At 40.9% G+C, this 144,179-nt stretch overlaps 4 protein-coding genes across 6 annotated transcripts in view; 3 read left to right on the top strand and 1 right to left on the bottom strand.

Annotated features, from left to right (window-relative positions):
• The window catches only part of LOC124134342 (chitinase-3-like protein 1), an 11,072-nt gene extending 1,114 nt beyond the window's left edge, over positions 1-9,958 (top strand). Inside the window, exons 2-9 of the mRNA XM_048392898.1 lie at positions 5-75; positions 1,539-1,719; positions 2,802-3,054; positions 3,262-3,386; positions 4,691-4,808; positions 5,679-5,843; positions 8,814-8,933; positions 9,740-9,958. Coding sequence (XP_048248855.1) covers positions 5-75; positions 1,539-1,719; positions 2,802-3,054; positions 3,262-3,386; positions 4,691-4,808; positions 5,679-5,843; positions 8,814-8,933; positions 9,740-9,904 — 1,198 coding nt within the window. The 3' untranslated portion in view covers positions 9,905-9,958. The remainder of the gene's footprint in view (positions 1-4; positions 76-1,538; positions 1,720-2,801; positions 3,055-3,261; positions 3,387-4,690; positions 4,809-5,678; positions 5,844-8,813; positions 8,934-9,739) is intronic.
• A 15,156-nt stretch (positions 9,959-25,114) lies between these two features.
• LOC124134358 (chitinase-3-like protein 1) lies at positions 25,115-36,363 on the top strand. Its single transcript, XM_048392897.1, has 11 exons — positions 25,115-25,164; positions 26,030-26,107; positions 27,100-27,274; positions 29,876-30,128; positions 30,906-31,030; positions 31,511-31,628; positions 32,553-32,738; positions 33,572-33,688; positions 34,005-34,144; positions 35,329-35,411; positions 36,028-36,363. The coding sequence occupies exons 1-11, from the start codon at positions 25,137-25,139 to the stop codon at positions 36,207-36,209; spliced, it is 1,485 nt and encodes a 494-aa protein (XP_048248854.1). The 5' UTR covers positions 25,115-25,136; the 3' UTR covers positions 36,210-36,363.
• Positions 36,364-38,583: 2,220 nt separating this feature from the next.
• LOC124134271 (chitotriosidase-1-like) lies at positions 38,584-49,083 on the top strand. 3 transcript variants are annotated; one of them, XM_048392895.1, is made up of 11 exons: positions 38,585-38,842; positions 39,436-39,503; positions 39,767-39,947; positions 40,622-40,874; positions 41,658-41,782; positions 43,360-43,477; positions 43,795-43,980; positions 45,470-45,589; positions 46,364-46,503; positions 47,594-47,676; positions 48,350-49,081. In XM_048392895.1, exons 1-11 carry the CDS (start codon positions 38,703-38,705, stop codon positions 48,529-48,531), a joined length of 1,596 nt encoding a protein of 531 aa, XP_048248852.1. In that variant the 5' UTR covers positions 38,585-38,702; the 3' UTR covers positions 48,532-49,081. The 3 variants fall into 3 exon arrangements, with proteins under 3 accessions (XP_048248853.1, XP_048248852.1, XP_048248851.1); XM_048392894.1 differs by having other exon boundaries at positions 38,586-38,842; positions 39,433-39,503; positions 48,350-49,080; XM_048392896.1 differs by lacking the exon at positions 45,470-45,589 and having other exon boundaries at positions 38,584-38,842; positions 39,433-39,503; positions 48,350-49,083.
• Positions 49,084-49,450: 367 nt separating this feature from the next.
• On the bottom strand, positions 49,451-126,543 carry LOC125377966 (ragulator complex protein LAMTOR3-B-like). The gene is made up of 6 exons (XM_048392154.1): positions 126,496-126,543; positions 124,806-124,840; positions 119,020-119,078; positions 85,649-85,782; positions 56,821-56,884; positions 49,451-50,315 (listed from the first exon to the last, which is right to left on the bottom strand). The coding sequence occupies exons 1-6, from the start codon at positions 126,502-126,504 to the stop codon at positions 50,242-50,244; spliced, it is 375 nt and encodes a 124-aa protein (XP_048248111.1). The 5' UTR covers positions 126,505-126,543; the 3' UTR covers positions 49,451-50,241.
• Positions 126,544-144,179: the final 17,636 nt, after the last annotated feature.

Genomic DNA, 144,179 nt, shown 5'->3' with positions numbered 1-144,179 from the left:
TCAGCCTGTTCAGTTGTTGTGGGATGTGGTCGCGGATGCAGTTTACACTCTTGCTGGTAGCATGGCAGGCCCATGGTAAGTTACAGTTTGGAAGGTAACTTAATGTTGTGTTTGTACAATTTAGTCAAATGGTATTCATACCACACTCTACAACTATATACCATTACATAACTAGATAATAATATAAATTCAGAATTGTTGATGATCATGTGATAATTCTGTCTTCATAAGCTATCTGTCTTTTCAACCACTTCCCCGCTAACACTGTCAATAGTGTTAATACGAGACCAAGATGATAATATCAATTCAGAATTGTTGATGATCATGTGATAATTCTGTCTACATAAACTATCTGTACTTTCAACCACTTCCCCGCTAACACTGTCAATGGGGTTAATACGAGACCTGTAACATCGACCTGGGCCAGTGCATGTGATGTCATGCCACATGGCCCCCGGCAGTGTGAAATGTACATGTTTTGTTGACACACGAGCATACACACACGAGAATATCTGAACGTGTCTTTCAATAAATAAAAGCGACAAACCCTTTCCATATTCGTAAGAAATCGATTATACGATTCCGACTACATCGTGAGCAGGTTTTCATGAATCCCCATCAATAGTGATGACACCAGGTGTTCGGGAAAAGGTGAACGCATCGTGCATCACCCGTGGCGACCGTAACAAAGTGCAGCATTTCCATCAAATAGTGATGACGCAGTTGTAGATCAGCACCTGCACTTTAATATAACCGCTCGCCGTCACCCGACTGTCGACCCTTACCCGGAATGTAACCACGCGATCTAAACTCAATGATATCGTTTATTGCTAACAATCTGGATATGTTTTAAAAGCGCACTTTCCCATTTTTGTTATTCCTGTAAGTAAAATTCCTTATCGCCGGAGTGGCTTGTTTTTTCATTTTGTAGGATTAGCACACATGCAGCCATCTTCGTTAATTAATAATCGCGATCTTTCATGATCTATTTTAAATAGTTTGTATGCAAAACTGTTATAAATGCGAGACAAGTATGATTCCGACTATACTACGTGCACGTGTTTATGAATCACTATCAAATAAACTAGCACGCGAAATTCAATTAGTATATATTTACTATAGAAACATATGGAATCATACAATACCCTCCTTTCGCAGGGATTCTTTATGAGTATGGAATGGGTTTTGTCGCTATTATTTACAAGTACGCCCGGTGCTCTAGAATACTTGCTCTTTTCATTTTGATAGACAGAATAGATCATTTGGATTTTACCTTAGAAAAAATTCTCTGAATACATGTATATTTGAACATTTTCGAAATACCCGTCCCCAAAATCAAACTTGTTTCGGCACATGGGGACATATTTGGAAATTCGAATATGGTTGAATTAATCTTTAAACTAACATTAATAATGGCCCCATTGTATATGTGGTGTAAATTTGTCGTACAATCTTGACATGTACAGTGTAACAAAACGATAACACTTGTAATTCAAATGTAGAAAACCCGGAGCGTAGTTTGTTCTCTTCATCAACAGCGGTGAAATATCAGCGGTTCTGCTACTTAGCCAGCTGGGCACGTTACCGTGCCGACCCCGTGGCCTTCAACCCCGAAGACGTCGGTGTCAACCTGTGCACACACCTCGCCTACGCCTTCGCCAACGTGGACGATTCCGGAACTAAACTTATCTCCGCCGATCTCTGGTCCGACCCAGTCATGTACGTGTCTTTTCATATATCTACTACACTAAGCTCCGGGGGCACAGGTTGCCCTGTCTTCGAGGGCGTCGAATTCGAGGATCAGAGTTGCGTCCCTTAGGTGTACCAGAATCATGTGACCGTTCGAAATACACATTTGTCCTGATTATGTTTCCAAGTTTGTCAGCACATGCCCATGCCAAAGTGGTAAACATCTTAGACTTGCATCATTCACCACTTCACCTCCAAACTGAAGCTGGCACGCCGAGATATAACTGAAATAATGTTCAAAGCGGCATTAACCCCAACTCACTCAATCACTCAACTATTGTGGTCAGCTTCATATGGGAGGAAAGTCTGAAGTGACGCATGTTGAAGATGTATAACACTTTGGTGAAACCAGTGTGGTGTCGTCAAACCAAGGATCATAATCACGTTGAATCTGGGAATCGAACCCATTGCAACGGTCACTGGGCCACCATTGTCCAAACAAAACATTGCCGTCATATTGATAATTGCATATCTGAGCCTTCGACTGAGGCCATACGAGTCATTGTCATGAAAATATTTTATTTGGTTCTTGTTCCAGCTTATAAATTAATTATACTGATAACGTCAATAATACAAAAGTATACTACAAAGAAGATTTTGCTTTTAGACCCTGAACATGTTGGATCTAAAACGCTTACGATTGTTAACTTTTCAGGTAAGCCATTACCCGTTAGCTGAACGTTGACTCCAGAACGGGAATTACCCTGCAATGTCTAAGCTATACTACTCAAAAAGGTTAAAGAACACAAGCTTCTTTCATATTATTGTAGTTAATCTGTCGTGACATGACAGATTAACCACAGCAGTATGAAAGAATCGGGAATCCTATAGCTTTATGACAGGTTCACTATAGTAATAAGAAGCAGCCTATTAATAAAGGGGTCTGCGCAAGGCTAAGTCAGTCATTGTGACCATCCAATTCACATTTTATCGGATCCTACAACACGCTTGGGCCGTGTCTGACCCGTAATAACCGATGGGGCTCTGTGTTGCGTCACATATGATATATTAATTATAATGTCAATGTATATTTATCCGGTTTATGTTTCAAGGTACAAACGTTTTACGAATCTGAAGAAAAAAGATCCTAACCTGAAACTACTTGTATCTGTTGGAGGTTGGGATGGCAATCCCAAAGTTTTCAGTAGTCTCGTCTCCACTGACAAAAACATCAACACTTTTGCTGGAAACGCCATTAACTTTCTGCGTAGCCGAAATTTTGACGGTCTTGACGTAGATTGGGAATTTCCGGCAGCTAGAGGAAGTTCCCCATCTGACAGGCAACGCTTCACAAGGATGATTCAGGTGAACGTAACATCAAAACATAATTAATCGTTAAATAGCTGGACATTTGCTGCATGCAGCGTAAAATAACAAATGTAAATGCCCTTTCATAAGGAATTATAATTGACAAATATTGCATCATTGTTGTGCAGATAACATTTATATTGAAAATAGGCACATAATTAAAAGCCTTAAGTATGATTGTATAACTCTCCATTTGTTTTGAAGCTAATACGTCAGGCTTTTAACACCGATGCGTCTCGGACCGGCAAAGACAGACTCCTGCTGACTGCTGCCTTGTCCCCAGACCCCTTTCGGGTCAGCCTATCGTACGAGCCAGCCAAACTCGCCAGGTCAGTACTGATGTGTAGTCCCGCCCATACACGGTCCTCGTCAGGTAAGTACTGGTGTGTAGTCCCGCCCCATACACTGTCCTCGTCAGGTCAGTACTGATGTGTAGTCCCGACCCATACACTGTCCTCGTCATGTCAGTACTGGTGTGTAGTTCCGCCCCATACATTGTCATCACCAGGTCAGTACTGGTGTGTGGTCCCGCCCCATATTCTGTCCTCGCCAGGACAGTACTGATGTGTAGTCCCGACCCATACATTGTCATCACCAGGTCAGTACTGGTGTGTGGTCCCGCCCAATACACTGTCCTCGCTAAGTCAGTACTGATGTGTAGTCCAACCCCATACACTGTCCTCGTGAGGTCAGTACTGGTGTGTGATCCTTCCCAATACACTGTCCTCGCCAGGTCAGTACTGTCATGTAGTCCCACCCCATACACTGTCCTCGTGAGGTCAGTACTGGTGCGTAGTCCCGACCCATACACTGTCCTCGTCAGGTCAATACTGGTGTGTGATCCTGCCCAATACACTGTCCTCGCCAGGTCAGTACTGTCATGTAGTCCCACCCATACACTGTCCTCACCAGGTCAGTACTGGAGTGTAGTCCCGACCCATACACTGTCCTCGTCAGGTCAGTACTGGTGTGTAGTCCCGCCCCATACACTGTCCTCGTCAGGTCAGTACCGATGTGTAGTCCTGACCCATACACTGTCCTCGTGAGGTCAGTACTGATGTGTAGTCCCGCCCCATATTCTGTCCTCGCCAGGACAGTACTGATGTGTAGTCCCGACCCATACATTGTCATCACCAGGTCAGTACTGGTGTGTGAACCTGCCCAATACACTGTCCTCGTCATGTCAGTACTGATGTGTAGTCCTGACCCATACACTGTCCTCGTGAGGTCAGTACTGATGTGTAGTCCCGCCCCATATTCTGTCCTCGCCAGGACAGTACTGATGTGTAGTCCCGACCCATACATTGTCATCACCAGGTCAGTACTGGTGTGTGAACCTGCCCAATACACTGTCCTCGTCATGTCAGTACTGATGTGTAGTCCTGACCCATACACTGTCCTCGTCAGGTCAGTACTAGTGTGTAGTCCCCACCCAAACGCTGTTCTCGCCAGGTCAGTACTGGTGTGTAGTCCGGGTAGTACTGCCGCGAAATCAAGGTCCATACATTGTTGTTGCTGGCCTCCTGGCTTAAGGTGTATTTCCGGGGGGCAGTTTCCTCTCTGACTACTATATCTGTACTAACGCCAATTAGGACGTCAAGCCACGTTGCCTCCATGTTTCAATTATCTTCAGTTACCTGGATCTGATCAGCTTGATGACGTACGACATGCATGGGCACTGGGAGGAGATGAAGACGCCAGCTCACCACTCCGCCCTCTACGGCACGCCCACCGACGTGATCAACAACGTCGTAAGTAAAGCTTCTTGTTGCTTGGTAACAGCATGGTTCGGCTGCTACAGGCTCATTTTAAAATGAAGTAAAACCACAATCGTTTTTATCTGAAAGTTATGTGCATGACTACGCGGCCACGCACGTTCATTCATCACCACTCGTCCCTTTCCGTAACCTGCAAGGAGGCCATCGATCAGAATGATTATAAGTACTTTGGTCCTTGAGTCCTTCCTTGAAAATGTTTGTTTAAAGGCATCGTTTGTATCTGAAATTATACCAAAGTAACAGCATATATACTGGATAAAATGCGGTTGTAATTTAAACATTAATTTATTATATACTTACATATCCAAGTAATGCCGGATGTGGTACACGTTTTCGCAATGACCGTTCGCGCGTTTGCATTCGTGACCAACTGGTGTTATTCCGGGACAAGCCGAATAGCGACTCGTAACCCTCTCGTGGTCATTTTTGCGACTGGTTACCGTCTAAGCGCAAAAAGTCATAACTAAACGAACTGTTAACTCGTTGCATAATGATTTATGTATATTTCCCCAAAATATCTCATAAATATTCCAGATGCTATTTTTAAGTACCTGAAGTCATACGCGCATTTTGATTGGTTTGTCGTATTTTCGCACATAACATTCAACGATAGGGGACGAGTCTTTATGCAGGTTACGGAAAGGGACGAGTGGTGACGAATGGCGAAGTTGATGAAAAGGTCACATGAGTGGCACGAGTGGACGAGTTGTCATGAATGGGAGCAAAGCTTGGGCTCCTGGGTACATAATTACATGTTCCTTCCTGGCCATAAGGCAAATACTCAGACGCCGTAAATACACTCGACGTAACCTTCATTGTTGCTATTCTGAACGTTCTGTGCAGGCCTTCGCGGCCACGTTTTGGACAAGGTTGGGCGTTCCCAGGGACAAGATTCTGTTGGGGCTCCCCTTCTACGGCCGGACGTACACACTATCTGGGGGGACTGTGACTGGGCCTGGCAATGCAGGCAACTACACGAGACACAGTGGAACACTAGCATACTATGAGGTGAGTGGGACATTAGCGCACTGTGAGTTGAGTGGGACGCTAGCGTACTGTGAGTTGAGTGGGACGCTAGCGTACTGTGAGGTAAGTGGGACGCTAGCGTGCTGTGAGGTGTGTAGGACGCTAGCGTACTGTGAGGTGTGTGGGACGCTAGCGTGCTGTGAGGTGAGAGGAACATTAGCGTGCTGTGAGGTGAGTAGGACATTAGCGTGCTGTGAGGTGAGTGGGACGCTAGCGTGCTGTGAGGTGAGTAGGACATTAGCGTACTATGTGGTAAGTGGGACGCTAGCGTGCTGTGAGGTGAGTGGGACGCTAGCGTATTGTGAGGTGAGTGGGACATCAGCGGTTAGCGTACTGTGAGGTGAGTGGGACATTAGCGTACTATTTGGTGAGTGGGAAGCTAGCGTACTGTGAGGTGAGTAGGACGCTAGCGTACTGTAAGGTGAGTGGGACGCTAGCGTACTGTGAGGTGAGTGGGACGCTAGCGTACTGTGAGGTGAGTGGGACGCTAGCGTACTGTGAGGTGAGTGGGACGCTAGCGTGCTGTGAGGTGAGTGGGACGCTAGCGTGCTGTGAGGTGAGTGGGACGCTAGCGTACTGTGAGGTGAGTGGGACATTAGCGTACTGTGAGGTAAGTGGGACGCTAGCGTGCTGTGAGGTGAGTGGGACGCTAGCTTACTGTGAGGTAAGTGGGACGCTAGCGTGCTGTGAGGTGAGTGGGACGCTAGCTTACTGTGAGGTGAGTGGGACGCTAGCGTATTGTGAGGTGAGTGGGACGCTAGCGTATTGTGAGGTGAGTGGGACGCTAGCGTATTGTGAGGTGAGTGGGACGCTAGCGTGCTGTGAGGTGAGTGGGACGCTAGCGTACTGTGAGGTGAGTGGGACATTAGCGTACTATTTGGTGAGTGGGAAGCTAGCGTGCTGTGAGGTTAGTAGGACGCTAGCGTACTGTAAGGTAAGTGGGACGCTAGCTTACTGTGAGGTGAGTGGGACGCTAGCGTGCTGTGAGGTGAGTGGGACGCTAGCGTATTGTGAGGTGAGTGGGACGCTAGCTTACTGTGAGGTAAGTGGGACGCTAGCGTGCTGTGAGGTGAGTGGGACGCTAGCGTGCTGTGAGGTGAGTGGGACGCTAGCGTGCTGTGAGGTGATCGGGACATCAGCGGTTAGCGTACTGTGAGGTGAGTGGGACGCTAGCGTACTGTGAGGTGAGTGGGACGCTAGCGTGCTGTGAGGTGAGTGGGACGCTAGCGTATTGTGAGGTGAGTGGGACGCTAGCGTGCTGTGAGGTGAGTGGGACGCTAGCGTACTGTGAGGTGAGTGGGACGCTAGCGTGCTGTGAGTTGAGTGGGACGCTAGCGTACTGTGAGGTGAGTGGGACGCTAGCGTGCTGTGAGGTGATCGGGACATCAGCGGTTAGCGTACTGTGAGGTGAGTGGGACATTAGCGTACTATTTGGTGAGTGGGACGCTAGCGTGCTGTGGGGTGAGTGGGACATTAGCGTACTGTGAGGTGAGTGGGACATTAGCGTACTGTTTGGTGAGTGGGACATTAGCGTGCTGTGGGGTGAGTGGGACATTAGCGTACTGTGAGGTGAGTGGGACGCTAGCGTTCTGTGAGGTGTGTGGGACATTAGCGTGCTGTGAGGTGAGAGACACATTAGCGTAATGAGAGGTGAGTGTGACATAAGAGGTTAGGGTACTGTGAGGTGAGTGTGACATTAGCGTACTGAGAGGTGAGTGTGACATTAGCGTACTGTGAGATGAGTGTGACATAAGAGGTTAGCGTACTGTGAGGTGAGTGTGACATAAGAGGTTAGGGTACTGTGAGGTGAGTGTGACATAAGAGGTTAGCGTACTGTGAGATGAGTGTGACATAAGAGGTTAGCGTACTGTGAGGTGAGTGTGACATAAGAGGTTAGCGTACTGTTAGGTTAGTGTGACATAAGAGGTTAGCGTACTGTGAGGTGAGTGTGACATAAGAGGTTAGCGTACTGTGAGCTGAGTGTGACATAAGAGGTTAGCGTACTGAGAGGTGAGTGTGACAAAAGAGGTTAGCGTACTGTGAGATGAGTATGACATAAGAGGTTAGCGTACTGTGAGATGAGTGTGACATAAGAGATTAGCGTACTGTGAGGTGAGTGTGACATAAGAGGTTAGCGTACTGTGAGGTGAGTGTGACATAAGAGATTAGCGTACTGTGAGGTGAGTGTGACATAAGAGGTTAGCGTACTGTGAGGTGAGTGTGACATAAGAGATTAGCGTACTGTGAGGTGAGTGTGACATAAGAGGTTAGCGTACTGTGAGGTGAGTGTGACATAAGAGATTAGCGTACTGTGAGGTGAGTGTGACATAAGAGGTTAGCGTACTGTGAGGTGAGTGTGACATAAGAGGTTAGCGAACTGTGAGGTGAGTGTGACATAAGAGGTTAGGGTACTGTGAGGTGAGTGTGACATAAGAGGTTAGCGTACTGTGAGGTGAGAGTGACATAAGAGGTTACCGTACTGTGAGGTGAATGTGACATAAGAGGTTAGCGTACTGTGAGGTGAGAGTGACATAAGAGGTTAGCGTACTGTGAGGTGAGTAGGACATAAGAGGTTAGCGTACTGTGAGAGACACATTAGCGTACTGTGAGGTGAGTGTGACATAAGAGGTTAGCGTGCTGTGAGGTGAGTGTGACATAAGAGGTTAGCTTACTGTGAATTGAGTGGGACGCTAGCGTGCTGTGAGATGAGTGGGACGCTAGCGTACTGTGAGGTGATCGGGACATTAGCGTACTGTGAGGTGATGGGGACATTAGCGTACTGTGAGCAGAGTGGGGAGAGTGGGACACTGACGTACTATGAGGTAAGAGGGAAGTGGGTGTAGCGTGCATATAAAGTGGTTGTAAGAATGCCATCAGCTATATAATAACAAAATGTAACACAAAAGCATCCACTGTAATTGAAAGTACACTCAGTGGTGTTCCTGTATGCAGGTGTGCAAGATCCTGCAGGACGGCGCCACTGGTCAGCGTATCGACGCACAGAAGGTGCCCTTCCTGGTCAGCAAGAACCAGTGGGTTGGCTATGATGATGAGAAGAGTCTGGCGGCGAAGGTAGGGCGACCCTCGGTGGTCTGACAAGCTTCAGCAGTATTCACCTCTGTGTGTAGTTAAATAATCTATATTAATTATCTCTTTCCTTTTGAAACATTCAATTATAAAGATGAGTTTGAATGTTTATAAGTTATTTACTGTGCTTATTTATATCAATATCGTATAACAAGATAAGCTCACCTTTTCGCGAACACCTGGTATCATCACTGCTTAATAGTGATTCATCACATGCTTATCATACCAGTATAGCCGAAATCGTACAATTGACATTTCTATGCATATCATGCCCTGATTCATGCATAATATGTTTGCTGTTTTGTTTTTCCTTACTCTCGCAAATTGTATCGAACTTGATAAAGCATGAACTATTTCGAAATTTACTTATGCGAAAGGCAACATTTAGTTCATGCGGTTGTGTGAGTGACTGGGCGACACAATATCTATATACCAATTGAACGTACGTCGTATGAATCGTAAGTTTCGAATGAATACGTTTCTGAATGCACTTCCATCACATTTGAACAGTAAATTGGAACAATATTGCAATAATAATCATAACAATAATCATCATGTGTTAGATTGCAAGATTCGTGACATATCGTGTCATTTCGGGGCAAGTCGAATATGGAAATTCAATTTGATCCTAAATTATACAATAGGGACAAAATATAATAATTCGATACTCTAAACTAACTTTGAAAACTTAAGATTGTTTGGAGGTGAGAAATACCAAAGGTAATTCACTGTAAATTTTTAATCATGATCTTAAATTATCCAGACAGTAACTGATGTGGTTTGCATTGTAGGTGAAATACGTCATCGACAACGGTTTTGGCGGCGTGATGGTGTGGGCCCTGGACATGGACGACTTCAAGAGCATCTGTGGCAAAGCTTTCCCTCTCATGAACGCTGTGAAGAACGCATTTGGGACCATGACTGGACAACGAACAGGCTTTCCTTCACTTGGGTGACACCCAGCACACTTTGTTATCTTCTACCATTGTAAATAAAACTAATAGTACGATTATCTGTTCCATTTTACCACCAGGATCTAGCATTTTCGCGCAAAAGATTTTTAAGGAGAAACGTTTGTTGGTAGGCTTTGGGTTTCTCCCTGCTTGTATCAATGTTATATCAATACTCGTTCAGGGACGTCAAACCACCAATGAATTCTACTATTGACTGAATGAGGAAAAAATCCACAGTGACTGCCTGGCCACCTTTTTTGGTTTTTAGTTTACGGATCCGCCAATTCAAACACATGCTCCTGTTCTTTTTTCAGGTGAACAATTGACATGCCTTTGCATGTGTTTGTGATTTCTTATGGACATGAAAGGGGTTTTGTCGCTTTTATTTGAAACTCAGTTTCTTTATTTCGTTGGAGGATGAACAGACATTTCGGGATATGCGTTGCCGTATTCTGGCGATGAACAATGCTGTGATGCTATAACAAAACACATCGTGTACCATTTAATTTTCAGAAGCTAGGCACATAATGTGCGAAGCATTTTAAAGCTTTGAGGACTTATCTGCACCTGTTGTTTTCACGCTCTCTTTGGACATGAAGTCTTAGATAACGTCTTTACTAACTGTAGACTGAGTCAGCTGTTTAAAGCGACATTCAGTAATAAAACAACAGTATCACGTCGGCCTGTATATAATCGACCAGACAATCCAGTGATTGACATTTTTAACAAAGGACCACGGCTTCGGGGTACGATGACACGTCACATGTCTATTTAGTCGCTTTTTGGTACAAAGATTGGTTCCTATTCTAATCTGGAATCCTCAGAAGCGTCAAACTGTAAAAGGAATAGAACCAACCGAGCTTGGTGAAAACAGGACAGTTACTGCTGGACTACCGTAGCTAGTTATAGAATGGTTTACAGAATGACCGAACGAGAAATGGTATTAACTTTTAGCGTGGATTTATTCCCATTTATTCCACTAATAATTGTATTAATTAGAAGGTGCAAGTAGATTTAGTAGTCCTATGATACTCATACTGTGTAAAGCTTTATGATCAATTTATAAGTTTCTATCATGTTAATTTTCATCTTTTGAAATCAAAATCCATAAACCCCAAAAACGAAAACTGTCTGTCGAGAAAACTACATGGACGGTATGTTACCAATTACATAAATGATTCTGAACATTTCAAATTCAAACTCCATAATAACAGGCCCACTCACTGACAACGTTGAAATCACTAAGTATTACAACAGAATATTCATGACACTAAAATTTGAGCTACAGGGCTCTGTATCTCATCCAAATGGTGATGGGCTTTACTATTGATCGAAAGGAAACATTTGCAGGGCTGAAAGGTTGATATTGTGAATAATTCACAAGCAAAAGAACCTCCTTACACCCTCATCCTGGATTGGGCATGTCATAAAGGATGACGAAGACGCGTTCCAAGAACTCATATATGCACATGTGCCCTTTCCAGATTGACTAAACGTTGGTTCTGTAACTGACGACTGTTTATCTGTGTTATAAAATATGCAACACGGCTTTAACTTAAGGAAAGCTCTGAGTTATAGATCGATATGGTGTTGTGTTGTGTTAGGGCGATAATAAAGACCGTGTCCTGTTGTTTCACACAACCGGGTCTTGTCTTCATGCGCACGATTCGGGATGAAGGAAATGTATGGAATGTATGGAATCCTGAAAGGGACATTCTCGCGATCTTGACCTTTTTAAAAATTAGCTAAATATGCCAAAAATGCGAGAATACGAAATCGTGAGAATGTCCCATCCAGTTTCCCATAGATTTGAGTCCCAACATTGTGGGGGAAATAATGTTAATTCTGGTACAGGCAGGGTCCGTACATCCATTTTTAGAGATTGTTTTAACTGTGACAACTATGTCAAGAGCTGTATGCCCCGAACTTACCGTTCTGTCTTTGCCACTTTTAGATGCAGTATTGCACCTTTAAGAATCGAAACAGGCAGATATGCAAACTTAAATGTTGAAGACAGAGTGTGTTTTAACTGTAATGATCATAGTGACGATGATCATTTCAATGTACATTATACGATGATCTTATTTTACCTTATTTATACCTGTCCAACAATGAGTTGTGTGTCCTTTTTTAAACATGAGGTACATTTGCTTTCTATTAATTTTTTGTTAAATGGGTAAATATTTCTATTTGTATGTATCATTGAGTGGCGCTGTATTGTTATTTTTATGTATAAACTGCATGTTTTTATGAGACGATAATAATATATTTGTCTGTCTGTCTGTCTGTCTGATGAACATCAGTTCAGCACGATTGTAGGGTAGCCTAGTGGTTAGAGCGCTTGCTCTCCATGCTGACGGCCTAGGCTCGAGTCCAAGCATCGGAGCGGAGGTAAATCTGGAAAGCTCGTCAGCTCGTTACATTGATGACCCTGGTTCGATTCCCATCATGACTTAAAATGTAAAGCCGATTCCTTGTACCTGCGTGATATTGCTGGGATGTAATTATCGTAATGACTTACTTATTCACGCTATCATAGTAGCATTCAATAGTAACACGATACAACACGGCAACTCAATGGAACTGACGCGAACAGAACTACTAGGTTAAATCGACCTTAAACTTTCCCTTGTCATCTGCTTCCGGTTCAACAGACCAGGGTCACCCCATTACGGGCTAAAAAAAATTTAACCGAGTAGTCTCAGTAGTCTCAGGCGCCGCGATTCGCTGTGTTGCGTCCCATGGGCACGCCAGAAACCTATGATTGTGGGTTCGAATCCCGGTTCGCCCCGATTATGTTTCTAAGTTTGTCAGCACCATACCCGTGTTCGTGGGTTTCACCGAAGTGGTAAACGTCTGAGACCTGCATCACTTCGGGCTTTCCTCCCATATTAAGCTGACACGCCGTGATAAAACTGGAATACTGTTAATAGCGGCGTTAAACCCAACTCACTCACTCATGAGTGAGTGAATGGGTGATTTTTTAACAGTATTTCTACAGTAGCGTGACATGTTAACTAAATGTGGGGGGAAAGTCTCAGGTTACACACGTCGGATATGTTTATCACGCTCGTTAAATCGCTAATATACAAACAGCAACAACAGCATTTCAGTTTATTTGTAAGACAGGTGGTATACGTTCAAAAACTGAACCACGAGTAAGGGTATAGCCGACAGACTGTATTGTAATCTGCGCTTATTTCACAGATTATTGATGATAATGTGATTTAAGAGTAAAATAGTGTTGTGTGTTCTATGAAGAATATGTTTTTCGTTCTAACAGATATGTTTACACTTGTTTGAAAGTGCCAAGGTGTTTCTTTTCAGAAATGTACGTTCTATTTTAAGAAATCATTCAATTGGCAAGAAAAGGCCAACAAACACAAGGATCTCATTCCTGTGAATATATGAATCGAAGATGTTTTGTTTGTTTGTTGTTTAACGCCGCACTCAGCAATATTCCAGCTATATGAAGGCGGTATGTAAATAATCGAGTCTGGACAAGACAATCCAGTGATTGACATCATGAGAATCGATCCACACAATTCGGATACGATAGTATGCATCAACTAAATCCCGTTAGTCGCCTCTTACGACAAGCATAGTCGCCTTTTACGGCAAGCATGGATTGCTGAAGACCTAATCTACCCCAGATCTTCACGGGTCTGAATCGCAGAGGTCTACGCAGATGTCTATGACCAGATAGCCTCACAGTTTAAAATATCAATGCTGTACAACACATTCGACGGTATCCATGTACGCAATAAAACATATCTGTCGGTCATATAATGGATATCAATGCGATAAACCAATCCGATAAACTAGATATCGCCATCCTATAAATATACAAATGAAACAGATAAACGGAACTACTTTTATTAATCTTCATACATCGATGCGATATCTACTCGCTCGAAAAGGGATTGCATAACATTCCCAGTAAGTAGTCATAGAGTTTTCCCGTGCTTGGGTAAGCAGGCATTGTGTTTCTGAAGTTACTTTAGTATGGGATCCTAGAAGGGGCATTGTCGCGACAGCGCTTTAGTTAGTTTTGACACTTTTTGCTTGTTTTTGTAACGACGACAACGCGACAATGTCCCTTCTAGGATTCCATACTTTCGTAAATGGGAATATGTCGAAACTCGATTATTTTGAGACTTACATATGCTAAAGATGTTATTACTATTGTGTGTTTCCATACAGTAACTATAATCATTAGTGGGTGAAAGAGTTTGGTATTACGCCGCTTTTAGCAATGTTCAAATAATATCACGGCGGGGGATAGAATATCAAATATTAGGAATAAAACATATTGTTATTCCTAATTTATGTATGTGACATTTACGATGCGGAGTCACTCGGCTGATGATCGCCTTTTCTCCTCATGGTTTCCATTCGCTTTTCTCCCATATATGCCTGGAGCATCGGTATCCCTCACGCCTAAGGCGTCTCATTTCATTTCGCTGTACGTCCCTTGGAAACCTAGGACTGTGTGCTTGAATCCTGGTGCGCCCTGATTTTGTTTCTAGGTTTGCCATACCATTGCCGTGCTCGTTGGTTTCAGCAAAGTGGTTGACGTCCGAGACTTGCATTACTTCGGGCTTTCCTCCCCCATCAAGCTGACAACGTATTCATGTTAAACTGCGGCATGGTATCTCAGTGTGCTAACACTTTAAATCGGCAACAGTCCGGACTAGTTCAAGCAGCCACACACACACACACACACACACACACACACACACACACACACACACACACACACACACACGCACACACACATACGTGCATGCACGTCGCTATATAAGTCCAATAATCTTGGCGCCCATTTCACCTCACCTTGCAATATCTACTGAAACTACGTCCTGGCGGACTCGTTATGCTTTGACTAGGACGTCGGCAACATATGCATGTCGTGCGAGGCGACTCAATGGATTGGGTGGTCAGGCTGGGTGTTTTCATCGACTGCGTGTCATCGGCGTGGGACGTTGCTCTTTATATCAATCACTGGATTGTCTGGTCCAGACTCTATTATTTACAGACTGTCGTCATATAGCTGGAATATTGCTGAGTGCGATGGTTAACAACAAACACACAAGCATTTTGGGAATCCAGTGGTTGATATCATGAGCATCGATCCACGCAATTGGGATACGATGACATGCATCGACCAAGTCAGCGAGCTTGACAACCCGATCCCGTTAGTCGCCGCTTACGACAAGCATAGTCGCCTTTTACGGCAAGAATGGGTTGCTGAAGACCTATTCTACCCCGGATCTTTACGGGTCGAATTTCTGAGATGAGATGTCCTTAAATCTTACCTTAGATCTTTGTTTAACGGTAGCGAGATCTGAGATATGATTTTAAGGAAATTGGCAGTGATATAGAGAATCTCACCCGAGTGTCTTTTGATATCAAATATATCAACAAGTGTTGATATATTTGATATCAAAAGACACTCGGGTGAGATTTTATTTATCATCCAACATCATTCTTTCAACTTTTTAAATTTGAAGACAGTAATTAGCAGTGTCTTCAGTGTAAAAAGTACTGCTAACAGCTTCAGTAGCAGAGCCATTAGTGATGTCATTTGATTGTGACGTCATGGTAACCAGTGACATCACAATGGTCTGCAAAGTAATGTGATGTAATTTCATTGCAGCGATATCTACAGTGTAGATATCGCTTGATCTCATCCAAGCGATATCTCCTGTGGCAGCCAGTTTTGGATGATAAACTGCAATAGTGACAAAAAAGCGGCGTAAAACAATACTCTACACCATGTGGTCATTAGCGGATCCAGAGGGAGGGTCTGGGGTGGGGACAGGGGGTCCGGATCCCCCATTTTGAAAACCAAATGAAGTAAGTAATAGGCCGCAGAATTATCTGAGAACCCGTTGAACCCCTTGTTAGTTTGTTTCACCAAAGTGGTTAAACGTCTACGTCGCTTCGGGATTAACTTCCACATAAAGCTGTCACGCTGCAATCTTAGTGACTTACTGCTGTTTTGGGACCAAGCGCTTCCGATGGATCCGATTCAGCCCTCGGGAGAACGCTGTTGAAAATGTGGGCGGTGTATTTAGCTTACACCGGTAAGACGAACAACATCGGCTCCTTAACTTGCATTGATTTTCAGTGAAAACAGTCCGTAGAGCGGCCTCGATTTGGCACAGTAGACATGCAAGTGTTTATTACACAATAAACATTTAAGGGAGAAAGCGAAATTGGACGTAAACTTTGAAAGCAGTAGCTGAATGTGTGAAGACTGGAGTGATCGATTACCGGCTGTCACGAAAGGCATGTGCGATAGGTGCAAAAACGTTGTGCAGTGTTGGCGAGTCTGCGTGGCTCAGTCGTGGGGAGTAGACGTAAACAACAACTGCTTATAAATTTCTGAGACTTTCTGGAACCTTTATTGGGAACACCAATCCTGATACACACATACATTTAAACCAACTTGAAATTTTATGCCGTGCTAAAAATTGTGCATTACACTGAAGTCAAAGATTTAACTGTTTCAGTCCTCAACTGATTTTCTGGGAATGTAGCATTCTACATTGGAAGAACAACTGTTGCGTTCCTATCTTTTCATCCCATTATATATTAGCACGAGTCTCTATTCAGTTCAACACAAATCAAAATCAAACAAGATTCGAAACACTGGAAGTAAAATTTGAATGTCTTTCATTATTATACGGGGGCGGTCGGGTAGCCTAGTGGTTAAAGCGTTAGCTCGTCATGCCGAAGACCCGGGTTCGATTCCCGACATGGGTACAATGTGTGAAGCCCATTTCTGGTGTCCCCCGCCGTGATATTGCTGGAATATTGCTAAAAGCAGCGTAAAACCGAACTCACTCACTCACTCATTATTATACGAGCGGCAGACGGGGGCAGTCGTCTAAGGCGCCGCGATTCGCTGTGCGCAGTTGCGTCCCTTGGGCACGCCAGAAACCTATGATTGTGGGTTCGAATCCCGATTGGCCCCGATTATGTTTCTAGGTTTGTCAGCACCATTTCTGTGCTCATTGGTTTCATCGAAGTGGTAAACGTGCGAGACCTGCATCACTTCGGGCTTTCTTCCCACATTAAGCTGACACGCCGTGATATAACTGGAATAATGTTTAGGCGTAAACCCAACTCACTCACTCACTCCATCTTATCAACTATTATGTGTACGTTACAATGTAATAAAGCGTACATTGGAGTAGAGAGCTTTAGCCAAAATAACGCATGAATTTGCACAGATCAGAAATAAATTAGGCTTATTACCGCACTATACGATTAAGAAATAATTTGGTAAATGTGCAAATGGACGATTTACAGTTTTAGGCGAATTTTCCACGAAAGGGACGTTCATAAGCGTATGAACGACACATTTTGACGTTCACACGTTTACCACGAGATTCGACACGAAGAAATACGGAAATATTGTTTCTCGTCATTTTGACCCTTTAATCGTGAAGTTTAGCATACCTTGGGGCAAAGTGCCATACACGGATATCCTCGCTTCGACCCAGCGTAGTGAACAAAACGAAGAAATGCACTCTTACAGTATCAACACGATTCGTGCCTAGGGTGACAGTCACAGTCTACTGCAATATATGAATTTACCTCACTATCTATTTGACACATCTATATAATCGGCTAATTGATCAATGGTGACTGACACCTGTAACCGCCACAGGTTCATTAACAATTTTTGAAATCTTTCCCGACACGTTTATCGTGTCGGCCATTTTGACGTGATGTACTCGATGTATATTAATGTATTACGTCGCACTGTCATTGTGACTGGGGTAGTCCTTATTAACAGAGCTTTCTCATCTAATATAATGATGATATCATCAGAATCTATTTGTTGTAACCAACTACAAAAAATGTTACTGCAGAGTAATTGGAGCACACGCACATGTCACCTTTCCACATTCCGCCACACAGCCGGTTGGGGTAAGGCTGTCAGTGTACACATGAAATCCCTCGTACTAAATGAAATTGTGTATTCATCTTTCGAGGTAACAGTTGTGTAGAGACATCATACAGTTTGGTCCTCACTCTATTAAGGTTCATACCCCAATGAACTCACACAAAGTGAAAGTCAGCTTTTAATTAAATCCATGAACTGTTTTGTTCAGTGTCTTGAATGCATATAGTTACTGTAAGTGTGAGATTTCACGTTCACGAATATATGGTCTAACAACGATTCTTTATAATTAATACAATATTTATGACCTTTTATCAACCTAGCATTTAACAGTTTACTGTACTTCATGTTTTTAACCAGGATGTATGTAAGCCCCGATGCTAGGACGTATATTTGAAGAAGGTAGTTTTAATCGTTAGCTAGAAGAGATACGTCTCTTGTTTATTACTGATTAGCTTGCACCTGTGATGTATCGTTTACTCACAGCGTAGCTACATACGTGTACAAGCATGCTATCTATATTTGTCCATGTTCTAGGGCAGGCAGCATCTGGACCAGCCGTTCGGGACAATGTACCGTATAACCCATAAACATGTGTTGATGACTCACGGGTGGAAGAGTGGACACTGCAAAGAGTGACGTCCCTTTCACGTATCAGGATCAGCTGGTAGTGGTTTCGAGTGCCATATTAGTTGTTTTTTTTATCAGTGGTTTTAGCGCTGATATCTAAGTGTGGAATGCGACCAGAACGGTTCTATTGCTGCGTCAGGAATCATTTTGGTATTGTTTGTTGTTTTACGCCGCATATGCCAATCCAACTTTATTGCGACGGCCTTTAAATAATCTGAATTAGACAAACCAGTGATTGATATCATGAGAAACTTCCCACGCCGTGGGGTTACGATGACATGCATTCAATCAAGTCACCGATCCTGACCACCCGGTTGTCGCCTCGTACAAACCTAAGTTGCATGGGAACCTATTCTAACCCGGAATCCTCCCCGCGAGGACATCAACGAGGAAGCTAGCATGACATTGTAGGGTGTACAGGCCGTCTGCCCAGAGAGCGCAAGGTCGGTGGTTCGAATCCTTACGCGTCACAACAAGTGACCTTACAATATGGTACTTGTTGTTACCCAGCCTGGCGTTCAGCCTGATGTGGATAAAACAAGGACTGGCCAGCTTGGAATCAGTATACTGTGTCAGAGTGGTGTATCCATGTGCATACATGTTTCATTTGAACGCGACGGTAAACCCTTTTTCGCCACATCTCACCTCACCTACCATGGCATTGAAGCATGCTTGATTCTAATTGGTCAAAATAACATTAAAATCAGGTATCCAATTCCATTAGATACTTTACAATTAACAAGCCTGTTCACACAAACACCTGCGGGTACATGATCTATCGATAGCCGACATCACGATGCATAAAACAATGGTTGCCAATACGTTCGAGATAGGAACATTATCAGGTGTTTGGCACTGACAAGGTACACTGAACTTGCACTTGGTAACAACAGCTTATCAAACATGATGACATCTTTTTCAGAACACATACAATGTAATATCACATACACAAATTTGCAGTCTCGTCTTCATCTAAAAACTCAGGTTAATGTAGAACATATCTACAGATAAGGATTGTACTTCAGTCACTCAAATCTGTCTATCCAGGGAGCAGACCAAAAGTGTCGAGTTGATATTACGGAATTAACAGAGTGATCGTGATGTCTCTGTCTAAAACCATGTCATGCTTAATATATAAGTTCTCTTCTCGTATTATGCATCAGTTTTACTTAAAAACTAAAAACTAAAAACAGAGAGACTACTTTTTGCAGAATACCTATTCAAGGCTTTGACCATCTGGACCAAATATTTGGCGAAATAATAATTGTCTGGTCGACCAGTTGGCTGAACCCGAAAACCGAAATTTAAACACATAATCTAACAAAAAATTATCTAAGAGGAAAACTAGACATAAGACATATTGTAATAAAAAAGCGTTCCTACCATGGACCTACATGTATGTCATAAACGTAAAACAGGTTGAAATCAGTTTTAAGATCACTTTAATATATTTTTAAATATCTATGTTCTGAAATACAGTCTCGGGCAAAATGGAACCGAGTATTATATTGTGAATATTATTAACGAACAAGAGAAACACTTTCTACACAGGTTTAGATCTAGATAGTTTGTTAAATATCTTTTTTTGATTTATTAAAATGGACTGACAAAGGGACCTAATTTGGGCCTAAAATTCTGCGACGTTACAAAGGTTTTGTCATGGTCAAAGGGAGACAATTCAATCGATTTTTATTCCATGGGGTAAAGTTTGTGGTCAAAGGGAAGTAACTCAGCCTGGTAATTTAACTGTGCTCCTGTCTGGCTGAAAGCGCTCAATCTGCGGCGCGTTCCAACAGTGTAACCAGTTTACTTCGTGTGTTGTGCGCATGTCCCAACTATGTTATGACGTCATTCAACCTTGTAGCAAGAAAGATAACCAGTAATTTCTAAGCTTCCCAGTGCGTGCATAACACGATTATCTCCCTTAGACCGTTAACTGCATTGATGGCGCGGCACTGCTTTCAAGCCTTCACAACACCGCGCTGACGGGGTAATCTTTCAACGACGTTTATATAAACGTCTCGTGTTTACTTCTATCTTGATTCGTTGTTCGTTGTTTATGTACGTCTATTGGCATCATCTGACGACATTCTGTCACACAAGCATACATGTCACAGACATATACTGGAAATATCCGAAGCGTCTGATGCCTTGTTACAAATCTGATCAATCTTTCAGAATATCATTGTGGCACAGTGAATATCATAATTACCGATTTACCCAAAATCATTTTGGCATAAACCCATATCACATTAGATTAAAACTTTGAAGTCACAATATATTTATTTTATAATGGCACGTACGATGAGCGCTGCGTCGCTGAGGACCATTTCTGAACAAATCTCATTAAAGCATGCTATCTATAATTGCCCATGTTCTAGGGCAGGCCGCATCTGGACCAGCCGTTCGGGACAATGTACCGTATAACCCATAAACATGTGTTGATGACTCACGGGTGGAAGAGTGGACACTGCAAAGAGTGACGTCCCTTTCACGTATCAGGATCAGCTGGTAGTGGTTTCGAGTGCCATATTAGTTGTTTTTTTATCAGTGGTTTTAGCGCTGATATTTAATTGTGGAATGCGACCAGAACGGTTCTATTGCTGCGTCAGTAATCATTTTGGTATTGTTTGTTGTTTTACGCCGCATATGCCAATCCAACTTTATTGCGACGGCCTTTAAATAATCTGAATTAGACAAACCAGTGATTGATATCATGAGAAACTTCCCACGCCGTGGGGTTACGATGACATGCATTCAATCAAGTCACCGATCCTGACCACCCGGTTGTCGCCTCGTACAAACCTAAGTTGCATGGGAACCTATTCTAACCCGGAATCCTCCCCGCGAGGAGGTCCGAAATCAACTACTTGTGACAATGGTTGCCAATACGTTCGAGATAGGAACATTACTATGTGTTTGGCACTGACAAGGTACACTGAACTTGCACTTGGTAACAACAGCTTATCAAACATGATGACATCTTTTTCAGAACACATACAATGTAATATCACATACACTAACCACTGTGTCACACAAATGTGCAGTCTCGTCTTCATCTAAAAACTCAGTTCAATGTAGAACATATCTACATATAAGGATTGTCCTTCAGTCACTCAAATCTGTCTATCAAGGGAGCAGACCAAAAGCGTCGAGTTGATTTTACTTCCGGAATTAACATCTTAATGTCTAAAACCATGTCATACTGATATATAATTTCTCTATAGTTGTGTATTATGCATCAGTTTTACTTAAAAACTAAAAACTAAAAACAGAGAGATTACTTATTGCAGAATACCTATTCAAGGCTTTGACCATCTGGACCAAATATTTGGCGAATTAAATATATGTCTGGTCGACTAGTAGGCTGAATCCTAAAACCGAAATTTAAACACATGATCTAACAAAAAATGATCCAAGAGGAAAACTAGACATAAGTCATATTGTAATAAAAAAGCGTTCCTACCATGGACCTACATGTACATGTATGTAATAAAACGTAAAACAAAGGTTGAAATCAGTTTTAAGATCACTTTAATTTTTTTTAAATATGTATGTTCTGAAATGCAGTCTCGGGCAAAATGGAACCGAGTATTATACTGTGAATATTATTAACGCACAAGAGAAACACTTTCTACACAGGTTTAGATCTAGATAGTTTGTTAAGTATCTTTTTTAGATTTATTAAAATAGACTGACAAAGGGACCTGAATTGGGCCAACAAATCTGCGACGTTACAAAGGTTTTGTCATGGTCAAAGGGAGACAATTCAATCGATTTTTATTCCATGGGGTAAAGTTTGTGGTCAAAGGGAAGTAACTCAGCCTGGTAATTTAACTGTGCTCCTGTCTGGCTGAAAAGCGCTAAATTTGCGGCGCGTCCCAATAGTGTTACCAGTTTACTTCGTGTGTTGTGCGCATGTCCGAACTATGTTATGACGTCATTCAACCTTGCAGCAAGAAAGATAACCAGTAATTTCTAAGCTTCCCAGTGCGTGCATAACACGATTATCTCCCTTAGACCGTTAACTGCATTGATGGAGCGGCAAGGCTTTCAAGCCTTCACAACACCGCGCTGACGGGGTAATCTTTCAACGACGTTTATATAAACGTCTCGTGTTTACTTCTATCTTGATTCATTGTTCGTTGTTTATGTACGTCTATTGGCATCATCTGACGACATTCTGTCACACAAGCATACATGTCACAGACATATACTGGAAATATCCGAAGCGTCTGATGCCTTGTTACAAATCTGATCAATCTTTCAGAATATCATTGTGGCACAGTGAATATCATAATTACCGATTTACCCAAAATCATTTTGGCATAAACACATATCACGTTAGATTAAAACTTTGAAGTCACAATATATTTATTTTATAATGGCACGTACGACGAGCACTGCGTTGCTGAGGACCATTTCTGAACAAATCTCATTAAACTCTGATCTTTGTTCTCGCTACCGCTAAACAAAGATCTGAAGACATCCCATTGCGGGTCACGTCAGTTATTCGCGAACTTTGACCGACCAGTGGAATGACATTACAAGAAGTCGACAAAAGCCAATCAGAAGGCAGCTTAATCGAGCTTTACGGCACGAGTTTCAAACTGGCGACTTCGCTTCGAAACATATTTTGACATACACTCGATTAAAAAATTAAAAACTGAATTAAGAACTTTCTGGAATGGCTAATGGATCGTCAAGATTGTATGAATACAAAAATAAAGCCCATAACTGTTGTTCGGAATACCCGGTGTGTGTGTTGTTTTTTTTCGAGGCTACACGATCAAAAATCACATTCCAACCGTCACTTTCATGATCTGATAAGCGATGCTCTGATTGGTCAGATGAAAGGTCGTTCTGCCATGACCCGCAATGGGATGTCCTCAGATCTTTGTTTAGCGGTAGCGAGAACTAAGATCAGATGTTAATGAGATTGATTTCTCCACGGGACGGTGATTATTTCTCTACAAGTTAACACCATATCATATTTTACACGATGTTTTCATTATACTGTAAGATATGGATAAAGTATATGAAGCTTGTGTTTGTTTGAAGATTGCAATCCGTGCATAATAATCATATCTTGCCCGCTATATTACATAATATGCCGCGGTCTATACAGTTTTGCCCTCACAAACCCACGTCTTAAGTTTCAGGGCATTCATTCCTCTGATAGAGATGTTAATTTTCTTTCATTTATTTATTGTTCAAGAAACAGATTTATAATAATGTTCTATAACAGTGAACAATGTTCTTTAATTTGCTTTCTCAATAATATTGATAATATATTCTTTAAGTTTCTTAATAAGATCAAATTACACTTTCCATTTGTTAATCTTGACCTACACACATAAAACTTAAAATATAATTGAAAGCAGCAAATTAGAATTTCTCAAAGTGGGTGAATTAGTATGGTTTAACACCGCTTTTAGCAATATTCCAGCAATATCGCGGCGGGGGGTTACTAGAAACGGGCTTCACCCATTGTGCCCATGTCGGGAATCGAACCCGGGTCTTCAGCATGACTAGCGAACGCTTTAACCACTAGGCTACCCTATCGCCCCAAAATAAAAATGAAATGCCTGTAAGTGCAGTTCATACAATAGTGGTAACAATGGTATTATTTGAGACAGTGTTCCAACGTGTACCTTCATTTAACATTAATACTTCACATTTTCTTAATAAACATAACACACATCTAAAAGCATGTAGGTTTATTGTATGTATGTTTTATGTGATCTTTGTGCATCGTAGCATATACACTTCCCTAACAATCCAATAACAGTTCCATAGCTTAGTGGTAAAAGCGGTCGACAGTCACGCTGAAGGCGCGGGTTCGATCCCCAAAATGGCTGCAATAAGAGACGAACATGGCTACAGAATATGTTCTCGTGTCCCCCGTCGTGATATTGTAGGGATATTGCTTAAACACGACGTTAAATGATACTTACAACGGGTTGTTTTTATCAGATAGAGATGTAAGTCGAAAACGATTGTAAGTTATCCACGAACACGGGTATGGCCGTGATAAACCAAAAATAATAATCAGGCATATCGATGATCTGATATCGTTCAATAATGGTCAAATAAACAATTTCCTTTCACTGATTTACCCACGTGAGCTAAGAACAAAGGTATCAGTGAAAGCGTCGGATCTGTTTCATATTGGATTCAGTGCATAAAGATGCACTGTGACAATAAAGCATCCACAAGATTGAAGGACAAGGTGGATGACTTCAACTTTCCCTTTATGTCGAGCAATTATACTCCAGCAGCTCCAGGTTATGTGTCTACATTCACAACTTTTGATTAAGAATCGAGCATGCCCTTTCGACGTAAATGTCACAGAGCGTCATACCTTTGCTAAAAACGTTCTTGATCAGGGTTACATCAGTCAAGGCCTTTGCAATTCTTTCAAAACGTATTATGATAGACATATGAAGGACATTTCAAAATTTGATAATCTGTGACAATTATGCACAGTGTGCACATCGGAATTACGTTTATACCACTTAAAACGCAACCAATATTGGAGTCGATTACTAATTGATTGGTTTACACATAAGATATTTTAAAAAAATGTTATCTTACTTCAAGTATCTACACCTGTGTCGGGTCGGATAGAAAACTAGTCCAGTTTTATCTGACCATAAACCAGCTGCGCAGTGTGGTACAATTCCCATGTTATTTGTCACCCACACACCACTCTGTAAGTCTTACTTTTTATTCCTTCTGGAGATTTTAATCAGAAAATGGCAGATATTTAATTGTACATGTGTTGGGATATCCGAAATGCTGACCTGTCTAATATCGATGAATTAATTAAATCGTACCTGGCGAATCTCAATTTGTATTGCCTGGTTGAAAATGGTTGCAAACAGATTTGGCGTCTACGCAAAAGTAGAAATAACTGAAAACATAATTTAAGTTTAAATAAAAGTAATAATATTCCCTTTCAAGCAGTCGCGCGTCTCTATTGGAGAAAGAAAACACACAATTCACAACAACGTTTGTATAAAGAAGACGAAAAGTGATAGGCAGAAATTACAGTTGTTGGGCATTATGGAGTTAAAACAAGGTCTGGTCGGTTCGGATCAGTCATTAAATATGGATATCCCACTCAGACACATTATACTGTGTCTGAGTGGGGTATCCCTGTTAAACTGTGGCATGGTATCTCGCCTAACAGTATGGGCGTTAAGATCGTGGTAGCGCTAAGATCGCTTTGTGCAAGTGGACCCTGGTCGACAACTACGTCATGACATGGTGTTTGTTGTTGTTGTTGGTTTGTTGTTTTACGCCGCACTCAGCAATATTCCAGCTATATGACGGCGGTCTGTAAATAATCGAGTCTGGACCAGACAATCCAGTGATTAATATCATGAGCATCGATCCACGCAATTTGGATCGATGACATGCATCAACCAAGTCAGCGAACCTGACCACCCGATCCCGTTAGTCGCCTTTTACGACAAGCATAGTCGCCTTTTACGGCAAGCATGGGTTGCAGAAGACCTATTCTACCCCGGATCTTCACGGGTCCATGTCAGGTGATAATCGCGGTTATGTTGCAGCTGACGACTTCGGGAAGATGATTCTGGTGCTGTTTCTCGTGGTGTTCCAAACCTTCATGGCTTCCGCCCAACACGGCAGTAAGTGTTGTGCATCTGTGTTTGAGTCCACTGTCGACTCAACATTATACTCCTTCATAATACTGGTATGGCAAGTCCGGCTTATAGACAACACACGATCACATAGTTATCCAACACACAGCAGCCTCGCCTCGTCCTCCAAACAAAGACCTCAAATCCCAGATTCCCCTACATTGTCCCTATTTTGTCGGCATCACGGCGTGCTCGTGGGTTCCACCAAAGTAGCCACCTAAATGGTAAAATAAACATTTGAAACATCCAGCTTCTTGAAGGATTCCCTGACAGACAGGTCTCAGATACGGCCTGGTCTTTCCAGCTGGTCACATATCTCCAGAAACCTATTCGTAGGTTCGAATCCCAGATTAACCCTGATTATGTTTCTAGGTTTGTCAGCACCATACCCGTGCTCGGGGGGTTCACGAAAGAGGTTTACGTCTGAGACCTGCATTAGTTCGGGCTTTTCTCCAACATCAAACTGACACGCCGTGATATAACTTGAATCTGTTACTGGTGTCTATAACTGGTGCCGTGAAAGAAGTAACGGAACCGTTAATTGTTTCTCAATGCGCGTTATCTTCAAGACATCGATCACACGTCTAACAAACAATTCATTTTGGGGGGTAAAACCAGAGGTCAAATTAATATTTCTCCCTTTGTTCTGGAACGAATATACGATTAAAGAAAGAACTGAATATCGACGGTCCCTATTACGCTTATGTTATCATCAAACGGATCTATCCTTGATTCATTTATCAGTTATATATATGAAGACATGTAAGTAAGACAGTCTTAATTATTATAAACTTTCTCCCTCTGTACTTCTCGATGTATAACCTGGGTCTATGGCTTATATCACTCCAGAAAGAAACTATACTACTAACCGAATACACTGCACACCTAATAAAAGCCTAAATATGTTAATTCCTGTTCACGTTAGAATGTAACAACACTACAATGTTCGTTTATTGAACCGACTCCATTTTCTTGAACAGACTACAAGAGGTTTTGCTACGTGAGCGGCTGGGCGCGGTACCGCGCTAGCCCCGTGACGTTCAACCCCGAGGACATCGCACCTCACCTGTGCACCCATCTCAGCTTTGCCTTCGCCACCCTGGACGACTCGGGCACCCAGCTGAAGGCTGCTGACAGTGGGGATGACCCAGGCATGTACGTGTCACCCTCCGTAATAGCCCGAATAGCCAGTGTTCTTCATCTTCCCGAGGCAAGAGAGTTAACTGTCTCTAAAAGTCCATTTTCCACCCTTGCCGAACTAGGCTGGTATTCCTGGGCTCGATCATAGCGCCACCAGTGGCTATTACGAGTTATGTCCCTTCTATGCCTCTCCTATTGACCAATCAGATTCCACCTCTCGTATCACTTGCATTTGCTTCAAACAAAATGGCGGCGCCCAGTCAAGACGATCTGATCGATAATCAAGGTCTATATTGTGATAAAACGGGTCTTATATCGCGAAGTTCATCAAATCACGTGAGCACCTTGATTAAAAACATGAAAAGGTTTGGAAAATATCTGTTGACAACGAGTTGGCGGTGCACATGCTTTGCAAATCCTGCAATCGACGGAAATCTGCATGGCAGTTTACGAACCGGATTTCGATTTCATTGCGCGATTTTGATTGGACTATGCATAGACACGTTAGTCCAGCCAAAATCTAACACCATAATACCAGCCTAGTTCGACAAGGGTGGAAACTGGTCTTTTATAGTCAGTTAACTCTCTTGCCTCGGGAAGATGGTGTTCTTAGACGTGCCACAATCCAATGGGTTCGAATAATAATTCTTGGTTTGTCAGCACCAGGCAAAGTGAGAACGATCTTTTCTCAATCAGAAGCAGCTTTCTCGAGCTTTACCGCACAGGTTACCAGTTTCCAGACTACACTTTGAAAAATATCGATTCCAAATTTGAAATTTGAACCCCCCAAAATCTGGAATGTCTAACAGATGGCCGAGATTTTATGGTAGTACTTCCCACGTGACATGAAAATCTAAAGAGATTGACGTTGATTTTGACGGAATCAGTCGTACAGTGCGTAATTGTCGTTCAGAATGCCTCGTGTTTATCTTTTCGAGGTTGTATGATTCGGAGTTTCAGTTTCGCGATCTCGTAAGCGACGCTCTGATTGCTCAGAAGACTCCATGTTTTATCAGCGGTACTTGTGTCAAAATCCCACGCACTCATTTTAATTATTCGCATTGTCCAGATTTTGGCTAAACGAACAGTAATATATTATATATACCCTTCAAAAAAAAGAAACGCAAAGCCAGATTTATGTGAGGTAGGAAAATACATTTATACGAGGAACCGTACAAAGTATTGAGCCACAATGTTGTGGAGAATACACTCGTTTATTGTAGACTAAATCATCTCAGTTATCGGTACATATGAGTAGAGACATAGAGACGAGTATGCGAATCACATTCTGGGGAATGGTAGCCCACTCGGCCTGCAACGCAAAAGCCAACTGCTGCAACGTCTGGGGTTGTGGTTGACATCGGCGTAGCCGTCTATCCAATTCATCCCACAGATGCTCTATCTTGTTCAAATCCGGGGATCTGAAGGGCCAGGAGAGAACATCAACGTTGTTGTTGTGTAGACAGGCTCTTGTGATCCCTGCTGTATGCGGTCGAGCGTTGTCCTGTTGGAATACACCGTTGCCGTTGGCTGCAATTGGGACGTGTGGTAGGATAATTTCGTTGATGTATCGTTGAGCCGTAAGATTGCCCTGGATATGGACCAAACCTGTCCTGCCATGATGAGATATAGCCACCCACATCATAACGCTACCCCCACCAAACATGTCCAATTCCTGTACACAGTTTCCTCGACGGAGGAGAAATCTTGATTCGTCGCTGAACCAGACATCTCTCCATCGCAGTTGAGGCCATACCCTGTGTTGACACCAATGCAGTCGTTGTTGACGCGTCGAACAGGACGTCTTGCTCGTAGACCTGCTGCTCTTAAACGGTTTCGTTCGGTCTTGTCGGAGATTCTGCGTAGTCCGGGTATTTGGGATGCGGTTGAGGTGGCTGTGGTCGTCCTTCCACGTAGGTGGCGCAGTCGGATGTAGCGATCTTGGACGAGAATGGTTACTCTTGGTCGTCCCGACCTTGGCCGATCACGTGTTGACCCATGCTGTTGAAACCGACCCTATAGCCTTGTGATGCTGCTGGGCGCTACATTGAAAACCATGGCTGCAGCTGATCGGGATTCCCTTGCCTGAAAGCGGCCTGTGACGTTGTTTCTTTGCACTTCTGTTATCTTTGCATGCTGTTGAACTGTCACTGTTCGATTGACGCAGATGCCAGGCAATTAAAAACTCTTCGCTTAAATACCTTTCATATTGCTGCTGTACGTGCAGTGCGTGAAGCTCCATGACCCTTTTGTTAATGCACTGGGTGCGTTTTTTCCGAATCGTACGTGTTTCCCGACAAATTGTTTGTATGTCTTTGTTGTGATCATTTTGATACGGGAAATTTGTCACTGACACTATAACACATTAAACCTCTTCATTTTGCACTTCTTAGACCGCTTATTTTGCTTATATGGTAAAAAATATCCGAATTGCGTTGTTTTTAAAGAGTATACTTAAATAAATATATATATAATCATATACCCTTTCACAATAAAACGTTACCTGAAACAGACATGTCTGTCACAGGTATATGTTCATACATGTCAATCTTATAACCAAGAAAACAAGATACCTTTTCATCAAGAAAGCATGGTTCTTAATTGGCATCGTTGCAGGTACAAACGTTTCAACGCCCTCAAATCCGGCAGTCCCCACCTGAAGACCTTGTTGTCTGTAGGAGGATGGACAATGGGGTCCAAGCTGTTTAGTGTGCTCGTTGCCAACGACAGCAACATCGAGGCCTTCAGCACTAGTACTGTCAAGTTCTTGCGAGACCATGGGTTTGACGGCCTTGACATTGACTGGGAATATCCGGCAGCCAGAGGAAGCGGCCCGAGGGACAAGCAGAGGTTCACGAAACTCGTACAGGTTCTAAATTTAACACTCTTTCTGATTTGGCAGTTTTATGACTGAATAGGTAAAAGGACAAAGGCCAGGGAATTAGACCTGGTGTCTTTTTTGTCTTTATTATTGTTCTGTTGTTTATCATCTTTCTGTTGTTTATCTCGTTCTTCTCTTTATCATGTACATTTTTTTACCATGTGGGGAACCCAAAACCTTTCCCGAAAACCCAGTGCCTGTTGTTTGTAGTATTTGTTTGTTTTTAACTCGACACCCAGCAATATTCCAGCTTTATGACGGCGGTCTGTAACTAATTAAGTCTGGACCAGACAATCCTGTGATTGACATCATGAGTTTTGACCCACGCAATTGGGATACGATGACACGCATGAACCAAGTCAGCGTCGATTCGATCTTGGAGGGCGAGCAACTCCTGAAACAGTTTTGTTAGATTTTAATAGGAATTTGGTCAGATCAAATCAAATATAACCATCTCTAACAGAGTCATCGACAGATGACATATCCTCCGATCATCTTTTTTCCAGTACAATGCCAAATGAAGTTAGGTCCTCAACACCAAAACGCTGTTCCGAAACCAACCAAACCAAAACTTGTTTCCAAAACATTTAATTAATTAAATATACTTTTACAAAAGCCACCAGTTCAACCATTGAGTGATGTAGATGCATGAAGAAAAAGTCGACGTTTTTTTCAAAAATAAAAGAAGAGAAAAGAAACGAACGGACCTGTGGGATATAAACAGGTGACACGTGACTTTCATTTATCATTCTGCCTTGATTTCAGACTCTGCATCTGGCGTTCAAGACCGAGGCCCGTGATTCCGGCAAGCCTCATCTTCTCCTCACGGCAGCCCTGGCTCCGTCCCCCTACCACGTGCAGGAGTCGTATGAAGCGGTCCTACTTGCAAAGTGAGTGAGCCAATGCTGTTTTATGACGCAGTCGGAAACTATCTGTGTCACGCCGGCCTGTCAATAATGGGCCCCAATATCAGGCCACAGGACAGGATACTCCCATCTTAGGACACACGTTAGGGTAACCTCCATATCAGGAGACCACGTCCAACTGGGAAAGCGTCTCCAAGCAGGAGACAGTTTGACCCCTGAACATGCATGAAATCTCCGTGAGCCTTACTCGTATCGAATGGCAACTTTTAAGTGAGAACTTAAGGCAACTATGTCTTTTGTGTATATAGCCAGAAATTAATTGCAAATTTCATTGAAATATACACCGTATTTGCTGTACCATACATAAATCCAAGCAAAGATTACTGTGAGTCACAGAGGTTTTTACGGGTATGTTCGCTCTTCTGCCTAGAAGATGTTCCGTAAGTTGTGGAAGGAGGCTGAACCAATATTCTCCTGCTAACATTCTCCTCTGTTCTCCTGTAGATCACTGGACCTGATCAACCTGATGACGTACGACATGCACGGAGAGTGGGACAAGCCTATGTTAGTCGGTCACCATGCTGCGCTGTACGGCACGACTACTGATCCCAACTTGAATGTTGTGAGTTAACAGAATATCCAGCACCATTGCCGGTCCCAACTTGAATGTTATAAGTAGACAGAATATAAAGCTCCATTGCCGGTCCCAACTTGAATGTTGTGAGCAGACAAATACCCGCCACCATTACTGATCCAAACGTGAATGTTGTGAGAAGACACTTACCTCCAAGAAGCTATACTTCTCTTCATCAAAATTAAAACTTTGAATAAGGATTTCTGTTTTGCCGGTTATGTTTCTCCATCTTGTTTTCCAAAGCCCGTTCCAGATATTTAAGGACAAAGACATAAGGAATACAGTAACCTCAGCTACCTGTCCTCTGCACTGTCCCGCGAATATTCTTATAGTATCCTCCTCTCAACTGGCCATACAAATGGACCCATTATAACAACGAATTCTTTTTCCAAAAGACTGTTTCAAGTATCAAAACAAACAAGAATCAAGAAAACAGTATATAACTTTATAATGTATGCATTGGTTTAAATATTTACGATTGCCTCATGACAATGTTGTGAGTACAGGTAATAATGAGTGCAGACACTGTGGCTTCTACGCTTTCAGTGACCAGCGTTGTTCAGAATGTGTTAGTTTTCTTGTTAGATTATGTTGGGTTATTGGTGGTCAAGACGTCTGAAGTGCAGCAACTGACTGTACACATTTGCGCCCCTGAACCGTGTCAGAAACCTATAACCATGGGTTCGAACCCGCGATACCCCGTTTATGTATCTAGGGTTGTCAGCGCCATGCCCGTTTTACTCAACTGGGAAGATCTGCCTCACTTCGGGAGTTCCTCTCACATGGAGCTTACATACCATAATACAACTGAAATACTTTCAAAGCGGCGTAAAGCAAACACCCTCACTCACTCAGTCAACGATCATGTGTATAAAACAAAACATCTCTATCTCAAAGTCTGTGTATTTCTAGGACGCTATGGCTAGCTACTGGGCCAGTTTGGGGATACCAAAACACAAGCTTCTAATCGGTGTGCCGTTCTATGGAAAAACCTTCTCTCTGAATGACACCAGTGTGAATGGGGTGGGGGCACCTGCATATGGTCCGGGGGCTGCTGGAAAATTAACTCATGAAGAAGGAACTCTGGCTTACTATGAGGTAAATGATCATGATTCATTTATATATATATGCCATATCGTATTTTGTTTGTTGTTTGACGCCACACTCAGCAATATTCCAGCTAAACGACGGGGTTCTGTAAATAATCGACTCTGGATATCAGACAATCTAGTGATTGACACCATGAGCATCGACCTACGCAATTGGTACACGATGACATGCATGAACCAAGTCAGCGAGCCTGACCTCCTGTCGCCTCTTACCACAAGCAGGGGTTGTTTCTAACCAATTCTAACCCGGATCTTCACCATGTGGTAGAAGTGATTGACCGTCTTCATAATTACACAATAAAAATGTTTTTCTTCACTTTCGGTCCAATCATATTATTTTGTCCCCATTCCTTTAAAATATAATTACGATTTAATTTAAATCTGAAAATGGAACACAAGATTTCCCCCAGAACAACTGAAGTAATGAAATATACTATTCAAAAGAAGTCAAAGCACGCCCAGTTCTTTCATATATCTATAGTTAATCTGTTATAGCATGGTATATTAACTATAGTGAAATGAAAGAATCGGGTGTTCTTATGACTAACTGGTGTACCCCGCCGTGATATTGCTGGAATATTGCTAAAAGCGGCGTAAAAACATACTCACTCACTCACTCTTATGACAGATTAACTTTAGTAATATGAATTGATCGGGTTCTCTTTAACTTCTTTTGAGTAGTAAGTATTATCGTACACACATGGGCATGATTTATCCCCGCCTTAAACCTTCACAAGTGCAGCGGGAGGGCACCTACAAACGGATTAAAGCTATCTGTAGTATCTCCAACAGCATCCCACTAAATATGTCCCAATGTTTTAGGTGTGCCAGCTTCTGGGCAATACTACATCAAAGATGAGCGCCAACCAATCTGTGCCCTACCTGGTGGACAATGAGAGATGGGTTGGTTATGATGATGAAAAGAGTCTACAAGAAAAGGTAAGGCGTTGATGGGAATATGGTAGTACCGTTAACCAGTTTATTCACCTCTTTACATATATCTGTCCTTTCCATATATCTTAACACTTCCATTTTGATTCTGCCTGCCCCCAGTCACTAACATATTCAAGGGCCAAAGAGTTCTCACTACCAACTCCAGTCCCCGTGACTTGGCTGTTTTAGGGTGTGACCTTTTTCATTAGAAGACGTATATTTTTTCTAAAGTGTCAAATATACCTCACTTCCTCATTTTCATTGTGACAAGTTCTTTTCAATACCATACCAAACAAAGACATTGTATTGTCGTCGTCTTAAGGTGAAATACGTCATTGACCACGGCTACGGGGGTATCATGGTCTGGGCCCTGGACCTGGACGACTTTGGAGGAATCTGTGGCAAGAAGTTTCCCCTCATCCACGCTATCAAAGATGCTTTCAGTACTATTGTGGGCAAACGGTAAATTCTCATTGAAAATCTATATAACTCTGGCAGTTGAAAGGGTAGAACTAATTTTCAGGTTTATAGATTCCACGTGTGCAAAAGTAACACATATAACATTTATGTTAAAACAAATACCCTAGTTAAGTAGGACTCACTTTCTGAGTGAAATATCTTTCTGAGCATAGGAACCTTTCGCGGAATTAAAAGAACTAAAGCAACAGATGTTCTATGCCAAGAACCGACTTGTTGAATTAGTTTGTTGTTACGTACATTGGTTGCATGATTAGAAAACATATTCCGCTGACAATGTAACACAACAATATGAATATTTCATTTTTCCTTTTCCTACGGACCCGTGAAGATCCGGGGTAGAATAGGTCTTCAGCAACCCATGCTTGCCGTAAAAGGCGACTATGCTTGTCGTAAGAGGCGACTAACGGGATCGGGTGGTCAGGCTCGCTGACTTGGTTGATGCATGTCATCGATCCCAATTGCGTGGATCGATGCTCATGATATTAATCACTGGATTGTCTGGTCCAGATCCTGTTATTTACAGACCGCCGTCATATAGCTGGAATATTGCTGAGTGCGGCGTTAAACAACAAACCAACCAACCAACCTTTTCCTACGTGTTCGTATCGTTATCTATCGTGTAGTTGTCCAATTTTCGATCACGAATGTTTATACTACCTAATTTCGTTTATCCGACATACTCGTTAATCCGACATAATCATATGCAACCAACAATGTCGCATTAACGGGACTTGACTGTACTGTAATACTCGGTGCCAGAGAAATCGTCCTCATTTACTACATACAAAATAGAAAACCCTTTTCATAATCATAAGAAATATCTGCTAAAAGTAGAGTCCATTGTACGATTCCGACTATATCAGGAGCATGTGTTTTAGAATCACTATCAGTTAGTGATGATACCAGTGTTCGCGAAAAGGTGAGCGTATCCCGTCCCACATCACGGTTACCGAATCATTGCTAGGTGTCACCCAACATACATGAAGCTGTTCCCTATTGTAATCTAAACCTAAGACGCAGTGCCCAGACTAAATGGGCTTCACTGTTCATGCATTGGTCGGACATCTCATGTATTCCAACACCACCTATATCCACCTAGATTGACAGAGTCGTGGCTGTGTCAGCATGCTTGAGACAATCTGTGTATGTGTTGACTGATGTTCCAGACAACTGACAGACATCGCTGCAACGATTCCCCACGGCAATGCTGTGGCTCCCACTCAGAACATCAATGGAGGCTCATCTGGAAGTAGGTTGAGGTGATGAGTGAGTTTGGGTTTAACTTTCAACAATATGTCCGTTATATCACAGCGGTATTGAACATCTTACTTGAACTGGCCATCCACTCACCTAGGGGATGAGTGAGCGAGTTAGTTAACGTCACATCGGCAGTAACTCAACCATATAGTCGAGCGAATGTTAACACTCGATGACATGTGTTCGAATCCAATAAAACCTCGAAATATTGTTTGGTTTGTCAGTACCGTACTATGGTTTCATTGAAGTGGTAAGACTTTCAGCTCTCGTCTGTTCACATGATATGGTAATCTTTGAAATAGAGCTAATATGTCCTTCCCGTGTCCACTTTTAATGGACCGGGGCTTTTCATATTTCATTTCGGAAGTCAGAAATTAAAATCTTCCTTCTGTTATGACAAGATGTGTACCCTTTCTATTTCCCATTGTCGACTTTGTGTCTACCTTCGGCGCTGACCGTACTGTCAGCCGTCACCCTTCTACCCTCTTACAAACTTTGTGTCAACATTCTGCGCTCACAAGAAGAACACCGTTTACATTTTCTCTTCTAGATTTTGTGTTCATTTTCTGTTTTGACAAGGCGTACATCATCAACTTTTTCCACTGCAGACTTTGTGTCCAACTTCTGTGCTGACAAGACAGATGGACTTTACCCCGACGCCTCCTCCTGTCAATACTATTACACCTGTACATTCGGGCAGACCATCAGAGAGCCGTGTCCCTATGGTACAGTGTTCCACAGTGCCATACATGTCTGTGACTTCCCACACCCTGATGGCGGATGCAGCTAGTCAGTGTCAGAGCTATGTCAATGTACACCCGTCTTTAGAAATATTTTCCTGATGGGTTTATGTCAGAGCTATGGAGTTTCACCTTTGTACACCCGTCTTTTAGAAAGTTTCTTCTGGCAGATCAGTTCTTGGGAGAATAAACGTTTAAAGCAAATATTGTTCTTGACTGTTATCTTCGCGGATATGTTTCTGCGCTTGGATACAAGCAAACCTTTTTATAAACATTAATTTATTAAATCCAACTCCATGCTATCTTAATTGAAAAGCTCAACTGTCTTTGGCATGCCTAAATTGCCACCTTTGTCATAACTTTGATATTTTGACTTTGAAGATTCCCTTAGATACGTGGAGCTATCGAGTCTGAATGTACACAGATTAGTCGATATGTTCCAGCACACTATCTAACTCGTCATTGTATGGCGAATGGAGCAAAAAGTGTTCATCGTGTAGGAGAGTGGGCTTGATTTAATTCCGCTTTGCACAGTATTTGAGGGTGAGATGTAAATACTGATGTAGGAGCAAACCTTAAATTGACACAGGCCTTTGACATTTGCCATGTTGGTGAAACGAGCCAGGGTATTGTGCCTGGGACGTTGATTTTTTTCGGAACAATTGACACAGGCCTTTGACATTTGCCATGTTGGTGAAACGAGCCAGGGTATTGTGCCTGGGACGTTGATTTTTTTCGGAACATAGCCCTCAGATGTCTGCTGTTCCTACAGGTCTGTGGACATCACCACAACAGCTTTGTAAGCTACATATCCTCATGTTTTCATTGACTACCTACAATGCTGTTAAAAACAAACGTATTCACAAACGCGACGGCATCGCGAAAATATCGCGTCACCATCGCGATTGTAGGTCGTTTGTTTTGACCTGTGCGCAAATATAACACATTAACTCCAGATAATAATCAATCCAGATTATCTGCTGCAGCAGATTCCATTGGGTGTAAAAGGCAAATTAGCGGTGAAAATATATATGACTGGATCACTGAAAATCAGCGATGACACCAGGTGAAAAGGGTAAGCCTGTCCTGCTCCATTGGTATCATTCGCCACTCATACAAACTGAACTAAAAAAATGTTTGCTTGTTGCCTAACACCTCACAGCAGTAGCCCCCTCGTATGACAAGGGACTGTGAACAATCGTGTCTTGACGAAACGAACGCCATCACGATCGTGAACTTGACGCGACCTGTGGAACGCCGAAAAGATGGGACATTTGCTTGAACAGTGTAACATTATATTTCTCACTAGGCAAACCTGACAGTTTACTTTAACCATTATGTGTTGATGTAGTGATTATTAGCCACTAAGATGCATGTGTCATAAGATGGTGTTTGAGAATATGGTCCCAGGGGCAGAGTAGTCTCAAATAGCCAATGTCAAAAATGCAGATTGAAAAGATGACAATGAGGTTGTCTCAACGTGTGACCTTGATGATTGTATGCCACCTACCCCGGCGTCGTGAAAAAATGCCCAGGCCTTCAAACATGCACTGGTTTAGCTGGTCCAGAACTATGTTTTGATAACATACGTTGCACATCTGTACTGTTGTTAGTTGTTAGTTATTCAGTAATAAAACATTAAACAACTTTTTCGTATGTGGTGTTTGAGATGAACCTTAGTGGTAAAATCTGTGTTGAGAAGCTACCAACTAAAAGAGGTTCTACTATTCGCTGTCGAACCTACCCTGCAAACTCAGACGACCTCAATCTTAATCTGTGTCCTCATCTTGCCTTTTTCTTCTCCACCCTTGGCAACAGGACACAGCTGCAGGCAAATGACCCTGGACGACCCCTCCAAGGGTGATGATGTTATTTGGGAGATAAACCATATAAGATATAAACACCATGAATGCCTGGGGACTTTAAGATTTGAAACCTCAGATTAACGCCGTCGGTATCAAATAGCATTAACATATATAGAATGCGGTGTTCATATCGCCAAGCCGAATGACATGTTGTTTGTAACTTTGAGAGTGAGGAAGAAAAATACTTATCACGAAAAGAATTCATGCGCAGTAAAAAAACAACACTATTTCCGGGATCCAATCCTATTTAACATCGTTTTCCCACCATTCAGATAGCATCACATGCTCCCATTCGTTTTATTATCTCATATCTGCCACATCAGTTGGATTACTATCCTAAGTGTAGACAGTGATTTCGATGAAATAAAATCGTTGTTTAAAAAGATGGCTCTGTTTCAAAAGAGGAAACGTGGTTCGTTTAGTGGGAACTATACAGATTCTTAGCGAATACATATATATAGGCGTGTTTAATCACACACCTAACACTGATAAGATTGAAGCTCTTTTATCAATAAAACTAGGAAGAGCACTTTCTGTTTTGTTCTCAACGATATGTTTAACTCTCTTGATGACCATGGGTACAATGTGTGAGGCCCATTTCTGGTGTCCCCCGCTGTGATATTGCTGGACTATTGCTAAAAGCGGCTTAAAATCATACTCACTCACTCAATTTTGTTTATGGAGTTAATTTTTGTTGTATTCTGTTATCAGCAGCAATGGCCGAGCGTTCGAGATAATATTCCATGTTGTATCACAGACATGTTTGTCACCTGCCGGGTTCCAGGACCATTCCAACGGCTGACAGCCCACACCAACAAGTAATGAAGTTTGTTCTGAATATGTTCAGGCTGAAACAGTGCTCGCACCTGTATGAACTAAATGTTTATAGCGTTTGAAGGTTTCTCTATAAATGTCATTACAATTCATGACTGTGCCATTGAACCACACTTATATGTGTATATCAACAGATCATACATAATTCTAACAAAGTATGCACGTGTAATGTATGCAGTTACAATGCATGTGGAGCTGAGAACGAAGACTGTGATCATGCAACATCCAGTATTCGAACATACATGCAGGACCTATCTGAGAAGCAAGGATTATGACTGAAGTTAGTCAAACAATGGATATTAAGTTATCATACACAAGAGCTTGATCGATTCTTATCACATCTCTTCCCAGGTAACGTCAAGGCTTGGGGGATATTCGCATCTGAATGCGTGTAGGTTTCAAATGAGTAGTTAATATTCAAAAACCTGAATCATTGCAACCTTACGGTGATGATACTAGGTGTTCACGAAAAGGGTGACCCTGCCGACAGCACCCGTCGTGAGTGAAGGTTAAGGTCACGATATAGTCGACCCAAGGAAACATCTCACACGACTGCATATATTTCTTGTTGCAGTAGACGACGCCCAGAGATGATACGATTACTTTGCCTTCTTCTCCTTCAAGTGATTGTCATTTCAACTGAGCGTAAGTATATATAAAAAAAATAATTGATGATTCATCATATGATGACAAATAATTCGTATCCTAACCCTTCGGTAAATCACCGCCTCCTTGCTTCAGTGGATAGGGCGTCTTCCCGGTGAGCGGAAGGTAGGTGGTTCGATCCCCGGCCGCGTCATACCAAAAGACGTTAAAAGATGGTACTTGTTGTTTCTCTGCCTGACGCTTGGCATTGCCGGGATCACCTATTGTATATATTGGCTGTTGTACTGACGTATTTTGCACAGAGCCCGACCATAAAAGGTTCTGCTATGTGAGCGGCTGGGCACGTTACCGTCACAACCCTGCGACGTTCAACCCGGAGGACATCGACCCAGACCTGTGCACCCATCTTAGCTTCGCCTTTGCTACACTAGACGACAGTGGGACCCAGCTGAGGGGAAGGGACAAGCGGGATGACCCAGGAATGTAGGTTCATTACAGCAACACGTCAATGCCTCAGGAGGAGTGTGGGGTGGCCTAGTGTTCAAAGTGTTCGATTACTCACATGGGAACAATGTGTGCAGCCCATTCTGGTGTCCCCAAGCGTGATGTTGGTGGAATATTGCAAAAAGCGGCATAAAACCATAATCACTCACACACTCACTCACTCAAAGCCTTAGGAATATCATATTCGTATCTGCGTCACGTAATCAAACAGCGGGAGTGTCAGGTTTGGAGAGATACACACTTACGAATCAATGCAAACGTTGAATGACACCGGGTGTTCGCGAAACGGGTAAAATGGACTTCCGTACCGTCCACATCCGTTGTGAGTGAAAGTCAATGGCTTGGTGATTATGCAGTTTGCCGTTCATCAAATTGTCCCAGACTTAGATTCAATATTTAAGGCTTCCTAAAGGTATGCTACGTCAAGCAAGCTGGAAGGAATTTCCATCTGTTTAATATTAAATTAATATTTGGTCGCCCTTTATTTTTGCAGAAGTAGTTGTTAAACCTAGAGTGTGATAGTTCGGATACATTATTGTGCTGATCGTTTGAACACCCGCTTGTTGTCATATCATATCAACGAACTGGATAGCTAAAATCATCCCGATTGTGCTCGCTCGACTGACTATTCACAAGTTTATTTATCGAATCAGATATCACCGCTTCAATGCCTTAAAGTCTAAAAATCCCACCTTGAAGACGCTTCTCTCACTGGGCGGATATGGGATGGGGTCAAAGCTCTTCAGCATTCTTGTCGCAAACGACAGCAACATCGAAACTTTCGCCAACAACTCTATCACGTTCCTGAGGCAGCGTGGTTTTGACGGCCTTGACATTGACTGGGAGTATCCAGGCGACAAGGGCAGCCCACCCAGTGACAAGCACAGGTTCACGAAGCTAGTGCAGGTTTGATCGCAGATGGAAGAAACACTTATATTTTTTCCTTATCAACGTATATCATAATACAAAGACCATTTCTTTATTCACAAGCGTTAAGTGATTACGGCGGCCATCTTGTTTTTTTCTGGCATCTTTCAGCACCTTTTGTACTTGACTGTATATGTGTTTTCTTTATTATATGTCAACCATTTTAAGAAAGGGTATTTCTTTTTTCACCGACAGTTTGTGCTGCTTTCAGGAGATATTTGATCGTAAATGTGATTGTATATCAACACCTTTAATTGTCAGAGGTCGTCAAAGATGCCAGATTGGAATTGATAGATGTACATTAACATGTATGCAGTTTTTTTAAAACTCTTTTGTTTAATGACCTACTACCAATTAACATACATACACGATGGTGCGGCGTAGAGTAATATTTACACAAAGGTAAAATTGTAGGTACATTATTATGTAGGGTCACTTTTAAAAAAACTACGTTCACGTATTTAAAAGACGTCATATTTGTGAAAGGAACCTCAGGGGAATTTTTTTATGAAGATAGATTGAATACATGTGAAGTGAAAACTCATTAATCCGTTCGGGGCTGTTTATAATTTTAAGGATTAATAACTTTCGGGATAGAGAAGTGCGGAGTAATTTCCCTGTAAATATATATAGACGTTTCCAACGAGACTAACGGATTAACGTGGTTTCACCTCATTAACCAATTCAGTAATGGACATGGATCATCGTTGGTTATAAGTACAGGGATGAGCTTGGAGACAGATGGTTGATATATCTGCACAGGTTGTGTATTCGGCTTTTCACCATGAGGCCAGCCAGACAGGCAACCCTCGACTTCTTTTGACTGCGGCCCTGGCACCGTCGCCTCACAGAGTTGGGAAGTCCTACGAAGCCCTTGAGCTGGCCAGGTAAATGTCAAAACAAGATGGAAAATGTCCACCTCATTGTTTATTTCTTTGTTGTTAACCCCGCACTATGCAATATTCTAGCTATCTGATGGCGGTCTCTAAATAATCAGGACAAGACAATTCAGTGATTGATATAATGAGCATCGATCTACGCAATTGGGACACGATGTCATGCATCAACAAAGTCAATGAGCCTGATCACCCGATCCCGGTAGTAGCCTCTTACAAGCATGGGTTGCCAAGAGCAATTCTAACACGGAACTTCACGGCTTAATGAGCACGGCTGCTTAACATATGATAAATACATGGCCACAGGATTGCTAGTTTTCTGAAAGTAATACATAATGGACTCGTGATAGTACCGCATGGGAACATAAAGGAACAGTTGCGATGACAATCATGGAGGAAAAGGCGAGTCCAATTGTTTTCGCAACTGTTCCGTTTTATCCTTGGAAAGTGTTGTCTCACCTCCTCTCTATCTCCCAGTCAGCAAAGTCCCAAGTGTACAAATTTGATAACATTATGACAATACAAGTATATACTTACTACACGTGAGCAAAATGAATAACATCCAAAAGATCAGAGAATTTAGCGGTGCTTGGTTATTGTGACCAATTATTGTCTCAACAGGTGTTTTTAAGAACGTCAGTCTTGTTTAATTAACAAGACAAGACTAGGGATGTGGCCAAGAAGTTTTACCTAAGCTTCAGGTACATCTGGGATCTTATATCCTTCAATAATGATCAAATAACCAATTCCCTTCCACCGATGTACTCACGAGAACCCGCCTCATCTGTTTCATATTTAGATCTGTGCTTAAAAATTCAGAGTGACAAAAGACTATCCACAAGACTGTATGACAAGAGGAGTGACTTGGGTTGAAACTGATTGTTCTCTGGCGTTGATGTTTTATATTCAATTTTCCAAAGGTCAACTTTCCTTTTATGTCGAGAAATATTCCAACTACTACAACCTTTGGTGTCTACATCTCACAACGTTTGAGGTACAATCGAGCATGCTCTTTCTACGAAAATTTCAAAGAGTGTCATGACTCAAAAGTTGTTTGATCAGGGTTACATAATTCCTGGTGTTAGTAAATCTTTTAGAATGTTTTATGGTAGATATGTGGAGGGTATTTACAAATATAACACATCAGTGTCCAAAATGATGTTTTCACAAATTCCTATTTCGCTCCATATGTTCCCGTGTTTTTAGGTGGATAATTGACTTACCTTCGCATGTGTTTGTGACGGGTGCCACCGGTAGGACAGAATGTGCTCACCTTTTCGCGAACCCCTGGTATCATTACTATTTGATAGTGATTCATAAACACATGCTTATGATTATTGGTTTATTATGGAATGGGTTTTGTCGTTTTCATTTAATGTGTGTATGAAACTCTCAGATGGTAGTGTCCACTGCTTCTTCGCTGAAAGAAGGACCCAAACACAATTGTTTCTGAACATCCGGCAAGTCTAGTGAACGATTTTTGTTGTTGTAAAATCGGAGGTCAAAATATGTTATGGAACAGATTTGGCGTTGTTTCTTTCTAAAAAGATTCCTCGCCTGTGTTCTAGTTCCCTGGACCTCATCAACCTGATGACCTATGCCCTACATGGACTGTGGAACAAGCCGTTAGTAACCGGTCACCACGCAGCCCTGTACGGCACCACGACTGACCCAAGCTTAAACATTGTGAGTAATGCATATATCTGATATCTTATATATGAAGACGATATCTATTTAAGACTTAACACGAGGAAGAGATATGGTTCTTAAGTCTGACATTGTACCACTTTGACACATTCTAAGGTCTTATGTTGAAAATGATTTTTTTTAGTGTATGCCTTTCAAACTTAAACTTGATTAATTTGGGCTACAGATATCTACTATATTGTATGTGTTCATTTCTTCTAAAAAATGATTACTTTGTTTGCCGATGCATCCTTTGTATCCAAGCTGCACCAACACTGTGATCACCTTGCAACATTGATTTACTATTTCTTATTAAGGACGCTTTGGTGAATTACTGGGCCAATATGGGAATACCAAAACACAAGATTCTTATCGGCGTGCCATTCTATGGAAGAACCTTCTCTCTGAATGATACCACTGTGCATGGAGTAGGGGCACCTGCATATGGCTCGGGGACTGCTGGGAATCTAACACACAGTCAAGGAACCCTGGCCTACTACGAGGTAATATTATATATTATCATGGCCCCATCCTCGATTATCCAGTGTAATTATTTGTCTGTGATCGTCAGTTTCCCCAAAGTTGTAAACGTCTTGCACCTGCATCATTTCGGGACTTCCTACATAATCAAGCTGGCACGACGTGATATAACTAAAATACTGTTCAAAGTGACGTGAAACCCAACTCACTCACTCACTCGTGGAGGGGACTGGGGCAGTCTCATTAAAATCAGATCTTAGTTCTCGCCGCCGCTTGTTTAGCGGTAGCGAGAACTAAGATCTGATTTTAATGAGATTGGGACTGGGGTGGCCCAGTAACGTGAGGAAAGCATTTTCGCTTTACAGAGTTACGTCCCCTAGTAGAACTCACTCGCTCACTCCAGTGTGTTAATTCTCTGGATTTATTATGAATAAATACAGAAGTGATGCCACCAGCTCCACCTCTGTTATCAATAACTCAGCACGTAATTTCTCTCATAATTTCATGAGCCAATTCAACAACCAATCATCATGCCTTGTCTGGGCGTATATACATCTTCATTCAAATTCAAGGCAGCTGTCCACGTGAGCTCTCGAAAAATTAAATTGAGTCAGAAGACTGGAATAAATGAACTTTTAGCTGGAAAAGATGTTTCTTTTCGAATATTAACAGAGGAGGCTAACAATAAGTCCCAGCAAATTTGATTCCACTTGTTAAAAACTCACTTTCCGGGTCTTCTTACTCTAATGTTATGCCAAAATAAATACCTATCTTGAAGTAAAGGATTATCCTAACTACAGAAGCGACAATGTTAAACATGTTTCAACTAATTCAGTAAATGGGCTATCCTGTCACTGGATTTTCTATCTGGCTCAGGGGCGGTCGGGTAGCCTAGTGGTTAAAGCTTTCGCTCGTCACGCCGAAGACCCGGGATCGATTCCCGACATGGGTACCATGTGTGAAGCCCATTTCTGGTGTCCCCCGCCGTGATATTGCTGGAATATTGCTAAAAGCGGTGTAAACTATACTCACTCACTCTATCTGGTCCTTCACTTGATTGTCTGGTTTGTTCACAGGCCGCCGTCGCATGGCAGGTCTGCTGTTGTGCGCCGTCAGGCAACAAACAAATACTTTCTTTGGATACAAATTGTATGAGTGGCGGTGCTACCGGTAGTGCAGGATATGCTTACCCTATCGTGAACACCTGGTGTCAACAGTCAATTTCAGTCATCCATTCATTTAATTTTCACCGCCAGTTTGCATTAAACTTTCGATGGATAGTCGAGACTGCTTCTTCTCTGGCGTTGACTGCCACGGTCAATTTAAAACGTGTAGATCAAGACTGGTAATGGCAAAGCATGAAACGAATTCTCCCTTTAAAACTAACTTAATCATAAGCAAGATGCAAGACACTTTTCATAAACTTAACTGAAAATTCCCATGATACAATTTCATGTGAAAGTCTGGCTAAGAGAGATGGCGTCAGGTCATCTACCATATTCGTGTTCATAGATATGCCAGCTTTTGAATACTGGCGCCACCAGCTACATCAGCAGCAACCAGTCCGTGCCCTACATGGTACACGGGGAGACATGGGTCGGATACGATGACGAGAAGAGTCTTCAGAAGAAGGTACTGAAGACTGCATCACGGTGCCTGGCTTTGTCCCCGTGTAGACTCCGGGTTGGAATAGGTCGCCATTAACCTATGCTTATCTAACGAGATGACTAAATGGATTGGTTGGTCAGAATTAAGTGACTTAGTTGTTTGACTGCTCATATCAATCACTGATCTCGGAATGGGGATCGGGTGGACAGGCTTCAGTGACTTAGTGGATTGCATGGCATCTTTCCCTGACGCTGCCCATATCAATCACTGGCCCTGTCTGGTCCTGAGTCGCTTAGCTTCAGGCCGTCGTCAAACAGCTGGAATATTGCTGAGTTCAAACAACCAAATCCACTGACGCATGTAAGAAAAAGACAATCGTCAGGGCATGTCACACGTCTTTTACATAAACTTCAATCATTATTTAAATATACATCAATCTTCAAGGTCAGTGTTCAGCATCTGCGCATCAACAGGGCCGTAAAGGAAAGGCGGCCTATATAGGAAGCTGTCTCAGCTAAGACAAATCTTAGCGACTTACGACAAAAATTACGACTGCCATTAGAGCTATTCTTGAAACTGTCTTAAACCTATTGTAGCCGTGTAGCTAAGACAGGTTTCGACAGGTCTGATCCTGTCTTAATTTTTGTCTTAAACTTAAGATAACTTAGCGCTAAGACAGCTTTGAGTATAGGCTTAGCTAGGACGTTTTTCGCTACACCTTTACGCCAATCTTTGCGCTAAGACAGCTTTGTGAATAGGCCGCCAGGAGTTTAGTGTATACCGATTCCTTCTCTTCAGGTTAAGTACGTAATAAACAATGGTTATGGTGGCATCATGGTCTGGGCCCTGGATCTGGACGACTTCGGAGGTATCTGTGGCAAGACCTACCCGCTCATTCATGCCATCAAAGATGCATTCAGCATCATTGTGGGCAAAAGGTAACTTGGTTAAACTTGGTGAAAACACATATTCAGTAATGCCAAATGCCATGGGTCTGATTGTGTTAATTGAACAATTAATGGTCAAACCAGCATACATTCAATAAACCAATAAATATCAACAAAACTATGATACACTCTCAAGAATACCCTCACCCATCTCATAACAATGAGATCGTTTACTGTGACATGATACCTGCGTGAGATCTGAGAACATGTCATTAGAAGGTCACATCGGGTGAACATTCTATTCAGCAAATCAGCTAGGTACGAGTGAGGGAAGCATTCAAACCAGTTTATCTCATTTCTGTATCTCTAAAACGAACAAAAGTTCGACAAGTTCCGAATGTAGCTAAATAAGGCCGCGCCATTATACTGTTGAGGATATTTCAAATACCCTAACGTTTCTCAGCGCCATGGCATCTACACCTAAATGGGGTTACCATCGAGATTTCCGAATCGAGGTGGTAAACAAATAAAGTCCTATCGTATTAGAAAGCTGACATCTGATTGGCTGAAGAACCCACTCATCCTTCCTTTAGATTTGGCTGTTTGATCAGGGTTTACCTAACGCGACCTTTTATGGAGGTCTCCTCAGACCTCAGTAAGGATAAGAATTTATGGATAAACAACTTCTTTATTACAATTAAGAGCGACGTTTCGGTGTAGGTTCAAGCAAGGTGTTAGAACCTACACCGAAACGTCGCTCTTAATTGTAATAAAGAAGTTGTTCATCCATAAATTCTTATCCTTACTTAGTACTACAACTTCTAAATGCCTATCAAAGAAGTTCCTCATAGCTTCTCACAGAGAGTTGTCATACCGGAATAATAGATCTCCCACTTACCTCACGAATGTCAGAGATCTATATCAAATGTGTTATAATGATCATTGTGTGGCTGTCGGCTTTCATTTTAATTTTTACATTGAACAAAGATGCGTTCACATGGTACCAGAAACTGAGTACGTTACAATCATGGAAGACTTTGGATTTTGGTTTTACTTGTAGTTTTGAGCTGATACGTATTTGTCTGATAGTTAAAAGGATGTGCAAAGATAAATAACAGGTGTGCCCTTTGTTGTGTTCCAGACAACTGACAGACTACAACACAGTGATTCCCCAGGGTAATGCTGTATCTCCCACTCAGAACTTCAATGAAGGCTCTTCTGGAAGTAAGTGTCCACAGATTTATCCTAATTACTCTAGAACCGACTGTAGGGGATCACTTACATGGCAATCAAAGAATTGGAGAGTTCCAAAGATACTTCTGTATATGATTTGGATAAGTACACGTATGATTAAACTAAAATGAGACTGAATTACCAGCACTGGCTGATGATCAACTCCACTCCAAAGATATTGTAGGTTGTACAAACCATGATTCATTATTATTAGTAACAATATTGCTTCTTCCCCAGTTCCCAAGGGGATAGCATAGATACGGAGTGTGATCGGTTTCCATCATTCATGACAACTTGTAAAGTTCATGGCAGTAAGTGCATCATAGCTAGTTAACTCTTAAAATGTAATTTCTGTACTTCCCTCTCTTGTTACACATCTTTGGTCATGTGGTCTCTGATGAGAGTGAGTGAGTGAGTATGCTTTTACGCCGCTTTAAGCAATATTGCAATATTCCAGCAATATCACGGCGGGGGACACCAGAAATGGGCTTCACACATTGTACCCATGTCGGGAATCGAACCCGGGTCTTCGGCGTGACGAGCGAACGCTTTAACCACTAGGCTACCCCTCTCTGATGAGAAAACTCACACACTTACTTTCTCTTATTGCAGATTCTGAATCCCATGCTAACAAGGCATACATCTTCTACCCTCTCCATTGCAGACTTTGTGTCCAACTTCTGTGCTGACAAGACAGATGGACTTTACCCCGACGCCTCCTCCTGTCAATACTATTACACCTGTACATTCGGCCAGACCATCAGAGAGCCGTGTCCCTATGGTACCGTGTTCCACAGTGCCATACATGTCTGTGACTTCCCACACCCTGATGGCGGATGCAACTAGTCAGTGTCAGTGTCAGAGCTATGGCAGTGTCACACCTGTCTTCAGAAATATATTTTCCTTCTGCTGGGGTTGATCCTTGATTTTAAGTTTTAAGGTGAATAATGTTTTTGGCTGTAAATTAAAATCAAAGTCCTACACTTGGATAGTCATACATGTCTGTGACTGCCCACGGAGCGATAGCTGATGTAGCTAGAGACCTGTGAAGATCCGGGATAGAATATGTCTTCAGCAACCCATGCTTGCAGTAAAAAGCTACTCAATTGTTGCAAGAGGTAACTAACAGGATCGAATGGTAGGGCTTGCTGACTTGGTTGGTGTATGTCATCGTATCCCAATTGCATAGATTGATGCTCATGATGTCAATCACTGGACTGTCTGGGCCAGACTCGATTATTTACAGACTGCCGTCAAATAGCTGGAATATTGCAGAGTGTGACGTTAAACAACAAGAACAACAACAAAATGCAGCCAGATGCAGTGAGGGGCAAATAAAGACTGTCACAGAGTTCTTACACATCATTTTGAAACCAGGCAGGGTGACATCATAATTGTTTAGAAGGATGAACCTGTCCTAAATTTGCAAAAATAAAAATCACAAAAACAATCACTGTCTATGACTGACAAATGCCTATTCAGAATGAACATACATGTACCTTGTCTATTATTGAATTTTAGAAAATGTTAAAAGTAAAAAGATACTTTTACTAAAAACTATGTAAAATCAACACTTAAACATTTAATTTGCCTTTGCGTCTTTTCAGTGACTAAAATACATTGTAACGGTAATCACAAGAAGAATCAATAGGGCCATGACTATTCTGATAACACAGAAATTGTAATAAATGACTTCAGTGTAAACCAAGCAACTGTAACACACAACATCTCATCAATCGAAGAAACTACAACAGAACACAGGAAATGAAATATTTGCAAGTAGCATACATTTATTTATAACAATAAAATACTATGACAGGAAACATTATTATTGCACGTACATTTGTAGCAACATAAATGACCATCCTGCTGATGAGATATAACATACAATAATTTCACAATTAACATAATGGATACTTTCTCCATTATTACACAATTTTTGACATTTTTGTTCATAAAAGGAAGAAATGTTACACTCACAAATATTTCTGCCTAAAACATTCTTAAGCATGTTAACGTTAGTAGAAATTTAGAAAGTAGGATATTTCATTAATGCTGTGGAGCTAAAATGATAAACAGATAATAGTCTTTAAAGTGAATTCTTGATAAGAATGTTACCGCGGGTATGTGGACATTAGGGTTAGGGTTAGGGCTAGCATCAGGGTCAGGGTCAGGGTCATCTTGTGGCCGAGGTCAGGATCAAGGTTGGGGTTAGAATTAGGTATCAGAATAGGGTCAGGGATAGGGAGAGGGACAAGCTTATGTCAGGGTTGATTCAGGGTTGATTCAGGGTAGGGTCAGGTTAGGATCAAGGTTGGGTCAGGGTCAGAGTTATCATTTGGTCAGTGTTAGGTAAGGGTTATAGTTAGGACAAGGTCAGGTCAAGGTCAGACTAACCCTAACCCTAAATCTAACATAAGTTGCAAGGTGAGATTTCCCCAATATCTGGATAATATGTCAGAGAATGTCATGTGACAAGGCCAGCCAATCACTGTCTTCCTGCCATGATGGCTCTGTACATCGTCATCATCCCATCTGTTTTTTCGTTCAGGTGTGCTATGACATGTTGATCACTTTTGAAACCTCAATTAAGACATCAGACAGCTCGTTTTCTAGGTTCAGAATGTCTCCTGTGAAGAACATAAACACAGAATCAGCAAGCAAACATAAACACAGAATCAGTAAGCAAACATTACACTTCTTAAGCATTCACTGGAGCGGTTGGGTAGCCTCGTGGTTAAAGCCTTCGCTCGTCACGCCGAAAACCCGGGTTTGATTCCCGATATGGGTACAATGTGTGAAGCCCATTTCTGGAATATTGCTGAAAGCGGCCTAAAACCATACTCACTCACTTATGCATTCACTGCAAACTTGTGTTAGTGTTACATGTCTGATTGCACTGTTAACATGAATATCTGTCGGCTTGGATCTTGAAGCTAGCACACAGTGTATGTGCTACACATTCAATCCATGCTTGCCGTAAAAGGCGACTATTGGGAAAGGGTGGTCTGGCTCGCTGACTTGGCTCATGCATGATCCATGCTAATGATGTCAGTCACTGGATTGTCTGGTCCAGACTCATTTATTCACAGACTACCATCACATAGCTGGAATATTGCTGAGTGTGGCATTAAACTACAAAGAAACAAACAAAACATAAGTGTCATTTGTAGACAGACTGTAGACTTCATGATTTTAGGAAATCTGACTTTCCACAATGTGTTCATAAAATCCTTGTAATATCGTCCTCCATTATCTCCCTTACATTATTCAGGAAATAGTGTACGCAAAGTAACCAGATGAAGCTTTCATAAAATCATTAACTAATCTCCAACAGCAAACACAACGAGCAACCTGTGCATCGGGTATACAGGACTGAAGTTTGGTTAACACTGATGAAATATTTGAATACTTTACATAATGTTAAGCTGGCTATGCGTGTAGCAAGAGAAAATAGCCAGACAAAACTACCAGCATGAATAGCCTACCAGCCTGACTACTGTACGGAATAGTCATACATATAAAAGCTTGAAATTCTTTTAAATTTTTAAGTTGTGGACTAGGGCTGCAACGAATACACTATGAGGCGAATGTGATTTGTATCAACATATATAGGGTAACGAATACGAATATTAATTCAGGAATACAATAACAAGTCAGCAGCTGATGTTTTATTTGTTATATTCAGTGAAGCAACAACAACATAAATTATTTGACATGGTTTGTTAATTATTAATATATTCTACATTTATATACTGCACTTATCCAGATACTAGTATATGCTCAAATGTGACAATGACCAGTGACCACACTACTGTCAAATTAAATAGTATAAGAGTGTTGTCTTTTGAAGAAATCTATGCTTATAATGTGTTCTTATGGGAATTTTTATGTAAATGCACATGCTTGCATATTCATAAATATTCGATTCTAGTGGCCATGAATAACGAATCCAATTCATGAATGGATACGTTTCGATTCACCAAATACGTGAGTGAATCATAACAGCCCTATTGTGGACATATATACTGTATACTGAGTGAGTTGGGTTCCACACAGTTTGTAAAGTATTTCAATCAAATAAATGCATGTTAGCTAAACATGGAAGGAAGACTTTTACCACTTTGCTGATACACACAATATTTGGTATGCTACGACACTGTAGCTCACCTGAATATGTAGTCAACAGCACAAAATGTCAACAAAGAGAGCCACATAACAAAAGCTGTTGTCAGCATTGCTATTACAATGATTTCCACATGCATACGGAGGACTAAAAGTAACATTATAATCTACATGCCAAAGCAAGGCTCCTTATTTTCAAGAAAGTTTACAGAGCAAAAAAACCAGCATGGTAATAACAAGATAAAAATTTCAACAATTTCCGACAATTAACGAAACAAATACCAAATTTCGTAATGGCAATAGACACAATTTTCAATAGGGCGTCCCTGGTTCCAGTCTCATTAAAATCAGATCTTAGTTCTCGCTGGAGCTAACCAAAGATCTGAGGACATCCCATTACAGGTCACGTCAGAAAGACATTTCGCGAACTTCGACCAATCACAGAAATGACTAACAAGAAGTCGACATCAGCCAATTAGAAAGCAGCTTTCTTGAGCTTTACGGCACTCGTTTCAACCTGGCGATTTCCATTTCAGACTACGCTTGAAAAATAATGTTTACACAGTTCTCAATTAAAATTTTGAAAACTGAACAAACGAACATTCCGGAATGTCTGATATATGGTTGTGATTGGACATTCCTCTATAAATCTTCAATTAGTTAGGTGAGGAATATCAGTGTGATTGTGTCTGTAGGTATTCATGGGTGCTGGAGGAACATTGTGTTTACTCTCATGAAGTATTGACAACACAAGATTAACCAAATATTCTATTTCTTCAAATCATCATTCTTGATAAAACCGCAAGACACAGTTGTATTTTCTCTGTACATTCTCACAACCTTGGCAATAATACCAATTGTTACAAAAGTATCAAGTTGCTGTAATGTTGTCATACTGAACCTTGTACAATGAATGTGATGCCATCGGATCATATTGGATGCAATCTGATCATATTGGTTGAAAAACAGAGTTAAATGGGATTCGAAGCCTGGAAATCTTTTTGATAGCTTATGAGTCTATATAGTTTTATAAATCAAAATTTGAAAAACATTCCATTTGGCTTGCCGAAATGGATACCACGTTAATTAGAATCAATATTTATCAGACCAAATTTGACTTTGTTTGGCTTTTTTTGCATTCCTGAATGTCATCAGAACATTCACTTCTGAAAATAACTGATAACTTTTGTATTTTACTCTGAAGATGAACATTATGTGATTTCAAATTTGGAGGTTTTATTAAATATTTGATACATAGTATTGTTACCATTGGAAATGAATTTTGGGGTATCAAATACTCAATCAAACCAACAAATCTGAAAACACAAGTGCATTTTCAGATTTGAAAAGTGTTATTTATGTTGACTTACAACTACACAAAATGCCATGTAAATATTCGTAAACCAGACGCCAGCGTTAAACCTTGACTTACAAAACTGGGGGTCCTGGTGACCTCCAATAATTTATGTCAAGGATCCTTACAAGACAGATGGGGGTTCGGTATAGTAATGAAATGGTGTAAAGTACTGTACTGCAAGATTTGATAATTACTTTAATTACCATTTTATTTCTTGTCAAGAATTTGATACAATTAATATTATCTTGCATCCCTCATGACACAAAATATATTTTTTCTGCATCCATTATGCATACAAGATGCACATTTCTGCATCATGTAAAACCCTGGGACATACAAGTCATTATTTTACTGTCACAGTCATGTCCCCAGAACTTAATCAAACCTCTAATATACAACTTAAGAAGCAATTAAGATGCCATTTCCAAATAAAACAGCTGAGTAAACATTCCACAGTTGTTTTCCAGAATGAAAAAAACATATTTAGAAGTAAAACTATTTAAATCACCAAATAGGACCCAAAGGTTACCCTCGTCTTGTTCATGCCTGTTAGCAATGGCTGTTTAAATTGTGTATATATTAAGCCCCGACAGATAATGTAAATGTCTCTCATCGATATGGCCGACGTATATTGTTGACGATGCAGTAGGAGTATATCCAGCACAATGCACTGGAAAAAACTTATCTGAAGTCTCAGAATAGAGTCTCATAACTCAGGGGGATTTGTAGACTAAACCACACATATAACTCACTTATCATTTCAATCATCAGTGAGTTTGTGAAGTTAAGCGTTTATTTTGTCATGGCACAGCGAAGTTAACCTACTGTGTTGTGAATATTGTTGTATACTATCTGTAGATTTGATGTGTCTCGTTGTGCATTTGAAACCGCACACAGTTTCCTATTAGATGGAAGATAGCATGCTCCGCAAGCCAAAACACAATAGAGTCATCTCCTGAATAGAACTTGTTTAGATGGGTCGTTAATGAAGTTAAATGAAAGATGAATCAGATCAAGGGTAATGGATCCTGATAATTCATGTGTGAAATAGGACCAAACAAAATATTTTAAACGAATTTAAGTTCAGCTGTTCCTGTTGGTTTTGATATAGACTTCACCAATTATTTGAAGTAAGCTCTCAATGGTTCAATGGTTCCAGCTGGTTTGATATATTCTGATCAAAGTATTCTAGGGAGGACTTTTAAAGTTAATTAATCACTGGCTCCTTTAGGTTTGATGTATATACTGCTCAAATTATTCAAAAAAGGATTTAAACATTAACGTTCAATATATCCTTTAGGTTTGATATATACTGCTCTTATTATTCAAGGGAGATTTTTTTCATGTTAACATTCAATCACTCCTTTTGGTTTGATATATACTTCTCAAATGATTCTAGGGAACATTTTGAACATCAACATACATTTGTTCCTGTTGGTTTGATATATACTTCTCAAATGATTCTAGGGAACATTTTGAACATCAACATTCATTTGTTTCTTTTGGTTTGATATATACTTCTCAAATGATTCTAGGGAACATTTTGAACATCAACATTCATTTGTTCCTGTTGGTTTGATATATACTTCTCAAATGATTCTAGGGAACATTTTGAACATCAACATTCATTTGTTTCTTTTGGTTTGATATATACTTCTCAAATGATTCGAGGGAACATTTTGAACATCAACATTCATTTGTTCCTGTTGGTTTGATATATACTTCTCAAATGATTCGAGGGAACATTCTGAACATCAACATTCCTTTGTTCAGTTTGATTTGATACTGAGCAAATAATTGAGCAGGAACATTACTCATGGCCCCATGTATGAATTAGGTTAAAAATAACTGAAAATGTAACATTTTCCTTAAGGTCAATTGTGTGAAATACTAATGAGTTAACGTTTCATTGAGGTGTTGGTGCAGATGAACATCCCATGCTACATACTCACTTAAGTGAGTGAGTGAGTGAGTCGGGTTTAACATCGCTTTTAACATTATTCCAGGTATATCATGGTGTGTCAGCATAATGTGGGAGGGAAGCCTGAACTGATGCAGGTCTCAGAAGTTTACCACTTCAGTGAAACCCATGAGCACGGGTATGGTCCTGACAAACCTAGAAACATAATCACAGGGCGAACCGGGATTCAAACTCACAATCCTAGGTTTCTGGCATGTGCAAGGGATGCAACTCTGCACAGCGAATCGCGGTGCCTTAGATGACTGGGCCACCTGTGCCCCCACTCACTTACGCCAAGCATAGTTGCCTTTTATGGCAAGAATCGGTTGCTGAAGACCTTTTCTACCATAGATCTTCATGGGTAAATTTTCTGTCTTGAGGTAATTGGGGACAACAAAAGAATTGGAGGCAGGTGTTTGGTACTGAAGCGGGCATAGATGAAAATCTGACAACTACAGCACAACACGGATATAACGAACTACTAGGGACCAGAGAAATCAGTTCGTTATATCCATTTTTTGCTCGGAAATGTCCGCCATCTTGGATAAGACAAAACACAATACACACGTAACTGCAGCATTAATTGTATTAGCAGTGATCATTCAGTTGATATCAATTTACAACATACATTTAATAACATTAAATTCATAACATTTTCTGAAGATTGTTATCAATTACATGTACAAAATTTAAACATATTCATCATTTTTCAATTTACATACGAGATGTGTAGTCTTGATTTTACTTTGGCCTCGTTTCGCTGACTGCATTCTTGAAACGGCATCGTTCAGATCCGCCAAACTATCAAAAGAGGTCATGTCTGTTGCTTTTTGCGTATTCAAGAAGAGCTTTAGTGTTTCAAGCGCCTTATTTGCATCGGCAAAGGAGGGTGGGGCTGGTTCCACGAAATCAATCCCATCTTGCATTTCCTCATCATCAGAATCCATTCGACTAGTGCCATCGCGCTTGTCAACAATTGACTGGATAATGTCGTCATCGCTCGGACGTTCGGCAACAAGAATATCTCGGTCGGCGTCTATGAATTCTTGGAGTGTCACTTCGGATGGAATGTCTGTGACATTCTTTAATTCGGCTCATACATCCCGGAGGTCTGATAAGGGAATGTCATCCGATTCACTGTCGGATTCAGCTACACCATCCGTCAAAACAAAGCCACCTTTCCAGAAACAGTTCTTTATCGATGTTGCATTAACCTGCCGCCACGCTCGATGTACCATCTCGATTGCATTCAGGATGCTTATCGTGTGATCTTGTTTCTTCTCAAAACAAGATATCATGCTCGTCATCATCTGTCGCTTGTAATGTTGCTTCAGATTAGCGATAATCCCCTGGTCCCCTGATGTTGTGTTTGGTGGTAGAAACACAAGTTTAATGTTTGTCAGATTGGAAACAGCAGGGTGCGCGGGGCAATTGTAGAGAGTTCGTTATATACGTAAATTTTATATGATATTATATAGGAGATAAATCGGGGATTTTTAAACAGTTCGTTGTATCCGTTTGTTCGCTATATCCGTGTTCGTTATATCCGTGTTCTACTGTAATGCATTCTGCCTTGACATAAATGTTATAGAAACTACCAAGTGAAGTTGGCTGAACTACAGAACTACTCATAAACCTATCTCTGTGCAATGCAATTACAATCCAACTGACCAAGAATGATCTGCCCTATTACCTGTATTGGCATCTGATCTGGCTATCATGGACACCAAGAGGGGCTGTTTATTGAGCTGGACCACCTGAAACACACAACACAGTATGTCAAACAATTCATCAATTCACAAAGTGCTTGTTGAGAAAATTTGAAGATGGGGGTCACAGTGGGAAGGTCAAGGTCAAAATTCAATGATATGGAAAAAACACGTAATTAATCTTAAGGACCACCTAAAATTCCTAATTTCTCTTTATTTTCTGTAAATATCTGACAATATATGGTTATAGGTTTTTTAAAAAATGGTTGCTATAGCAAAGCAAAATTATTTGACTTTCAGTCAGATTTTGCAAAGAGGATGTTTACAGGCGTGATACCAGCAAAACCACTGACAATAGCTACAGAACATGCACACCACTGCACATAGGCTCAATTTTACCTGTAGCCCAAATGAACTAAAAAAAAGTAGCTTCCAGGTGTGGGTGGGCAAGACTTTTTATAGATCTTATTTTGATTTTTGTGTGTGATTACATTTCATTTTCTAGAGTCCTGTTACAGATAGGAGCTTCTGCCCAGGAAAGCCTTACGCTCCTTGGAATGAACATGGAGAGGTGAGATACACGAAACTATACTTTCCAGAACACTCAATCTCACACAGACACTCTCACCTGTACATGTATACAAAGCATAAATAAAGTCTACATTGAAATATGGTATACAGGAGAAATCAGAGACTTTTTATATACCTTGTAGTCTGTTTCCTTTACCCTAGAAAATAAACTACGGAGTCCAACTCAACTCTAGAATGATTTGGCAAGTCTAGATTGCCCCAGCTCTAAGATTGTTCTGGGCTTGTCCATATGGATTTTTTTTCATTTTGTAGATATATATTTATATAGATAAGATAAATTAATTTCTGGACTAAATGTCAGTCTATATACCTTGCTCCACAGAGTTTTGTGTGAAATATCCTTGGTGCAAGGTTGAAAAAAATATATAAAAAATTATATCAATTTTTAATTTTAAAAAAATGATGTCATGTGTGCAGTAAAGCATCATATAACTATTTCAACCTATTGTCATGCAATAGCGTCTATATTATGCACATTTTGCTTGTGATGAACACTTAAATTTGCAAACAGGGAATAAACACATACTTTTTAGATTTCATATTTGTCCTTGATGCTCATGACATCAATCTCTGGATTGTCTGGTACAGACTCAATAAATTACAGACCGCTGTAGGGCATTAAATTACAAACAAACTAAAACATTTTTTTCCCACTTATCATCAGTAAACCAAAGAAGAAAAGTGTCATGCCTAGCCAACGCCACACAATAAAAAAGTCCTCCCTTCAACCACGTGCTGCAGCCAACCAACACTTTATCATCCAAAATAGAATAAACTGCTTGATGAAACAATACACACATGCTACAATGTTCCTCCTGTTTATATGTCATCCATTCAACATCCAAAACTGAAACACCGAAAGACTGTACTCCCATTCCCATTTTCAATGAAGATGGCCACTGAATAAACGTCAGGTATTTTCACTGATAACAAACAGGGCAAAATGCTTCTTTTCTTAGCTCCTTCTTATCAACCAGCTCCCTAAATTTAAGGCCATATTAAGCACTGCCTCTATTTCTAGATTGGAGTCTGGGACCATGTTTATGGAGGATTCCCAAGTCCGACATTTGTCATGATGCCCAGACAGTATTACGCTTAAAACATAGACAGGCCAATCCTTGCGATGATCATATTTGTCTATCTGCTTTAATGTTTTGAGAAAAATGTTCTTTTCAATTAATGAGGCAGACTATGATATTTGTACCAACGATATTCTTCATCACGATATCCTTAACCTGATTAGTTCCAAACCCATTCTGAACTCATATAAAGAGATTGTTTAACTCTCAAAGTAGAATGATAATCACGAAAAAACAACAAATTATCTTCAAGAGGACAGTTGCACCAATTAAAGGCATCGTTAGGGTTTAAAATGTTTAAAGATTAACATTACTTTTAATGTGCAGCAGCTTGTCACAGATTATGATTTTTTTGGAAAGAGAGATACAAATATACATATAAAAAATATGATTTCTTAGGAAAGCACATACTGAACTCGAAGGAATTAGATATTTTCTGCAAAATAATTTTGGTTTTGAGACTGTTTTCTTATGAGATAAGCAAAAGAATTTTGAATTTGTATAAACAGAACTGTACATATAAATTGACTGAAAAATGTAATCTTGATGATAAGAAATATTTGGCTTTCAAGATTAATCAATCCTCAAGCTGTTAAGTGAAACAGAAAATCACACTGCAAATTGTCTTACACCTTCCAACTGCTGCACTTAACTGCAAGGTACTGGGGTCAGTGAGGGAACCATCATTTCTTACTCTGGGTGGAGGAAACCATCAGTTCCTACTCTGGGTGGAGGAAACCATCAGTTCCTACTCTGGGTGGAGGAAACCATCAGTTCCTACTCTGGCTGGAAGAAACCATCAGTTCCTACTCTGGCTGGAGGAAACCATCAGTTCCTACTCTGGCTGGAGAAAACCATCAGTTCCTACTCTGGTTGGAGGAAACCATCATTTCTTACTCTGGGTGGAGGAAACCATCAGTTCCTACTCTGGCTGGAGGAAACCATCAGTTCCTACTCTGGCTGGAGAAAACCATCAGTTCCTACTCTGGTTGGAGGAAACCATCATTTCTTACTCTGGGTGGAGCAAACCATCAGTTCCTACTCTGGGTGGAGGAAACCATCAGTTCCTACTTTAGGTGGAGGAAACTATCAGTTCCTGTCTGGGTGGAGGAAACCATCATTTCTTACTCTGGGTGGAGAAAAACCATCAGTTCCTACTCTGGGTGGAGGAAACCATCAGTTCCTACTCTGGGTGGAGGAAACCATCAGTTCCTGTCTGGGTGGAGGAAACCATCAGTTCCTACTCTGGGTGAAGGAAACCATCAGTTCATACTCTTGGTGGAGGAAACCATCAGTTCCTACTCTGGGTGGAGGAAACCATCAGCTCCTACTCTGGGTTGAGGGAACCATCAGTTCCTGCTCTGGGTGGAGAAAACCATCAGTTCCTATTATGGGCGGAGCAATCCATCAGTTCCTACTCAGGGTGGAGGAAACCATCGGTTCCTACTCTGGGTGGAGGAAACCATCGGTTCCTACTCTAGGTGGAGGAAACAATCATTTCCTACTCTGGGTGGAGAAAAACCATCAGTTCCTACTCTGGGTGGAGCAAACCATCAGCTCCTACTCTTGGTGGAGGGAACCATCAGTTCCTGCTCTGGGTGGAGGAAACCATCAGTTCCTATTATGGGCGGAGCAAACCATCAGTTCCTACTCAGGGTGGAGCAAACCATCGGTTCCTACTCAGGGTGGAGGAAACCATCAGTTCCTACTCTGGGTGGAGCAAACCATCAGTTCCTACTCTGGGTGGAGCAAACCATCGGTTCCTACTCTGAGTGGAGGAAACCATCGGTTCCTACTCTGGGTGGAGGAAACCATCGGTTCCTACTCTGGGTGGAGAAAACCATCAGTTCCTACTCTGGTTGGAGGAAACCATCATTTCTTACTCTGGGTGGAGCAAACCATCAGTTCCTACTCTGGGTGGAGGAAACCATCAGTTCCTACTTTAGGTGGAGGAAACTATCAGTTCCTGTCTGGGTGGAGGAAACCATCATATCTTACTCTGGGTGGAGAAAAACCATCAGTTCCTACTCTGGGTGGAGGAAACCATCAGTTCCTACTCTGGGTGGAGGAAACCATCAGTTCCTGTCTGGGTGGAGGAAACCATCAGTTCCTACTCTGGGTGAAGGAAACCATCAGTTCATACTCTTGGTGGAGGAAACCATCAGTTCCTACTCTGGGTGGAGGAAACCATCAGCTCCTACTCTGGGTTGAGGGAACCATCAGTTCCTGCTCTGGGTGGAGAAAACCATCAGTTCCTATTATGGGCGGAGCAATCCATCAGTTCCTACTCAGGGTGGAGGAAACCATCGGTTCCTACTCTGGGTGGAGGAAACCATCGGTTCCTACTCTAGGTGGAGGAAACAATCATTTCCTACTCTGGGTGGAGAAAAACCATCAGTTCCTACTCTGGGTGGAGCAAACCATCAGCTCCTACTCTTGGTGGAGGGAACCATCAGTTCCTGCTCTGGGTGGAGGAAACCATCAGTTCCTATTATGGGCGGAGCAAACCATCAGTTCCTACTCAGGGTGGAGCAAACCATCGGTTCCTACTCAGGGTGGAGGAAACCATCAGTTCCTACTCTGGGTGGAGCAAACCATCGGTTCCTACTCTGAGTGGAGGAAACCATCGGTTCCTACTCTGGGTGGAGGAAACCATCGGTTCCTACTCTGGGTGGAGGAAACCATCGGTTCCTACTCTGGGTGGAGGAAACCATCGGTTCCTACTCTGGGTGGAGCAAACCATCGGTTCCTACTCAGGGTGGAGGAAACCATTGGTTCCTACTCAGGGTGGAGGAAACCATCGGTTCCTACTCTGGCTGGAGCAAACCATCGGTTCCTACTCTGGGTGGAGCAAACCATCGGTTCCTACTCAGGGTGGAGGAAACCATCAGTTCCTACTCTGGGTGGAGGAAACCATCAGTTCCTACTCTGGGTGGAGGAAACCATCAGTTCCTACTCTGGGTGGAGGAAACCATCAGTTCCTGTCTGGGTGGAGAAAACCATCAGTTCCTATTATGGGCGGAGCAATCCATCAGTTCCTACTCAGGGTGGAGGAAACCATTGGTTCCTACTCTGGGTGGAGGAAACCATCGGTTCCTACTCTAGGTGGAGGAAACAATCATTTCCTACTCTGGGTGGAGAAAAACCATCAGTTCCTACTCTGGGTGGGGCAAACCATCAGTTCCTACTCTGGGTGGAGGGAACCATCAGTTCCTGCTCAGGGTGGAGGAAACCATCGGTTCCTACTCTGGCTGGAGCAAACCATCAGTTCCTACTCTGGGTGGAGCAAACCATCGGTTCCTACTCAGGGTGGAGGAAACCATCAGTTCCTACTCTGGGTGGAGGAAACCATCAGTTCCTACTCTGGGTGGAGCAAACCATCAGTTCCTACTCTGGCTGGAGGAAACTATCAGTTCCTACTCTGGATGGAGGAAACCATCAGTTCCTACTCTGGCTGGAGGAAACCATCAGTTCCTACTCTGGCTGGAGGAAACCATCAGTTCCTACTCTGGGTGGAGCAAACCATCAGTTCCTACTCTGGATGGAGAAAACCATCAGTTCCTACTCTGGGTGGAGAAAAACCATCAGTTCCTACTCTGGGTGGAGGAAACCATCAGTTCCTACTCTGGGTGGAGCAAACCATCGGTTCCTACTCTGGCTGGAGCAAACCATCAGTTCCTACTCTGGCTGGAGCAAACCATCGGTTCCTACTCAGGGTGGAGGAAACCATCAGTTCCTACTCTGGGTGGAGGAAACCATCAGTTCCTACTCAGGGTGGAGGAAACCATCGGTTCCTACTCAGGGTGGAGAAAACCATCGGTTCCTACTCTGCATACTGCTACCAACACTTAGGTTATATAATCACAGGTGACTTCTCTATTGTTGACTATAACAACCCTCGTCAGTTATTGCAATATGGACCAACTATTGTGACCAGACACGTACCAATTGGGATCACAACTTTAACATCATTATGGATGCTGTCAAAGCATTTGCTAATAAATGGGCCAAAAGAGAAGAGGAACCTGTTGAATGTCTTTAAGAGTGGGTAAGTCAGTGCGTGATGTTGTCATTGGTAGAATGCACAAATTGAAAAAGAGTAAACAGAATTAGAATAAACCCATCTGTCCCAGCCAAACTGTCATCCAAAGTTTGGCTGCCCTATATGAAAAGTTTGTACTTGTCCCCACTAACAAGGCCTTAAATATCATAACCATTAAATGTAAGCATCACGACATTAATTGTTTGATCCAAGATATAAGTCACATATCATACAATGCCTATATAAGGCTAGTGTGTTAACTGAGGAAGAAATCTGCCCAAAACCATGCATCAGTACCATCAACTTATGGATTGACTGTAAAACCTGGAGACATGTCCATTCGCTTCTGTACTGGATTCCAAAGCTCCTAAAAAATCAGTACAAAGAGAGATGTATTGCAGGGTCCAGCAAATGTACCACAAAATCCCTGTCTCAAAGATTAACCTTAATCTTAATACAGTCAAGGAAGGACCTTCTTTATATTCACACAAAGTATTTGAGACAATTGTAATTAATACTTTGGGGATTCTCAAACATTCAAAGGATTTTCTTTCCTTCTTACAATCTCAAAAAAGAACCAATTTCAATTCTGTCAAAACATCAGATTTTTCAACTTTATACACCACTATCCCACATCACAAACTCAAGGAAAAACCTCATTCATTGAACTATGGGGCTTTTGTTACAAAACTTGGTAGCCATAGATATAGTTACATATCTACTTTCATGCCAATGCCAATTTGTCAAAATGAAAGCAAATACCATCTGAAGTTTACTGAGAAAACAATATGTGAAATGCTGGACTTCCTCATTGATAACATCTACGTAAAATTTTGGGTAAGACATTTCGGCAAGAAGTAGGCATGCCCATGGACACAAATTGTGCTCCCCTTCTTGCTGATCTGTTTCTGTATGCATAAGGGTGGTCGGGTAGCCTAGTGGTTAAAGTGTTAGCTTGTCACGCCAAAGACCCGGGTTCGATTCCCGACATGGGTACAATGTGTGAAGCCCATTTCTGGTGTCCCTCAATGTGGTATTGTTGGAATATTGCTAATTCGAACCTGGGTCTTCGGCGTGACGAGCGAACGCTTTAACCGCTAGGCTACCCGAGCGTCCCTGAACTAGGAGTTTCATATTTTGATCTATGCATAAAGAGTCAGAGTGACAAAACACTTTCAACAAGACTGTATGATAAGAGGGATGACTTCAACTTTCCAATAGTAAACTTTTCCTTCATGTCAAGCAATATTCCTGCAGCTCCAGCCCTTGGTGTCTACATTTGACAACTTTTGAGGTACACTCAAGAATGCTTGTTCTACCAAGATTTCAACCAAGCATCATACAAATTTTCCTCAAAAGTCAGTGTTTGATCAAGGTTACAACATTCAAGGCCTCAGTAAAGCTTTAAAAGAATTCATGGTAGACATGTGGAGGACATTTTCAAATTTTGACAAATGACTGACAAGAATGATGTCCAATGCAATTCCCTATTTTGACTTGTACCATATGTTCCGATGTTTTTTCAGGCGAGCAATTGACTTGCCTTTGCATGTGTTTGTGATGGATGCAACTGGTGGGTCAGGATATGCTCACCTTTTAGCGAACACCTGGTATCATGAATATTTGATAATGATTCATAAACACATGCTCATGATATAGTCAGAATCGTACAATCAACTCTGCTTTTGGCATAGATTTCTTATAAATATGGAAAGGTTTTTTTTATGACCTATCTATTGTAATATCATTATGAGGCCCCATCTGCCTAAATTAACATCACTATGCATGGTACAGCATAAATATTTTAAGAAAAACAACAACATTTTAGTGAATGTGCTTCTAAAAATTCACAATAGGAAAAACATTTCATGTACTGTAACTGTTTTCCATCCGTATATCACTCAGTGAAGATGAAGATAAGACTGCATCAAAAGATGAGTGCATTTGGTGAGCATTTCCACTGGTGGTGAGCTTCATTCCTTGCTGAATCTAGACCAGGGCCTGTTCCACAAAGTCATCATGGCGATACAACTGTTGTAAGCCTATGTTAAAGTATTAGAATTACGAATATCATAGCGCTTTGACCTCTGTGTGTAACAGACCCTGTTGATTCTCAAATCAGAATTAAACAAATTCCCAATTTATGTTATATATGTGTCATATATATTGATGACTTTAGAGGAGACTTGTCTTTCACTGAGAAATAGAAGAGAGTGGCTTTACAGGGGCACGAATATCTGGCTTCTTCTGGGAGGCAATATTTGTTTTACGCATTTTTGAACACTGATTGGTTACCCGTGATCTGTGAAGATTTTGACAACGGGCGCATGTTATTTAATTTCTTCAGCCTAAACAAACAGACAAAAAGAACGGAGGAAGCTCATCGGATGTTGTTATTTGGAAATACCCCCAATGGTTTTCTGGTATAACTCTATACTTGTATATTTGTCATCATTCACTTGATGCTCAGTTAATGAATTTATTACAGGTATAATTAGTGGTAGCACCGCTCAGATTACCTGATAAAGGTTCCCATTCGGCATTTCTTGTGTTTAGGGTAATTATTCACTCTAAATCCAGGTTTGAAGTGAGGTGAAATGTGTTTATGTAATATGCACTTGGCAGCCCAGGAAGAGATGAATGATGAGTTGATTTGCTTGTTTGTAAATAAACAGATCAATCCTAGCCATCAAAGGATCAACAGAAAATATGTTGACTGATTAACCACTGATGTCTTGCACAGTGGATATGTCAAAAGTGAATGTTTACTTGTGTAGGTTTACTTAAGCAAAGGGAATACACTCGTGTCCCGTGCGTGAAGTGCCGATGTAAAAACAACAAACTTTGGTCAAAGGGTTAACCAGGGTTAACCGATAAAACATTGATTGATTGCTCCTTGTTATCTAACTCCATGGATTTTTTTAAGAACCTCGCACATAATGAAAATAGTTGTCACATGGGCTTTCTCAGCTGACCTTTCAGACTTGACACCTATGTGAAACAACTGAAACAAACTAAGTGATCAGTTGAGAACGAACACAGGTTATAATATCCCCAAACAATATTTTAAAATATTTGATTGTTACAGAGATACGTGAAACCTAATAACTTTCTTTGTACAGCTGCAGACGTGTGGGATATTGTTCCTTTGTGTGGATATTCACGGATACATTCCTCGAACAAGGAAGCAGCCTAAAATTATACATTTAACTTTGGTAGGTTGTAATGATGATATTTGCATTTTGTCTTCATTCATTTGTTGTAGCATTGAACAGAATCATTTTTGTCCCTCTATGTCTTGGTTGCAAAGTTCTTTGATGCACGATAGATGTTGTTTTCACAAGTCTTTTCCTTTGTAAGCATGTAAATGTTACAGTTAATGTGATTCACTCAGGCAACTATAGAATGTCATTTTACAAATTGACTGAAAAATCTGCCCATTTATTTAACAGATAGACCAAAAATTATTAAGACGGTCAAAAACATCAAAATAGATTGATTATGCTAGGATTAGAAGGCAAACAATATACAACATGTACAAATGTACTTTTAATCCTAAAATTTTCAGTCACATGGTGAGGATATTAAACATAAAAATGTTTGGAATTTGTTATAATAATACAGATGGACATATTTTTCAGTCAATTTGTAAAATAACTGAACTTTTGGTGTTTAATAAATTTCTGAAGTGAAACTTTTGCACATTTTGACTATAAACATGATAAATATTCAATGCTCAGGTGAAATATTAGTGAAACATTAAATAATAGTGTAAACGAAAATCGCAAAATTACCATGCAAGTGACTTATCAAAACTTCCGTCACCATTACCAATGCTACCTCAAAGATACCTACATTTACTTATTATTTCCAAAACTGTATTTCATTTTGTTGATCATTGTGACCATACGCCCTTATACTATCAAAAAAAGTGACAAATGCACTTACGAATTGCGCAGCACTGGTTGCGAACTAGTCTAGATTTCTACTATATCATCCTGGTACTCACAGTGAAAAAACAATAACAAAGCCAACAAGCAGTCCCGGGGAATTGCTTTAAATCAGTGCCCCTTTAATAACTTAGTCTCACATTATTGCATTGTTATAAGAACCAAACAACTATTTGTTCCCACATTGCCCACAAAGGCAATTTAGTTTGGAATCCTAGATAAAACCCTGTTATGCCAATTCTCAAGTAGACATTGACACAGACATAGCTAGGATATTTTCATTTGATTCTAAAGCCAGATCTATTTCAAATGCTTCATTGGAATGATATCTCTAGTAGTCAGGTGAATCTGACACAAATAGATGTCACATCCTCTAATTGAGGAGGCAGCAGGCATCACATTGATTCAGGGAAAGGCTGTGATCAGTATTAATTCTTCTGAAAAGCATCCTTGTAATAATTATAGTTTCTTTTCTTTTTCCTATCATGGAGAGACATAACCAATGCAATTTTGCAAAAAACTGATTGTTTTGTTTGTTTGTTGTTTAACGCCGCATTCAGCAATATTCCAGCTATATGATGTGGCTCTGTATATAATCGAGTCTGGACCAGACAATCCAGTGATTGACATCATGAGCATCTATCCACACAATTGGGATCGATGACATGAATCAACAAAGTCAGCGAGCCAGACCACCCAATCCTGTCAGTCACCTTTTACGACAAGAATAGTCGCCTTTACGGCAAGCATTGGTTGCTGAAAACCCATTCTACCCCAGATCTTTACGGGTCGCCCATAACTGAAATGAACTGAATATTTTTAGTATAGGGCCTTAATAATCCCACCAAGACTAAGCAGAAGAACCGTCAAATATGAAACTATTAAAGTATAGAGTATACTAAATATTAAATTATCATTCCCACCCTCCTTATATCATTTCATTGTCAAGCGACCACCTCTGTGGTCTAGTGGTAGAGCGTTCACCCGGAGAGCAGAAGGTCTTGGGTACGATCCCCGGCTGCGTCATACAAAAGACGTTAAAAGATAGTACTTGTTGTTACCCTGTCTGGCGCTCGACACTAAGGGGCTAAAGAATCAGCTCGGAGTCAGTATGCTGTGTCTGAGTGGGGTATTCATGTAAAACTGCGGTATGGTATCTCAGTGGGCTAGCACTTTAAATCCGCATCAGTCCGGACCAGCACAAGCAGCCACACACATACACGTGCATGCACGTCTCTGTATATGTGCAATAATCTTGGATACGACGATAAACCCCATTTCACTTCACCTCATTATCACGCAATGGTGAACTAAACTTTTCGAAGGAACACTGTGATCGTTGAGATCACTTATAAATAGAAAAATAAGGAAGCACTTCTCTTTTTTACATGTTTGTCTCATCTATAGTGACCTTTTTACTTAAAAATATCATCTTCGTCAGGTCACTCAGTGACTTAAAACATGTTATTTGACAAGTAAAAGAGTTATTTGAAAAGACAAGTATCTTCTGTGTATATCCACAAATATGTGCTTACAATCAACATTGTTGATATGCTCTGAGGCTGTTAAGAAGTGTTCGCTATGTACTTCCATACCAACACAATGAAAAGTGTACCCTTTACGAACCAAAACTTGACATGCATCCAGCATGCACTTTGTATGTATACTACTCACAAGAAGTTAAGGACCCCCTGATTCTTTCATATTACTGTAGTTAATCTGTCATGGCAGGAAAGATAAACTAAAGTAATATGAAAGAATAGGGTGGTTCTTAACTTCTTTTGAGTAATATATCAACAAGAACTGAACAAGGACAATCTTGAAGAATAATCTCAATGAAACTTACCACAGCGAAAACTAATGTTTTGACAAATAAAATCTTATTGAGAAAAAGGTATGTATTATTTTTAAGTTTACAATTCGACAAACTTGAGCTCATAGACACAATCATAAAATAAAATGATACGAGTTAAGGTATATTTTTATTTGAGGAATTGCTCGATCTTTGAGGAAGATAAATCTACACAAATGTAATTCAAAGCAACTGTTAACCTTTTGAACAATAAGTAAACAAAAGCATGTATGCAATGTACATAGTGAGTGAGTGAATATGGTTTTACGCCGCTTTTAGCAATATTCCAGCAATATCACGGCAGGGGACACCAGAAATGGGCTGCACACATTGTACCCATGTCGGGAATCGAACCCGGGTCTTCAGAGTGACGAGCGAACGCTTTAACCACTAGGCTACCCGACCGCCCCTGCAATGTACATAGCCTTTAGCAACTGCAAACCCCTCAGATTACAATGCCTGCCCCAAACAAACATATAAAACAGCCAATGCTTTTGACAGAATTAGTCTTTCGCTGTCATTTTTTCATTGAGAAATACAGACGCACACATGCACACATAATCTTAACGGCTCACCACGCCCCTATGATTAATAACCAGCCCTGAATGCCAAATAAAATTATACAAAAACATGTTGAGCGACAGAAATTTTATTGATTTTTTATATTGGTTTGTCAAGAAAAAAACAACTTACAGCCTGAAAAGATGTGTGGCCTAGGTATGCAGTGCACAACTTTCTACTTCTGGCTAGCCTTGAACATCAACCCAGCAAGTGATGGAAGGAATTCTATAAGGATGTTGGTGTTATTTTCCTTGCCAACAATCAGAGGGGGAAATAGATAGCTCTCATGTACATCAAGTACATTCTTCAGCCATTTGCAAAAGTACTCTAGAGAAATGTTTACCAAGACAGTGTAAAGCTAGATGGAGGGGAAAGGTGGCATGCAACAAAGGGAAATAACTCTCACCGACGTATGCTGCAACAACAATAGGATGTTTTGTCAGTCGTGTCTGTCTCTTTGTTGATATTAAAATTTCATTTTACCCTGTACAGTTGTTTATATTTCCTGACAATTCATAAGCTAAGGGTGTGTAGCCTTGTGGTTAAAGCATTCGCTTGTCAGGCTGAAGGGTTTGATTCCCCAAATGGGAGACCCGTAAAGATCCCAGGGTAGAATAGGTCTTCAGCAACCCATGCTTGCCGTAAAAGGTGACTATGCTTGCTGTAAAAGGCGGAAAACGGGATCGGGTGGTCAGCCTCGCTGACTTGGTTGATGCATGTCATCGATCCCAATTACGTGGATCGATGCTTATGATATTAATCACTGGATTGTCTGGTCCAGATTCGATTATTTACAGACCGCCGTCATATAGCTGGCATATTGCTGAGTGCGGCATTAAACAACAACAAACCAACCCAAATGGGAAAAAAGTGTGAAGCCATTTCTTGGTGTTACCCGTCATAATAGGAGCTACTCACTCATAAGCTACAACAGTGAGTAAGTGAGTTTGGAATAACACTGCTTTGAACAATATTTCAGTTATATCACAGCATGTCAGCTTGGTGTAGGAGAAAACCCGAAGTTATGTAGGTCATAGATTTGTTTGTTTGTGGTTTAACACCGCACTCAGCAACATTCTAGCTGTATGACGGCAATCTGTAAATAATCAAGTCTGGATCAAACAATCCAGTGATTGACATCATGAGTATGGATCCACGCAATTGGGATACGATGATATGTATCAACTAATCCAGTGAGGCTGACCACCTGATCCCGTTAGTCGCCTCTTAAATAATTACGACAAGTATAGGCAGTCGCCTTTTTCGCCAAGCATGGGTAGCTGAAGACCTATTCTAACCCGGATCTTCACAGTTCAGGTCATAGATATAACCACTTTCGTGAAAAAAACAGGGTATGGATATGGTGCTGACATTTAACCTGGAAACATACCCAGTGAGAATCTTTGATTCGAACCACATCTAATGCACAGCAAATTGCAGTCACTTAAACGATTGTGCACAGTTGACCCCAAATAAGCTACAACTATCAACCAAAGGAAGAGAATTTATGGATGTCAACTTCTTTATTATGAGGAACACAATGTTTCAGAGTATATGCTTACTTCTTCATCAGGTGAAATGATCTTTTCATCATTAGAAGTTATGACTTATTATAAGTAGACAATCTTTGCAGTCACTTAAACGATTGTGCACCGTTGACCCCAAATAAGCTACAACTATCAACCAAAGGAAGAGAATTTATGGATGTCAACTTCTTTATTATGAGGAACACAATGATTCAGAGTATATGCTTACTTCTTCATCAGGTGAAATGATCTTTTCATCATTAGAAGTTATGACTTATTATAAGTAGACAATCTTTGAGGACTCTGGCAGAATATGAGTATGTGACATAATAAGCGCCCAGGGCGCTCTCAATATTAGAAATGGGGGGCTCATATTAGAATATTATTTTGGTGAAAAACAACAGAGTTGAAAGATCGTACATTTCGTGGTTTATGCTGACAGCCTGAAATGTTCATATACAACAGATATATTTTTCCAGAATTTAATTTCCCATAATTAAGGGTGCATATAACATACATATTTTACAAGAATAAATATGTCTTGTGTACATTGATCAATCGGAAGGGGTGCTAATTGGGATTGTTCACTAGCCAATATATTAGCAAATATTGCCATTGGCGCTTATTAGAGCGGGGCGCTTATTACGTTGACTACGATACCTCTTGTTTAGTGTAGATGGGTAATGAGGATTGGGTGGCCATTGTTACATAACGATCATTGCTCACTCTATCAACCCTTGGGCCTGTTGCAAACATAGGAAGTAAACAGGCTGAAATGTTTGTTTGTTTGCTGTTCATCATCACACTCAGCCATATTACAGCTATGTGACGGCCATTGAGTCTGGACCAGTTAACCCAGTGATTGACACCATGAGCTCTGAGACAGAATAACATGTGATGAACCTAGTCACCAAGCTTGACCACCTAATCCAGTTAGGCTGCTGGGGACCTATGCTCTTACCAGGAATCTCCAGGCTAAAATGACATCGCTGGAAAATTGTCACTTTAACATGAAATAACATACACTAACTCAGGAACTTTATTTCCCAAATGATGTAATAAGCAGATTCTCTACTCGTACAGAGAATTAAGCCATAAAATTGAGTATGAAATGAGAAAATAATGGTCATTCTTAAAACATCAACCAACACAATTTGGTTACAAAATGACCCCCACACAAAGACAGCCCATCGGTAAGCAGTGTCTAACCCACTGGCAGAGATCACTCCCCTATGTTCAGCATGGAACCCCTATCTCCAATAAGCTGATAAATCTGTAATGCCATAAATCACACCAAAATTATGAACCACAACGTTCTGGAGACTTAATCTGTAGGCCAAAATCCCTGGCATTACAGTAAATATTACTGTCAAGTTTCTGGGTGCCCGTCTCTAGTTCCTGTGGGCACACCTCGCCCTGCTGCTTTCATCTCACAGACTCTCTCCCTGTGGTGCCGGAGCTGGGAAGATAGGCCCTGCATCAGTGGTGGGGTCGTATATATCTGACACATTGCTTGTCTGCTGCATTATCTGGTATAGACAGGAGTTAACCAAACTCGTCCAGAATTTGTTTGCCACTAGTGTTGAAATAATATTCAAATATTTGGGAGAATTGACAAGCTATGGGATAGATTTTGGATCAGTACAAGGTCACAAACTTCAAATGGAACAGAGAGTTTCCAGAGTCTCCATGTCTATCCTCTAACCTCTACAAGGGACTGACCACTGACAATGCAAGGGTCCTGCGTGGTGGTGATGTGTATGTGTTGGGTAGGGTAGGAGGGGGAAGGACGAGGAGTAGTGGTTGATGAATGAGGTGGTGGCAATTGGTGGTCATGGGAGGTAGTGGTTGTAGGTGGTGGGATGTTGCTGTTGTTGATGTTGGTAGTGGTTGGTGGTGGTGGGATGTTGCTGTTGTTGTTGTTGGTGGTGGTTGTTGTTGACGGTTGTGGTTGTTGTTGTTGGTGGTGATTGTTGTTGGTAGTGACTGGGGAAGGGGATCTGGTATTTTCACATTTTTACTTGGAGATGGAAGGAGGAGGTTTCTTAATCACAACTAATTTTTCCAAGACATCCAACATGTCCAGTGAACAGTTTTTATTCTGGAAAAAATGTTATTTGCAAAAATAATATATAATTATCAAACGGTCAGTCGGTAAGTGATTCTATCAAGATACAGGCTGGGAAATATTTGTCGAAATAAAGAGAAAATGCAACCAATTGTCAAGATTTCAATCACATCTATGCATAAAGACCTGGCAAATGCTGCATCAAGTCAGGTGAGCTTTCTATTCAGCCAATCAGCATCAAGGCTCCTAACACAGTGAACAAAGCCTTCAGAGCCGACTGATATCTGTATCTTGTAATAAACTTTAATGAGCAGTTTTGAAGCTGCACTTTCACACTTTTGTGGATATTCTACACACACTGTTGTCAACTTAAATATATATGCCATTTTGCATGCATGCACAATACTCTCAAACAAGTGACTTTCATAGGCAAAGTGATTCAAGGTTACAAAGATTAGGCAAAATCAAAAAGATTTCCTACCAATCAGGCTGAAGCACACACACCTCTTCTGTTTATTTTCTTGGTTTACAAATGGTGCACGAAAGATGCATATAGATCTATATATGTCTTTGGGTCACATAAAAATACTGACAGGTTATGGTGGCATATACTTTGTTCTACAGGATTCCAAAAAACATTACTGACTGAACACACAAGTAACCAATCTGGCAGAAACAAGTAATATTTGCATATGTTAATACCTAGGTACCCTGTGCCTCAACCTGATAAACTATGGTATCTAACACTGGCAAGTACTTAACTGTATATATACCTAGGTACCCTGTGCCTCTACTTGATACACTATGGTATCTCACACTGGCAAGTACTTGACTGTATATCTTGATACCCAGGGTCCCTGTGCCTCAACCTGATAAACTATGGTATCTAACACTGGCAAGTACTTGACTGTATATCTTGATACCTAGGTACCCTGTGCCTCTACTTGATAAACTATGGTATCTCACACTGGCAAGTACTTGACTGTATATCTTGATACCTAGGTACCCTGTGCTTCTACATGATAAACTTTGGTATCTAACACTGGCAAGTACTTGACTGTATCTCTTGATATCTAGGTACCCTGTGCTTCTACATGATAAACTATGGTATCTAACACTGGCAAGTATTTGTCTGTATAACGTGATACCTAGGTACCCTGTGCCTCTACTTGATAAACTATGGTATCTAACACTGGCAAGTATTTGACTGTATATCTTGATACCTAAGTATCCTGTGCTTCTACTTGATAAACTATGGTATCTAACACTGGCAAGTATTTGTCTGTATAGCATGAAACCTAGGTACCCTGTGCCTCTACTTGATAAACTATGGTATCTAACACTGGCAAGTATTTGTCTGTATAGCATGAAACCTAGGTACCCTGTGCCTCTACTTGATAAACTATGGTATCTCACACTTGCAAGTATTTGTCTGTATAGCATGAAACCTATGTGCCCTGTGCCTCTACTTGATAAACTATGGTATCTAACACTGGCAAGTATTTGACTGTATATCTTAATACCTAAGTATCCTGTGCTTCTATTTGATAAACTATGGTATCTAACACTGGCAAGTATTTGTCTGTATAGCATGAAACCTAGGTACCCTGTGCCTCTACTTGATAAACTATGGTATCTCACACTGGCAAGTACTTGACTGTATAACATGAAACCTATGTACCCTGTGCCTCTACTTGATAAACTATGGTATCTAACACTGGCAAGTACTTGACTGTATAACATGATACCTATGTGCCCTGTGCCTCTACTTGATAAACTATGGTATCTAACACTGGCAAGTATTTGTCTGTATAACATGATACCTAGGTACCCTGTGCCTCTACTTGATAAACTATGGTATCTCACACTGGCAAGTATTTGTCTGTATAGCATGAAACCTAGGTACCCTGTGCCTCTACTTGATAAACTATGGTATCTAACACTGGCAAGTACTTGACTGTATATCTTGATACCTATGTACCCTGTGCTTCTACGTGATAAACTATGGTATCTATCACTGGCAAGTATTTGACTGTATAGCATGAAACCTATGTACCCTGTGCCTCTACTTGATAAACTATGGTATCTAACACTGGCAAGTATTTGTCTGTATAGCATGAAACCTATGTACCCTGTGCCTCTACTTGATAAACTATGGTATCTAACACTGGCAAGTATTTGTCTGTATAGCATGAAACCTATGTACCCTGTGCCTCTACTTGATAAACTATGGTATCTAACACTGGCAAGTATTTGTCTGTATAGCATGAAACCTATGTACCCTGTGCCTCTACTTGATAAACTATGGTATCTAACACTGGCAAGTACTTGACTGTATAGCATGAAACCTAGGTACCCTGTGCCTCTACTTGATAAACTATGGTATCTAACACTGGCAAGTATTTGTCTGTATAGCATGAAACCTAGGTACCCTGTGCCTCTACTTGATAAACTATGGTATCTAACACTGGCAAGTACTTGACTGTATATCTTGATACCTATGTACCCTGTGCTTCTACGTGATAAACTATGGTATCTATCACTGGCAAGTATTTGACTGTATAGCTTTCCTCGCTGTGGGTTCCCCTCCAAACTGATCCCAGAGGAACATGCTGTTTACATACGTCCTAGATCAGAACCTGGCACTGTGCTTTGATCCAGTAAACATTCACACTCCATGATTATGTAATTTGCTTCAATTTCACCATGAAACCAAAACATATCTGAATGATATATACAATTACTCAAACATTTTGGATTTGTTAGACATATACATTTGGAACCTATTATAACTTTGCACTTTCTCAATAAACATAATGTCTTCAGCACTACTGAGTTATGTTATAAATATTTTTGTAGATAAATCTTTTCTGGTCAATTTCATACCATCCAGGTCTAGCTAAGTTAAGTAGATACAAAATGCAAAGCGTTAGCAGCCCTCTCAGTAGCATCAAGCAGTGTTAAAAAAATATATATATCAACCCCATTTCAACTCCGAAAAAGCTATCAAGAAATCGACACAAATTTAAAATCTCAATTCCCAGGAGCAAGCTGAAGATAAGTCCCCAGATCAGTCCACGATACATTTCCTGAAAATATCTTTAGTTTTTAAAAATTCCGCCATGATTTACAAGTATGCTTCAGAAATTAGTTGAGTTGAATTAAACTACAGATGGAAATTATCTCCTAGTGCAACGACCCCTGGGTTGCTATCAAATACAGGTGGCGGCAGCTCCATATGAGAAACTTAGTGCAGACCGAGGAATCGGCAAACAAAACCAGGCCGATGACATGCAACACTGACTCCAGAAGTACACGGGCATATAGATACTGGCACCATTCCTGGGTACACCACAGTCAACACATACGATTTTCAGATGTTCCCCATTAAGCATTAGATTGGTGTATGATGGTTTCTGCAGAGAGTGTGGCACATATAAATATGCGATCCCCTCAATTACAAATTACGCGTGTTAGGAGATCAAGGTCTTTCACGTACATCAGGAGGTGTCATGGGTTCAACAAGTTATGTTCTAGACACAACACAAAGGCTCTAACAGACTGTCACAAGGGGAGATAATAGAAAGGCTCCAACAGACTGCAACAAAAGGAGATAACACAAAGGTTCTGTCAGATTGTAACAAAAGGAGATAACACAAAGGTTCTGTCAGACTGTAACAACTAGAGATAACACAGGTTCTGTCAGACTGTAACAAAAGGAGATAATACAAAGGTTCTGTCAGACTGTAACAAAGAGAGATAACACAAAGGTTCTGTCAGACTATAACAAAGAGATAACACAAAGGTTCTGTCAGACTGTAACAAAGAGAGATAACACAAAGGTTCTGTCAGACTGTAACAAAGAGAGATAACACAAAGGTTCTGTCAGACTGTAACAAAGAGAGATAACACAAAGGTTCTGTCAGACTGTAACAAAAGGAGATAACACAAAGGTTCTGTCAGACTGTAACAAAGAGAGATAACACAAAGGTTCTGTCAGACTGTAACAAAGAGAGATAACACAAAGGTTCTGTCAGACTGTAACAAAAGGAGATAACACAAAGGTTCTGTCAGACTGTAACAAAGAGAGATAATACAGGTCCTGTCAGACTGTAACAAAGAGAGATAACTCAAAGGTTCTGTCAGACTGTAACAAAAGGAAATAACACAAAGGTTCTGTCAGACTGTTACAAAAGGAGATAACACAAAGGTTCTGCCAGACTGTAGCAAAGGGAGATAACACAGGTTCTGCAAGAGTATAACAAAGGGAGATAACACAGTGTATCTGATAGACTGTAACAGAGGGAGATAACACAGGTTCTGCAAGAGTGTAACGAAGGGAGATAACACAGGTTCTGCAAGAGTATAACAAAGGGAGACAATACAGTGTATCTGATAGACTGTAACAGAGGGAGATAACACAGGTTCTGCCAGACTGTAGCAAAGGGAGATAACACAGGTTCTGCAAGAGTATAACAAAGGGAGATAACACAGTGTATCTGATAGACTGCAACAAAGGGAGATAACACAGTGTATCTGATAGACTGTTATAGAGGGAGATAACACAATGTGTCCTATAGACTGCAACAGAGGGAGATAACAGGCTCTGCAAGAGTGTAACAAAGGGAGATAACACAAAGGTTCTGCCAGACTGTAACAAAGGGAGATAACACAGGTTCTGCCAAACTGCACCAAAGGAAGATAACAGTGTATCTGACAGACTGTAACAGAGGGAGATAACACAGTGCATCTGATAGACTGTAACAAAGGGAGATAACACAAAGGTTATGCCAGACTGAAACAAAGGGAGATAACACTGTGTATCTGACAGACTGTAACAAAGGGAGATAACACAGTGTATCTGATAGACTGTAACAAAGGGAGATAACACAGTGAATCTGACAGACTGTAACAAAAGGAGATAATGGTTCTGACTGACTGTAGCGAGGGAGATAACACAACAGTTGCCAGACGGTAACAAAGGGAGACAACACAATGGTTTCAGCCAGAGAGTAGTAAAGGGACATAACACAGTGTATCTGATAGACTGTAACAAAGGGAGATAGCACAGTGTATCTGATAAACTGTAACAAAGGGACATAACACAAGCGTTCTGACAGACTGTAACAAGGGGAGATAACACAATGGAAGTCCATCAATTGTACTTGCAAAGTCTACCAATAACACTGGCTTATCAACCAAATTCATTGTCAATTAAAACAAATGCACCAGTAAAAACAAATAAGTACACTGGTGGTAAAGACAACATTGTAAGACTATAACAAAGAGATAACACAAAGGTTCTGTCAGACTGTAACAAAGAGAGATAACACAAAGGTTCTGTCAGACTGTAACAAAGAGAGATAACACAAAGGTTCTGTCAGACTGTAACAAAGAGAGATAACACAAAGGTTCTGTCAGACTGTAACAAAAGGAGATAACACAAAGGTTCTGTCAGACTGTAACAAAGAGAGATAACACAAAGGTTCTGTCAGACTGTAACAAAGAGAGATAACACAAAGGTTCTGTCAGACTGTAACAAAAGGAGATAACACAAAGGTTCTGTCAGACTGTAACAAAGAGAGATAATACAGGTCCTGTCAGACTGTAACAAAGAGAGATAACTCAAAGGTTCTGTCAGACTGTAACAAAAGGAAATAACACAAAGGTTCTGTCAGACTGTTACAAAAGGAGATAACACAAAGGTTCTGCCAGACTGTAGCAAAGGGAGATAACACAGGTTCTGCAAGAGTATAACAAAGGGAGATAACACAGTGTATCTGATAGACTGTAACAGAGGGAGATAACACAGGTTCTGCAAGAGTGTAACGAAGGGAGATAACACAGGTTCTGCAAGAGTATAACAAAGGGAGACAATACAGTGTATCTGATAGACTGTAACAGAGGGAGATAACACAGGTTCTGCCAGACTGTAGCAAAGGGAGATAACACAGGTTCTGCAAGAGTATAACAAAGGGAGATAACACAGTGTATCTGATAGACTGCAACAAAGGGAGATAACACAGTGTATCTGATAGACTGCAACAAAGGGAGATAACACAGTGTATCTGATAGACTGTTATAGAGGGAGATAACACAATGTGTCCTATAGACTGCAACAGAGGGAGATAACAGGCTCTGCAAGAGTGTAACAAAGGGAGATAACACAAAGGTTCTGCCAGACTGTAACAAAGGGAGATAACACAGGTTCTGCCAAACTGCACCAAAGGAAGATAACAGTGTATCTGACAGACTGTAACAGAGGGAGATAACACAGTGCATCTGATAGACTGTAACAAAGGGAGATAACACAAAGGTTATGCCAGACTGAAACAAAGGGAGATAACACTGTGTATCTGACAGACTGTAACAAAGGGAGATAACACAGTGTATCTGATAGACTGTAACAAAGGGAGATAACACAGTGAATCTGACAGACTGTAACAAAAGGAGATAATGGTTCTGACTGACTGTAGCGAGGGAGATAACACAACAGTTGCCAGACGGTAACAAAGGGAGACAACACAATGGTTTCAGCCAGAGAGTAGTAAAGGGACATAACACAGTGTATCTGATAGACTGTAACAAAGGGAGATAGCACAGTGTATCTGATAAACTGTAACAAAGGGACATAACACAAGCGTTCTGACAGACTGTAACAAGGGGAGATAACACAATGGAAGTCCATCAATTGTACTTGCAAAGTCTACCAATAACACTGGCTTATCAACCAAATTCATTGTCAATTAAAACAAATGCACCAGTAAAAACAAATAAGTACACTGGTGGTAAAGACAACATTGTAAGTGTCCTAACAACCAATTGCCCCCAATGTAGTCTACCAATTACACTGACTAATTAACTAATTGCACAGTTAAAATGAACCAACTGTACTGACCTAGTCAAACAATAACAGCTTAAGTCAACCAATTGCTCTGGCTTTTTCAGGATATCTTCTATGCATAAGAATGTTATGCGTTTTAGATTACTGTTACCTAAAGATACACCAAGGTAAACCTGTTAAAGACACTTGGACTTTTTAATCAATGCTGCCAATATAACAGCAGAATTAGAAACCATTAGAAGTTGATGAACAGAATATATGTGTAACCTGTTAGACAAGTTATCCAAGAGGAGTAAATCATATTTTAAGGCATGTTTCTTTTGACGGTTTTAGTGCTCTAGCATGCACAGTGTAGAATGCATCTATCAAACAACCATCACAAGGCTATCCAGTGGAAATAAAATGCACCAAGATGCTTTGATCGGGAAAAGATGTCTATCTGACCTTTCATATCTGCTGAATTTGAAACACCTCAGGTTTGTTGACATCTTAACAAGATGTTAATAAAATTTACTCAAGATAGAAAAGAGAGACAAAATGCTTTTTTATGAAGAAAACAAAAACAGACCAAAACTGTTTAGAGGATGCCAAATACGAAACAGTGACAGCAACATATTCAACTTCTGGATTATAACCACATCCAGCCAGGAGGGTGTCAGGGCAAGTGTATTTCAACGTATTGTTTTGTTCCCTTAATGCTGAGTGCCAGGCAGGGTAACAACAAATACCATTTTTAACGTCTTTTGGTTTGATGTAACCAGGGTTTGAAAGGCGACCTTCCTCTCTTCGAGTAGACGCTCTATCTATAATACCACGGAGGTTGTCTGCTTCAACAGGAAAACACTCACCCTCATACTACCCATCTGTCTCAAGCCCTTCTGAAGCTGAAGAATATTTAGTCTTTGCCTTTGTCAGACAGGTCACCAGACCTCTCACATCGGACATTGTTGGGATATTCTTGGACGCCATCTCCATTGCCATTATTATTTACATATTAACATAAAAAAATGCAATCAGGCTGGTTAGGCTCATCATCAGCTCAGGACCCTTGCAGCCCAGATAGAGATTGCAACTTCTCTCCAGGAAGTGCTGCCTAGTCAAACCCACCCAGAACCGTTTTGGAGAATGTGAAGACTCACCAACAGCCTTCTGCATTACCCAGATTGTCAGAAGGGCTGTGTTCCTGGCAGCAAACACGGGTACTCTCCCAATGTCAGTCAACAGATTGGGACCTAAGGCACTGAGAACAATGAGGAGTAAGACAACTTGGTACTTGGGATGCAAGCGAGACATTTCATAAGTAAGGTCTGCATATTTGCCATGTTTTTCTTGAATCTTGTCAATCACAAAAGGGAGAATTCAATGATACAAATGATTTCACTGGATTTATCAAAAAAGGACAAGATCAGGTTCCTTGTATTATTGTTGTTGTTGTTGTATTATTGTTGTTGTCATCGTCGTCGTTGTTGACTTGAATCATGCACAAGCCTGACTAGCACCCTAGTATAGGTATATTACACCTTTTTATAATCACATGGCCCATTTGTATGCATCGCCAAACTTTGAATGGATAGTATGGCGACTGACGAGACAGCAAAACTGGAATAAACATATTTGTACTGACTGCTCATCCTACAAATAAAATTTACTCTCAAAATAAATGTTCCAGTGTTTTCCAGTCCAGCTTCCATGGTGGGCATGCTTGAATGTAATCAAATTGGGGACATGGAGAAATCATTTGAATGTATGACTGCAAAGTGACACGTGTTTGTTAGATATAAACAACTATGTACAGGGAGGTGGAAAATACATCAAAGAATAGTTTCCAGTGCATGAGCAAAGACAATTTAGCATCAAACAAAACCTTGCCTGCAACAGAGTCAAATGTAGCTAGCATGTCATGGTGCACATCTCCAAGGGATTGTGTTGCCAAGGTGCTGCTGAGTTTAAAATTTCAGGAAGTCAAGAATCCTCTGATTATGAGATTATAGCCCACATTTGCTCTGATTAGCATTCTTTGTCTGTCAGTGCCAAAACAAATGGCCTACCTTACCCTCCAATATGTCTGATCTTAATGGTGAGTGATGTATATCTCCTCTTCCTCCAAGATGCAAGATATCAATGGTGAATGTTCAATATATCATCTTTTTCAAAGATCCATGATATCAATGTTGAATGTCCAATATATCATCTCTGCCAAGAAGCATGACATCAATGAAAAAATAATCAATATCACCTACTTCTTCAAGAAGCATCATGTCAATGTTGAATGTTCAATATTTTATTACTGCCAATAAGTATGATATCAATAATGAATGTTCCATATCATCCCTTTCTTCAAGAAGCATGATATCAATGGTGAATATATACCAAAGGTGAATGTTCAAAATCTATTCTCTGCCAAGAAGCATGATATCAATGTTGAATGTTCAATATCTCCTCTTCTTCAAGAAGTATGATATTATTGGTGAATATTCAATATCTCATCTCAGCCAAGAAGCATGATATCAATGTTTTCCTTCCTTTGAGAAGCATAATATCAATTCAGAATGTTCAATATCTCCTCTATCTTCAAGAAGCATGATATCAATGGTGAATTTTCAATGTCTCATTTCTGCCAAGAAGCATGATGGCAATGGTGAATGTTCAATATCTCCTTCCTTTGAGAAGCATAATATCAATTCAGAATGTTTAATATTTCCTCTTTCTTCAAGAAGCTTTATATCAGTAGTAAATGTCAATATCTTCTTAAAGAAGCATTATGTCAATTCAGAATGTTCAATAGTTCATCTCTGCCAAGAAGCATGATATCAATGGTGAATGTTCAATATCTCATCTCTGCTAAGAAGCTTGATATCAATGGTGAATGTTCAATATATCATCTCTGCTAAGAAGCTTGATATCAATGGTGAATGTTCAATATCTCATCTCTGCTAAGAAGCATGATATCAATGGTGAATGTTCAATATCTCATCTCTGCTAAGAAGCGTGATAACAATGGTGAATGTTCAATATCTCAACTCTGTTAAGAAGCATGATATCAATGGTGAATGTTCAATATCTCATCTCTGCTAAGAAGCTTGATATCAATGGTGAATGTTCAATATCTCATCTCTGCTAAGAAGCTTGATATCAATGGTGAATGTTCGATATCTCATCTCTGCTAAGAAGCATGATATCAATGGTGAATGTTCAATATCTCATCTCTGCTAAGAAGCTTGATATCAATGGTGAATGTTTAATATCTCATCTCTGCTAAGAAGCTTGATATCAATGGTGAATGTTCAATATCTCATCTCTGCTAAGAAGCTTGATATCAATGGTGAATGTTCAATATATCATCTCTGCTAAGAAGCATGATATCAATGGTGAATGTTCAATATCTCATCTCTGCTAAGAAGCTTGATATCAATGGTGAATGTTTAATATCTCATCTCTGCTAAGAAGCTTGATATCAATGGTGAATGTTCAATATCTCATCTCTGCTAAGAAGCTTGATATCAATGGTGAATGTTCAATATCTCATCTCTGCTAAGAAGCATGATATCAATGGTGAAAGTTCAATATCTTATCTCTGCCAAGAAGCATGATATCAATGGTGAATGTTCAATATCTCAACTCTGCCAAGAAGCATGATATCAATGGTGAAAGTTCAATATCTTATCTCTGCCAAGAAGCATGATATCAATGGTGAAAGTTCAATATCTTATCTCTGCCAAGAAGCATGATATCAATGGTGAATGTTCAATATCTCAACTCTGCCAAGAAGCATGATATCAATGGTGAATGTTCAATATCTCAACTCTGCCAAGAAGCATGATATCAATGGTGAAAGTTCAATATCTTATCTCTGCCAAGAAGCATGATATCAATGGTGAAAGTTCAATATCTTATCTCTGCCAAGAAGCATGATATCAATGGTGAAAGTTCAATATCTTATCTCTGCCAAGAAGCTTGATATCAATGGTGAAAGTTCAATATCTTATCTCTGCCAAGAAGCTTGATATTAATGGTGAATGTTCAATATCTCATCTCTGCTAAGAAGCTTGATATCAATGGTGAATGTTCAATATCTTATCTCTGCTAAGAAGCTTGATATCAATGGTGAATGTTCAATATCTCATCTCTGCTAAGAAGCTTGATATCAATGGTGAATGTTTAATATCTCATCTCTGCTAAGAAGCTTGATATCAATGGTGAATGTTCAATATCTCATCTCTGCTAAGAAGCTTGATATCAATGGTGAATGTTCAATATCTCATCTCTGCTAAGAAGCATGATATCAATGGTGAAAGTTCAATATCTTATCTCTGCCAAGAAGCATGATATCAATGGTGAATGTTCAATATCTCAACTCTGCCAAGAAGCATGATATCAATGGTGAAAGTTCAATATCTTATCTCTGCCAAGAAGCATGATATCAATGGTGAAAGTTCAATATCTTATCTCTGCCAAGAAGCATGATATTAATGGTGAATGTTCAATATCTCAACTCTGCCAAGAAGCATGATATCAATGGTGAAAGTTCAATATCTTATCTCTGCCAAGAAGCATGATATCAATGGTGAAAGTTCAATATCTTATCTCTGCCAAGAAGCATGATATCAATGGTGAAAGTTCAATATCTTATCTCTGCCAAGAAGCTTGATATCAATGGTGAAAGTTCAATATCTTATCTCTGCCAAGAAGCTTGATATCAATGGTGAAAGTTCAATATCTTATCTCTGCCAAGAAGCTTGATATTAATGGTGAATGTTTAATATCTCGACTTCCACACAGCATGTGTTCAAAGTCTGTAGACATGCAATCATCCAAGAAGTCTAATATCAGTATCTATGCCCCCTTCTTCAAACAAACGTGTATATCTATCGACAATGAAGTCTCCCCCATCCCCTCTCCTCCCTCCATCCATCAAGGTGTATGATATCTATTTCCCCATGTTTGTATAGAGGAAGCTGACAGTAGTGATGATGGCAGCCCCATCAACAGGTTCCCTCACATCATCACGCTTTGGTTTTGTTCTCTGGCTAAACACTTGCCGTTCCAACCATCATACTCACAAAGAAAGGTCAAGTCATAAATATTGGTCATTTATATCCCACCTGCCTTAGGTCGCCTTTCATTGTAAACTCCACACTGCTCCCTACATAGTGAGGCAGGGCATGCAGGATTACATTCACCCAAATAAATACATGACATTTTCAATGCAGGGAGAACGATAATATTGCAAAGCCCGGGTCCCAGTAGTGGGCACTTGTTGAAAGTGTCTGGGGAGCTTGTTAGGCACAGATCTCCCAACACAGGTTGTTCTATTATAGGAATTGAATGGGACACATGATATAATCTAGGTGCATAATGAGATGAGATTTCCTTGAAGCAACAAACACTTTGTCTGGGCATATGCTCGTGCAGGCACACTGCGCCTTTCACTCATGTTTCATATCATGAAACTAGTCGTATACTGACGGTATACTTTGGATGTAACATACTAATCTGCAAAAATCATCAGCAGTTGAAAATGATCCAAAACAAGATTTATTTTTCTATCAGACAATATATTTATTTTTCCAAAGAAATGGATCAATAGTATTCTGTGACAAAGTACACCTGCACTCACCTGGTAGTGTTTGTACATGGATACAACCATTGTATTCAGTGACTGAACACACATGCACTCACCTGGTAGTGTTCCTACATGGATACAACCAATGTATTCAGTGACTGAACACACCTGCACTCACCTGGTAGTGTTCCTACATGGATACAACCAATGTATTCAGTGAATGAACACACCTGCACTCACCTGGTAGTGTTCCTACATGGATACAACCAATGTATTCAGTGACTGAACACACCTGCACTCACCTGGTAGTGTTCCTACGTGGATACAACCAATGTATTCAGTGACTGAGTACATCTGCACTCACCTGGTAGTGTTCCTACATGGATACAACCATTGTATTCAGTGACTGAACACACCTGCACTCACCTGGTAGTGTTCCTACATGGATACAACCAATGTATTTAGTGACTGAGTACATCTGCACTCACCTGGTAGTGTTCCTACATGGATACAACCATTGTATTCAGTGAATGAACACACCTGCACTCACCTGGTAGTGTTCCTAAATGGATACAACCAATGTATTCAGTGACTGAACACACCTGCACTCACCTGGTAGTGTTCCTACATGGATACAACCAATGTATTCAGTGACTGAGTACATCTGCACTCACCTGGTAGTGTTCCTACATGGATACAACCAATGTATTCAGTGACTGAGTACATCTGCACTCACCTGGTAGTGTTCGTACATGGATACGACCGATGTATTCTGTGACAGTCCTATTTTGCCAGCTTGCTCTGTCATCAGTCCGAACGCACACAGGAAGTTTGGTCTCATGGCTAACTCAGGAGCCTGCTCTGTTGCCACTGGGAGAAGAAAACAGAACATCTTTTTGAACAAGGTCCTACCTCAGCCGCCTCAGTCACAGTCCACTTGACACTAGTTCAGGGAGTACCAGTCAAACTCATATCTGACAACTGGTTTAGCTAGTCACATCTTACAACTGGTTTAGTTGGTCACATCTGACAACTGTTTTAGTTGGTCACATCAGACAACTGGTTTATTTAGTCAGATAGCTGATTTAGTGGGTCACATCTGACAACAGGTTTAGTTGGTCACATCTGACAACAGGTTTAGTTAGTCACAGATAGCTGGTTTAGTGGGTCACATCTGACAACAGGTTTAGTTGGTCACATCAGACAACTGGTTTAGTTAGTCAGATAGCTGATTTAGTGGGTCACATCTGACAACAGGTTTAGTTGGTCACATCTGACAACAGGTTTAGTTGGTCACATCTGACAGTTGCTTTAGTTGGTCACATCTGACAACTGGTTAGGTTGGTCACATCTGACAACTGGTTCAGTTTATCACATCTGACAACAGGTTTAGTTAGTCACAGATAGCTGGTTTAGTTAGTCACATCTGACAACTGGTTCAGTTTGTCACATCTGACAACAGGTTTAGTTAGTCACAGATAGCTGGTTTAGTTAGTCACATCTGACAACTGGTTCAGTTTGTCACATCTGACAACAGGTTTAGTTAGTCACAGATAGCTGGCTTAGTTAGTCACATCTGACAACAGGTTTAGTTGGTCACATCTGACAGTAGGTTTAGTTGGTCACAGATAGCTGGTTTGATTTGTCACATCTGACAACAGGTTTAGTTGGTCACATCTGACAACTGGTTTAATTGGTCACATCTGACAACTGGTTAGGTTGGTCACATCTGACAACAGGTTTAGTTAGTCACAGATAGCTGGTTTAGTTAGTCACATCTGACAACAGGTTTAGTTGGTCACATCTGACAACTGGTTTAATTGGTCACATCTGACAACTGGTTAGGTTGGTCACATCTGACAACAGGTTTAGTTAGTCACAGATAGCTGGTTTAGTTAGTCACATCTGACAACAGGTTTAGTTAGTCACAGATAGCTTGTTTAGTGAGTCATATCTGACAACTGGTTGAGTTTGTCACATCTGACAACTGGTTTAGTTAGTCACATCTGACAACTGGTTTAGTTGGTCACATCTGACAACAGGTTTAGTTGGTCTCATCTGACAACTGGTTTAGTTGGTCACATCTGAAAACTGGTTAGGTTGGTCACATCTGACAACTGGTTTAGTTGGTCACATCTGGCAACAGGTTTAGTTGGTCACAGATAGCTGGTTTGATTTGTCACATCTGACAACAGGTTTAGTTGGTCACATCTGACAACTGGTTTAGTTGGTCACATCTGACAACTGATTTAGTTGGTCACATCGGACAACTGGTTAGGTTGGTCACATCTGACAACTGGTTTAGTTGGTCACATCTGACAACAGGTTTAGTTAGTCACAGATAGCTGTTTTAGTTAGTCACATCTGACAACAGGTTTAGTTAGTCACAGATAGCTTGTTTATTGAGTCATATCTGACAACTGGTTGAGTTTGTCACATCTGACAACTGGTTGTCACATCTGACAACTGGTTTAGTTAGTCACATCTGACAACAGGTTTAGTTGGTCACATCTGACAACAGGTTTAGTTAGTCACAGATAGCTGGTTTGATTTGTCACAGATAGCTTGTTTAGTGAGTCATATCTGACAACAGGTTTAGTTGGTCACATCTGAAACTGGTTAGGTTGGTCACATCTGACAACAGGTTTAGTTGGTCACATCTGACAACAGGTTTAGTTAGTCACAGATAGCTGGTTTCGTTAGTCACATCTGACAACAGGTTTAGTTGGTCACATCTGAGAACAGGTTTAGTTGGTCACACATAGCTGGTTTGATTTGTCACATCTGACAACAGGTTTAGTTGGTCATATCTGGCAACTGGTTTAGTTTGTCACATCTGACAACTGGTTAGATTGGTCACATCTGACAACTGGTTTAGTTGGTCACATCTGACAACTGGTTAGGTTGGTCACATCTGACAACAGGTTTAGTTAGTCACAGATAGCTGGTTTAGTTAGTCACATCTGACAACAGGTTTAGTTGGTCACATCTGACAACTGGTTTAATTGGTCACATCTGACAACTGGTTAGGTTGGTCACATCTGACAACAGGTTTAGTTAGTCACAGATAGCTGGTTTAGTTAGTCACATCTGACAACAGGTTTAGTTAGTCACAGATAGCTTGTTTAGTGAGTCATATCTGACAACTGGTTGAGTTTGTCACATCTGACAACTGGTTTAGTTAGTCACATCTGACAACAGGTTTAGTTAGTCACAGATAGCTGGTTTGATTTGTCACAGATAGCTTGTTTAGTGAGTCATATCTGACAACTGGTTGAGTTTGTCACATCTGACAACTGGTTTAGTTAGTCACATCTGACAACTGGTTTAGTTGGTCACATCTGACAACAGGTTTAGTTGGTCTCATCTGACAACTGGTTTAGTTGGTCACATCTGAAAACTGGTTAGGTTGGTCACATCTGACAACTGGTTTAGTTGGTCACATCTGGCAACAGGTTTAGTTGGTCACAGATAGATGGTTTGATTTGTCACATCTGACAACAGGTTTAGTTAGTCACATCTGACAACTGGTTTAGTTGGTCACATCTGACAACTGATTTAGTTGGTCACATCGGACAACTGGTTAGGTTGGTCACATCTGACAACTGGTTTAGTTGGTCACATCTGACAACAGGTTTAGTTAGTCACAGATAGCTGTTTTAGTTAGTCACATCTGACAACAGGTTTAGTTAGTCACAGATAGCTTGTTTAGTGAGTCATATCTGACAACTGGTTGAGTTTGTCACATCTGACAACTGGTTTAGTTAGTCACATCTGACAACAGGTTTAGTTGGTCACATCTGACAACAGGTTTAGTTAGTCACAGATAGCTGGTTTGATTTGTCACAGATAGCTTGTTTAGTGAGTCATATCTGACAACAGGTTTAGTTGGTCACATCTGAAACTGGTTAGGTTGGTCACATCTGACAACAGGTTTAGTTGGTCACATCTGACAACAGGTTTAGTTAGTCACAGATAGCTGGTTTCGTTAGTCACATCTGACAACAGGTTTAGTTGGTCACATCTGAGAACAGGTTTAGTTGGTCACACATAGCTGGTTTGATTTGTCACATCTGACAACAGGTTTAGTTGGTCACATCTGACAAGAGGTTTAGTTGGTCACATCTGAAAACTGGTTAAGTTGGTCACATCTGACAACTGGTTAGGTTGGTCACATCTGACAACTGGTTTAGTTGGTCACATCTGACAACAGGTTTAGTTAGTCACAGATAGCTGGTTTAGTTAGTCACATCTGACAACAGGTTTAGTTAGTCACAGATAGCTTGTTTAGTGAGTCATATCTGACAACTGGTTGAGTTTGTCACATCTGACAACTGGTTTAGTGAGTCACATCTGACAACTTGTTTAGTTAGTCATATCTGTCAACAGGTTTAGTTAGTCACAGATAGCTGGTTTAGTGAGTCATATCTGGCAACTGGTTTAGTTTGTCACATCTGACAACAGGTCTAGTTGGTCACATCTGACAACTGGTTTAGTTTGTCACATCTGACAACTGGAATAGTCTCATTCATCAGAAGATTTTTCTTCTTCTTGTGTGATGTGTAACGCCACACTCAGCAATAATCCAGCTATAAGACATTATGCTGTAAACAAACCAGTGATCGATAATATGAGGAATATCCCATGCAGTTGGAATACGATGATATGCAATCAACCAAGTCACACTGAGTCTGACAAGTCGAAACCGGATCTTCCATGACACAGATATAATAAATGAAAGTGATCTCTTTTCATAAGGCAATCACCCAAACCATTTGGTCACTTCTTACAGCCAGCATGGGCTGCTAGGAAGCTTTTTCAACACAGAAGCCACAAAGGTTACTTCTCTTGCCATATCAATATTAATGTTGCAGAAGCTCCATCTTCTTACCACCAAAACCTATTGAAAATTCAGTGCAAACTATTAGTGCACAATGTAGTAGATATTTATATATCTGCTTACATATCATGAGAGAAGATGATTTTTGAGACATATGAGCTGCCGATATCAAAGAAGAAATTCAGGAAAGATTTCGATCCCGACATTTATTCCAACAATGAATACAGAATTATGATTACTGAAACAACTTGATAATCTTCCTCCATCCTGATAAAGGTGAGACATTCTGATAAGGGTACTGTTTTTTAAATAACAAGTCATCTGCAAATCATGGAGACCTTGGACTTGCTATCAAAGTTTATCGCTAACTAGATGTTTACCTGAAGGAAATTCTAAACAGAAATAAGATTGTACATATGTGCCTTGAGATATGTCCAAGTTTGTTGGGTTCTAGAAGCTGTACTTCATCTAAGTAGTTAAACGGCTGTACCAAGCATGTGATACGTCTCTGATGACCCACTGTATGTAACAAGCATCTGATACGTCTCTGATGACCCACTGTATGTATCACGTATGTGATCACCTTTATGTATCAGGTATGTGGCACATCTCTGATGACCCACTGTATGTACCAAGCATCTGATACGTCACTGATGACACCCTGTATGTATCAGGCATGTGGTATATCTCTGATGACCCACTGTATGTATCAGGCATGTGGTACATCTCTGATGGCCCACTGTATGTATTAGACATGTGATACGTCTCTGATGGCCCACTGTATGTATTAGACATATGATAAGTCTCTGATGTACCATTGTATGTATCAGGCATGTGGTACATCTCTGATGGCCCACTGTATGGATCAGGCATGTGGTACATCTCTGATGACCCACTGTATGTATTAGACATGTGATACGTCTCTGATGACCCACTGTATGTATTAGACATATGATAAGTCTCTGATGTACCATTGTATGTATCAGGCATGTGGTACATCTCTGATGGCCCATTGTATGTATCAGGCATGTGGTACATCTCTGATGGCCCACTGTATGTATTAGACATGTGATACGTCTCTGATGACCCACTGTATGTAGCAGGCATGTGGTAAATCTCTACTGACTCACTGTATGTACCAGGCATGTGATACGTCTCTGAGGACCTACTGTATGTACCATGTGTGCTACTATTTTGCAAAGAAACATTAACTTTCACCCTACAGATTTAATTAAGGGCCTAACCATAACAGACAAATGATACCTAGATAAAGTATTTTGTAACCAAATTGGCAGTTTTGGGTTACTACTGTTATGGCAAGGATAGCTGCAAAAATGTGAGTGAGTAGGGTTTTACGCCGCTTTTAGCAATATTCCAGCAATATCACGGCAGGGCATGCCAGAAAGGAGCTTCACACATTGTGCCCAAGTCGTGAATCAAACCCGGGTCTTCGGCATGACGAGCAAATGCTTTAACCACTAGGCTACCCCACCGTGCCACACAAAGGCAAGAGATAACTCTGAAGGCGAATAGAACTCACAGGACTTGGAAGAATCAGGTAAGGTAAGACCATCTTACGTGTGTCTAGTCATGTTATACGGGAATGTTTATCTAAACTGTAAATTGAATTGCACTCAAGAGATTTTTCTCACTGGTCAATTAGCCAATCAGTGCCTGTGTCACTCACAAAAGGCTATCACTGAGGAGCATGCTGATTGGGACGATCTGGCACCAACTGATGTCCACCCCCAACACAAAACAGTTGGACTCATTAGAAGAATTCTCATTCTCAAAATAGACACATCAAGTCATATCCTTAATCTTAATGCTGTGGTGAAGTTAATGTTAGAAAATGAGGGAACGCTGTCTTGTTAACGAGTCTAGCTTGTAGTTTTTGTTCACAGATTCAACTTTGTGATAATAAAGATAAGATCACTTATGTAGCTCTAATTCCACACAACACATGCTAATAGTCTTGCTTGACAACGGTATAAAGATCTATACCGAAGCCTTGCCTTTACACTATTAAAGAAGTCGTTATCTATAAATTGTGTCTACTTTGACATGCTAATAGTGTGCACTATTGTTGCCATGGCTGATCAAGTGTTTGTTTGTTTGTTGTTTAACACTGCATTTAGCAATATTCCAGCTATATGATGCAATGAATCGGAAGCGACAATCCAGTGATTGACATCATGAGCATCACTCTACGCAATTGGGATACGATGACATGCATCAACCAAGTCAGCAAATCTGACCTCCGATCCCATTAGTTGCCTCTAATGACAAGCATGGCTTGCTGAGGACCAGTTCTAACCCTGATCTTCATGGGTCAGCAAGTATGACCTACCGATCGTGTAAGTCGCCTCTTGGGCTGTGTGGGTAACGGAACCTGGGTTTCAACATGATCATGGGCCAAAACACTTCACCAACCAAGCCTCCCACCACTCATTGACTTGTGACTACAAATGTTATGTCTTAATTACACTGATTTGAATTTGATTGTTTTGGTGGTTGTATTTGTGATGACAGACAGATTGTTGTATTGGTGGTGACAGACAGATCGCTGTATTGGTGGCGACAGATAGATCGCTGTATTGGTGGTGACAGACAGATCGCTGTATTGGTGGTGACAGATAGATCGCTGTATTGGTGGTGACAGATAGATCGCTGTATTGGTGGTGACAGACAGATCACTGTATTGGTGGTGACAGATAGATCGCTGTATTGGTGGTGACAGATAGATCGCTGTATTGGTGGTGACAGATAGATCGCTGTATTGGTGGTGACAGAAAGATTGCTGTATTGTTGGTGACAGATAGATTGCTGTATTGGTGGTGACAGACAGATCACTGTATTGGTGGTGACAGATAGATCGCTGTATTGGTGGTGACAGATAGATCGCTGTATTGGTGGTGACAGATAGATCGCAGTATTGGTGGTGACAGATAGATCGCTGTATTGGTGGTGACAGACAGATCACTGTATTGGTGGTGACAGATAGATCGCTGTATTGGTGGTGACAGATAGATCGCTGTATTGGTGGTGACAGATAGATCGCTGTATTGGTGGTGACAGATAGATCGCTGTATTGGTGGTGACAGACAGATCACTGTATTGGTGGTGACAGATAGATCGCTGTATTGGTGGTGACAGACAGATCGCTGTATTGGTGGTGACAGATAGATCGCTGTATTGGTGGTGACAGAAAGATTGCTGTATTGTTGGTGACAGACAGATCGCAGTATTGGTAGTGACAGATAGATCGCTGTATTGGAGGTGACAGTTAGATCGCTGTATTGGTGGTGACAGATAGATCGCTGTATTGGTGGTGACAGATAGATCGCAGTATTGGTGGTGACAGATAGATCGCTGTATTGGTGGTGACAGACAGATTGTTGTATTGGTGGTGACAGACAGATCACTGTATTGGTGGTGACAGATAGATTGCTGTATTGGTGGTGACAGACAGATTGTTGTATTGGTGGTGACAGACAGATCACTGTATTGGTGGTGACAGATAGATTGCTGTATTGGTGGTGACAGACAGATCGCAGTATTGGTGGGGACAGATAGATCGCTGTATTGGTGGTGACAGATAGATCGCTGTATTGGTGGTGACAGATAGATCGCTGTATTGGTGGTGACAGACAGATCGCTGTATTGTGGTCACAGATAGATCGCAGTATTGGTGGTGACAGACAGATCGCTGTATTGGTGGTGACAGACAGATCGCTGTATTTGTGGTGACAGATAGATCACTGTATTGGTGGTGACAGACAGATTGTTGTATTGGTGGTAACAGACAGATCGCTGTATTGGTGGTGACAGATATATCGCTGTAATAGAGGTGACAGACAGATCACTGTATTGGTGGGGACAGATTGATCGCTGTATTGGTGGTGACAGACAGATCGCTGTATTGGTGGTGACAGACAGATCGCTGTATTGGTGGTGACAGATAGATCACTGTATTGGTGGTGACAGACAGATTGTTGTATTGGTGGTGACAGACAGATCACTGTATTGGTGGTGATATTGGTGGTTACTGATATGACCAAGGGATGCATGAATGCAGTAACAGTGGCACCTTCGACAACAGGGCCACCTGGAGAAACCCCAATGAACTTTCATTTATCATAAAAAGCACTATTTGGTACCTTGAAGTATGTTTATAGATCTACACAGAATTTCATTTGGTATGTGTGACCTCATGTTTACATTGACAACCATACAACAACCAGCTGTATCACAGAAAAACATAGTACGTCAAAATAAGGATAATATGAGCGTAAATATGCTAAAAATGCCCCACTGTTACATGTTTCACAATTTGGCTAAAACAACCAGATTTGAATAATAACAGTCTCAAATGTCAGCCAGTTCCAAAGAAAACTGACGTTAATAAGAGCGGGGTTCAAACTAGAGGAAATATGGTAAGACCCCTTAAGGTCAAACAAAAATGCTTCCATTACACTTGAGTTAAAAATAGGATAGGCTGAAAAAAAGAGAAAATATTTGGAGAACGACTGCAAAGTTAGCAGTGTTTTGTATATATATTGAACAAAAAAGTTAGGGATCATGAATATTTCGAGGAATACTTTTTTGTGGTGATGACTGAGCACACAATTTCATAATATCTAAAAAAATATTCATGATACCTAACTTTTTTTGTTCAGTATAGTTTCACGTGTGCCTTGTGTTTTGTTATGAACATCAAGTACCACTAAAAACAAAATTTGAGTTGGCGCCTTAAATTGGTTGGTTGGATAAAATAGAACCACATCATTATAATCTTAGACCTAAGTGCTCTGTTTAGAATACAATCAATGTGGCCACCATGATAGAGTGTGTTCCGTCTTTGTACATACAGAAAAACTCAAAAAAGCGATTCATATCCAGAATATGTTAGATATGACATTACAATAAATCATGTTGAATATGTTGTATTTGGCTCACAAATTACAAACAGACTCGAGAACAGATATGCTAGTTCGTTCCATTCTCATCTTTAGTCACAGAACAGGAAACCCACTGCCAAAATAAACAGCTTTCCTAACAACCATAGTTTGTTTTTACACCAAATACATTCAAAACATATCCATTCAAATGACACAGACAGGAAGCGAGCATGCTGTAAGTTGCTGTTTTTAACTGAAGAAAAGTAAGATTTCTTTTTCTGTCTTTTGTTGCTGAAAATGAAAAAGACCTTGTCAAACGCGCAATTGAGTCGCCCGGAGTTGTGCTGTGGTTAGTATACTGAGAGAAAGGAGCCAGATCTTCAAAACTGTCCCTAACACGTTGCCTCATGGAGAAATAATGTATATACAAGTTGTGTTTGTTTAGGCTGGCAGTTATTTAGAGCTTCTCTAACTTTGTGTTGAAGTACTGCAGCTTTCTTGCCACGCTGGAAATCACATGACGGATTTTTCTTGGATCCCCAGACTAGGATCACTGTGACATGGGGAGTCAAGGTTCTGAGCAAGATGGTCCATGCTTCATCACTCCTTCCTTATTATCTTTTGTAAATATTTTCTATATAATTAAATATCTATTTAGGATACGGCGACCATCTATGCCATGTTAACTCTGTAGGCTTATAGGTCAAGGTGATAGCCATGTGCCCCACTTCTGAAGCAATTAACAGCGAGTCTTGTAATAAGTTTCCACATAAACATCACTATCCACGTGTTGACCACGACATTCCAGAGCCAAAGTTTAGAGCTATTTGGGATTAATCAATGGTATGATTATTGACTGGATCATGTCTGCCATGCTTTTAAATTACTAAGGGACAACTGATATTTAGCTCACCTGATTTGTGTAATGCTGCTCAATCACCATCCTGCACATGGTGCTGTTGAAACAGGATCAAGTTCATCATACATTCGTTGTGCGAATCATGTCTGTTTCGTGAGATAATTGCTGATTACTTCAGCCATATTAATCACTTTAACGGTATAAAGTGACGTTTTCTGCTGAATCGACAAAATTTCAGATTTATTACTTTGGTCTAAAGGTTAAAGTTTTTTTGAAGACTTGCCAATTTGTTTAGCTGCAATACTATGGTCTAAAAGTGAGGTTTTTGGCTGTGTTGCCAACATATTATCTGTTGTATTATGGCCTACAGGTGAAGTTTTCTGCTGAGTTGCCAATATTTCAGCTATTATTGCAGTGGCCTACAAGTGAGTTTCAATAAGAGTTGCCTATATTTTATAATTTGTGTAATTTACAGAGTGATGTTTTTTACTGATATTTAATCCATAAAACATAGCTCGAGTTGCCAATATTTCAGCCTACAAGAATCTCATGAATATGGTACATCACTTTCTCCACAGCGAGCTATTTTTCTGCTGAGTTGACAATATTTCAGCTACATTATAGCCAAGTACAATTAGGTTTTCTGGCAAGTCAGCAATATTATAAGTAGAAACCAGAAGTCTATAAGTGAAGCCTACACACGTAATCCGACCTAGGGGAAACAGGCAGGCCACTGTCAATACAAGTGTAGCAGGGCGTGGAGTCATCCCACAGATGACATCCTTACCTTGTCAGCCTGCTGACGGGGTTAACCTCTTTGGTCAGGCGTCCGACCTCAGATCAGAAGGTCTGTGGTTCAAATCCCATCACGGACTCGGAAATGTTATGGCCGCTACATTGGCGCCCAACGTGGGCTGAGCACGTTCATATTAAATTTGAGCAAAATAAGCCTCAGTACCCTACTATGCGGCCCGGGACATGCCTTCTGTTGACGGGGGAGTATGTAGCAGGGCGTGGAGTCATCCCACAGATGACATCCTTACCTTGTCAGATTGCTGACGGGGTTAACCTCTTTGGTCAGTCATGTGGACAAGGCGTCCGACCTCAGATCACAAGGTCCGTGGTTCGAATCCCATCACGGGACTCGGAAATTTTATGGCCGCTACACAAGCATCAGTCAATGAGTGGTAAACCTCTCAGACCTGCATCACTTCGGGCTTTTCTCCCACATAAGCTGAGATGTTGTGATATATCTGGAATACTGTTAAAAGTGGCATTGAGCCCTACTCAATCACTCATCTTGATGTGGGAGGAAATCCTCATGTGATGCCATCCTTAGATGTTTAGCACTTAATATGGTGCTGGCAAACCAAAACAAATAACCAGGGGAATTTGGAATTCAAACTGTTCATAGGTTTCTGGCATGCCCAAGCGACACAACTATGCAGAGCAAATTGTGGTTTCTGAGACAACTTGGACACCAGTGCATCCTCAGCCTCCACAGGAGGGCATGGTGACACTGACAATGGCTTTGTCTCCAAACAATACGTACACGACCTGTAGAGTGACCTTGACATGTGACATAAATATGTCAAAATAATTACCGATGGATATTTGGAAATACACTAAATATGATAACCAAATATGTTTTTGGTGTCCAAAGCAAAATGTGGAAGGACCAGAAGAACATGGGATTATTTTTTTTATTCATTTCACGAAAATATTCGGAAAAAAATAAATTGGCCTCAGGTATCAGCTCCCAAAATGATTGACCACTGGATAACCTAAATAGAATCTATTTATCGGTTATAAAAACCTTGTTAACAACTTGCCTATAGCACCGCCCCTAAAGCCTTCAGGCTCTCTCGGGCTGATTAATGGAAATATGATAATAACAAGAGAGGATGTATAGCAGGGATATAGGTGAGTGTTTACTTGTTCACAGCAGTAAGAATCGTTTTAAAACTAGTAGCATCAGATGGTACAAATGGTACTCTGCAGAACATTTTTTATTTCATAAATGTTAACATCATGAAAATAAAAGGCACATATAAATTGTAAGTGACCTGTTTCCTTTCTAAACTTTCTCAGAAAATAATTAATATTCTAACCACATGCTAACCTGTTCTCGGATTTCTTTAAGTAAACTACTAATATTATGAACAAACAAAAATTAATATTTATATAATAAATTTTTCAAGATTCTCACAGTGAACTCTATTAATCTGGACTGCACGTTTCTCTGGACTGAATTTGTCCTGGAAAAACAGATTTCCACATGAACAAATCGGAGTAACGAAGACCATATTTTCTGGTTGTACCGAACACAATTTTCCAAAAAATACAGCAGTGTAAAGGGGGTGTTCATATTAAACGCTTACAATGAGCTTTGATGTTCTTTCCCCAACCTCGCTGTGCAGAGTTGCGTCCCTTGAGCACACCAGAAACCTATGATTGTGGGTTCGAATACCGGTTTGCCAACTCACTCACTCACTCTTTCCCAAATCAAAGACATTACCGTGACCACTATCAGACTACCACTTAACATATGCTGATGTTCACAGCAGTAATTTAATTACACAAAAAGCAACATTTCCAAACCAACAGGATTCACTGGATATTGTGAAATAAATGAAAGTGTGTTTTGCAAACCGACTGGTTGAGTGAGTGAGTGAGTGAGTGAGTGAGTGAGTGAGTGAGTGAGTGAGTGAGTGGGGTTTAACGCCGCTTTTAACAATATTCCAGTCATATCACGGCGTGTCAGCTTAATGTGGGAGGAAAGCCCGAAGCGATGCAGGTCTCAGACGTTTACCACTTCGGTGAAACCCATGAGCACGGGTATGGTGCTGACAAACCTAGAAACATAATCAGGGCGAACCGGGATTCGAACCCACAATCATAGGTTTCTGGCGTGCCTTAGGGACGCAACTCTGCACAGCGAATCGCGGCGCCTTGGACGACTGGGCCACCCGTGCCCCCACTGACTGGTTGAACATTACATAGGTTTGTTCACTCTTTATCAGTACACCTTTGATTTAGTTGTTTTTTCTCTCACAGCAGAGAACACTAACAATAAATCTGAGTAGCAAAATGGTTAAAGGAAAAGCTCTTCAACTGTAAAACTAGGTTTGAGTCTAAACATGGGTACAATGTAGAGTGCCTGTTCTTGGAAATATTGATATTGCTTGACTTCTGCTATATAGGTTAAAACCATTTCCACTAACATAACCACTGTGCTACCCCAGTGCTATATCAATTAACTGAAAGGTCAAGGGAAGGTCAAGGTCACAAAGTAACATTGTCAAGATGAGCCAGCAAAAGCTAACAAAAACATCTTTGTTATACAGTTAAGATTTTAATGAGTGAGTTATTGGATGGGTGGGATGTTTACCGCTCTGGTGAGACAGACGAAATATAAATCAGCACAAATCAGAGATTCAAATCCTCGATCATAAATTTCTGCGAGAGATGCACTGCGAATTGTGGCACCTCAAACCACTTGCCACAAGTGCCCACTGATTATACTGAAATCAGTATTGGGTGATGAAGATATCTACATCATATCTTCACCCACTTCTTTCAGATGTAAGAATCAAGACACCAAGAAAATACCTGACTTTAACACAGTGAGGGTTACCACACACAACAGACCTTCAATAAACATACCCCGAGACGGTACTCAGGAGATAAGCTGATATCCACATCACGATTAGCACTGCATCACCTCTCCAGTACCCATATGGCAGTTGCATCATAGACCAAAGAGAACCATTGTTTGGAAGTCATCTTAACCCGTAACAAGTTGGAACAAACACAAAGTTTGAATCACCGAAATCGAAACTTTGCCATCAATTCAGCCAATTGGTCCTGGGTGCTGAAGCAGGACTCCATGAACCTGAAGCAACCACCTTTCACTTGCCACCTCCATCATGATCGACAGATCTTCATGAAGGGCGCCCAGCGCATAGCTGTAGCATTGCCAAAATCAGCTGAAAAACAAGAAATCTAAACACATTTTAGCCAGCCTGGCAGTGCCACATGCATGTGAGGAGTGGGTTCTCATTTCTACCTGTTTATACCAAAGTAGTAAGACACTGAGGCAGAATACTACCAAAATACATGCTCTTTTATGTTTGTTTATTTGCATATAACCCAATCACTTTTATGAGAGTACTCAGCAAGTGCTTCGTGGGAGTAGGATCAGAGTATTTTTGGTTCCAAGGAAGCAAGAAGCAATTAGACTTGCTTGACACTAAGGCAATTACATTCATACAAACATGAAATAATCTGTCCTACATGCAATAACTTCATGACAGGGGCCCCAGTGGAGGAGGTGGAGGAGGAGGAGGAATGTTAAGTGAAACTGCTAATGTATAGATGCGGAGAAAATTACCACTAAAGATATGCTATCATTATCATCAAAGAGATAAAAGTATTAGTGGGTGAGTAAGTTGGTTTTAACGCCGCTTTTAACAGTATTCCAGTGATACCAAGCATTTCAGACTGATGTGGGAGGAAAGCCCGAAGTGATGCAGATCTAGGACCTTTACCGCTTAGTGAAACCCATTAGCACGGGTATGGTGCTGACAAACCTAGAAACATGATCAGGTTTAACTGGGATTTGAACCCATGATCAAAGGTTTCTAGCGTGCCCAAGGGATGCAACTCTGCAGTGAATGGGGCACCTTAGATGACTGGGGCAGCCATGCGCCTTCAAAAGCATCAGAAGGTTCATGTTTTGTGGATAATCTGACATAGTATACAGAATGGGAATGTGTCCTATAATTATTGGTTGAAAACACAGTCTCCTTAAGGACACATTTTTTGTTTCAGTTGTTTCACATAGGTGTCAAGTCTCAAAGGTCAGCTGAGAAAGCCCATGTGACAACTATTTTCATAATGTACACGGTTCTTAAAAAAATCTGTTGAGTTAGATGACAATGTGCAATCCATCAATTTATTATCGGTTAACCCTTTGACCAAAGTATGTTGTTTTTACATTGGCACTTCAAGCCATGACATCAGTGTATTCCCTTTGCTTTAGTAAAACCTACACATGTAAACACTTACTTTTGACATATCCAGTGATTAATCAGTCAACATATTTTCTGTTGATCCTTTGATGGCTAGGATTGATCTGTTTATCTACAAACAAGTAAATCAACTCATCATTCATCTCTTGCTGGGCTGCCAAGTGCATATTACATAACACATTTCACCTCACTTCAAACCTGGATTTAGAGTGAATAATTACCCCAGACACAAGAAATGCCAAATGGGAACCTTTGTCAGGTAATCTAAGTGGTGCTACCACTAATTATACCTGTATTAAATTCATTAAATGAGCATCAATTGAATGATGACAAATAAACAAGTGTAGAGGTATACCAGGAAACATGGATGACAACAATAATCGTATTATCCACGCAATCTGAAATACGAAAATGCTTTCACTGCAGGGATACTTTTTTTATTATTAAACTATAACCATCAGGGGTATTTCCAAATAACGACATCCGATGAGCTTCCCTCGTTCTTTTAGTCTGTTTGTTTAGGCTGAAGAAATTATTAAACATGCGCCCTTTGTCAAAATCTTCATTGATCACGGGTAACCAATCAGTGTTAAAAAATGTGTAAAACAAATATTGCCTCCAAGTTTATTTAGCTGTCCTTGCAGGCGGTAGCCCAGTCTCTTGTCACGCTCAGTTGCGTTACCGAGCTAATCGACTCACAGCAGCTAGTGAGCCCTAGCGGCCAGTGTCAGAATGCCGAAAAGAAGCCAGAGATTAGTGCCCTTTAAATAGGAACATTCATTATTAGTGTCAGCAAAAATTAATTGCTGAGAGTTGTTGAAAATAAAAGCCAAGAAAGTTCAAAGAAGTCCATGAAATATAGATTTTCACAACACTAACATGGCGAACAGGGTGACCATGAGAAGCTATTCACCTTTGCCCTGAGGCCAGGTCAAGAGATCAGTACTAAGATAATACTCATAAATATCATAAAATACTCAGACACAGCAGACCAGATGGGAATGTAGGGTGAAGAACTGCTTTAATCTCTGTTTGTATTGCCAGTCTGTACAGCTAACCATAAAATAGTTTCTGTCAGACCTTAGTTGTAACAGGATCATTAGCCCAATCACAAGGGCACCTGATACCATTAGTGCAAGCATTGGGTTTTTCTACCATATAGTTTCTGCTACTGTGCCTTGGGAACATCTCATGCTGGGCTGGAATGGCTTTGTGCTTTTAGGCCAAGGAAGATGTTGACGAGTATTGGCTTCATATACATGGAGCAACGTGTTGTTTTTCTTTGTACTTTGGTCATTAAGCAGTCTGTAATTTCTGTTATTGCCAATTAAAAATAATTGCATTAATTGTGACAGTAATTTGAGGTTTGGAACATATTTGATCAGTTCAAGTAATGGTTAACAGTTTTACCCTCAGGGAATGATTGACCAGTGATACTGACGTTATTATCATCATGATTATAGAGTTAATAATATACAGGGGTCATGCAGGGTTGATTGCTGATAGAAACGTTATTGATGGATTATTAGTTTAACGAATCAGTACATAATGGTGAATTTTGAAGTTGCTAAAAAGGTAGTAGTTAGCACACAGGAATTTTTCTATTTTCAAAACTAAGTGCCCATGGCATGTAATTGGGAAAAAATCATTCAAAACTGGGAGTTTTTTTAAGTTCTTATTTTCTTAAATTCAGAGGTTTTTAACATGGTATTATGAGACTAGATTCATTATTATAAGACTAAGCATTAATGCCTCTTCCTCTTTATTGGTCCTGTTAACAGTGAAATACAGGCTACCTCTACAAAGCTTTGAGTACACAATGCCATTTAGAAAGTGGTCAAATGTAACAAATGTTATATTTGAGATAACACTTTCTTAGTAAAGTACAGATTCTTGTACTTTTTTTGGTTGAGTCCCACTTTTGACCACTTTCTAAATGGCATTATGTGTTCATAGCTTTCGGCCATTACTAAGGAGCCGCACCAATTTACACTTGTCAGAGGGGTACTCAAAGTACATGATCTAGACTACCAATTGTTGGACTTTCATTTTTGTGGAAGCCTCGGTGGCTGAGTGGGTTAGATCGCTGACTTTGTGTGCTGGCGATTAGGTTCCTCACTCTTGCAAGTGTTGGTTTGAATCCCCAATGGGACTCAACGCCAAAAAGTAGAAGAATCTGTACCTTACTAAGAAAGTGTTATCCCAAATATAACATTTGTTACTGCTACAAAGCCATAAATTAGTTATTAATTATTACATGAAATGGGAACATTGTAATTCCAATTTGGGAATTTTTAATGACATTTACTGCAGACTTGGGGCTGAACATCTGCCTCTGAGCAGGTCCAGATAAATCCCTGGCATGCTTATGTTTTAACAAAGTGGTAACTGATATAAGACAAGCATGATGACCAGTGGTAGACATTGTTGGTATGCTACTCTTGGTCATTCAGTTTCCTTACGAGATTGATGAGAGAAAAATGTTGAAGTCTCATAAAATTCTCATACAAGAAGACACTTGAATTGAACATATAACTGAAAGATCTTTCCAAACCATTGTTAAACTCACTCACCCACAAAATATCAATATGGATTTCTAAAGTTGTTAATGAATTATTTGAATTATGTAATAGACATAATTTTCATATTTCTAAACAATAGGATTAATTAGACCTTTCAAATAGTGTATAGCCAAACATGTAGCAGCAAAGATGTTTTACAAGCAGATAATTTCCTTGATAAATGTTGGCTTCATCTATCACACAAGAGTCTCTGGGAACTTGGTGTCACAGCAGTTATCTTCTGGTTGGCTGGTGTTGAAAGAGTTAAATGTCGCCCATGCTGCCAAACTAGCGGCGTCTTTCATGCACTCCCACCCATGAATGTTGTTATATTGCCATTTGTGCACAAGCTGAGTGCCAGGGATATAATAAAATGTTCTTGAAAAATTGAATTTTACTTTTGTTACTCAAGAACTATCAGGCTTTTTTTTTAAATTGGCCTACCTCACTTTTGAAATGAGTTTGAAATCAGTATACCAACAAATAAAAAAAGTGTGGCCTCACATGTCCCCTTAAGGGGCCCACGCAGGAGGCCCAGTGGTCTAAGGCGCAGCAGAGTGTCAGTCCTCAAATCTGTGCCAGAATCAGGAGGTGATGGGTTCGAGGCTTTGCATCATACCCTTGCTCATGGGCTTCACCAGGAGAGTGTACAGGTGGACATGCATTAATTGTTCATTGTGAAGTAAACTCATCACTGCGACCATTGTCATATGCAGCTATACTAGCCGACTCGTCTCGTCTCGTCATAAAAACACAGGCTGTGAACTTGCGGGCAGATGACCACGGAGTATGCTGATCACTGTGTTGGATTACCAGGACAGATTAATGAGTGATTTCAGTTATTCATTGCAAATTAGTTGTGTCAGAGTCAGAGTGGGAGACTCCTAAATAGCACTGATTTTATCGGTTCCCATCATTTGTGTTGTATGAAGCCGACTGTCAGATTAACGAGTGTCGGATTAACGAGACTTGACTGTAATTAAATATGGGGATAAAAGATTTGGTTGTTGGTTGGTTTGTTGTTTTACGCCGCACTCAGCAATATTCAAGCTATATGATGGCGGTCTGTAAATAATCGAGTCTGGACCAGACAATCCAGTGATTAATATCATGAGCATCGATCCACGCAATTGGGATCGATGACATGCATCAACCAAGTTGGGGATAAAAGAACTAGTCTGTCTAGATTGTTACTAGTCAAGGACTAACAGGCTGGTGTCCGTGTCTCTCGCTGTACTTTTTTATCACCTTCTACATCCTGCTTCACTTGAGGTCCTCCTCCCACATTGAACCTACTTGTTGTGATGTTACTGAAATACTGCTCAAAGTGGTGTCACTCATTCCATCTTAAATATCCTTACACAAGAACCTGCAGGGTGGTCCTTTGATAAATGAGTGAGTTGGGTTAAACACCGTTTTGAACCATATTTCAGCTATATCACCACAGGGTGTCAGCTTAATGTGGGAAGAAAGCCTGAAGTGAGGCAGCCTGGCGATGTTTCCCCTTTTGGGGAAAAACACGAGCAGGTCTACGGCACTGAAAAACCAGGAATCAGGGATTTGAACACATAATCTTAGGATTCTAACATGATTACTCTGAAGTAAGACAAGTTCTATGGATGAATAACTTCTTTATTACAATTAGTGCGACGTTTCGGTGTAGAAATCATTACTTGCTTGATAAAGGTGTTAGGATCTACACCGAAACGTGTCTTAGTACTTATCTTCCTTCATCACACCAACTTCTAAATGCAACTTAAAGAAGTTATGATTACTCTGCACAGCAAGTTATAGAATCTAAGACAAATGGGCACCTCACACATAAAAAAAATGTCCCCAACATCTTGGTTGGACTCAATCAATTCTTTACTTTTCGTCACCACATAAACATAACAATATTTACCATGTTTATTATTACAAACAGCAAACATGGCTGCTGTTTTATTCATATTCTACATATGCAGAAGGCAGGTCAAACACATTTCCCTATTAACAGAAAGATTAAGGCATGTTTACATTTGTAAAGTAGGTTTTCAGCACTCGCAGCTGTAAGCAGTGCTTCCAACAAACACAGCTGGGACATGGGCAGCAGGCAGACTTTCTAACATGTACAAGGAGTGTACACCTGGAAAATAGAGTTATATCTCCTTTTAATTTTTTATGTATCCTTGGCCCTCTTGCACAAAGCGATCTTAGCGCTACAACTATCATAAGCCTATGTTCAAGTATGGGAGTTACAATCATCTTAGCGCTAAGATAGTTTTCTGCAAGTGGGCCCTGATCCTATGAGATGGTATAAGATTTTAATATGACAGTACCGCATTGAGAAAATTTGAGAAATATTTAAGACACCACAGATACCTGCTGACATGCGACAAGAACACTGCATGTACCTACAGATAAGATGTATTGCTATGTCATATGATGTCATATGATGTCATATGAAACAAAGAAGCAGTGGACACAGTTGGCAGGGAAGTAAAAAAACATTTGCCATTTCAATCAGATCTTTTACTCTGATATGGAACCTTACAGCCTAAGATCTGATGACGTCTCCATGTGATCACTTTCTAAAAGGCATTGTGTATTCATAGCTTTCGGACATGGTAGCTTATTAGAGGAGTACACAATGTTTGTGAGCTAGACTGCCAGTCGTCGGACTTTCATTTTCGTGGAAGCCTCGGTGGCTAGGCGGTTTGGATCGCTGACTTTGTGTGCTGGCAATTAGGTGCCTCAGCCTGAGAGTGTGGGTTTGAATCCCAGATGGGACTCAACCGAAAACAGGTACTAGGATGAGTAAAGGATGAGTGGGTTTTGAAGCCAATCAGAAGTCACCTTTCTGAAACGATTTGGCTTCCTTTCTTTGCCACCTTGATTCATGAATACTGATCTTAGCAAAAGAAAACCATCCCAGAAGACAAATATAACCCTTGCAGTACTCCCTGTTGGGTGTAGATGCTGTGGCACTCAAAAATGACATGATGTGTAAACAATCCACAACAATATAACAGCACTGCTTTATTTTTTTGCATTCAGAACTCTCTGATTATTACTATTTTTGAGTTACAGAAATCAGATATGCTAGTCTTTGAACTTGGAAGCCTTAACGCTGATTAGCTGATGAGACAGTTCACCTGACACGAGGTGTGCCCTGATCTTCACACAGAGGTTGCATTAGATAATCAGTTTTGTTTTCTGTATTTCAATATGAGTATGTTACTTTATTAACGAAAGAAATTATTTCTTTGTAATAGAATTAATTAATAAGGAAATGATTGACATCACTACATGTCTGCTTAGAGTGGGGAAAAAGTTGATATTTATGCAGGTCTTAGAGGTTTACCACTTTGATGAAACCCATGAACATAGGAAGGGTGCTGACCAAGCAATGTGAGGTGGTTAAATGGGATAATTGGACATATTTAGCGTCCATCATGTGTGTGTGTGTGGCTGCTTGTACTAGTCCAGACTTATGCCAGTAAAACCCAAGCAATTATGGGAATCAAATCTATGATCCTGGCACAGCAAAGGGATGCAACTCTGAGACCATTGCCTGTGTTCTCACCAGATGTGTATATACTGGTCCATGCATGGATGGGGAATACCTTGGCTAGATCCAACAGAGAAACCTTCATTCTGCACACTTCCTGAACACTAAATGTAATCAATATAGATGGTTTCTTTGTCACAAAAATAGACACAACAAAACACCAACATATATGATTCCGCCCTGCTATGAACGTTCCAGGAAAGTGTCTGAGCATGTCATTTGTCATGGAGGTGAACACTGCCTGGCTTCTGCATAGCACCACAGTTAAGCATTACATTGCAGTTTAACTGTCTTCGCTGCAGGGTTAAAGTAAGAACCACTGATACTGGTGTTCTAGACTAACATTTAGTCCAAGAAATAAAGTTCATTTAAATAAAGTTCTCATTTAAAAATATATGTCCACAAAATTCAAAGTAAAATTCAAATGGATCTCATAACAATGCTTAATTATAAAGCTAACGCAATCTAGACTTGCATATCATTCTAGATTTTAGTTTGACTCCTTTTGTAATATATTCTCTTGGGTATAGGAGACAGTCGACAGTTGTTCCTCTATATCATGATCCGGCAACTCCAGATTTTAGATCAGTCTTGCATTATTCCATTCTTAAATGGGGAAAAGGTTTCTCTAGATTTGATGCAAATATATGATTGTTTGTTCTTATTTTAGTTATGTGATCCTTACCAATAGCTTTAATGAGTGAGTTTGGTTTAATCTTGCTGTGAAGAATATTTCAGTTATATCATGCTGTGACTAGCTTGATGCGAGCCGTAAGCTAGAAGGGATGCAGGTCTTACAAGGTTACCAATGTCTTCTAACAGGCAGATCGTAAAATTCAGTGAAACAAAACAAAGTCCCAGAGTCTAACAAATTACAGAGCATAATATGCCAGTAATATCTGCATACGGTGACATCTACAGACACTGGATAACTGAAGTGGTTGCAATCTATGAAGACGACATCTACAGACACTGAACAGATGAAGTGGTTGCAATCTATGACAGTGACATCTACAGACACTGGATAACTGAAGCAGTTGCAATCTATGAAGACGACATCTACAGACACTGGACAACTGAAGTGGTTGTAATCTATGACAGTGACATCTACAGACACTGGATAACTTTAGCGGTTGCAATCTATGACAGTGACACCTACAGACACTGGATAACTTAAGCGGTTGCAATCTATGACAGTGACATCTACAGACACTGGATAACTGAAGTGGTTGCAATTTATGACAGTGACATCTACAGACACTGGATAACTGAAGTGGTTGCAATCTATGAAGGTGACCTCTACAGACACTGGATAACTGAAGTGGTTGCAATCTATGACAGTGACATCTACAGACACTGGATAACTGAAGTGGTTGTAATCTATGAAGACGACATCTAGAGACACTGGATAACTGAAGTGGTTGTAATCTATGACAGTGACATCTACAGACACTGGATAACTGAAGTTGTTGTAATCTATGACAATGACATCTACAGACACTGAACAACTGAAGTGGTTGTAATCTATGACAATGACATCTACAGACACTGGATAACTGAAGTGATTGCAATCTATGAAGACAACATCTACAGACACTGAACAACTGAAGTGGTTGCAATCTATGACAGCGACATCTACAGACACTGGACAACTGATGTGGTTGCACTCTATAACAGTGACCTCTACAGACACTGGATAACTGAAGTGGTTGTAATCTATGAAGACGACATCTACAGACACTGGACAACTGAAGTGGTTGCAATCTATGACAGTGACATCTACAGACACTGGATAACTGAAGTGGTTGTAATCTATGAAGACAACATCTACAGACACTGGATAACTGAAGTGGTTGTAATCTATGACAGTGACATCTACAAACACTGAACAACTGAAGTGGTTGCAATCTATGAAGACAACATCTACAGACACTGAACAACTGAAGTGGTTGCAATCTATGACAGCGACATCTACAGACACTGGACAACTGAAGTGGTTGCAATCTATGACAGCGACATCTACAGACACTGGACAACTGAAGTGGTTGTAATCTATGACAATGACATCTACAGTCACTGGATAACTGAAGTGGTTGTAATCTATGAAGACGACATCTACAGACACTGGATAACTGAAGTTGTTGTAATCTATGACAATGCTGCTACAGACACTGAACAACTGAAGTGGTTGCAATCTATGACAGCGACATCTACAGACACTGGACAACTGAAGTGGTTGCAATCTATGACAGCGACATCTACAGACACTGGACAACTGAAGTGGTTGTAATCTATGACAATGACATCTACAGACACTGGATAACTGAAGTGATTGCAATCTATGAAGACAACATCTACAGACACTGAACAACTGAAGTGGTTGCAATCTATGACAGCGACATCTACAGACACTGGACAACTGAAGTGGTTGCAATCTATGACAGCGACATCTACAGACACTGGATAACTGAAGTGGTTGTAATCTATGACAGTGACATCTACAAACACTGAACAACTGAAGTGGTTGCAATCTATGAAGACAACATCTACAGACACTGAACAACTGAAGTGGTTGCAATCTATGACAGCGACATCTACAGACACTGGACAACTGAAGTGGTTGCAATCTATGACAGCGACATCTACAGACACTGGACAACTGAAGTGGTTGTAATCTATGAAGACGACACCTACAGACACTGGATAACTGAAGTTGTTGTAATCTATGACAATGACATCTACAGACACTGGATAACTGAAGTTGTTGTTATCTATGACAATGACATCTACAGACACTGGATAACTGAAGTGGTTGTAATCTATGACAATGACATCTACAGACACTGGATAACTGAAGTTGTTGTAATCTATGACAATGACATCTACAGACACTGAACAACTGAAGTGGTTGTAATCTATGACAATGACATCTACAGACACTGGATAACTGAAGTGATTGCAATCTATGAAGACAACATCTACAGACACTGAACAACTGAAGTGGTTGCAATCTATGACAGCGACATCTACAGACACTGGACAACTGAAGTGGTTGCACTCTATAACAGTGACCTCTACAGACACTGGATAACTGAAGTGGTTGTAATCTATGAAGACGACATCTACAGACACTGGACAACTGAAGTGGTTGCAATCTATGACAGTGACATCTACAGACACTGGATAACTGAAGTGGTTGTAATCTATGAAGACAACATCTACAGACACTGGATAACTGAAGTGGTTGTAATCTATGACAGTGACATCTACAAACACTGAACAACTGAAGTGGTTGCAATCTATGAAGACAACATCTACAGACACTGAACAACTGAAGTGGTTGCAATCTATGACAGTGACATCTACAGACACTGGACAACTGAAGTGGTTGCAATCTATGACAGCGACATCTACAGACACTGGACAACTGAAGTGGTTGTAATCTATGACAATGACATCTACAGTCACTGGATAACTGAAGTGGTTGTAATCTATGAAGACGACATCTACAGACACTGGATAACTGAAGTTGTTGTAATCTATGACAATGACATCTACAGACACTGAACAACTGAAGTGGTTGCAATCTATGACAGCGACATCTACAGACACTGGACAACTGAAGTGGTTGCAATCTATGACAGCGACATCTACAGACACTGGACAACTGAAGTTGTTGTAATCTATGACAGCGACATCTACAGACACTGGACAACTGAAGTGGTTGCAATCTATGACATCGACATCTACGGACACTGGACTACTGAAGTGGTTGCAGTCTATGAAGACAACATCTACAGACACTGGACAACTGACGTGGTTGCAATCTATGACAATGACATCTACAGACACTGGATAACTGAAGTGATTGCAATCTATGACAGTGACATCTACAGACACTGGATAAATGAGGTTGTTGTAATCTATGACAATGACATCTACAGACACTGGATAACTGAAGTGATTGCAATCTATGACAGTGACATCTACAGACACTGGATAAATGAAGTGGTTGCAATCTATGTCAGTGACATCTACAGACACTGAACAACTGAAGTGGTTGCAATCTATGACAGTGACATCTACAGACACTGGATAACTGAAGTGGTTGTAATCTATGAAGACGACATCTACAGACACTGGATAACTGAAGTGGTTGCAATCTATGAAACAACATCTACAGACACTGAACAACTGAAGTGGTTGCAATCTATGACAGCGACATCTACAGACACTGGATAACTGAAGCAGTTGCAATCTATGAAGACAACATCTACAGACACTGAACAACTGAAGTGGTTGCAATCTATGACAGTGACATCTACAGACACTGGATAACTGAAGTTGTTGTAATCTATGACAGTGACACCTACGGACACTGGACAACTGAAGTGGTTGCAATCTATGACAGCGACATCTACAGAAACTGGACAACTGACGTGGTTGCAATCTATGTCAGTGACATCTACAGACACTGAACAACTGAAGTGGTTGCAATCTATGACAGTGACACCTACAGACACTGGATAACTGAAGTGGTTGTAATCTATGAAGACGACATCTACAGACACTGGATAACTGAAGTGGTTGCAATCTATGACAGTGACATCTACAGACACTGGACAAATGAAGTGGTTGTAATCTATGACAGTGACATCTACAGACAGACTTGTAGTGTTACCATAGAGTTCTATATCATTTTTATCATTAAACAATATATCATGTGACAAACCACGGGACCAGGTAGTCCTGTAGGTACCCAGGTCCTTTGCAGTACACACCCGACCCGAGTACCCAGAGTACCCGAGTTATCCGTCCCAGCCCTAGTGCAAGGCATCAGTAAAAGTGTGTAGGGAAACATCTTCCTTGCAGTGAGAAACAATGTCACACCTCAGAGGCAGGGAAACCTAGTACCATTTGCTGTCAAACTAATTAACACTACCGGTAATCAGTGATGAAAGACATCAATTGGTCATAAGGCATGCCAATGTGATATGAATAATTACTGCTAAGCTCGGTAATCAACAGCAGCTAATTGGCCAGTAACAACATGGACGGTGTTTTATCAGTCCTCTAGAGCCAACAAAAACCGTAGCAGGTGTGTCATGTTATTATTATATTTACATCCCACACTTCCAAACAAAAAGAAAATGTAACAATTATTATCAATATTTTACATATTATGTATATATCTGTATATGTGTGTATTATCGTTTACGTATACCATTATTAACTCGGAAACATGAAAATATTTGACATCGAGTTTGTGTTTAATATTGCTGATGATTGTTTCTTCAGGTTGGCATCGTCAGATGACTTTGAGAAAAGCAGAGCAAAAACTAGTCCTCTACAGATTGATCTCAGCACTCCACAAAGAAGCTTCTCTGCTGACAATCCAAACAGAACTCCTAAGCGACGGCAAACTCCGGCGTACAGGAAGAAGATGTCAACTAAAGATCGAAATGAAATCTCCACTGCCTGGAACCTTTTAAAAAATGGAGATATCAGACCCTCTGAGATGCTGAAAATGTGAGCCAAAGTGTATGGTCCAAGAGTTTCAATTTATAGAACAGTGTGCTGATCAATGTGGTCGATAAAGATGAATATTATTCTTCTTATGTCAAGAAATACAACGTATATACACAATGATTGTATTTTGACTTTTCATGGGCTGTTCTTAGCTTTTATTGGCTGTTTTGAATTTTTTCATTGGCCATTTTAGTTTATTTTTTTGGCTGTTTTGACTTTGACATCCATGGCTGTTATGGGTTTTGGATGTTTTGACCTGCACCCCACTTGATAACTGTTTGCAATAAATGCCAGTAACATAATACCCCATAGGGATTCCGGGTTAGAACAGGTCCCGAAATGCCAATATCCTTGCTATAAAAGGCGACTTAATATATGAGGTGGTCAGGCTTGGTGATTGGTTGATGACATGTCACTGTACCCTAGAGACGTGGGATGTGGCTCATGATGCAAACACTGCTTTGTCTGGTCTCGACTTGATTATTTACAGGCTGTGACCTGTGAAGATCCGGTGTAGAATAGGTCTTCAGCAACCCATGCTTGTCATAAAAGGCGACTATGCTTGTCGTAAGAGGCGACTAAGGAGATCGGGTGGTCAGGTTTGCTGACTTGGTTGATCGATCCCAATTGTGTGGATCGATGCACATGTTGTCAATCACTGGATTGTCTGGTCCAGACTCAATTATTTACAGACCACCATCATATAGCTGGAATATTGCTGAGTGCGGCGTTAAAAAACAAAAACAAACAAACAAACATTTACAGGCTGCATTCATATACCCTATATTGCTTAGTGCAGCTTTAAACAAACAAACATCATACACAAAGGTTAGCATTCTATACATCCTTAAGAGCAAAAGTCTTTGACTTTTTTCAACCATACCATCCCCTTAACAAGTGTAAACATGCACCAGAAAGTTAACAATCTTGTAGCATATGTTTTAGACAAATTTCTACATCTCTCTCCCAAACAGCCAGATTAGCATGATAAGAGACCCTGAGTGTCTAAAGTGCTAACTCTTGTTTCTCCACACTTTCATCCTGGTGCCTGTAATCTCCTTTCAGCTGGAAAGATATTTTTCATAAGATAATTGCAGAAATTCTAAAAAAGGCTTCATAACTAAAATGTTTGAAAGCTATTTTGAGATGGAAACATTCAAAGACAGACTAATTTTGCTTCTAATTACAATAAGCTATGACTAAAATAAAAGCTTTGCACCCTAATTTATGAATCAACCAACTTCAAACCTAACGAGAATATAATGTCCAACAAGCATGGTAAAGATATATCAAATGATAAATGTAAAGGAAGTTTCGTGAACATGAATAGTTCCTTATGTTTAACATCATTAGCCAGCATTCATGTTTTCCCAGCAGACAGTCAGGTCACCACTAGGGATGACTAGACCTGTGTTGTGTATATAGTTATCATGGTTATACAACACAGTCAGGTGACCACTAGAGATGACAAGACCTGCATTGTGTATATAGTTATCATGGTTATACAACACAGTCAGGTCACCACTAGAGATGACGAGACCTGCGTTGTGTATATAGTTATCATGGTTATACAACACAGTCAGGTCACCACTAGAGATGACAAGACCTGCGTTGTGTATATAGTTATCATGGTTATACAACACAGTCAGGTCACCACTAGAGATGACGAGACCTGCGTTGTGTATATAGTTATCATGGTTATACAACACAGTCAGGTCACCACTAGAGATGACAAGACCTGCGTTGTGTATATAGTTATCATGGTTATACAACACAGTCAGGTCACCACTAGAGATGACAAGACCTGCGTTGTGTATATAGTTATCATGGTTATACAACACAGTCAGGTCACCACTAGAGATGACAAGACCTGCATTGTGTATATAGCTATCATGGTTATACAACACAGTCAGGTCACCACTAGAGATGACAAGACCTGCATTGTGTATATAGTTATCATGGTTATACAACACAGTCAGGTCACTACTAGAGATGACAAGACCTGTGTTGTGTATATAGTTATCATGGTTATACAACACAGTCAGGTCACCACTAGAGATGACAAGACCTGCATTGTGTATATAGCTATCATGGTTATACAACACAGTCAGGTCACCACTAGAGATGACGAGACCTGCGTTGTGTATATAGTTATCATGGTTATACAACACAGTCAGGTCACCACTAGAGATGACAAGACCTGCGTTATGTATATAGTTATCATGGTTATACAACACAGTCAGGTCACCACTAGAGATGACGAGACCTGCGTTGTGTATATAGTTATCATGGTTATACAACACAGTCAGGTCACCACTAGAGATGACAAGACCTGCGTTGTGTATATAGTTATCATGGTTATACAACACAGTCAGGTCACCACTAGAGATGACAAGACCTGCGTTGTGTTATCACTGTTATACAACACAGTCAGGTCACCACAAGAGATGACGAGACCTGCATTGTGTTATCACTGTTATACAACACAGTCAGGTCACCACAAGAGATGACAAGACCTGCGTTATGTATATAGTTATCACTGTTATACAACACAGTCAGGTCACCACAAGAGATGACGAGACCTGCGTTGTGTTATCACTGTTATACAACACAGTCAGGTCACCACTAGAGATGACAAGACCTGCATTGTGTTATCACTGTTATACAACACAGTCAGGTCACCACAAGAGATGACAAGACCTGCGTTATGTATATAGTTATCACTGTTATACAACACAGTCAGGTCTCCACAAGAGATGACAAGACCTGCGTTGTGTATATAGCTATCATGGTTATACAACACAGTCAGGTCACCACTAGAGATGACGAGACCTGCGTTGTGTATATAGTTATCATGGTTATACAACACAGTCAGGTCACCACTAGAGATGACAAGACCTGCGTTGTGTATATAGTTATCATGGTTATACAACACAGTCAGGTCACCACTAGAGATGACAAGACCTGCGTTGTGTTATCACTGTTATACAACACAGTCAGGTCACCACAAGAGATGACGAGACCTGCATTGTGTTATCACTGTTATACAACACAGTCAGGTCACCAAAAGAGATGACAAGACCGTCGTTGTGTTATCACTGTTATACAACACAGTCAGGTCACCACTAGAGATGACAAGACCTGCGTTGTGTTATCACTGTTATACAACACAGTCAGGTCACCACAAGAGATGACAAGACCTGCATTGTGTTATCACTGTTATACAACACAGTCAGGTCACCACAAGAGATGACAAGACCTGCGTTGTGTTATCACTGTTATACAACACAGTCAGGTCACCACAAGAGATGACGAGACCTGCGTTGTGTTATCACTGTTATACAACACAGTCAGGTCACCACAAGAGATGACAAGACCTGCGTTATGTATATAGTTATCACTGTTCTACAACACAGTCAGGTCACCACAAGAGATGACAAGACCTGCGTTATGTATATAGTTATCACTGTTATACAACACAGTCAGGTCTCCACAAGAGATGACAAGACCTGCGTTGTGTTATCACTGTTATACAACACAGTCAGGTCACCACAAGAGATGACAAGACCTGCGTTATGTATATAGTTATCACTGTTATACAACACAGTCAGGTCACCACAAGAGATGACAAGACCTGCGTTATGTATATAGTTATCACTGTTATACAACACAGTCAGGTCACCACAAGAGATGACAAGACCTGTGTCAACACATGTGAAAGGCATACCCATACCCCTACAAAATTGTGGATGTGCCAATCATTCCTATTTATTGGAGTCCCAATGCAGGTCTCGTCAAGTCATGAAGTAGTCAAGCTTTGCAATGTCCTGTCTGTCTTGCATAACTGTGATATATTTAAAACAACTTGACTGAATCAATACAGTGATCACAGGCCTACCAACAAAACCAGCATGGAGCAACCAAACTTTGGAAATATGCACACTGTAAATTGAATTAGCCACAAAAATGACAAAACAAACACAATCCTGATAAAGTTTGCATCGTAATGACTGAAACCCACCACATTTTTAATAGAGACAATGCACACTTGGTTTGTTGCGGTCTGTGTGATTTACTGTGTTTGGTTCAAGTGAAAATGTGTGGACTTTAATCATGCGATACAAGCTATATTCCATAGTTTGGTTGGTCTCTGATGGTTTTCTTTGGTAGACCTGTATTAACAGGTTTGAAATGAACATATGCAAGCTGGTCCGATACTAGTAAAATTTAAGATGGACTAGTGACATTTATTTGTAGACTACAGCTTTTACCATTTACAGCTTTTATCATTAGGTTGATTGCAACTGTGTAAGTAATTTTTGTGGACTTGTAGAAAATCAAAATTAATTTCCAACCGTAACCAACTGCTAACCAATTTTCTGAATAGGTACCCTGTGACATCTAGCAGCCTGAGATCTGTGCGCAGTAGCATTCCTTGTGTGAGAGTAGCGCTGTCACCTGTCACAGTATCTCACACATGGCTGGCAGGTGTGTTATTCCACACGTGCAGTACGAGCAAAGTCAAACTACATGTCGCATTCAAGATTATTGCACTTACATAGCAACATGCACACACGCATGTGTGTGGCTGCTTGTACTTGTCCAGACTAATGCCGTTTTATGGTGCTGAGATACTATGATACCATGAGATACCATGCCGCAGTTTAACAAGGAGCTCCAAGCAGGGTAACAGGCATCTTCCTGAGGCAAGGGAGTTAACTGACTATTAAAGTCCAGTTTCCACCCTTGCCGAACTAGGCTGGAATTATGATGTTATATTTTGGCTGGACTAATGAGTCTATGTATAGTCGAATCAAAATTGCATAACGAAATCAACATCTGGTTCGTGAACAATGTGTACCGTCAACCGTCGACAGATATGTTCCAAATCTTTTCATGTTTTTAATCAAAATGCTCACGTGATTTGATGCATTTACGTGAGGTAAGGCCCGTTATATCACAATATAGATCTTGATCATCGATCAGATCATCTTGACTGGGCGCCGCCATTTTGTTTGAAGCAAATGCAAGTGATATGAGAGGTGGAATCTGATTGGTCAATAGGAGGGGCATAGAAGGGGCCTATCTCATAATAGCTACTGATGGCGCTATGAAAATCCAGCCCAGTTTGGCAAGGGTGGAAACTGGACTTTTAGAATCAGTTAACTCCCTTGCCTCGGGAAGATGGGTAACAGGAAGGAGTATTTATAAGAAGGGTGGGGATCAAGGGATGGGGGGATGTAGGAGGGAGAATGGGGGTAGGGAGTGTAGGACAAGGTCATATAAACAAGGACTGAAGGAAATCCCCAGTTCATACTCTACACGCCATTTGTGAAGGTCCATGGACCACAATGTGTACTACAGAGGGGGTTCGGGGAAGATATCCCATGTCTACCATCACAAGGAACAGAGACAGTCTCCGGCTCCCTGTACTTCCACCACCTCAGGCTATCTCCAACATATTACTACCCTCGCCTCCCTCTATCTGATAAATCACCATCAAACACACATTTGATACGTTAATAAAGAGTAGTGCTGTGTGCTCCACATTCCTCGATCATGCATCACACAAAGAGGAGTACTGAATGGTACAACTCCTGCAATCTCAGGCAATTATCATGTGCGCAATTATTTATTATGTATCTCGTTTTACCATGACTGTAGCGACATGTGGTATAGAAAACTTATCTTTCAGATACTAACTGGTAGTTGATGATAGGAGAATTAACACCACTGCCTGGCTGCAGCAACCACACACAGGCACTGCACTGATGTGCTCGTCAAGAACTAAATCATCTTTGATACCATCTTTGGAAATTGGGTGCAGTAAATTTTAATGTCATTTTGGTTTTTGATCATGTTCAACATGACTGAAATATCACACATCAATCAGATTTCCAATTGATTTCTATGGCTTAAGTTTTTTTCCCTGTATTTGACTTGAGAAATATATCATTCAGCAGGCTTAAATCACTCCATGTTTACATCTTTTTATTGGCAGTGGGTAGCAGTAAATTTTAACATCATTTTGTTTTTTGATCATGTTGAACACAAGACTGAAATATCTTCCATCTGACTGTACAGTGTATTTAGATGAGCATTTGATATCAATCACTTGTTTAAATGCTTAAGTCTGAAACATTTTCATTGGCAGTGGGTAGCCCACTGTTTAAAGCGTTGGCTCATCATGCCAAAGACCTGGGTTTGATTCCCAACATGCATTTATGAAGCTATAAATGTAAAATAATGCGGATATACACAGAGTGAATGCTATTCTTTTCACATGTATACCTCCATAAACACAAAAAATATTGAAGTCAATTTGTAAATAGAGCTGGGAATGAACAGGCATGTCATCATCTTAAAATTTTATAATTGGTTTGTTCCAACTGATCAATCCTCAATTACAAGCAGTCACAAATATCTTGTGCATTTTCAAATATTCCAGTACCTGCCTGTACCATATTTATCGTGATTTGAAATTCTAAAATGTTTACATCCAGGCTTGAAATTGATTGCACATTAACAATGTCATCATGATAACTGATGTCTGTGTTTAATAGGAGTTACGTGCAATTCTGTATGTCCTGAATGATCAATCATTGATTGTATTCAATCATCAGAACATACCAACAATACAAAACTATTTTCTCAAAGGGGATTCTCTCTTATCCAACTTAAGAGCCTACATATCCTGTTTATATCAATATCATGTTATTATTCTGAAAAAAGTAAATCTACAAGTATAATAATTGTTTTTAATAATACAAATATCCATGGAAAAGTCACAAGTAAGATTAGGGAACAATAACAATGTTACATTGATCCTCTTACCTTTCAGCATAAGGACCCCCTCTCTGTCAGTGATAACTATAGCATAGAGGCCATCAACCCTGCAATCAGAAACAGTGCAATCTTGTCAGCAAAACATATTCAATATCAGTGCAACCTGGTCAGCCAAACATATTCCATAACACTGCAACCTGGTCAGCAAAACATATTCCATAACAGTGCAACCTGGTCAGCCAAACATATTCCATAATAGTGCAACCTGGTCAGCCAAACATATCTGATAACGGTGCATCCTTGTCAGCCAAACATATTCCATAACAGTGCAACCTGGTCAACAAAACATATTCCATAACAGTACAACCTAGTCAGCCAAACATATTCTGTAGCCATTCAACCTGGTCAGCCAAACATATTTAATTCCATAAGAGTATAAAATTCTGAATGCTGACCTTGACCTTAGACATATTTTGACAAGAACCTTTCCACGGAGGGACCCATCCTAATGAAGGTATACACTAAGTTTGGTTTCAGCTGCTTAAATAGTTTTTGAAAAAGTGTCACCACACACATTTTTACTTCCGACCTTCTCATTGCATGTGCAAAATGAATGCGTAGTAGGATATCGTCTTGTGACCATACTCTTTGTGCCATATTCAAAGGAAACTACTCCTTACAATCAACTCAAAGATGACCTTGACCTTTGACAATGCTGCTGACATGTGATGTGGTAGGACCTGTAAATCCTGAATGCTGACCTTGACCTAAGAACAATCTTTACTAATTTTTTTTGTGAGTGGTTCCTATCTTGTGTCAATAGTCTTTGTAAGTTGACATTTAACAGTGATTGGGGTCAAATTTCGACAATGCCTTACAGCATAGCTGGATCAAGGATCCATGTGCTCTGGCAAGAAGAAAAAAGGAGCACTGAAGCTCACCTTGTTATGTTGTCAACATCTTAAAATGTTAACAAGGCGTTCACAAAAGTTTATGGGTAACACCTGGCTGATCTCATTGAATGAGCTGACAAAAATTATTTTTTCATGAGCGGTGTTCATCAGAAGAAATCTGTGATCTTAAGTCACAATTGGTGGACCCTGGCGTGACAAAGAGATGCAACTCTGAACAGTAAATATACTTGTGCCTTAGACGACTTGGCCACCTGTGTCTCTAATTTGGTATGAACATGTTGAAGACTGGCATAAATCAGTTATTCTGCAACTTGTGGAATTTAAATGATCAGACATAAAGTGCTCTTTGCCTCGTTTTCCTGACTTCATACATGGAAGAGCCAACATTTTTAGCCAAGGGAGGTAACTTGATAGCCTCACATTCCGCACCTGATTCCATAATCCATGAATGTCATCAGTACAAATTAGCACTGTAAAATCTAGTTTAATTGATTAATTTAAGAACTTTAGTATTTATAAATTACTTATCTCCTGGATATGTACAATTACAATGTGGCAAAAAAGTAAATTCTTCACTTCAGCTCTCTCAACATACATACTGTACTTTAAAAACATTTTCCCACAGATTTCTTAACATTTTCATGCTTATTTTATTCGAAAGTGTTTATTTCACTTTTGCCTTAAATTTCATGATAATGTTATCTTGCATTCAATAAACATTTAATAAACAATTTTCCATCAATCAGTAAGCGATAATGTAGAGAAAAACGTTAAGGTTACCTTGCCCTTCTGTTTCATACTGAGGCTATACACTCATAATTAAACACGTCACAGCAGGGTGTAGCCCCTTATCTCATCTAGGGCACCAATACATCGTTAACATTAATGAAACATGAACAAAAAATTAAATCACAAATATTAGTGAATCTCATAGACACGTTGCATGTTCATGCAATTTGGCGTTCATCCAAACAAGGTTCACCTAGCAAAAACTACACACACATCATTTATCAAGTTTTCAGACCACACATTGGGGAGGATACATTTTCAAAGACGAAATCTGTTCCAAATCCTTAAATGATAATATCCAGGGCCCCGTTCCACAAAGCGATCTTAGCGCTAAGGTGATTGTAACTCCCATTCTTTAACACTGACTTACGACAGTCGTAGCGCTAAGATTGCTTTGTGGAAAGGGGCCCTGGACATCAACCAGTCTGTCGATCTGGACTTCCACAGCTGACACTACAGTGAGTGAGTTGGGATTAACGCTGCTCTAACAGTATTCCAGTTATATGGCAGCATGGCAGTTTGATGTGGGAGGAAAGCCCAAAGTGATGCTGGTCTCAAAAGTTTATCACTTTGGTGAAACCCACAACCATGGGTATGGGGGCGGTCGGGTAGCCTAATGGTTAAAGCGTTTGCTTGTTACACCAAAGACCCGGGTTTGATTCCCGACATGGGTACAATGTGAGAAGCCCATTTCTGGAGTCCCCCGTCATGATATTGCTGGAATATTGCTAAAAGCAGCGTAAAACCATACTCACTCACTCACACACTCACCAGGGGTATGGTGCTGACAAACCTTAATGGGGCGAACCGGGATTTAAACCCACTGTCATAAATAACTCTGTGTTTGTGCCTTGGCTGACTAGCTCTCCTGTCTCTCTGCTGATCTCTGAAATCCTTGTAATTCAAGAGACCTCCTCCGTGGTCTAGTGGTAGAGCGTCCGCCCGGAGAGCGGAAGGTCAAGGGTTTGATTCCCGGCCGCATCATACCAAAAGACGTTAAAAGATGGTACTTGTTGTTACCCTGTCTGGCGCTCGGCATTAAGGGGCTAAAACAAGGACTGGTCGGCTCAGAGTCAGTATACTGTGTCTGAGTGGGGTATTCATGTTAAACTACGGCATGGTATCTCAGTGAGCTAGCACTATAAATCGGCATCGGCATCAGTCTGGACTAGTACAAGCAGCCACACAAACACACACATGTACATGCACGTCGCTATATAAGTGCAATAATCTTGGTTGGACGTTAAACCCCATTTCACCACCTTGTAATTCAAGCTTCTTACAGAGAAGATGTGTCTCGTAATGTACATTATCTATCTTATGCACAGAGCCTAAACAAATTGTCGTTTGAAGTCATTCCGAGTTGTTCAAGACATGGAACAGATCACACACAGGCTATCTCAGAAGCTGATGTAGAGAAGCTACCCATCTGTGTATCTGAACACTCTGACGCCTTATGGATTGTTGAGTAAAATTCAGATAGACCTGAGATTATGCTGTAAATCTAAATGTGTCACCAAAGAATTCAAGTGTTGACCCCTGGTCATGAAATTAATGCAAGTAGCCCTACTTTTGAACTTTGAAAACATATCAGCAAACAATAACACAAGACTGTAGACTTAGAATTACATGACATAGTATAGGGTGATAGCAGTTTGATTGAACAATATAATGATATACAGTAGAACACGGATATAACGAACACGGATATAGCGAACAAACGGATACAACGAACTGTTAAAAAATCCCTGATTTATCTCCTATATTATATCATATAAAATTTACGTATATAACGAACTCTCTACAGCGAACTAACGGATACAGCGAACTGATATCTGATCACCGACAAGCCCATCTATCACTAATTAGTGACGTGTATAGCGAACTGAGAAATCTCACTCAGTGTCAAGTGTCACTGACTATCGGCTGTTTACAATCAGTGGCGAATCAATACAATCAGCGGTGACGGATGAACCTTGTTTAATTTGCATTGTGTTAATCTTACCTGTTCATGTAATCTTGTCTGTAAAACAAACATTAAACATAAAAAAATTACGAGATTGTGTCCAAGTGTCAGATCACTTGCATATGCTATCATGGCGGGCAATAGTAAGAGGAAAGCTATCAGTTTAGACACGAAATTGAGAATTATTAATGCTGTTGATCCAAGATAGCGGACGTTTCCGAGCGAAAACGTGTCTTACGAACAACGGATATAACGAACTGATTTCTCTGGTCCCTTGTGGTTCGTTATATTCGTGTTCTACTGTGTTAGCTATCTTCAGAAACTTAACTTCTCATGTTTGACATGTGATCTAACTTCCACAAAATGAAAAGCAAGACATTCATATTCTAGTTAGTTATGTTAGGTTACCAACCAAGGGTTGTAACTAAGACAAATTAATGAAATCTTTCAACATAAATCAGCAGGGTTCACTCTAGGAATTTTCTGACATTGGCCCTTTACGTGAAAATTTCAAATATTCCCACACTTGTGCATACAGCACAATGCTAAAATGCCCCATTGTATTTGAAAATGTTGGCCTTTTTTCAAATGTTTGGGCTAAAAGCACAAGGCCCCACCCTAGAATTAACCCTGAATGAGCAGTGTTGTGTATTCTACACAGCTGGTGTTGCAGTATTGGACATTTTCACTACTTGGGTGAACAGTGTTAACTTGCAATTATACGATTATTTGATACAGTTACCAAGAGCAAAGATGCTGCCATACATGGTCGGTGACTGTCCTAACTGATTAATGAACTTGTGCAGAGCTCCAGATAAGCTTTTGGTGTTGTGGGTATTTTACCCATGCATTTTAAAAATAATTGGGTATCAGTAATTGTATCTGGGTATTCAAATTTTTGTTACCCACTAGTTTTTACACATGTGGGTATTTAAGTTAACTATTTGAAAACACTATTCATCTAGTCCCTGCAAACTGGTGTCGTGTGGGTTCGAGAGCTTTATAGGACTAAAAAATACCACCATACTTCCACAAGAAAGTGTGATGGCAAATGATCATGATGTAACTGTCATCGTGGAGTTTGGCAAGGTTGACAGAATGCCCGTTTCTAAATTCAAAATAAGTTGCTGATTTGCTAATCGATACGCAGGGTTACTTCACAATATTTTGATGATATGCACAAGTTTTATTTTTGTAGCGTATCTGTAATGTTCGTTGTGTATTTGATACGCTTGGATTTTATTTTACTGCATATTTCTGCATTTCTGATGCAGATACGCAGATACGCAGCTTATCTGGAGCTCTGTTGTGCAAACAAATTGACCACACTTAACACAGAACGTGGTGGGAAGCACTGTCTAAATCTAGTTCTCAAACACTTTGTTTATTGTAAGCTTTGTTATGTATCTCATTGTTTCCAATCCATGTGCAACTCTAATATGTCTGGATAAAAATCTGTCACTTTATAATGCAAGCAAGGGACACTCACATTTTTCACATTAATCATTAATTTCATGCTCATACATGTATTAATTTCAAGACTTACAGTACCGGTATTTCTTTCGCTGAGGAATGGAAAACATCACTTTGGTGAAACCCACAAGCATGGGTAGGGTTTGAACCCACGGTCATAAATAACTCTGTGTTTATGCCTTACACAACAAGTCCACCTGTCCCTTCATTGGATTTTCACTTGCCCTAAGCACAATTTAGCAGTCTCCGGCCAGCGGACCAGTAGGCTCATTTCCACAAGGACATCATCACGTTAATGTTGTTAATGTTTAACTACGGAACGAGATTGTCCTCTGGTTTCATGCAATTTGTAACTAGCACCATCAGGAACAACTTTTTTGGCAGCCATGGACAGTGACGAGTAATGGAATTAAGTCCAGTTCAGGCAGGTTGAAGTGGAGGGTAGAGAGATAGTTATTCGTAATGTGTAATGCTACCAGACATGCACACAAAGGTAAAGTGTTGGCTAATTGGATTGATTTATTAGCCTAGTTTAGCTTCAAGCTGACAACATGGGTTCAATCCTCTACACTGCAATAACTGATATCCGAAAAGGTGCGCCCGTTAAAGATGGTAAAGTGCAGCACTCGCAAAGGTAATGTTAAAAAAGTTCAAGATCAAGAATACAGAACATGTTAATGCAAACTACTTACATGGCCATTAACTTGTGCAAACTTGCTTTCAGTTCCTGGAATAAGAAGCAAAGCACACATTAATCAATACTTCTATCGAAAATGAAAACAAGAACTAGTGTGGCTTTTGAAAAACAAGTTTGTGCCCTGCATGAAACAGATATTGGTTGTTGTTTTTTATCTGGAATCCTTATTCATATTTTTTTTCAATTTAATTAAGCTTTTATATTTGAAGGTAAGAGATTATGAGTTATAATGGTATATAGACTTAAGAAATATTTTTTATGATTTGTAGCTAATCTGAGATGAAGAAGTGTGTACCGTTGTCTGCAATCCTACAGCATACATTTTCCAAACGGGGTAACCCAGTGGTTAAAGCATTCACTTCTCACACCAAAGACGTACCTGGGTTTGATTCCCCATATGGGTACAATGTGTGAAGCCCTTTTCTGGTGTTCCTCATCATTGTATTGCTCGATTATTGCTAAAAGCAGCATAATACAATGTTCACTCACTCACTTTCCTAACGGATAGAACGCCTGATAATAAATGATGATTGGATACTGTAACCACAGCTATGAAATCACCCATCATATTTAGTTCATCTTCTATCATAGTTGATATTGAAGGCTTCCATGAGCTTGCTGAAGGCTTTAAGACTAAATACCCATTAAGGTGCGGTGAAATGGGGTTAAACATCACATCCAAGATTATTGCACTTATATAGCTGTGTGCATGCACGTGTGTGGCTGCTTGTACTAGTCCAGACTGATGCCAATTTATAGTGCTAGCCCATTGAGATACCATGCCACAGTTTATCATGAATACCCCACTCAGACACAGTTTACTGACTTTCAGCCGACAAGTCCTTGTTTTAGCCCCCGAATGTTGAGCGCCAGGCAGGGTAACAACAAGTACCATCTTTTAACGTCTTTTGATATAATGTAGGTGGGGATCAAACCCCAGACCTTCCACTCTCCGGGTGGACACTCTATCACTAGACCACAGAGGCGGTCAAATAACTATTAAGCGTTTGTAAATTTATCATGTTTATTGAACAGTTCCTGAATGTTGGCAGTTTTTGCTCACACACACACCATCAAATACATGATGTTTGTGTGGAATTTACATTGCGACTTATTTACACCCTGAATGATGGTTTATGATTATCATTTTGCAATTGATCAAGTATTTGTCTTAGCACTGGAATTTATAAGAGTTTGTATGGTTCTAAGGGTTTTACCCTTCAGTTCTCATTCTCAGATGATAATGATTATTGGATACCAATGGTGTCATCCGGGGGAAGCCGAGAGCCGCGATGGGGTCCGACAGTCAAACCATGACCGTGACTCCTTCGTCGCTCTCCCCTCGTCTCGACTCTCCGACCGCATCGCGGCTCTCGTCTAATCTAGGGGAGGTGCCGGCAAAGTACATATTTCCGCACACTGTATAATCTCGGAAACGGCTCAGCAGCACTTATACAGATGGAAATATGGACCTATAACGTAAAGCTTTCACAAAGAATTGATGGTATCATGTGATAATTCTTGCTTTCTGTCGAGTACCGCCTACATCCGCTATCTAATGAAATAAGACAAAGATAGATCTGTCATCATATCCAGTTACCACTGAATACTTCTAGGCCTCATTCATTTGAAAAATAGTTTGTATCTTATCCAAATATTAAAGATATCACCCAAAGAAAACCTACCTCCGTCATGATTTGTTTATGTTTCGCAAAGCGGAAATTAAAGGGAGATAACGCTCATGTCATAACTGAGTTTCACACCACTAAATATATTTCTACAACCCCTGCAGATAATTTTATAAAACTTTTAAAACTGCATGAACGAAGTTTGAAGATTTTCGTTCGCAGATTTTTGTAATCGAAATTTGCTTTCTTCCCCTTCATGTTACTCTTTCGGTATCTATAATCACACCATTTGTCATATTCAATTGTGTTATATTAATGAACGCTTTGCAAAGGCGAATGACATGGTCTGTTTGCTATTGCTTCAATCTCATTAAAATCAGATCTTAGTTCTCGCTACCGCTTTGTTTAGCGGTAGCGAGAACTAAGGTCTGATTTTAATGAGATTGGCTATTGCTTGAAAGCAATACACCCTACAACGATCATAGACAGCAACACCGAAAATAGTAACAATAACTATGTCTAACCTCCTTACATAAAACGCCCCAAACGGCAAGAGGTTTTCGCCACAGAAATAACGTCTACAAATGATACAAAGCGGCAACACGTTTGTGACATAACTTGCTTATTATGTGTTTACCATGTTGGAATGGATGAGGTCCTGGATAGCTGCTGTTAACAAAATTTCTCAATCTCATTAAAATCAGATCTTAGTTTTCGCTACCGCTAAACAAAGATCTGAGGCCATCCCATTACGGGTCACGTCTGAACGACCTTCCGCGAATTTTGAACGACCAATGAAATGACTGACAAGAAATCGACATTGGCCAACCAGAAGGCAGCTTTCTCGAGCTTTACGACACTAGTTTCAAACTGGCGACTACGCTTCGAAACATATTTTGACGTATTCTCGATTAAAAAATTTAAAACTGATAAGAAGAACATTCTGAAATGGCTTATACATAGCACAGATTGTATGGATATAATCATAACACTTGTCACTGTCGTTCGGAATACCCCGTGTTAGATATATCGTGGTTGCATGATTAGAAAACACATTCCGACTGTCACTTTCATGATCTAGTAAGCGACGCTCTGATTGGTTGGATGAAAGGTCGTTCTGACGTGACCCATAATGGGATGTCCTCATATCTTTGTTTAGCGATAGCCAGAACTAAGATCTGATTTTAATGAGATTGCAAAATTTCTCAATCTCACTGCCTCGCCATACAAGATCTATAACAAAGGCTTAATAGAACTGTGTTACCGCTTTCGGTGGATAAGGTATGATGAGGACCCGGCGGTTTAGCCAAAATATCAACATTGGGGTGCCAGGTTATGGTCATTTTACAACCAAAAAAGACTAGCAAATGATTCCAGCCATTCAAAACAACACTTTCGTTTGTCTGCTAACCATTCTATCATGTATATTCAACAAGCAGTAAAAATGATTTCATAGATGCAATGCATCAGTTTCTAACATGACACTGTTCATATTGTTTTGATCTAGAGACCTGTGAAGATCCGGGTTAGAATAGGTCTTTAGCAACCCAAAGGCGACCATGCTTGTTGTAAGAGGCGACTAACGGGATCGGGTGGTCAGGCTCGCTGGCTTGGTTGATGCATGTCATCGTATCCCAATTGCGTATCCCAAGACTAGACGTCGGAAACTTATAAACTCTTTAAAAAAAGAAACTAAACATGTACATAACTTGATGTCATGGGAAAGTGAGCTTAAGTTTGGAGATAAATAATGTTGTTATAGAACACATGATGCACAGACTTGCTAACACCAGCCCAGAAACAGGCTAACTGCTCGCGCGAACGCCACCACTAATGATATTAACATTATTCAAAAGCAAATGGGACGTGCAGCACACACCCATAAAAACCTGTTTAAAAAGACGGTAAGGTTGCGAGTGTTTGTTATTCCATTATCCCACCCCGCATTGTGTCCAGATTGACGTTGGCTCAACGCAATAATGCTATTGGTCGTGTACAGGCAGGAATGTTTCAGGGTGATGTCGAGGGCGTGTCCCAGTTCACACTGTTGACCATCAAAAACCTCTGTCCTTGACTTGAACAACCTGAAGTGTGCAGGATGGACCAAGATCAGGACGACCAAGAATAAAGACACCTTTCCATGGCCAGAGGGCACGTGTGGCCTAGTCGTCTAAGCCGCCGCGATTCGCTGTGCAGAGTTGCGTCCCATGGGCACGCCAGAAACCTATGATTGTGGGTTAGAATCCCGGTTCGCACTGATTGTGTTTCTAGGTTTGTCAGCACCATACCCGTGCTAGTGGGTTTCGCCGAAGTGGTAAACGTCAGAGACCTGCATCACTTCGGGCTTTCCTCTCACATTAAGCTGATCCGCCTACCACATTGAGGGATAGGTTCCGAACAGCTACAGAGACAGCCTGGTGTCAGACGAATCTCGGATCAGACCATCATAAACAGACCGACACAAGCTAGCATCGGAGCACGTAGACCAGTCCGACGTAACGCCTTGAAGGTGAGGTGAGGTGAGGTGAAATTAGGTTTAACGTCGCGTCCAAGATAATTGCACTTATATAGCGACGTGCATGCACGTGTGTGGCTGCTTGTACTAGTCCGGACTGATGTCGATTTATAGTGCTAGCACACTGAGATATCATGCCGCAGTTTAACATGAATACCCCACTCAGACACAGTATACTGACTCCGAGCCGACCAGTCCTTGTTTTAGCCCTTTAATGTCGAGCGCCAGGCAGGGTTACAACAAGTACCATCTTTTAACATCTTTTGGTATGACGCGGCCGGGGATCGAACCCCGGACCTTCCGCTCTCCGGGCGGACGCTCTACCACTAGACCACGGAGGCGGTCCGTAACGCCTTGAAACCACATCACATTGATAATGCATGCAGTGGTGTCAGCAGCGCATTTGATGGACGCATTTTGGAGGACAGTCCTGTTAACGGATGAATCTCGTTTACTGCCTTGGCGAATTGACGGTCGTGCTCGTTTTTACCGTCGACGTAACGAGCCACACGCTGTTAAAAGTGTGCGCCACAAGCTGAAATGTTTGGTGGTGGTATTGTCATGGTGTGCTCGTACAGAGCTTGTCCATGTCGAGGAGCCTTAAATGGGCTGATATATGGTGATGGAATTCTGCAACTTCACGTTGTGCCGTTCCTTAATGCACCTGGTTGCATTTTTCAGCAAGAAAATGCGCGATCGCAAATCGCCCGTGTGTGCCAAGTCTTTCTCATGCACAAAACGTCAGAATTCTGCCAGGGCCTGCTCGTTCACCGGAATTTTGAGAAATCGAACATTTGTGTGATAATTTAGGGCGCCGTGTCCGTCAAAGAAGGCCACCGCTTCAAACGTCGCAGGAACGTCTTCTAGTGTTGCATGAAGAATTGAGAAACATCCTCCAACAAGTTCTGCAGAGACTTATTTCAATTTCATGTTTTGCTTACATGTCAAATACGTTTTCATTGAAACTATTTTGAACTCGGAGCTATAGTTTCCTTTTTTGAAGACTAAAATCCGATTTTCTTTTGAAAATCCTAACAATTATTTTGTTCATACTTCTGTAGATGATCAGATCCTAAGTACAAAACTCGTATTAGAAATATAAATAAGGTTTCCGGTAACCTTAATAATTGAGTGAGTGAGTATGGTTTAACGCCGCTTTTTTGCAATATTCCAGCAATATCACGGCAGGGTACACCGGAAAATGGGCTTCAAAGATTTTACCCATGATGGGAATCGACCACGGGTCTTCGGCGTGACAAACGAACGTCTTAACCAGTAGGTTACCACACGGCCCCTTATTAATTGGCATTTCCAGTCAAAAGGGCCCTTCTCATACCTCATCCTGAGTACATTTGTAAGTACATACTATATCAATGGACTTACACTTGATGTTTTTACCTTTGCGTGATTAAAAATGAATTAATTTAGTATTAATTTCTGTTGCTGTAATTCAAGGCTGACATGGATAACCATGTGATCAACCTCTTGATCAACCTCGTGATAGTAGTGTAGGTAGTCCGACCCCGTGCGTGGACCCGCTGATAATGGGTTCGAATCCCAGGTTTGTCCTGATTATGATCGGTTGTTAGTCAACAACTTCGGCTTGTATCATTTCGGACTTTCATTGGACCTAAAACTGACATACCGTGTTGAGCTTAAAAAATACCCAAAGCGGTGTAAAGTCACTAACTCAACTCTCAGCTGACAGGTCCCATTAAGCCTGGGTTCTAATTCCAAGTTGTCGTCCTTGATATACCAGCATTGCAGTAAAGTGACAGAGAAGTTGACCTGCACCATATTAACTTTAAAGCCGACATTTGAGCTGAGACGCTGTTACAACTGAACCGATGTTGGCGACGACGTTTTTAACTACCATTCAGTTACGGTTTCTACAATTCGGGTAGCAAGGGGCGACAATCTTTTTTAATATAATGAAATGCTCTTCTGTATGCTTCATTGAGCATTGTTGACTTTTAAGGAATAGCTTACGATTTTGTGATTATCAGTGGTTTGTGTATATTATCAATATTACTATATTAGTAGAACATTGCAACATGGTCCGGGTCACCAAATTCGTGACACCAACCTGCTCAGAGTTGCGTCCCTTAGTCTTACAGGATGAGCTGATCATGGGTTCGAACCGATTATCATCCTTAGTCCATCAAATCTCCATACACGTGTTCGTAGATCTGATTCAAGTGGTTAAAGGGGCGGTCGGGTAGCCTAGTGGTTAAAGCGTTCGCTCGTCACGCCGAAGACCCGGGTTCGATTCCCGACATGGGCACAATGTGTGAAGCCCATTTCTGGTGTCCCTCGCCGTGATATTGCTGGAATATTGCCAAAAGCGGCGTAAAACCATACTCACTCACTCACTCGCTCAAGTGGTTAAACGCAAAGGACATCGATCACTTTGCCAACTGCCCACACACCCCACCCCTCCCCTTATGTTTTAGTACATGTGACTATAGTTTACTGTATCTTTGGCAGATTAAGGTTTGCAGACTGAAAATAAAAACTGGCTAAAATGACAGCACTCTTAACCCTGTGTTTTTCTAAAATATTTCACACTTCTCTTCTAAAACTGGATCGCGTTCTCATGGTTGTCAGGCTCGGCGATTTGTTTGATTATGAGTAATGGTTGATTTTGACGACGGTGCCGTCCGGATTAACAGAGTTTCACTCTATACATTCTAGTATACATGGAAAAAAGTGATGTGGGTAAGCTGCGACGGGAATGGTTTTTTTTGTAGAGGACTATGGCAAAAGTTGCACAAATGGACTGAACTTGGTGCGAGTGATCTATGATCACACTCAGTTATACATCAATCCGACAGGGCCCCGGGCGAGAAAAGGTCTCCAGCAATCTCTTGCTTGTCGTGAGAGATTGAATCATATCATCGTACCCCGACCGCATGTGACGTTGCTCTTGATATCAATAAATAATAATAAATAAAAGCGACAAAACACTTTCCATATTCATAAGAAATATCTGCTTAGAGCAGAGTCCATTGTACAATTCCGACTATATCTTGATTACGTGTCCATGAATCACTATCAAATACTTTTGATAGCAGGTGTCAAATTTGGAAATGTCCTCAAAGTGTCCACATTGAAATTTTTGAAAGCTTTATACTAATGCCTTGTGTCAAGCCTTATCGGCGATGTGAGTATTTGCCGAACCATACATTAACGTTGCAACTATTCTTGGATATGAAATACGGATATATTAAACAGATTAATTAGTGAGGACATCAGGTGACGTAAGGTGTGTGCTTTGATGTTGGCCCACCGGTGGCAGCCGTCACAAAAACATGCAAAGGCAAGTCAACTATTCACCTGAAAAATACTACGGAAACCTATGGTACATGTAAAATAGGTAATTGCATCGGCCACAGTTGCTGATGTGTCAAATTTGGAAATGTCCTCCACATACGTCTGCCATAAAACGTTTTGAAAGCTTTGCTGAGGAATGTTGTAACTTTTGAGCAAGAGTGGTATGTGTTTCTTAGACTCGATTCTTTACAGGCACCAATGAATTAGCTGAGTAAAACAACAAACATACCGTTATCTGCACGCCAGTAAACGATGGACGACCGATAACACAAACTAGTGATTAATAGTAAGATCAACGATAGACACCAACCGGAAACGATGACGCGCAGTGCCTCGTGAGTGAGTGAGTTTGGTTTTCCCCCGCTTTTAGCAATATTCCAGCAATTCCACGACGGAGGACACGAGAACTGGGCATCACAAATTGTAACCATGTTGGGAATCAAACCCAGACCTTCGGCGTGACAAGCGAACACTTTCTAACCACTCGGCTACCGCACCGACCCCAGTGGATTGTGAGAAGGAGTAGTGGTAGTCAACTGTACGAACACATGATTGGGCGTCTATTAAATGTTTTGTACGACTTATTTTTCGTTCCACTGCGAGCAGTGTACAAAACAAGAGATATATACATTTGGCATATTTGTAAAATGCATATATGTAGTGCTTCTATAAATGAAAAGATGACCTTGGATGAAATAGGTAACACAATGCTTGTTTATAATCTAAGATTGACAAATCACTATCGACATTATCACTCAAATCAAATCATGATATCGCAGATCGGGTTATGTTTCAATTTCACCTTTCATCTCTGCTAAAAGGATGTGTTGTTTGTAAAACATGCAATTTTATCGTTTATTTTTGCTGAGCAGGCATATTATAGGTTAAAGGTGAATACGAGGGCTAGGTCAACGTCTGGTGGTCGAGCATTCCCGTTCCCTTTCCCCCTCCAAGGAAGCCCCCTCCCCCACTCCACGAATCCCCTGGCTGTCTGGTGCTGCTGTTGAGCCAGCCTAAGCCCAACTAACGACGGGCCGGTCCCCCACGGGGTTTCTGCCCCGGCCCTCAACAACCGCCGAGTACTGGGTCAATTCCCACATCAAAAAGCTCAAATTAGCTAAATATATATAGTAGCAGTTCTGTTAAGGGTTTATCACCCTGAGTTCCCGACAGAAGCGTTTGGTTTCAGATCCCTGTCTTTCTCGAGTGACAGAGTATTATGATTGAGCAGTGTATGCGTTGCGTAGCCCAGACATCACAACGGTGTTCCCGTCTTGCAATCTGGCGGCGAAACCCGAGCCAGCTTGTAACATGCCAGCTGTGAAGCTGTTGGGGAGGGGGAACTGAGGGGAGGGGGATCTCCTGGGTGGTAGTGCTATTTGAATTCAAAGAATACATATCTTTTAAAGAAACTGATAAAAAGGGTCTGCGGAGGTAATAGACTGGGTTCCTGTCAACCAATATCTTCGACTTCAGATTCCAAAAGAGGAATTGGTTCCGGGAAGAATTAGACAGCCCAGAACACGAATATTCTTATTTTGTTTTCAGTGTTAGAAGATTGGAACCAGTGATTAAACTTCTTTCAAAACCTACAAGCATTACTGCAGAAATCTAGTATATTCGTACCATATCGCACGATAGAGCTAGCAGCTGTGGTTCTTATAGCGAGTAAACATCACTAAGTTATTTGCAGAAACGACTAACAAGCATATGACCTGATTAAACTGTTGAATAAGCTATGGCGTTATAAAGTAAATACATTAGCGTAAGGTTCCTTATCATCGCAAGTGTGAAAACGTGGAAAGGCAACAGTCTTTCAAGATAAATTTAATTTCAAGTCATCGTTATCGTTTTCTAAATAAGGATACAACTCATTTCAAGGTAGAGATTTGTTCCACATTACTACGGGACCTGAATCATGTGGTTAAAACTCACTGGACATGTCCATCGATAAGTTCCGTGTGCTAAATTTTGATCAACGTCGAAAACATTATTTGTTGTTACGCAAGTAACACTCTGGGTAGTGTATTTCCGAGTCACACAGATGTACCATGGTTCGATTCCCGACATGGCTACACAGAGGGCGTGATTTGGATGGGAAAGCAGGGTTTTTTTCTTACATACACTTAACAAAGTGTTGAAGTTATATAAATTTGTGTAGGTTTGTTTGTTCGTTGTTTAATGCCGCAATATGACAGCTATATGACGGCGGTCTGCAAACAATCGAGTCTTGTCCAGACAATCCGGTAAATGACATCATGAGCATCTATCTACGGAATTGGGATACGGTGGCATTCACCAACCAAGACAGCGAGCCTGACCACGCTATCCCGTTACTGGCCCCCTGGGACAAGCATGGGTTACTAACCCGGATTTTTACGGGTACTAGTATTTTACTCGAAATTAGAAACATGTTTACCATTATGAAAGGAATTAGATGTGTCCGTGTGAATTCATGTGTGAGTGAGTGAGTTGGGTTTAACGCCGCTTTTAACAGTATTCCAGTTATAGCGCGGCATGTCATCTTTATGTGGGAGGAAGGCCCGTAAGTGATGCAGGTCTCTGACGTTTACCACTTCGGTGAAACCCACGAGCACGGGTATAGTGCTGACAAAGCTAGAAATATGATCGGGGCGAATCATATTAGGTTTCTGGCCTGCCCAAGGGACGCAACTCTGGACAGCGAATCGCTGGGCCACCCGTGCACACACACACACCCTGTGAATTGACTCTATTTATATCAATACATTAAATGTATGCGTAAAGCTAAAAGATGCCTCAAGGCCTGACCTTGGAGGTTTGTCAGGAAGCATTATTCTAATATTTGAAAATGACCATGACCTCCACAGGTTTTCGTGAGTCACGGACTTCCTCATGGTTAAATCTTCTGTAAAGTTCGAAAAATCGGCTCGTTTTAGTCAGGTCAGCAGTTCTTATGTAGCCCAAAAAGGCTAGTTGTCAGCCATTTGAACATGTCTGATATCTTTCATATCAGTTTTTCAATGTTTTCTGCAAGTGAAAAAAATGACATTTCCAGTGATCGAAAATGGGTCTTTTCCTATATCGTCCTTTGAATGGTAATGTACGTCACATGGATCGACAAAGCGATAGCTATATTACCCTTAGGTTGGTATGTGTGTGTTCTGTGTATCTGTTGTCGAAACTAGAATCGCACACGGAAATACACGACAACCTCATTACGGAGCTTACTCGAAAAAAAGTTATTTTAGTTTACATATTTTGATAAATCATATCTGGAGATTTTATGACCGCTCCTAGAAATTCTCAAAATCTCCTTCCAGAGAGTGGAGTTCATTAGCTTTGCTTGGGGTTTTATATTTTACAGAGACTTGTATGTAGAAATAGTGGCATATGGTATCTGTCACAGGCATGTCATGACCCGATCATAGCATGTTTCTTGGAATGTGTTTATATAGCATTTTGAATCCATTTCTAGACGGGAGTAATGGGCACCAGCAGCAGCATTACCACATCTGCTCACATCTGTGTCAATGTAAGGAATCGAACCAGGATTGCTCTTAACATCAGGGCACCCATATCGCAACACTCAAGACACTCTGACACATCGTTTGAAATTTAGACGTAGTTAATTTTCTTTACGATTAGATGGAAATTCATGTTCGTTCAGGTTAAATGTAGTACATGTTCGTTACAATTGGATGCAGTTCGTGATCCTTACGATTAGATTGAAGTTCATGTTCGTTCAGGTCACATGTAGTACATGTTCGTTACAATTGGATGCAGTTCGTGTTTCCTTACGATCAGATGGTAGATCATGTTCCTTACGATTAGAGGTAGTTCGTGTTCCTTACGATCAGATGGTAGTTCGTGTTCCTTACGATTAGATGGTAGTTCATGTTCCTTACGATTAGATGTAGTTCGTGTTCCTTACAATTGGAGGTAGTTCGTGTTCCTTACGATTAGATGGTGGCTCATGTTCGTTACGATTAGAGGTAGCTTGTGTTCCTTACGATTATATGGTAGTTGATGTTCCTTACGATTAGATGTAGTTCGTGTTCCTTGCGATGAGATGGTAGATCATGTTCCTTACGATTAGAGGTAGTTCGTGTTCCTTACGATTAGAGGTAGTTCGTGTTCCTTACGATTAGAGGTAGTTCGTGTTCCTTACGATTAGATGGTAGTTCGTGTTCCTTACGATTAGATGGTAGTTCATGTTCCTTACGATTAGATGTAGTTCGTGTTCCTTACAATTGGAGGTAGTTCGTGTTCCTTACGATTAGATGGTGGCTCATGTTCGTTACGATTAGAGGTAGCTTGTGTTCCTTACGATTATATGGTAGTTGATGTTCCTTACGATTAGATGTAGTTCGTGTTCCTTGCGATGAGATGGTAGTTCATGTTCCTTACGATTATATGGTAGTTCATGTTCCTTACGATTAGATGGTAGTTCATGTTCCTTACGATTAGAGGTAGTTCGTGTTCCTTACGATTATATGGTAGTTCATGTCCGTTACGATTAGAGGTAGTTCGTGTTCCTTACGATTATATGGTAGTTCATGTCCGTTACGATTAGAGGTAGTTCGTGTTCCTTACGATTATATGGTAGTTCATGTTCCTTACGATTAGATGGTAGTTCGTGTTCCTCACGATTAGATGGTAGTTCATGTTCGTTACGATTAGAGGTAGTTCGTGTTCCTTACGATTAGATGGTAGTTCATGTTCCTTACGATTAGAGGTAGTTCGTGTTCCTTACGATTATATGGTAGTTCATGTCCGTTACGATTAGAGGTAGTTCGTGTTCCTTACGATTATATGGTAGTTCATGTCCGTTACGATTAGAGGTAGCTCGTGTTCCTTACGATTTTATGGTAGTTCATGTTCGTTACGATTAGGTGTAGTTCGTGTTCCTTACGATTGGATAGTAGTTCATGTCCGCTACTATTAGATGGTCCTTCATATTCGTTACTATTAGATAGTACTTCATGTTCGTGACGATAAGATGCAGTTCATGTTTGTTACGATTAGATGTAGTTCGTGTTCCTTACAATTGGAGGTAGTTCGTGTTCCTTACGATTAGATGGTAGTTCGTGTTCCTTACGATTAGATGGTAGTTCATGTTCGTTACGATTAGAGGTAGCTTGTGTTCCTTACGATTCTATGGTAGTTGATGTTCCTTACGATTAGATGTAGTTCGTGTTCCTTGCGATGAGATGGTAGTTCATGTTCCTTACGATTAGAGGTAGTTCGTGTTCCTTACGATTAGATGGTAGTTCGTGTTCCTTACGATTAGATGGTAGTTCGTGTTCCTTACGATTAGATGGTAGTTCATGTTCCTTACGATTAAAGGTAGTTCGTGTTCCTTACGATTAGATGGTAGTTCATGTTCCTTACGATTAGAGGTAGTTCGTGTTCCTTACGATTATATAGTAGTTCATGTCCGTTACGATTAGAGGTAGTTCGTGTTCCTTACGATTTTATGGTAGTTCATGTTCGTTACGATTAGGTGTAGTTCGTGTTCCTTACGATTGGATGGTAGTTCATGTCCGCTACTATTAGATGGTCCTTCATATTCGTTACTATTAGATAGTACTTCATGTTCGTGACGATAAGATGCAGTTCATGTTTGTTACGATTACATGCAGTTCATCTTCGTTATGATTAGAGGTAGTTCATGTTCGTAACGATAACGTTACGATTCTTCGTGTCTACTAGGTTGGACATGAGCTAGTGTCTGCTGGGTTGGACATGAGTTGCTGTCTGCTAGGTTAGACATGAGCTAGAGTCTACTGGGTTGGACAGGAGTTGCTGTCTGCTATGTTGGACATGAGTTGCTGTCTGCTAGGTTGGACGTGAGCTGATGTCTGCAAGTTTGGACATAAACTGGTGTCTGCTAGGTATGACTTGAGCCAGTATCTGCTAGGTTGGACAGGAGTTGCTGTCTGCTATGTTGGACATGAGTTGCTGTCTGCTAGGATAGACATGAGCTGCTGTCTGCTAGGTAAGACATGAGTTGTTGTCTGCTAGGTTGGAAATGAGCTAGTGTCTGCTAGGTTGGACATGAGCTGCCCAACCTAGGTTGGAAATGAGCAGCTGTCTGCTAGGTTGGACATGAGCTGGTGTCTGCTAGGTTGGAAATGAGCTGCTGTCTGCTAGGTTGGACATGAGTTGTTGTCTGCTAGGTTGGAAATGAGCTGGTGTCTGCTAGGTTGGACATGAGCTGCTGTCTCCTAGGTTGGAAATGAGCAGCTGTCTGCTAGGTTGGACATGAGCTGGTGTCTGCTAGGTTTGAAATGAGCTGGTGTCTGCTAGGTTGGACATGAGTTGTTGCTTCCTAGATTGGAAATGAGGAGCTGTCTGCTAGGTTGGGCATGGGTTGGTGTCTGCTAGGTTAGATATGAGCTGCTGTCTGCTAGGTTGGGCATGAGCTGCTGTCTGCTAGGTTGGACATGAGCTGCTGTCTGCTAGGTTGGACATGAGCTGGTGTCTGCTAGGTTGGGCATGAGTTGTTTCTTTGCTAGGTTGGACACGAGCTGCTGTCTGCTAGGTTGGACATGAGGTGTTGTTTGCTAGATTGGACATGAGTTGTTGTCTGCTAGGTTGGACATGTGTTGTTGTCTGCTAGGTTGGACATGAGTTGCTGTCTTCTAGGTTGGACATGAGCTGGTGTCTGCTAGGTTTGACAGGAGCTGGTATCTGCTAGGTTGGACATGAGCTGCTGTCTGCTAGGTTGGACATGAGTTGTTGTCTGCTAGGTTGGACAGGAGCTGGTATCTACAAGGTTGGACATGAGTTGCTATCTGCTATGTTGGACATGAGCTGGTGTCTGCTAGGTTGGACATGAGTTGTTGTCTGCTAGGTAGGACATGAGTTGTTGTTTGCTAGGTTGGAAATGAGCTGGTGTCTTCTAGGTTTGACAGGAGCTGGTGTCTGCTAGGTTGGACATGAGGTGTTGTCTGCTAGGTTGGACATGAGTTGCTGTCTGCTAGGTTGGACATGAGCTCCTGTCTGCTAGGTTGAAAATGAGCTGCTGTCTGCTAGGTTGGACATGAGCTGGTGTCTGCTAGGTTGGACATGAGTTGTTGTCTGCTAGGTTGGAAATGAGCTCCTGTCTGCTAGGTTGAAAATGAGCTGCTGTCTGTTAGGTTGGACATGAGCTGGTGTCTGCTAGGTTGGACAGGAGCTGGTATCTGCAAGGTTGGACATGAGTTGTTGTCTGCTAGGTTGGACGTGAGCTGCTGTCTGCTAGGTTGGACATGAGTTGCTGTCTGCTAGGTTGGACATGAGTTGCTGTCTGCTAGGCTTGACATGAGTTGCTGTCTGCTAGGTTGGACATGAGTTGCTGTCTGCTGGGTTGGACATGAGCTGGTATCTTCTAGGTTGGACATGAGCTGCTGTCTGCTAGGTTAGACATGAGTTGCTGTCTGCTAGGTTGGAAATGAGCTCCTGTCTGCTAGGTTGGACATGAGTTGTTGTTTGCTAGTTGGACAGGAGCTGGTATCTGCAATGTTGGACATGAGTTGTTGTCTGCTAGGTTGGACATGAGCTGCTGTCTGCTAGGTTGGACATGAGTTGCTGTCTGCTAGGTTGGACATGAGTTGCTGTCTGCTAGGTTGGACATGAGTTGCTGTCTGCTAGGTTGGACATGAGTTGCTGTCTGCTGGGTTGGACATGAGCTGGTATCTGCTAGGTTGGACATGAGCTGCTGTCTGATAGGTTAGACATGAGTTGCTGTCTGCTAGGTTAGACATGAGCTGCTGTCTGCTAGGTTGGACATGAGCTGGTGTCTGCTAGGTTGGACATGAGCTGGTGTCTGCTAGATATGACATGAGCTGCTGTCTGCTAGGTTGGACATGAGCTGGTATCTGCTAGATTGGAAATGAATTTCACCGTGTCGAGGATGGATGATCTTGATGTTCTTTTGGCTGTAACGAAACAACATCTTAATGGTTTCATTAAGGAATTATGGTTTATTTTGCTATAACATGTCTAAATTTAACGTTTACAAGCAAATATTGCCCACACCTCTCTACATGTTACATTTCCATGACAACGTCATTATACTTAATAAGCCAAAAGCCGTAAATAAAATATCTCAATTACGAAAAGTCAGTTTAAGTGATTCCTCTTAAACTTGCTCTCTCTCACTGTATGGCCACTTCATAAACTGGCCTATTAAGTAGCTAGTTTCGAGAAATTTAGGCCCCGTTTACGTGAAGCCCATTAGTTTTCGGGATCGGTTTACACAGAGTTTGGCTGGTTTACCTGTTAGCGAGGAACAGTCATCATCCTCATCAGCAGACAAGGACAAGATGCTTATTGCTGGAGTCTTGCCATCCTCCGGGGAATCCCCTTTATGGCCGTCCATTTGGGGTTAATGGGTAAATTGTTTTCTTCTTGGTTTTTGGTTAACGCCGCACTCAGCAATATTCCAGCTATATGCCTGTGGTAAATAATCGGATCTGGCCAAGACAATTCAGTGATTGATATTATGAGCAACGATTCACACCGACGGTGTACGATGACCACTTATCAACCAGGTCACCGAGCCTGTCCACCGTCCAGGATTTATTCTACCCCTGAACCCCTACGGTTTTGTATGGGTAAATGCCAGTTTGTTGTGATGCTAAGTGTGATAATTGAAGATATGTAAATTTTACAACAATTGTGATATTAGTGTTAATCCTAAAAAAAGGAAGATCAGGCTCAATTCCAAATACGGTCAGTATCCTTAAATCTGACATTTGTGGGTTTACTGACATGGCAACACACGTTCTGAAAATTCTTTGCATTTCTGAATAAAACAATGCTTCACTTTCTGACAATTCTACTATGTATTTATTTGAATGACATCAATGGCATAGTACCAGGGCAGCCCATTTCATATTCCGGGGAAAGGAGCGTGGGATTTCTTTCGAAGGAAAAATTATCTTTGTTCACTTGATATACTGGACGTACTGAAAAATAATGTGTTTTAAGAAAAAGCAAATTGTCTGGCTCCTCCTAACAGAGAACACACTAGCCCTGAATTGATGTGGTGTTATTCAATCAATATGTTAGCGAGGGATAGTGTAATAGCTGAGTGTTTAAAGCGTTCGCTCATGACGCCAAAGACCCTTGTTCTATTCCCACATTGATACAATGGGAGGAACGCTATTGCTCACTATCGCTGTGACAAGAACATGGACAAGAGTGGAGTAAACGAAACTCACTCACTTATTAGATATAATCGAAATCTTAACATCCTTGGTGGTGGTGCGTTTTCGGTATGACAGTGGCAAGCTCCTTCCCAGAGCGTGACACCATCGTTGTGAGGAGCTTGTGACAGTGGTTGTCAAGTATTCCGTTGGGAAAGAACCAACACATACCGTATTTTGGTTCTGACGGCGTTTGAATTTGATACATTTTCACTCACCCACGGCCTTACACAAACGCTCACTCACTCACTCACTCTCTTACCTTTATGTGAGCGATATATAATTAGTTTGATGGTGTGTTGCAGTATATGCCGTCGGTACGACAATGTGTTTCAAGGATTCTGTTGAGTAAGAAACCACAATATGCTTTTTTATACGTGACAGCGTTAATAAGTTCTAATAAACCAACCCACCAACCCACCAACCCACCAACCCACCAACCCACCAACCCACCCACGCAACCCACACAAACATCCCACCCCACCTACCCTTCCACTCACTCACAACGTCACTCACGTAATCACGAACGAACAAACAAACGAATGAAAAGAAAGAAAGCGAAATCTTACCAGTCTGCTTGTGTTCTGCAGTGGTTATCAGTATGACAATAGTTCTAAAGTATTTCGTTATGTAAGCAACTAAAATATACACACTTGTGTCTGAATATTATTGAGTTTTGCCCACAGACGACACAAGTAAGCAGCTGTGTCGGCCAGAATACAATTCTTATCAATCCGTCTTTATCTCTACATTCACGTACCACTTGAGACTTGGGAAATTATTGTCTTAGATAATTTCAGGACACAGAAATAAGAGGATGAAAGTTTATATTGAAGCTAATTTTATTTACGAGCACAGCAGTACTCTAGCATGAGCTTGAGAGCTTTTATGAATCAAATTATTAAAGCTTATCTCTCTGACGAGACGTTAGCAGAGCGTAGTACTGCCTTGGAGTATGCTGTATTGGGAGTGCGGCTTGTCAGTGTGGAGGTAAAGAAGGTCCATAGGAAATCCAGCGTCTGAATCAAGTAAGAGAAAAGCAGATAGGTTATCTGATGGGACCTGAAGCACTCTGCGCCGTGCGGCTGTCAGCTACTATCCTCTACAGCCGATGTTGGCGTGAACAAGTCATTAAAGCAAAGGGAAGATATTGGATGCAACCGGTTTCTTTCGCAATTTCTCTAGAAAAAATAACTTACATCGCCACAAAAACTTTATGTGGGATATTTGGCAAAGCAAGAAGGTCTAGCCCGCGAGCGTTGCTAAAGACGTGAAGCAATTAAATAGTCAGGTAGTTCTGCCAAGGCTAGAGGGTGTCTAATTGGCCGAGGGGATGGAACTGACAGGGTGGTTCAGTGACGCCTGCGGGGTGTGCGTGTGGGTGATGGTGCGGAAATACTGTCCGGGGACGTTTCGGGGTGATGGAGTGGTGGTGATGGAACGGTGTACGTTACGTGGGGTTGTGTTATTTCAGACGGTGTGTGTGTGTGTGTGTGTGTGTGTGTGTGTGTGTGTGTGTGTGTGTGTGTGTGTGTGTGTGTGTGTGTGTGTGTGTGTGTGTGTGTGTGTGTGTGTGTGTGTGTGTGTGTGTGTGTGTGTGTGTGTTGGGGTACTGAGTGAGGGAATGCTGAATGGGGTATGCGAGACGGTGACGGTGACGGTGTGGCGTTGTGTGGGGTATACCTGAATGCACTATGTACGCTGGTACACGCATGTAGTGTGTGCATGATGACGTGGTAGCGTCTGTAGTGAAGCGTGCACGATGGCCTGGTAACGCAACGACGGTCGTGTAATGCAAGAATGCGTGGTAACGACGGTAGTGTGTGCATGATGGCGTGGTAACGCCGGTAGTGAGGTGTGCATGACGGCGTGGTAACGTAACGCCGTTAATGTATGGATGATGGCTTAGTAACGCCTGTACTGTGTGCATGATAGCGTTAACGCTGGTAGTGTATGCATGATGGCGTGGTAACGCCGGTAGTGAAGCGTGCATAATGGCGTGGTAACGCCGATAGTGTATGCATGATGGCGTTAACGCGCGTAGTGTGTTCATGAAGGTGTCGTAACGCCGGTAGCGTGTGCAATATGGCGTGGTAACACCGGCAGTGTGTGCATTATGGCGTAGTAACGCCGGTAATGAAGCGTGTATGGTGGCGTAGAAACGCCTGTAGTGTATGCATGGTGGCGTGGTAACGCCGGTAGGGGAGCGTGCATGAAGGCGTGGTAACGTCGGTAGTGAAGCGTGCATGATGGCATGGTAACGCCGGTAGTGTATGCATGATAGCGTTAACGCCGCCAGTGTATGCATGATGGCGTGGTAACGCCGGTATTGTGTGCATTATGGCGTAGTAACGCCGGTAATGAAGCGTGCATGATGGCGTGGTAACGTCGACAGCGTGTGCATGAATGCACTGATAGTGCTACTACTAGCGTGGTATTAAGGCGTGGTAATGTCGGGATTGTTTGCATGATGACATGGTAATGTCGTTAGAGTGTGCATGAAGGCGTTGTAACGCAGGTAATGTATACATGTTGGCCATAACGTAGAGGTGTATGTATGCATGTTGGCGGTGACGTATAGGTGCATGCCCAACCTATACATGTTGCGGATGACGTGGTAAAGCAGATAGTGTATACGTGTTGGTATCCACACGGAAACGCCGGTGATGTATGTATGCGGGATATGTTGTGGTATGCATGATGGAGATGGCGAGATC

This window comes from Haliotis rufescens, unplaced genomic scaffold (genome assembly GCF_023055435.1).
Source record: "Haliotis rufescens isolate VD_foot unplaced genomic scaffold, xgHalRufe1.0.p SCAF_11, whole genome shotgun sequence".
Taxonomy (NCBI): Eukaryota; Metazoa; Mollusca; class Gastropoda; order Lepetellida; family Haliotidae; genus Haliotis; species Haliotis rufescens.
This window is presented reverse-complemented; position numbering and strand designations above follow the sequence as displayed.

Bases quoted from the DNA above. Each gene is read 5' to 3' on its own strand.
- LOC125377966 (XM_048392154.1), bottom strand. The intron at 85,783-119,019 runs GTAAGAGGATCA...TTCTTCTCCCAG, and splicing joins GGGGGTCCTTATGCTGAAAG to TGGCAACAGAGCAGGCTCCT. The intron at 56,885-85,648 runs GTGAGTGCAGAT...TGTGTGTTTCAG, and splicing joins CCATGTACGAACACTACCAG to GTGGTCCAGCTCAATAAACA.
- LOC124134358 (XM_048392897.1), top strand. From the start codon at position 25,137: ATGTTATTTGTCACCCACACACCACTCT. The intron at 30,129-30,905 runs GTTCTAAATTTA...CCTTGATTTCAG, and splicing joins GGTTCACGAAACTCGTACAG to ACTCTGCATCTGGCGTTCAA. The intron at 35,412-36,027 runs GTAGGTTGAGGT...TTTCCACTGCAG, and splicing joins CAATGGAGGCTCATCTGGAA to ACTTTGTGTCCAACTTCTGT.
- LOC124134271 (XM_048392894.1), top strand. From the start codon at position 38,703: ATGGAGTTAATTTTTGTTGTATTCTGTTATCAGCAGCAATGGCCGAGC. The intron at 41,783-43,359 runs GTAAATGTCAAA...CCTGTGTTCTAG, and splicing joins GAAGCCCTTGAGCTGGCCAG to TTCCCTGGACCTCATCAACC. The intron at 43,478-43,794 runs GTGAGTAATGCA...TTTCTTATTAAG, and splicing joins CTGACCCAAGCTTAAACATT to GACGCTTTGGTGAATTACTG.